The sequence below is a fragment of the Xiphophorus maculatus genome, unplaced genomic scaffold, assembly GCF_002775205.1.
Source record: "Xiphophorus maculatus strain JP 163 A unplaced genomic scaffold, X_maculatus-5.0-male Unplaced_Scaffold_138, whole genome shotgun sequence".
In the NCBI taxonomy this organism is placed as follows: domain Eukaryota; kingdom Metazoa; phylum Chordata; class Actinopteri; order Cyprinodontiformes; family Poeciliidae; genus Xiphophorus; species Xiphophorus maculatus.
The window spans coordinates 133,784-269,636 of NW_019369751.1; the positions used below are offsets into that span (position 1 = coordinate 133,784).

The 135,853-nt window shown below is 37.9% G+C and overlaps 3 protein-coding genes, 1 long non-coding RNA gene and 1 pseudogene across 5 annotated transcripts; 2 read left to right on the plus strand and 3 right to left on the minus strand.

The window, feature by feature from the left end:
* The first annotated feature begins 25,794 nt into the window (after window positions 1–25,794).
* LOC111607816 (ribonuclease 3-like) lies at window positions 25,795–76,725 on the plus strand. 2 transcript variants are annotated; one of them, XM_023330021.1, is made up of 12 exons: window positions 25,795–25,949; window positions 26,969–27,719; window positions 28,129–28,197; window positions 28,796–29,057; window positions 31,312–31,453; window positions 33,780–33,940; window positions 34,749–34,829; window positions 36,020–36,106; window positions 36,189–36,275; window positions 38,788–38,859; window positions 39,098–39,179; window positions 76,401–76,725. In XM_023330021.1, exons 2-12 carry the CDS (start codon window positions 26,971–26,973, stop codon window positions 76,514–76,516), a joined length of 1,908 nt encoding a protein of 635 aa, XP_023185789.1. In that variant the 5' UTR covers window positions 25,795–25,949; window positions 26,969–26,970; the 3' UTR covers window positions 76,517–76,725. The 2 variants fall into 2 exon arrangements, with proteins under 2 accessions (XP_023185789.1, XP_023185788.1); XM_023330020.1 differs by lacking the exon at window positions 76,401–76,725 and having other exon boundaries at window positions 39,098–39,847.
* Window positions 42,121–44,174, minus strand: LOC111607818 (melanocortin receptor 4-like). Its single transcript, XM_023330022.1, has one exon. The coding sequence runs from the start codon at window positions 43,150–43,152 to the stop codon at window positions 42,172–42,174; it is 981 nt and encodes a 326-aa protein (XP_023185790.1). The 5' UTR covers window positions 43,153–44,174; the 3' UTR covers window positions 42,121–42,171.
* Window positions 76,726–79,195: 2,470 nt separating the features above from the next.
* Window positions 79,196–80,888, minus strand: LOC111607814. Its single transcript, XR_002752434.1, has 2 exons — window positions 80,791–80,888; window positions 79,196–80,589 (listed from the first exon to the last, which is right to left on the minus strand). It is a non-coding gene; the product is annotated as an uncharacterized LOC111607814 (long non-coding RNA).
* Window positions 80,889–83,425: 2,537 nt separating this feature from the next.
* On the minus strand, window positions 83,426–86,696 carry LOC111607812 (annotated as a pseudogene).
* An 18,898-nt stretch (window positions 86,697–105,594) lies between these two features.
* LOC111607809 (ribonuclease 3-like) lies at window positions 105,595–134,505 on the plus strand (the record flags this gene model as incomplete). The annotated part of the gene is made up of 16 exons (XM_023330016.1): window positions 105,595–106,025; window positions 107,048–107,798; window positions 108,213–108,281; window positions 108,873–109,134; window positions 111,376–111,517; window positions 113,890–114,050; window positions 114,857–114,937; window positions 116,124–116,210; window positions 116,293–116,379; window positions 118,887–118,958; window positions 119,197–119,278; window positions 120,734–120,808; window positions 121,972–122,141; window positions 124,556–124,680; window positions 129,978–130,077; window positions 134,398–134,505. Coding segments are annotated over exons 2-16 (2,370 nt in total), but the record flags the coding sequence as incomplete, so codon positions are not given.
* Window positions 134,506–135,853: the final 1,348 nt, after the last annotated feature.

Below are 135,853 nucleotides of genomic sequence, written 5' to 3' on the forward strand. Positions count from 1 at the left end.
GCAATTAGAAAACTGTCAGACTGCAGTGAAAAAGCAACAGGTTTCCTGGAAAGACAAGGCTTTTACTAACAACCTGCCGGATCACTCCAGCCTTTAATGCTCGGAAAATGTCAGCCTTTGTGCAATACAGAATTAAACCAGCTTAAAAAGCTCCAGAGAAAATGAGGTTTTTGGAGGAAGTCATGCCAACAGGATTCAATAATAAAATCTACCAAATAGTTTCAAAACATCTAAATTGAAGCCTTGAAGCCCAATAACTTTAAATTGATAATCAAATGTCTAAGTTAACATTAAAAATCTTCAATATGAAGCTATATTTTACTATAGTCATATTAATAAAATAAATTTTGAGATATATTTTTATTATTATTACTTCATGTAATCAGTGCAATTTTCTTAGTTCTGAATAAAAATAAAATATACTCATTGCTTTCCTAACCACAACCGTCTCTCTCCAACTTAATATACTTCTTTTTTTTTAAACTTATTTTTTTACATCTTCACTGAACAATGACGCACACTGATGGCATGTCAGCTTGTTTTTCCATCTTCTGGGCATCTCATTTATGTTCTGCCTAAATCAGATCTCTGTGATTCACCACATGTTCCCTAATATATTTAGCTCCCAAAAAATGTGCCTGTTTCTGTGTTACTCATTTTACACAAGGGAACAAATAATAAACTGGATGTTTTTTTTTCTTTGAGTTTAGAAAAATGTCTCGAGTTTATCTTACCTGCTTAAAATACCTGAAAGTTTTTGTTTATCTTGATGCAAATAAATAGGAAACTGATCCTTTGGTCACAAAAATACAAAACCAAATAGCAAAATATTGCTTTAAGATTGTTGATTATATTTCAAAAAGTAAAAAAAAGGAAGGAAATGAGGGAACAGATGCCCATAAATGTACTTCGAAATCCAACATGGCCGTCTTACACATAAAGACTGTAGTAATTTTTTTTTCTTCTAGTTCTTTTCAAATTAAACTTGTAATACATAATATCTCATAACCTCTACTTGCATAATGCTTGTGTGCGTAAAATGCAAGAGAGAAACAATATTAGCAAGTGCTGCTAATCGTAGCTGGCAACAATGAAACAATTAAAGTCGTTTTCTATGTGTAGAAAACTATACATAGTTCCTGCAAGGCTAAATGGCGCCATCTTGGTAGGCAAGGTCAGTGCAAAGTATAGATGAACCATGGCCTCAAGACCAACAAAAAGAAGGTTTATGGGGACTCTTAACCAATGTGCAAGAAAAAGACATATCAACAAAATGGCTGCTGTTGGTATCGACCCGCATGAGGCAGAGAATGGAAACATGTCAGACAATGTGGACAATCTGCCTCTGATCTCCTGCTATGACATAGTTCACTATTTATGAACATGAAGAGTGTTTATACCATGGAGGAGCTTCACAGAAATCCATGGATGCAAACGATCAGCATTTAAACGGATTTATAAAGGATGTAACAACAAGGTTCTGGTGACTGGCAGAGTACATGCAGTAACAAACAGGCTACATGTCCGTCTTAGCTAGCAGATAAATATGAGGGGCCGTTTAGGACAAAATTTACGTTTTGTCTCTCACACACTACCAAAAAGTCTCGCATACTCCAAAAAAGTAGCCACGCACACTCCAAAAAATTACGTTTTGTCTCTCACACACTACCAAAAAGTCTCGCATACTCCAAAAAAGTAGCCACGCACACTCCAAAAAATTACGTTTTGTCTCTCACACACTACCAAAAACTCACGCATACTCAAAAAAATAGCCACGCACACTCAAAAATTACTCACGCACATTCAAAAAATACTCAAATTGCGTATACACACTACTAAAATGTCACACACACACACACAAACGTTAACTTTCTCGCTCACATACACTGCTAACAGCTCGCGCACATACACTACTACCAGCTCGCTCACATACACTACTACCAGCTCGCTCACATACACACAAACGTTAACTTTCTCGCTCACATACAGACGTTTATCTCTCACATACACAAGACTAAAGTTGAACACACACACAGTACTAAGACTCGTTTTATGTATGTGTGAGAGCGACACTTTTTATGAATGTGTGAGAGCCAGACTCTTTATGAATGTGTGAGAGCCAGACTCTTTATGAATGTGTGAGAGCGACACTTTTTTTGAATGTGTGAGAGTTGTCACGGAAGAGGCGGGGCATAATTTTTGGATCAAACTGCGCATGCGTAGATCCTAAACTATAAGTTTCGATTGTTGACTCACTGTATGTTCTATTACTTAGTATATTTGTGCTTTTAAATATATATAGAACGTTTAACTTTCTTGTAGATTAAATGTGCTATAGAAATAAATGAATCTGATTGATTGATTAAAAATAGCTGTAGTACAATCTGTCCACTGGGTGCCAGTATTACAGGAATTATTAACCGGCGCCAACTAGTGCCGAAGAAGAAAGAGTTTGCTATACCGAACATGGCTAACTCTAATTCGAAACGAGAGAGAATTGGTCAGGCAGCTGCCATTTTAAACACCGCTCCGGAACGGAACAGAGATGAGAGTTCTGAATCTACTGTAGCACTGCGGGCAGTCGTTGAATCGTTTAATGCGCCTGTCAAAGTGCTGGTTGCCTCCGGAGAAGATAGAATGGTGTTTAAAATGGCAGCTGCCTGACCAATTCTCTCTCGTTTCGTATTAGAGTTAGCCATGTTCGGTATAGCAAACTCTTTCTTCTTCGGCACTAGTTGGCGCCGGTTAATAATTCCTGTAATACTGGCACCCAGTGGACAGATTGTACTACAGCAATTTTGCTATTTTTAATCAATCAATCAGATTCATTTATTTCTATAGCACATTTAATCTACAAGAAAGTTAAACGTTCTATATATATTTAAAAGCACAAATATACTAAGTAATAGAACATACAGTGAGTCAACAATCGAAACTTATAGTTTAGGATCTACGCATGCGCAGTTTGATCCAAAAATTATGCCCCGCCTCTTCCGTGACAACTCTCACACATTCAAAAAAAGTCTCGCCCTCACACATTCATAAAGAGTCTCGCTCTCACACATTCATAAAAAGTCTCGCTCTCACACATACATAAAACGAGTCTTAGTACTGTGTGTGTGTTCAACTTTAGTCTTGTGTATGTGAGAGATAAACGTCTGTATGTGAGCGAGAAAGTTAACGTTTGTGTGTATGTGCGCGAGCTGGTAGTAGTGTATGTGAGTGAGCTGGTAGTAGTGTATGTGAGCGAGAAAGTTAACGTTTGTGAATGTGCGAGCTGTTAGTACAGTGTATGTGAGCGAGCTGATAGTGTATGTGAGCGAGAAAGTTAACGTTTGTGTGTATGTGTGTAACAGAGTTAATGTTGTATAGAATTCCACTTGTCATTACTCCCAAGTTTGGGTTCATGTGTAATGGGTGAAACAGCACCCCCTTCTGGTGGTTGGCAGTGTTAAATATACTGAACACAGATATCTCGTTGCCAGTTCATGAGAGATGAGCGCGAGGTAGGTTCACTGAGTTTAACGCTCTGTCTGGTAAAATGTTATGTTAGCTTGATGCTAACATAAAATACTATTCCTCGTAAGGTGCTGTACCCGCTGTGATGAACCTGATTCCTGATCAGTTATTATCCTGTTCCATACAGGTACATATTGTTTTATTTCTTTGTATTTTTGTGTAATATTAATGTATTAAATACGGCCGTTGGCCAGTTCATGAGAGATGAGCGCGAGGTGCTGTACCCGCTGTGATGAACCTGATTCCTGATCAGTTATTATCCTGTTCCATACAGATAAAAATCAATTCATCTCATCCTGTCTCCTGGCCCTTATTCACACAACGCAGAACTGAGTTGGACTGAGCGATCACGATTATCGAGGTTACATTGGTGCCTGTGACCCGTTCTTCGACCACTTCAGCGCGGGTGGATGCGTCTACTTCCCGGCGCCTCAGCGGATCGTGGGTGGCACATCGGTCCCGGTCATCAGACACGGTGCTCCGTGTGGACTTTTCGCCGCTTCGGTAGTGTGGCGGTGGGCAGTCTAGAAAGTGTGGAGTTATTAAAAAAAAAAAAAAGTATTTTAACAGTTTTGTTTCGTGGTACAGAGCTAATGTGTTGCTGGGCTGTGGTTATTACCGGATTTTTTTTTTTTTTCTGTGCTCTCTCTGTGAAGGAGGGGCACTTTGAGACAAAATTGGCTTGAATGTTTTTACAGCCTTGTTCTACAGTCGGGTTTTACTTGTTGATTTGTTGAAGGTGCACTTTTGCCGCTGTGTTTCATTTGTAAGTGCTCAAAAAAAAAAAAAAAAAAAAAAATTTTTTTTTTGTTTTCAATCATTAAGTGCCGAGTTATGGCAAACAACAATTCTTTTGGTAGGGGAAGGGGGTTAGGAATGTTTACTCCTATTCCTGCAGTTGCTAGAGGTAGGGGTTTGTTCTTGAATACCCCAGAAGCATCCACACCAAAACCAAATTTTGTTTATTTGGGTGAAAGAGTTAACAACACTGTTGATGCTCCACAGTGTGATGTTGATGGCAGACTTTTGAGTGACATAGCTTCACGAATTGGAGTTTCTATCGGTGAAAGTATTGCATCTTGCATTGAGACCCGTTTGAGTAATACAATGGGTCCAGGGGTGGTTGGAGCTATAGCTAACGAGTCTGCCATGCTAAATGTCATTGTTCGCCCTGATGTAAAAGAACCTGTGAGTTTTAAAGGGGATCATGATTCATGTTCAGTCCAAGAGTGGGAGGTTATGATGTTATCTTATATGAGAAAGAAAGGCATCCCTGTGGCTGAACAGGCTGATGAGGTTATGTCTAAGCTGGTGGGAAGGGCACATGAAGTGGTTAAAGTTGGCATACGCAGTAAGCCAGTTTTAAATCTGACTACAGGACCTGAACCCATTTTTGAGATACTGAAACAGCACTTCAGTGATACCATGTCCTCTAGTTTGCCCTTAGCGGACTTTTATGCTACTGTGCCCCACCCCAACGAACATCCCTTTGAATATTGGCTGAGACTCAACAAAGCTTTGGATGTGACGGAGGACTCTTTAAAGAGACAAAATAAGGCTTTTGACTCTCTGTCCTGTGATCTAGCTGCCATGTTTATCCAGAACTGCCCTGACCCTGAACTGTCGCTCATATTCAAATGTAGGCAGCTGAAAGACTGGACGGTGGCTGACATTCACGAGAAGCTTGTTGAACACTGCAGAAATCGCAAGCGACTAACCAAACACAGAATGTCAAGTTTCTGGTCTTCCCAGCACCAGGAAGTCACCTCCTCTGTGCAAAGTGCGACACTCAGTACTGAAGTATTACCTCCAGCCCCAGTTGTTGCATCACCTATTGGAAAGTCAGCTGAGAACTCGCCGGACCGCCTGGACCGGGTCATCGCTCTGCTCGAACGTGTTCTGGAGCAGCAGCCACAGCAGCACAAGTTTCAAAGTAGGTTCAAGGCACACACCCATGGGGACCAGCCGACAAAAGTAAAGCCTGCCGTACCTTGTGCTGTGTGCAGCGAGGGTGGGCACACTACTCAGTATCACTGTAGGTCCAATCATCTGTGCTTTAGTTGTTTTGCACCTGACCACATCCGAGCGGAGTGTCCAGGGGCTGTGGTGAGGAAGCCTAGGAGCGATAAGCAGGTGGTGCAGTCTCAGGAAAACTGACTGGCCCGCATGTGGTGGGGGAAAGTGTTGGGCCTAAAAGTGATCCCCCTGTTCCAAATTTTGAAGATGACATGGAGTCTATGTGTCAAAGTGCATATGAAGTGAGAGATATGGGATATACACCAATATTCCAAAACATTCAGAGACTCGAACAGCATGACAACTTGTTTTATGAAGATGTGACACTGGGAGGAGTGGTTACGGTCAGAGCCTTGCTGGATAGTGGGTCGATGGCGTGCACTCTGAGCTCTAAAGTAATACCTCAGCTGTTACATAGAGATGTTTTAAGGAGCCCAACCCTTGAGCCGACAGCGACTGTGTTGATTGGGTGTGGGGGATCCAGGACCTTACCTTCTGGCATGTGCGATCTGGAGATGGGTCTTTATGACTGCAAAGTGATTGTCCCGACATTGATTGTTGAGAACCAGAATGAAGAACTGATTGTTGGCAGTAACCTGTTGAGATACATTATTAACAGGTTTAAGCTGAGGCAAGATCTCCAGAACCAGGGCCCCACAGCACTCTGTGACAGTAGTGATGCAGAGCAGAAAATGCTAGGCTTGTTGGCAAGGGTGGAAGCTGCCGATGAAAACGTCCATGATGCAGTTGGAACTGTCAAAATCAAGCGAGCTGTTACTCTTGAACCTATGACAGAGCATCTGATTTGGGGAAAGTTGCCACAGGTGAATAATCTGTTGGCGGGATGTACTGTTGTGGTGGAGCCAACAACAGCAAGATCTACACCGAGGACAGTCTTAGTGGGGAGGTCGGTGTCAATTCTAAGAGCAGATGGGTGGCTCCCATTAAAGGTCATTAATCCATCAGACAAGCCGGTTACCTTGAGACGTAATGCTAAGTTGGCTGATGTGTGTACTTGTTGTTCAGTGGAGATGTTTGCTGGATCCCAACTTGGCATTCATCAACAAATACAAGTGCCATTGGACAACAGTACAAGACACAGCCTTGTCTCAGAGGACTCCACCTTGCCAGATCATCCTCACCTTGTGACACAGTGCACAGTTGACACCCCTCAGGCAATGCTTAGAGGACTGGGACTGTCGGATATAGACACCGAGTCATGTGATGTTGCCCCTGAATATAAGGCTAAACTGGCTGAGCTCATTGTTCAATACCAGTCGATTTTCTCAAGGGAGAAACTGGATTGTGGTAAAGCCACAGGGTTTCTACATCGCATCAGAGTCATGGATGAGAAACCATTCAGATTGCCATGTAGGCGCATACCACCAACCCAGTATGAAAAATTGAGAGAGGCACTGGATGAGATGGAGGAGCGTGAAATCATACGGAAGTCTAGCAGTCAGTTTGCATCTCCCCTGGTACTCGTGTGGAAGAAGTCTGGTGACTTACGGATTTGTAATGATTTCCGATGGATCAATGCACGCACTGTCAAGGATGCACACCCACTCCCTCATCCAGCTGATGCTCTAGCAGCCTTGGGGGGCAATGCCTTTTTCTCAACCATGGATTTGACTTCCGGCTATTACAATGTGGAAGTGCATGAGGCTGACCGAAAGTACACTGCCTTTTCATCGCCGTTTGGATTGTACGAGTATAATCGGATGCCTCAGGGACTCTGTAATAGTCCAGCGACATTCATGAGAATGATGCTAAACATCTTCGGTGACCAGAACTTTATGAGCTTGCTGTGCTATCTGGATGATGTCCTGGTGTTTGCTCCAACAGAAGACCTAGCGCTTGAGCGTCTGCACATGGTCTTCCAGAGACTCCAGAATCATAACCTCAAGCTCGCCCCAAAGAAATGTCACTTTCTGAGGAGGTCAGTGAAGTTCCTCGGTCATATCATCAGCATGGATGGGATCCAATCTGACCCAGATAAAGTGACTGCTATCGCCGCCATTACTGAGTCAGACCTTATGGAGGTTGGCACAAATATTCCCTCACAGAGGAAGATCCGTTCCTTCCTTGGCATGGTAGTCTACTACCAGCAGTTTATTGAGGGGTGTTCTGCTATGGCCAAACCATTGTTTCGGCTGATCTCATGCGCTAAAGGTCCACGGGGAGGTGGAAGAAAATGCCGACAAATCCGCAAACAGTTCCGTGCTGAGGATTGGACAGCAGATTGTCAGCAGGCTTTCTGTCGACTGAAGCAGGCTTTGCTAGATCGTGTGGTGCTGGCCCACCCGAACTTCAGTGAGCCCTTTCTCCTGTCTGTGGATGCGTCTACTGACGGACTTGGTGCAGTCCTGTCACAAGTGCCTGCTGGTGGTTCTACAGCCAGACCGATCGCTTTTGCAAGTAAATCACTAAATTATGCCCAATCTAAATATCCCGCGCACCGACTGGAATTCTTCGCCTTAAAATGGGCGGTGTGTGACAAGTTCCATCACTGGTTGAGAGGTCACCAATTCACTGTGTGGACGGACAATAATCCACTAACCTACATCCTGTCCAAGGCTCGGCTGGATGCGTGTGAGCAGAGGTGGATCGCTAGGTTGGCGCCATTCCAGTTCGACATCAAGTACATCCCTGGATCAAAGAATGTGGTGGCTGACGCCCTTAGCAGAGAGCCCTTCGTACAGTCTAGTGCGTCTCACCGTTTGACAAGAATGCCTTATGGCGAACTGCTGGCAGAGGCTGCAGTGGTTGGTGCTCATGGGATCCAGGAGGTGTTTCGCTGGTCAGCCAACCCACCTGAAGTATTTGAGTGCGACCCACAGATATCTCAGGGTGTGGCGGTTGTTAAGACGGGAGCAGTATCATCACTGGAGGTTGCTGCTGTACTCCAGGGATGCAGTGGAAATGGTCCTGTGGTGTGCCCGAATGCTTTTCTCCTGCCACAGTTCTCACAGACTGTTCTAACAACCCCAAAAGTCAACCCGGAGGTGCTCTCGCTTGAAGTGTTGCAGGAGAGGCAGAGAAATGACCCGGTTCTAAGTAGGGTGATCTTCTTTGTAGAGAGGAAGTGGAGACCTTCCAGGAGGGAACGTGTCAAGGAGTCATCAGAAGTCCTCAAGCTTTTGAAAGGCTGGGAAAAGCTGGCATTGAGAGATGGAGTTCTGTACCGGGTAGCTAAAAACCCTGTCACAAAGAGAAAGTCCTATCTTTATGTTGTCCCCCGCTCACTGCGCCAGAAGGTGTTACAAGGTGTTCACGATGAGGCTGGTCACCAGGGTCAGCAACGGACTCTGTATCTGACTAGACAGAGGTTTTATTGGATTGGCCTAGTGCATGATGTTACTGAGTATGTACAACACTGCAGACGGTGTGTTGTCAGCAAGTCACCAGAGCCAGAAGCCAGAGCTCCTTTGAAAAACATAAGGACCTCGGAACCTCTGGAACTTGTCAGTATTGATTTCTGGACTGCTGAGGATTCTTCAAACAATTCACTGGATGTGCTAGTGGCTACTGACCACTTCACAAAGATGGCACACGCTTTCTTGTGCCCCAATCAGTCGGCTAGAGCAGTCGCACACCAACTGTGGAACAACTACTTCTGCATCTATGGGTTTCCCAAGCAACTACATTCCGATCAGGGGGCCAGTTTTGAGAGTTCGCTCATTGCAGAGTTGCTGAATGTGGCGGGCGTGCAAAAGTCCCACACTACGCCTTATCACCCCATGGGAAATGGCTCGTGTGAGAGAATGAACCGGACTCTAGGCAACATGATTCGAGCACTGCCACCAAGAGCTAAACATCGTTGGCCTGAGGCCCTGAAATCTCTGACATTCGCCTACAATTGTACAGTGCATGAGACGACAGGGTATGCACCGTTCCTGCTCATGTTTGGGAGGGTGCCACGTCTTCCAGTGGACGTTATCTTTGGTTCAGCGCTCAGTGATCCAGAGGTGGTGGACTATGATCGCTATGTTGAGACCCTGCGAAAGGACATGAGAGAAGCTATGGCCGTAGCCCAGTCAACAGCAACTAAACAGCTCCAGCGTCACACTGAGCTATACAACCGGAGAGTACGTGGTGTACCGGTGGAAGTGAACGACAGAGTGCTGCTGGCCAACAAAGGAGAACGTGGAAAAAGGAAGCTTGCTGACCGCTGGGATAGCACGGTGTATGTGGTGGTTGGAAAGGATGACGAGAGCCACACCTTCAGGATCCAGAATCCCACTACAGGCCAAGTAAAAGTGGTTCACCGCAATCTGATAATGTCGATAAACTTTCTGCCTTTACCTCAGGATGACCAGGAGGAGGTTGTTCTGTCTCCGACATCAAGTTCACTTGACCTCAGTGTCGAGAGGTCAGCAATCGGTGATGTAATTTCTGACTCAGCAGAGTTTAGAACAAGAGTGTGGGTATCTGATCTACCTTTGGGAGCAGGCAGGGAGACAGATGCAGAAGATGCTGAGCAGGTGGAGGGCACTGTGCTGGAGGGAGCTGTAGAACCTACTAATGCCCTACCAGAGGTGTTGCCTCTAGCCCACCCAGTCCTTGATCAGTTACAACCCTCTGATGGAGCTGCTTTGATGGACAGCAGTTCAGCAGACTCTGGTTGCTCAGCAGTCCTAATGGCTTGCCCAGAGACCTTTCCAGCTCCTGTTACGGACACTCTCACTGATGTACCTGCTACTAGTACTACTACAGTGACAGTAGTTGATGGTGCGACTGCTCGTAGATCTAGAGCTGGGCGATTGTTGAGACCAGTGACTAGACTTATTGAAATGATGCACCAAAGAACAGCATTAGTTTGATGAGTTCTTACTTATAAAACTACAGTTTTGTGTGTTTCAATTTTGACCTTGAGGTTTTGTAACGATTTTGATATTTCATGTTTGTTTTACTACTTGCGAGGTGAGGTTGCAGTTGCATATTAACAAAATATGTAAATGGGCATATTTTTTCCCCTATGTATGTAGGTGGGGTTTGGCCAACCTTTTCTCATACTGATCCTCATGGGATAGTCTAAGTGACTGGGTATTTGTAACTGTAAATTCGATGTGATTGTACCTCACAAGTGACTTTGGAAACGGTGGTTGTGTATTGGTTTCCTGTGCATTTGAATAGAGTTCTTACTCCATTTTGTGCGTTTGTACCTGTGGTTTTACTGTATTTTTTTTCTTTATCTTTCTTGCTTTTTCTATTTTTGTTTGTTGTAATGGGGCAAGTGGAATTCAGCAGGAGGGAGTGTAACAGAGTTAATGTTGTATAGAATTCCACTTGTCATTACTCCCAAGTTTGGGTTCATGTGTAATGGGTGAAACAGCACCCCCTTCTGGTGGTTGGCAGTGTTAAATATACTGAACACAGATATCTCGTTGCCAGTTCATGAGAGATGAGCGCGAGGTAGGTTCACTGAGTTTAACGCTCTGTCTGGTAAAATGTTATGTTAGCTTGATGCTAACATAAAATACTATTCCTCGTAAGGTGCTGTACCCGCTGTGATGAACCTGATTCCTGATCAGTTATTATCCTGTTCCATACAGGTACATATTGTTTTATTTCTTTGTATTTTTGTGTAATATTAATGTATTAAATACGGCCGTTGGCCAGTTCATGAGAGATGAGCGCGAGGTGCTGTACCCGCTGTGATGAACCTGATTCCTGATCAGTTATTATCCTGTTCCATACAGATAAAAATCAATTCATCTCATCCTGTCTCCTGGCCCTTATTCACACAACGCAGAACTGAGTTGGACTGAGCGATCACGATTATCGAGGTTACATGTGCGCGAGCTGGTAGTAGTGTATGTGAGCGAGCTGGTAGTAGTGTATGTGAGCGAGAAAGTTAACGTTTGTGTGTGTGTGTGTGACATTTTAGTAGTGTGTGTATACGCAATTTGAGTATTTTTTGAATGTGCGTGAGTAATTTTTGAGTGTGCGTGGCTATTTTTTTGAGTATGCGAGAGTTTTTGGTAGTGTGTGAGAGACAAAACGTAATTTTTTTGAGTGTGCGAGGCTATTTTTTTGGAGTATGCGTGAGTTTTTGGTAGTGTGTGAGAGACAAAACGTAATTTTTTGGACTGTGCGTGGCTACTTTTTTGGAGTATGCGAGACTTTTTGGTAGTGTGTGAGAGACAAAACGTAAATTTTGTCCTAAACGGCCCCTCATAGATAAAAGCTACATTAGCTAAGCTAATTTTGCTACTAAGTACAAATATCACTGATAAATATCTCAGTATTACACAGAGGTGGGTAGAGAACTCACATACTGTAATTGAGTAATAGTTGTTATATTGTTCATAAGTTAATAAGAATGAGCCGAGAGCTAGCTCTAAGCTTGTGGCTTATTTATTGTTGCCATAGCAACTGCCATGACAGTTGTGTTTAAGTTCTTCTTTGATGACTCTTGTTTGCAGATTTATTTAGAGCAAGATATCATTTGCATAGCAGAGGAACCGAAGGTTGAAATGGCAAAAGATGAATCAATCAATCAATCAATCAATCAATCAATCAATCAATCAATCAATCAATCAATCAATCAATCAAATTTTATTTGTATAGCACATTTCAGCAGCAAGGCATTTCAAAGTGCTTTACATCATTACAAACACAGAAACACAATGCAATATAGAATCAATAATCAAAACACAGCATTAAGTCAAGTTCTATCATTAAATTTGTAATTGATTACATTTCAAATACAATTCTAAACAGGTGGGGTTTTAGTTGAGATTTAAAGGAAGTCAGTGTTTCAGCTGTTTTACAGTTTTCTGGAAGTTTGTTCCAAATTTGTGGTGCATAGATGCTGAAAGCTGCTTCTCCTCGTTTGGTTCTGGTTCTGGGGATGCAGAGCAGAACCTGAACCGGAACCTGAGAGGTCTGGAAGGTTGATACAGCAGCAGATCTTTAATGTATTGTGGTGCTGAGCCGTTCAGTGATTTATAAACTAACAACAGTATTTTAAAGTCTATTCTCTGAGCTACAGGGAGCCAGTGGAGGGACTTTAAAACTGGTGTTATGTGCTCTATCTTCCTGGTTTTAGTGAGAACGCCAGCAGCAGCATTCTGGATCAGCTGCAGCTGTATGATTGATTTGTTGGACAGACCTGTGAAGACGCTGTTGCAATAATCAATACGACTGAAGATGAACGCATGGATGAGTTTCTCTAGATCTGGCTGAGACATTAGTCCTTTAATCCTGGAAATGTTCTTCAGGTGATAGAAGGCCGACTTTGTGACTGTCTTTATGTGGCTCTGGAGGTTCAGGTCAGAGTTCATCACTACTCCCAGGTTTCGGGCTGATCGCTGGTTTTCAGTTGTAATAACTGAAGCTGTGCGTTGACTCTAAACCAGTGGTTCTTAACCTGGGTTCGATCGAACCCCAGGAGTTCGATGAGTCGGTCTCAGGGGTTCGGCGGAGCCTCTGCCGCGGAGGTAAAGACACACTTGTGTAAAGTCGTGATGACGCCCCGCTTGGCCATCACTTGCTGCAGAGGATCATGTTACATTGCTCGGCCAATCAGGGCTGCGGGGAATTTAGTGCGCGCAGCATCAGCGGCTGTCGTAGTTGAACGTCGCGTGGTTTCTTAATATTTTAATCCATACTAAATATGTTGAGCAAAAAAAGAAGAAAATGAACAGACTTTGCTCTGAAGATGCACTTGCCAAGGTGAAGCCACGCCTCTCTGAACTGGTCTCCCAAAGACAACAGCAGAAGTCACACTGATTTGCAGGTATGCAATTTGTGCAATACTTTATTCTGGCCCCAAAAAAGTATTTTGTGGATTCAAAATGACAAAAAACTAATTAAATTAAAAAATAAAAAAAATTTAGTTATTAAAAAATTTTTAGTTCTTTGAAAAAATCCAAATTTATTTTTAATTAGTAAATTAGTAAAAACAATATTTTGGGGACTGAAATTCTTTTATGGGGCCAAAATATTTTTTGGGGGCCAGAATAGAGTAATACTGTAACTTGCTGTGAGTTCATGGTTTTGTTCTTGGAGCAAAGGTGACGTTTATGCATTGCTCATTTTGTTCACCAGCAAAAAAAACATCTACCTATGTCTTGAATTTGGAAAAATTATTTTATTTTATTCATCACTAAAAAAGGGTTTGGTGAATGCACATATGAAGCTGATGGGTTCGGTACCTCATAAAAGGTTAAGAACCACTGCTCTAGATCGTTCCTCTTTAGGTCCAAAAATAATAACTTCAGTTTTGTTTCTGTTCAGCTGGAGAAAGTTTTGGCACATCCACACATTTATCTGTTCTAAGCATCTGTTCAGTGATTGGGTGGGGTCAAAGGTCACCTGGTGACATCGTAATGTAGAGCTGTGTGTCATCTGCATAGTTATGGTAGCTAATATTATTTCCTGTTACAACCTGAGCTAGTGGGAGCATATAAATATTGAATAAAAGGGGCCCTAGGATTGAACCTTGGGGTACCCCACATGTGACCTTTGACCTCTTTGATGAAAAGTTTTCAATTGAAACAAAGAAATCCCTGTTCTTTATGTAAGATTCAAACCAGTTAAGCACTGGACCGGAGAGTCCGACCCAACTCTCCAGTCGATTCAGTAATATGTCATCAACAGTGTCAAAAGCTGCACTGAGGTCCAACAGAACCAGCACTGTGGTTCTGCCACAGTCCGTATTTATATGGATGTTATTGAACACTTTTACAAGGGCGGTCTTTGTGCTGTGGAAACCATGGAAACCAGACTGGAAAGAGTCAAAGAGGTTGTTTATAGTTAGGAAACACACAGCTTTTTCAATAAGTTTGCTGATGAATGGGAGGTTGGAGATCGGCCTGTAATTCTGCATTAGTGATTTGTCCAGATTGTTCTTTTTTATAAGTGGTTTGATTACTGTTGTTTTCAAAGCCTGGGGGAAAACGCCTGATGAGAGCGATGAGTTTACTATTTGGATCAGATCAGCAGCAACAACAGGCAGGACTTTCTTAAAGAAATGTTCTAGAGTTATAGATCTAGGACATCCAGACAGCAGGAACTGGAGCTTAGTTGACTTATAATTTCCTGTAGGGTTTTATAATTAAGTAGTTGAAATTGGGTCATTTTTCCTGTATTTGTTTTGTTTGGGCTCAGCATTGGTACTGACTTTATAGTGGATGTGCAGATTAATCCTCTGATTTTTTGAATTTTCTTTGAAAAGAAGCTGGAAAACTGGTTGCAGGCGGCAATACATTGGAATTCAGGCAGTAACGTCACAGGAGGGTTTGTGGTTCTGCCAACTGTTGTAAATAAAGCCCGAACATTGTTAATATTTTTGTTTATGACATCTGCAAAGAAAGCCTCTCTTGCATGTTTTAGTGTTAAATGATAGTTACGTAGTCTTTCTTTATAGATGTCACAATGACCGTGGAGTTGAGTTTTACGCCATTTTCGTTCTGCCCTACGGCAGAGTTGTCTTGCAGATCTAACTGTTTGTGCATTTCTCCATGGAGATTTCTTTTTACCAGACACAAGATGAAACCAAACTGCCCAAGGACTAAGCTCTGAGGAACACCAGAAGTAAGAGGAGAAGTGGGAACAGAAAGTTTGATAGGAAGTTTCTAAAACACTCAGACAAAGCTGTCTGGCAACAACAACCTTAATACATTTAAAGTAATTTAAATTCTCTTTCTAATTTTGAGTCTTCAGCGGGTCTAGATGCCTGAATGCGATAAGTCGCTGCCATAATCAACCATATCTTCCTGTTAAGGTGAAGGTGTTACCATGGAGACAAAACAAGCCTCTGTACGCGCTGCAACTCAGTAGTAGCACACAGTAGTAACTGTGTGCTACTGGTACTGTTGGACCTACAGAATGCTACATTCATCAGATAAACCTTAACTCTGACGTCTAGATTGGGCGTTTCCACCATGTTGGACTGAATACCAGCCAGCAGATCATATTGTTCATGACTTCTAACTGAAGATCCATTTGTGATGTGATTTTTCTGACTGGTCAGGCCTGCAGCAGCCGGTGGTGCTCCGGTTTCAGAGCGCTCTCCCTCCACTCTGCAAGACACTCGTGTTGCTGCTCAGAAACAACTCAGATCATCAAAGACGGGAGAAGAGAATAAATGCATCAAAGCAAAACAGCTGCTAAAGCTGCTCAGGCTTTAAGCTGGCTAAAACACAATTAGTGCCGAGACAAAGCATCAATAATTACATTTCTAAGTAATTACCTTGGACTCGTTATCAGTTTAGTTTGTGACTCCTCATTTGGAGCTGAGTGACTCAGGAGTTTGCCGGTTTTCTCGTTTGTGAGATGAGTGAGGATGAGGAGCAGAAATTCATCCTGAAATCAGGCGAAAGGCAGGAAGGATTCCCCACTGCGGCAACACAAACAGTCTGCTGCACCGTGTCTCTAAGTCAATATTGTGCTTTTTTATTTCAATTAGGGAAAAAACTAATTTGTGTTCATGTTATGACTATTGTTTTCAGTTTAACCCAATTATGACGATACAATTTTGGATTTTGGTCACATAAAAATAATTCTGGTGTTTGACTTTTGTTCACATTATTCAACAGAAGCTTTAAAATCTGCTGAATTATGTGAAAAATTTTAACTGACTGAACAGATGGATGGATGGATGGATGAACTAATTGATAAATAGGTCATGTTTAATTGAATAGATATAATTTTTATACAACAGAAAAGACGACCAACTCCAGTAACTAAAATATTTTCCCATATCAGATCTTAAAAATAACCAGAAGTCCATATTTTCCAGACATCATGATGAATATTTTCATCAATGATCCAGCAGTTTTAGTCGTTATAGACGCTAAATAAATATTCATGTAAATATTCTGTATTATTTGTTCCTGCTGCTGGACGTTATTCCGTCTCCCGTTGAGCAGGAAACTCATTTCCTCCAGCAGCCTGTAAACGAGGAGGCGATGCTGCATCTTGTGAGCCGCCAGAGAATAACTCTGAATTGATTATTTGAGAATGAACCAAGCAGCTGTTCATGGACGCTTACAGGCTGCAGAGATCTCCATTATCCCTGGAGCTGCACTCCTTAATCTGCTGCGTTGATCCACTGAAGGACGTGGATGGAAACAATCAGCTCAGAAATTTCATTTACAGGTTCTAGTCTCTGCTGCATCTCCTGATGTTTAACATGTAAATACACCGATAGGTTTGCTAATGTTTTATGACTTTAACAGACTGATGGAGCTTTAAATTACTGGAGAAACATTATTTTTTTAAATTGTCTCACATTAAACTACACTTGCAAAGCTGTTCAAACTCTAAAGAGAAAAAGTTTTGGTAGATTTTGTTTCAACAGACCAGAAATAATGAACTGCCTTCATTAATATCCATTTTTATCATTAATTTATTATTAATTTCAAAACACAGACACAGTTTTGATTGCATTTCTGTTAAAAACACAAAATAAAAAGTAAAGACGCACTACAGCTAAGAGTTTAAGCACAAAATCCAAGTGTGGTAACACAAAACAACTTCATCTATAATCTTATTTATGTTTTATTGTAGTGCTGCCAATCAATTAAAACATTTAATCAGATTAAATACTTTTTACTTTCACTAGAGTAAACAAAAGTTGAAGTAATGCTACTTTTATGTGAGTACAGTTTGAGGTTCAGAAGAATCTATCTGAAGAAATGTCTCCACTTTTAAAGTCTGAATGTGTCTGATTAAAATATTCTGTGGTCAGAGGATAAAACTGATGGCCTCTGACATTTTGCATTAAAAGCACTTTAAAAAGTATTTCAGGTGGAAGGTTAAAGGGTAATGGATGGGTCTGTTCTTTTGTTCTGGTTCTACTTTCAAAAAATCATCCCACCATCTCTGCTACTGCCTTAAATTTCCTAAAATCACCCAAATTATTCACCACAGGACCACGTACGGGGAAAGAAAATGGTCCAAAATGAGCTAAAATTATAATTATTGGAGACTTTTCAGTGAAAATTGATCCACGTTTAGGTGACTAATCCGACTTATTTTTGGTTGATTGATGCCATTACTTTTTTGGAGTGTTATAAATGTGACAGGACCAACTCTGAGGGCTGGTGCTGCTTAAAACTATTGGAACAAAACAATAATCAACACATCTGAGTAACATCAAACACAAACAGTCGGCACTCTGACGAGGCAGAACTTACTTACTTTCAGCTCATAAACAAACTCCAAACATGTCCTGCTTTCCGTGCAGCTTCTGCAAAGTTAATGGCATCTCATCTAGAGATAAAAGCTGCAAATGGCACAGGCAGACGTCAACGCTGCTTCAGCTCCATAATTAGCTTTAATAGAGGCCAATTTCTTTTATTTTTCAGAGGTTATTCTGTGCCATTGTTGCTTTGATTCCCACCGTTAGCAACAGTCCGCCTCTAAGAAATTTGTGCGTGAATCACAGAGCGGGAACAGCAAAAAACACGGCAAGTTATGCAGACACATGTTTAAAGAGCAGAGTTCGTACGGCTGAATTTAAATTAAGTAGCTTGATTTCTGTACAAAGTGCTTAATATTCAAACTGCAAAAGTTTGTAATAAAGTGCAATCAACAGTTTGATTAAAAGTTGGAATGTGGAAAACATTATTTACGACTAAAACCAGGTAAAAGACACAGACACATTTTCTCCTCCTGTCTAAAGTTAAATCACTTTCTGTGTTTTAGGTCAATTAAAATCACCAAATTTATTTCTATTTGCTAAATGCCAGCAAAACACAAAACTAACTTAAAAGTAACTTTCAGTAGAATGTCAGTTTGTTTTGAGTCAATAATTACTTAATATTTATGAAAAAGTTCTAGTTCCAATGGCAGATTATTTATAAGGAAAAAAATCTCCTTATAAGTGAAATAATCTGCCAGAGGAACTTGTACTTTTATATTAATACTAGCAAATTATCCACTTAACACAAACTCCTATTTGTTATAAGTTAGTTTTGTTTTGTTTCTACTGTACAAAGAAATCTGCGCTTGAAACTGGACCAAAATACTTGGCAGGATTTTATGATTTAGCAGTGAGAAAACTTAGCGAGAAATTTTTTATTTTTTGTAACATTTTTTGCAAACTGTTTAGCATTTAACAATGTTTGTCTGGGTTGATTCAGTATAATTAATAGTTATTATTACTCATACCTAAATGACTTATTGATTTGGTATTTGAAAGAAAAGTTTTTATATTTTAAACATTAAACAAAGTTACTGAAGTAGTTTTTCCCTTTTTTGTTAAATTAGTGTTTTAGTTGTACCATTATTAGACATTATTAATCACAGCAATAAATTATATAATAGTAAATTGAAACTGTCTTAATTTAGTTCAGCACCACTTCATTTTTATCAAAATGGTGTTGGAAAAGTTTGAAAACTTACCTTGAAAATGCTTGAAAGTGCTTGAATTGGGAAAATGTCTGAACCCTGAAAGAGTAGCAGAAGAAAATGATGTTAGAGGGTTTTTGAAAATTAAATTTTGAGCCTGTGTGAGACATTTTTAACACTATTGATAAATTAAACTCAGAGTTGTGCACACACTTCTTGTTTTTGAAGATCTTTGCAGTGGTTTGTCAAACCAGACATTCATCAGTGGAAAAAGAAAAGTCTAAAGTAAAGTACTATAATACCAAATTAAACATCTGGAATGAATGTAAATGTAAAAGTGAAGATAATAAACACGGAGTCAGGACGGTGTTATTTCATCATACGAAGCGGTAAAGAGAAAATTCATGGCGTCATTTTGGTCGTTACGTAACTCCAGTTCACAGATTGTGGATAAAAAGCCTGAACAATGACAGGTCAACAACCTGCGGCAGTGTAATGACACGGCACTTACTTCTGAGTGCTGCTTGGAGAAACAATCTTTAATGCTGGAGAAGATGATCACATTATCGCTCTAAAGGAAGCAATTAAAGGCAGTTCACAGCTTTTAAGGAAGTTTCTTTTTGGTGTTGATTTAAAGGAATGTTATGAGAGTCTCCTGTGTTACATTTTATTAAAAATAGTCTGAAATGGACTTAAAAGGAAGAAATAAGTTTGTTTTCCTGCTTCACCTTTTAGACCAACTTCCATCAGTTTCAGGTTTATAAGTCGTTACACCAATCAGTGCGATTGGTTGAGTCACTGATAAAAGCTGTTGGTTCTGTAAGACGTTTGAACCGTTTGTTCGGTTCTTAAACTACCTGGAACAACGGTTTGCTCTGGAGGTGATGGAAACATGAACTTTCTCCGGTTAAAAAATAGGAGCTTACATTTTTCTAACAAAAATACAAACTCAACAAACATCAGTAACACAAACTGAAGGAATGGCCTTCTCTCATCTTATGCTAAATTGTTTTCTAGGCTGGATTTTTTACTTTTCAAACTCCGAAATTTCCATGTTTTAATTTTCTTTTTCTTTCCTTTTTATTAGAAAAGTAATCTAAACATTTCTGAGTTTCTTTTCTTAAAAATCTTTCACTTTTCAAACGCAGAAATAGTAGAAAGTTCAGTTCAGTTCAGTTGAGGAGGTAAAGATGAACAAACCTCGGTCTCGGTTCGGTTGTAGGAAACTTTGGGGCGCTTCAAATGCATATGTGAACGCCAAGCGGACCTGAGACCGCTCCAAAAGCAGGAAGTGGAGCAGCTGTAGTAGGTAGAAAAAAGAAAAGAAAATTTCTGCCAAGAAAACTCAGGAATTTTTAAATGAATCTCAGAAATTTTCAATAAAAAACAAGAAAATTTCAGTTCTTAGTGAGGTGTTCTGGGCACGTCCCACTGGGAGGAGGCCCAGGACACGCTGGAGGTCTCCTGGCTGGACTGGGAACGCCTCCACATTCAGCCTCCTGGTTTTACTAGGGAATAAAATAAAAATAACTGCACACGTTATGTTAGAAACACAGAACTACAATAACCCTGATAGGCTGCTGTAGATCTTTCTATGCCACTTCAGGATACAGGAAAACTGAATTCTTCTAGCAGTTTTTTACTTTGTTGCATGGTGTTAATATTGCTTTTGTCCATTTCTGCGTTTTCTGGTATTATATTACTTTGTCCATTATTAAAAATCAATCTGATATTTTGTTGCTGGTGGGTCTATCAGGTCATTTTCCAATTTGAGGTGACTGGCTCAATGAAGACAGACATCATTTGCTTCTCTTCTGCCCGTTCTCAATCAACTCTTCGACCTGTGTTGCCATGGAAACCTGACATGAGTAGCCAGTCAAAGTACCAGGGTAATTCAGCGAGTCTCTGTTGTCACAGCGCGTCCTCCACGGGAACGAACGGCCAGATTTTCTGAAGAGTTTTTCCCCACAAAGTCGAGTAAAATCCAAGATAATGTGCGTTCACAATCACAAACGTTACAAATCTCAGGCGATTTGTTTTAAAGAGACAGAGAAAAAAGAGCATTTAAATTGCCAAGAAAAACAGACATTCATGGTAAACAGGAGGCAGGAGCAACTGAAAAATTATTATTTTTAAATAAAAAAAGTCTATGAAATTTTAATTTTACTTGAGTATTTGTATTTCAAACTTTAGCAACTCTTATTCATTTGTTTTCTAGATTTTTCTTCAAATTGCTTGGGCAGTTCTTCCCTTTTTCTATTTTTCCTTTTAGACAGATCAGTTGCTAGATGATGTTTAACCATGGTAACAAGGTATTTTTTTGTAAAACTGGGAGCAGCTGTTTATTATCTCAAAAGCTAGAAAAAACCTTAACTGTGAACTCAAATCAGAGTTGAATGGAGAGAAAAGGAGGAAGTTGAAACATCGACAGGGAGCAAAAGCAAAAGAGGCGGATTAGCAGCGCTTGCCAACAACCGATGATGCTTTCCAGGACATGTTACTGTGAAATATTGCATCTGCTACCCGAATATTGAACTGTTAGCATGCGATGATGGTCATGAGGCTGTCATATAGCAACAGTCTTTAAATATGTGTCAAACTCAAGGCCCAGGGGCCAAATCCGGTCCGCCGCAGCTTTTAATGTGGCCCAGTTGTGTGCTGTAATATTATTCTATCAATCAAATAAAATCAGATTTTACTTGTTTACTGTCAAGTTACATCAATAAGTCCCTCCAGTTGTTAATGAATTCAGGAAATTTATGTTAAATCAGGAGATCGGCGCATTTTTTCCTGCAAATATTCCACAAAAATGGTCAAAACGTAAAGTTTAAGTGATGCTAACTCCACTGCTTCCCACCTGCAAGTGGCAGTATTTCCTACTTCTACTACACTGCTGTACTTGAAGTCAAGTTATCGTCTGTAATCGACATGGAGAGTTACAAAAATTACATTTGCCATCTTTCAAAAGTACAAATATTGCTAAATCTTTTCCAAATATTTCTAAATTTGTGACATGGATTGTGAAAAACATTACAAAATCAATCCTGAAATCATGGAAGGTCTGATTAATGTGGAAATATGTTCAAAATTATTTAATTTTAAGGACTTATTGAAAGCAGACAGAACGCATAGTCAATGAGTTGGTGTAAGTGTAAACGCAACATTTACACTCGAGTAAAAATGGCTGAAAACAGATGCGTAATTAAATATTACATCTTTGAAAAACAGACGGGGATCCTCCTGCACAACCAACAAGAATGCAGCAAGTGGTTTCTGGATGGTAAGTAAACAACAAAACACTTGTCATTTCCAGCAGCCATTGTGCAGCTGACAAAACATTCTTTAGCTTCCGGTTTGTTTATCTGCCCAAACAGCAGCTTGGCAGAGCTGCAGAGTCCATCATGCATCACTGCGTGTTTGGGTCCAGCCTGTCCACTGCTTTCCCACACATTCCTCCGTCTCTTTCACACTCCACACATTTCTGTTCTCCTTTTGTTGCCCTGCAGGCCTCAGCACATTACAAAGAGATGCAACGAGCTCAGATCTGGCTTTCATGAGTTCTGTAACACAGAACCAGAACTTTGTTAAAAGGCTTGAGCAAGTTTTTTGTCTCCTAACATCAGGAAAATTCTCAGAAAGTTTTAGATCTGATGTGGAATTCAGCAGAATTATGAAGCAAATATGAAGGAAGCAGAGGAAATACATCAGTGCCATTCAGTGTGTTACTGCCTAGCTTTGCTCTCGGCATAAAAATGTGTTTCAACATGTCGGCCAACCAGAAGTCAAAATGTTCAACTATTCTTCCATCTTCACGTCTGTGTAGCGCATTATGTTAGCTAAAACTGTATAATGTAAAGGAGACACAAAATATAAAAAGTAGAACTGGAATAATAGAAAACATCTGGCTTTTAAAAAGGTTAGAGCATTTTATGTTCTCATTTCCAAAGAACCAGAACGAACAGTATTCTGCTTGAATGATTTATAGTAAATCTGATATTTGACAAAAATAAATTCAAAACCTAGAAAAATGTCCTTGATTTTAAAAATTCCTCAGCCTTTTATGTTTAACCGAAAATCCAATAATTACGACAAGTATTAGGGCCATACTAAGAAAATATAAAAATCAAAATTAAAATTACAAGAATAAAGTCATAATATTACAAGAACAAAACTCATATGAGCATAACCTCAAAATAATAAAAGAATAAAGTCTTTATATATGAGAATGAAGTCATATTTTTAGAATATTTGTATGAAAAATAGTCGTAATAGAACAAGAATAATTCAAAATTAAAAGAAAAATGTCATAATATCACAAAAATAGTCATAATATTAAAAGAATAGTTGTAATATGAAAATAGTCATAATATTCCCATAATAAATTCACAATATTATGACAATAAAATTGTCATAATAAAAGAATAAAGTAATAATGTCATGAAATTAATCTGGGAATAAAGTCTAAATAGTACAAGAACAAAGTCATGAAAAACTTAAGTCATAATATTCTGATAATAAAGATATAATAATACAAAAATAAAGTAGAAATTCAGAGAATAAATTTACAAAATTACAATAATAAAGTCGAAATATTATCACTTTATTATTGTAAATAATCCAATAATATTTTAAAATAATATCAGTAATATTTTGACAATAATGTTGTAATATTATCACTTTATTCTCCTATTATTTTGACTTGATTCTCATACGACTATTCCGTCGTATGTGATTTTTCTGAATTTTCAAATTTAGCGTAATACTCCGTGGTAAATATCAGATTGTTGAGAGACAAAGATCGAAGCTTGACAGACATTTTCTTGTCAGGCGGTGAGAAGTCATGATTGGGTTTAAATGAAGTGTTTCTAAAAACCCGAGGCAGTGTGTCAGGGAGAGTCACAGACAGAAAATCACCTTTGTTTTCTGAGGATGGAAGGACAAAAACAGCAGAAGCCACAGAATGTTGATGCTGCTTGAAGTGACTGGGAGTGAATTGTGATGGGATCCTGCTGCCTGCGGCACGTCAGAGGAGAAAACTAACACGTCTAGTCCAAATCTGTGGATCTTTTTCACAGCATAGATTTAAATATGTGATTTTTGCATTTATGCATAAATATTTTAGTGGAACATGAATACCTGACAGGTTCACATAGGAATAGAAATGGCCTGAGGGGCGGCGCGGCAGGGGGGCAACGAACAAAGGCTGCAGGGAATATATTACTACAAAATACACTAAATAATTATTCAACTACTTTCTAAACTATTCATACAGTTCCTTATTTAAATATGATACACTTTTTCTGAATGTTGAGGCTGTGAATGATATGAATAAGCACACTACACAGGAAAGCCCTCCTGAATATTTAAGGAGATAAAAAAAAATGAAGGTCTGTGCAAAATTTGTTGAAGGACAATTCTCTTCCTCTGAGTTTGTGACGGAAATCCTAAAGCAGTTCATCTCAAGGGGGAAGGGAGGCGAGCCATGTGCTGCAAAATTCAAAACCTTTCTTCAAAATTAAAGATGTTGAAATGTTCCCCCCATGTTTCCATTTACCTCTGCAAAGGAAAGTCAGTTAACTCGACTTAAACATATACACTGAATAAAAAGAAAGATTTTTTAGTTTAGTTAGAATTACCAAAATTATTTCTATTTGCTAAATGACAGAAAACTTTGCAAAAACATTTTTTTTTTAGAAATTACTTACACAGTACTGTTGATAACTTCTGTTTTCAACTATACATATGCAACCTTGAAAAGTTTAATTTATTCCTGAAATTTGGGTTTGGAAACAACACGTGGGCAGCGTTCTCCAAGGTTTGAGCATCCTCATACTGTAACTAACCCTCAGTCTATCAGAAAATGTTTCTGCACTTCAATTCCCTTTGATTGTCGATTAGTAATTTGGGAAGAATCCTTCCCCCCAGCAAACTGTGTGGACTCTGACTCCTTAACCTTTTAGACTCATCCACCAACCGTAGGTTCTGGATAACTTCACATAAAAACCGGAGCTGGACAACGAGACTCTGCCTACTTTAGCAAACACCTCAAGAGATGAGATGAGATCAGTTTGGAGCTGAAGTTCAAAATAATAGAGATTACACTGACAAGGGTGAATCTGTTCCCAAGGTGCTGTAGGAACTCTGAAGTTTAGCCGTAAGGCAGAATATTTTGTGTTAGTTTGTATTCTTGCTCATCACTGATGTCCCTTTTGGTCAGAAAACAGGGTTTCCATAGTAATGTTACCCAAGACAGGTACAACTTTTTATGGTAAAAAAAAAAAAAGGAGAGGAAAAAGAAATCCAATCCTCTGCTGCCCTCTAGGGTATTAATGGTAGAAGTGAAAGCATACTTAAATTAAATATATTAAAAAGTATCAGGTAAGATTAATTATATGCTGTATAGATCACAACATTCAAACAAAAAACAGATTTGCTGTCATTATGCGGTTGAAACCATAGGTTTACATTCACCAAAATAAAACACACAAACTTAGTTTACTGTAATTTTAATTCATACGTTCAACTTAATTTAGTTTTGTATAATACAATCAGATTAAATAAGTTCCATTCTAACTGACTGATTTTTATGGACAACAAATACTACATTTTGAAACATTTGCTCTTTATTTGCCAAATATTTGAGGGAGAACAGATTATTTCAGACAACTGAAATATTTGGTTCTAATCTTCTCTCTAACTTTGGCACAAAAAAAGAGAGAGAGCAAATGTTAATAAATCTACAGGATTTGTTGTCCATGATGAAAGGAATGAAACAGAACAGAATTTCACGCAATACCGTCTCCATTTCAGGCTGTTTTCCCCTTCCAATATGGCGGAATGGTTGACGTCTCCGTGTGACGAGCAGCTTGTCACACATCGGCGACGAACTTCTGATTCGTCATTGTTCGCGACGTTCAATCTGATTGGTCCGTTTATGTTCCAGCGTTACAGATTCCGAGTAGAAACACGGACTCGCTGTTTTCCATCCGTTATCCGTCGAACATCGCATCCTGTCGTTGTTACGGCAGGTTTTTAATTCACTAATTTGATGCAGCTGACGTCGTTGTAATCGTAAACGCTCGAAGCGACATAAATTCCGTCTGTTTCAGGTAATTTCTGCGGCTTTTATCCTGAAATGACTTGCTAGCTAGCTGGCTAACACGAGTTTACATTAGCTAATGCGTTAGCGCTAAAACTCCGTAATTTACTACCTTTTTGTTATTTAAATACAGTATGTGGCCTTTCTTTGACATTTTTAAGCAAATACCGACTATTCTCTCTTATTGGTCAGATTTAAACATCGTATGAAATGCTTTAATTCATCCTACAGTTAAATTGAATATTATGTGTTATTAATTATTGTTTTAATTCCTGTTCAGGTTAAATCTGGTCTCAGTTTGAGTGAAAATATTTAAAATATCATTTAATTCACACAAATGTATAAAAATCAGTCTCCACCTAAACTGATATCTCAACAAATTTCAAATGCCAGTTGTGTAGAAGACTAAATAAAATAAACTATGTATGTTTTTCTGGAGAAGATTTCCATATTAGTCTATAACTGGACAGAGAGCAGGGCCGGTCCAAGATTTATTAAGTCCCTGAGCAGAAATGGGACTAGATCCCCCTTCCAGTTAAGGCTACTGGTATAACCACATGTTACATCATTAAAAAGTCTCTGTTTCCTATTAAAATGATTGATTTATCATTAACTGGAGTATAAGACATAAAAAAGGCAACTTGCTAAGCCAAAAGTGCATATAATATACATACATTTTGAATTTAAGAGGAAAACACATTTATGCTTTAGCCGAAACTCTTTAAGTGACGATTCAATTTCACAAAAAGGAAGGCCATGCTATTGAATTTTAGGCAAGAAAATATTTATTTTCTTATTTAAGAAAAGAAAATGTAATTATTCGTTTTGCGTCTTTTAATGTATTTTTTATATTGCATAAAAATGGCTTAAGTAGTTAATTGAAAAATCCATAGAATGTGTCAAATATTTTTATCTGATTAATCGATTCTTAATATAATAGATGTAGTTTTGTAAATACAGTAATAAGTGACTAAAGCTGCTGATAAAAACATTTTGAGAATATTTGGTCAATTTAGTTTTTGTCCCCAGTCATGTCCTTCCAGCCGGACCGTGGGGGTCTGAGGGGACAGATGTCCCCCGGCCAGAACTACCTGAGCCCTCCCGCTCCCCAGCCTCCTGCTCCACCGTACCGTTACGACCCACAGACTCCGCCGGGTTCGGGTTACCATGGCAGCGCCGGCTGCATGCCCCACCACCCTGACTTCATGCAGTACCCTCCCCCGGCTCCGTCGCAGCAGACCCCCGGCGCTCTGAGGCAGTGCCCGCTGCGCCCGCCTTTCCCCAAACCACCTCCCAATTTCCCGCCTCCCCCTTTGCCCAGCTCAGCAGGGGGTCCCACTCCCGGCTCCCAGGTGTCTGTTCAGACCTCCTACCCCCCCTACATGATGCCTCCGCCCCCACTGCCTCACCCAACCATGCCTCCGCCCATGAGCTACCACCCCCCGTACCCCATGAACTACCCTCCTTTCCCTCCTCCGCCCTTCAACCCCGGCTACACCCAGACCGCTGGCCCCTTCCAGCCGGACCACGGCCTGCGACACGGGGGGCCGTACCCGTACGAGAAGTCCGCCGACAGCCGGAGGTCACCGGAAAGAGGATATCGCTATGACGACCACAGGCAGAAAAGCTACAGCGAGCGACACAGAATGGAGTTCAGCGGAGAGAGGAAGGAGCGCGGGAGGAGTCCCGACCGGCGCGGGAGGCCGGAGGGAGGGCGCTACAAAGCTGACTACGACAGAGGGAGGAGTCCGCCGCGACACCGGAGCCGGGAGAGGAGCAGGTAGGGGTCAAACTGATGGCCCGGGGGCCAAAACCAGCACGCCTCTGCTTTTTATGTGGCCCTCTATCAATCAATTTTATTTGTGTGACATATTTTAACAACAAGGCAGTTCAAGTGCTTTACATAAAATAAATAAATTGAATCAATTAATCACTATACAGACTCTATAAAAGGACATTTGCTGAAAGAACAACACAATTGGAGAAATCTTTAAGCAAAACTGTATAAAACCAATAAATATTTTGTATTAAAGGTTTTTTTAAAAATTTCAGTACATATGTTTTACCCAGGACTCCTCAGCATCACCTGGTTCAAATTCAGTGTAAAAAAAACAAAAAACATTCATATTTCTTAATCAATAAAAAACTATTCAGTAATAAGGATCTCTCTCCTGTCTGCTTCATCACAGGGAGCGGTACCGCCACCGAGATGTTCGTCGATCCCAGTCACCTGATCGGTACAGGAAGAGACCTCGGAGGTACGACTTTCAGGTTCACACAGGGAGGCAGCAGAATGTCACCTTAAAACTCATGATAAATGATCACATTGTCATTTTGAGACAACTTTCAACTAATAAAACAATAAGGTTATGATAAAAGTACAGCCTCTCAAAGATCAAACTTTCATTTCCACTTGGAAAAAAACACAAAGTACCAAATATTTTTGTCTAATTTCTAGTGCAAAAATCTTAGTTCACTTGAAATTTACTAGTAACTTTTCAGTAAGAATTAGGCACTTGTTTAAGTCAATAATTCCTTAATATTAATGAAAAAGTTCTACTTAGTTCTTACATTTGTCCCATTTTATAACTTATGACTTGGTACGATTTTGTGTTTTTGCAGTGGATTCATTGGAATTCATTGTGATCAATGAATCAATCAAAATGTTATCGTGAAAATATATTTTTCATGACAAATTATGTCCAATAAAGTGATCTTTTTCAGCGTTTTTTAGATTTAGGTCAAAAGACTCAACTTGAAATGAGTGGGGGGAAAAGCAACCAGAGTTCAAAAAGATGTGAGCCATTTTTAGAAGATAGAAATCTGAAAGTGTGTTTTTATTTTTGTTTTGTGTAGCCGCTCAACGAGCCGAGAAAGGAAGCGAGGGCGCTGGGAGGAGGAGAAGGAGCGGAGGTCAGACAGCTCCTCGGGGCCGAGCCGGGAGCGGAGCTACTCGTCCCTCCGGAGCCGGGACAACGACGAGGCGTTCGGGGAGCGCGATCGGCAGCGGGACAGAGAGAAGGAGAAGTACGACGAGGAGGAAGAGCAGCTGAAACCCGCCTGGATCCGCTGCACTCACGCCGAGAGCTACTACTCCAACGACCCCATGGACCAAGTGGTACGTTCTGCTCAGCACACTCTGATTCATGGGCCAAACCCGGCCCGCCTTCCAGATGAACTCAGAAGTTGTGTGCTTAAATATTATTTTATCAGTCAAATCAAAGGGACATTTATCTGTTCACTGCCAAGTTACATCAATCAGTCCCTCCAGTTTTTTGGCGATTTTGCACAATAAATTTTAATTTTCACACTGCAAAAACACAAAGTCTTACACAATTGTTTTGTCTAGTTTCTGGTTCAAATATCTTATTACACTTGAAATAAGACAAAACTAATTTACAAGTAGCTTTTCAGGAAGATATATGAGCTTGTTTTATGTAAATAATTCCTTAATATTGATTTTAAAAAACTCTAGTTCCATTAGCAGATTATTTCTCTTACAATAAGACATTTTTCTCTTTTTCTCTTTCTCAATCTGCCAGGGAATCCAAAACCTTGTCACCCTGATTAATTCCTCTCGGATTTCATGATTGTTTTTGATTTATTTTTTAGATTTTTTGCAATTAAGATCACACTTAGATGTATCTACAAGAAATTTAGGAATATTTGCACTTATGTATGATGTCAAATGAGACTTTCTGTTATTCTCCACCTCAATAAAGGATAACTTGACATCAACTAAAGCTCAAGCAGCAGTTTAGTAAAATTAAGAAATACTGCCACCTACAGGTGGGAGTTAGCATCACTTAAACCCAAACATTTTCACCATTTTTACAAAAATGTGCAACAAACTCAGAATTATGCATCAGAGTGGAAAAACGTGAAAGCATAATTGCGAGTTTATTGCAAATTTCATGCAAAAATGGTCAAAAACTTTGGGTTTAAGTGATGCTAACTCCCACCTGTAGGTGACAGTATTTTATTTGCTGCTTCAGTAGCTGCCAAGTTATTGCCATTAAGTGACAAAAGCCGTATTTTTGCCATATATAAGCAAAAATATTGCAAAAATGTCTTGCAAATATTTCTAAATTTGTAATTTAGTTTGAAAAAAAATCACCAAAACAATCAGTGTGAGAAGATGTTCGATATTATTTAATTTTAAGAACTTATTGAATACAGACACAGCTATTTATTCATATTTTAACTGTTTTTTAATGGATTCTGTTCATGCATTCTGGAGCATTCACGGTCCTGATGTGGCTGAAAGTGAAAAAAATTTTGACTCCATGCTGTAGATCGTCAGGCGACGCCTCAGATCACTTCCTGCACGATAAAAGCCTTCCTGATCCCAGCTCTGTGTTTTTCTCCAACACTGACCTTTACCAGGAGTCGGTGAAAGCTGCAGCAGGAACGCTGGCTGCTCTTCCAGGAACGCCAGAGTGACTGTAAATGTCGGAGTAAACTGATTTATCACGACTGTCTGTGCTTTTTCTGCCGGGACAGTGAGGATGTTATCACCGAGTGAAAAAACAGAGGGCGTAGAGTGACTTTGGCGCTCAGATCGAAGGTTAAATGGAACCGCTTTATGGGAATGAAAGCTTGATAATTTAATGTGCTTCTCGTTCCGGGACAAAATTACGTTTTCACAGTTTTCAAAATGAGCTTTCAGGAGAGTATTTGTTGCATTCTTAAAGCACTCAGTTTGTCTTGATGATCTTTGTTACTTGATCGGCCCACAGAGCGAATTTCAGTCTCTAGAAACCTAATATCTAATGAAGTGATCACATTAAGCCACTCAGACAGCCCACCTTGTCACTTCATACTCTGACATTCCTGTAAATGTCACAGAAAGTTACATTAAAGTGTTTTTCGTGTGTAATAATAATTTCTCTGCAGGCGTTGGAGGCAAAAATTGCATTAAATTCACTTCAGTCCTCTTTAACCGTTGCTTGGACGTTAGAAACCTTTAGCATGTTTCCATCAACGGATGGTGCCTGCAAACGTTTGCCCTTTCCTTCCAAATCCAACAATGATCATTACAGTCACACACCACAGGGGAAAAAAATCCTTATGCCTGAATAAATTTGCAAGTTGTAATGTGTTTTTATGCTTAAGAAAAAAAGCAACTGTCGGAGAAACCTTTTCCAAGTGTCCCAAAAAGTTATAGCGCCGAAACTCAGTAAAGAGAAACTTGAGCCAAAACCTTTGACAGAAGAGTAATGGCTTCTTCCTTAGTGAGCGGCATTTCAGCTGTATTATGGCATGTTTGTCAATTTGCTTTTTAAATTTTTACCAAGAATTTACACATCATGTTTTAAAGCTTGTGATCTGCTACTTGGCACACGGAGATCCATTTCCTTTCTCTGTTTCAGGGCGACTCCACGGTTGTGGGAACCAGCAAACTGCGCGACCTTTACGAACGCTTCGAGGACGAACTCGTAAAGAGGCAGGAACGAGCCAAAGCCGCTCGACCCAGATGGGAGCCGCCTAAAACCAAACTGGACGAGGATCCAGGTGTGTAGCCCAACGCTTTACTGGTTCTGCTGCAGTTTTCCATTATAAAGTTTATTTGGATTTAGTTTTTTATCCTGACGCAGAAAACATTAAATCAATGTAACTTATTAGTATCTGAGCTTAATAGACCCTTTAATCCCAGTTATAAAGGGAAGAATGTGAAATAAAATATACTAAAATGACAGATTAGGTGTGTTTATTTGTAACTTTTATATTTTTTATTTTGTATGAAGATTTAATCCTGGGTTTAGACATGTTAACTGTTTATGTGGAGAAAAAGTGAGCCTTAGAGTGAATTAAATGAAAAGGTTTTTTAATAGGTGGGCTTCATCAGAGCATGAGGTCAACATGCTTCTGTTAAATAACATTTAAAAAAAAAACTGCTATTGTGTGAAACTTTAAAAGTGATGAAAATGCCAGTTAATTATCTGTTTGGAAACTGAAATAAATCATTTTAAAAAAATCACCATAGAGATATTCTGATTCAGGTTTATTCATTTAAAACATTGATAATGCATATTAATCATAAATATGCCAGATTGTAGCCCCAGGCTAGTTTCTGTCTGCTTGTCCCTCATTAGGTTGATGTTGGCATAAATACATGAGACTCCAGACATTGGACAAGATTAATGAATATATGTCCATTACTGTTGCACATTCTTTAACTTATGTTACTTCCACTTCTTCTTCTGCCACTTCTATTTTTTCTCTTACTTCTACTTCTATTTTTGTTACTTCCACATCTTATTCTAATTTTATGTCATCTTCTACTTGTATTTTTTCTTTTACTTTTTATTCTGCTGCTTCTTCTGCTTATACATTCTCTACTTTATCTACGTCTTCCTCTACTGCTACTTTTTCTCTCACTTCTTTGGCTACTTGTACTTCTTCTGCTTTTACTTTTCTACTTCTTCTGCAGTGATTTGAAGACAATGAATTAAAATATCTATTTATTTATGTTAAAATATTTTCAATATCTCTCAAATAAATTTTATCCTAAATGTATCCTAAAAAGCATAATCTGGCCAAATTTCCTGCAAGGGCAAAAACACAACTAAAGTTTCATGGAAGGATGCTTTTAAAAAATATCCACCAAAAACCTTTTCAGAAGAACCAGGAGGTTTAGTTCGGATCAGTTTAAGACGTTTGCTCAGGTATTTTGCTGCAGCTCCCAGCGTTGGGTCTTTAAGGCTTTAATGGGGGCGTCCATCTTCTTCTTCTTCTTCTTCGTCTGTCTGTCTGTGTAACGTTTTGCTACCAGAAGCCAATTTGTTTACGATGCTATCTGCATCACTCCGTCTGTTTCAGCTCGTATGAATCCCTCCTGCTCAATTTCATTTTGTGAATAAGTGGGTCTGGGCTCTGGTCACATAATAAAGAACTGGCGTTAAAAAGCTGATAAGAATTGAAGAAGCAGTTTAGCTACGAAACGTCTGAACAGTCGTTGTAATCCTGCAGTTTGTTTTCTGTTAATGAAGAGGCGATGAAGGACGTGAGGACCAGCCTCCGGGCTCAGAGAGGAAACTGGACCTGCTGGTTCCATTAACCACTTCTTAAGTTTCTTCATTCCTTCCTTCCTTCTATCCTTCTGTCTTTTCTTTGCTTCCTTCCTTCCTTTAGTCTTCCCTCCTTCCTTTTTCTTCATTCATTCATTCAGTCATTCATTCATTCATTCATTCCCTTCTTTGTCTCCTTCTTTCCTGTTTTCTTCATTCCTTTCTTGCTTCTGACCTTCTTTCCTTCCTTTGCTTCCTTCCTCTATCTCTTTCCTTCCTTCCTTCCTTCCTTCCTTCCTTCCTTTTTTCTTCATTCCTTCCTTTCTTCTATCCTTCTTTCATTTCTTTGCTTCCTTTTGACCTTCAGTTTTCTTTCCTTCCTCTCTTCTTTCCCTACTTTCTTCCTTTCTTATATTGCTTCCTCCCCTCCTTTCTTCTTTCTTTCCTTCATGCATTAATGAGTCTGTCTTCCCTTCTCTCTTCTTTATCCATTCATCCTTCCTTCATTACTTTATCAATTCATACATCCTTCTTTCTTTCCTCTGTTCCTTATTTCCTGAATTTTATAATTCTTCTGCTATTCATTTCTTCCTTCCCTCCTTACTTCCTTTCTTTTTTCCTTCCTTCCTTGAACTCTCTCTACAATCATTTATTTGATGCCAGTTTCTTCCTGTTAATGAAGAGTCAGGTGGAAATGAGGGCCGGCCTCACAGTGGAAGCTAAAGCTTCTGGTTCCTTTACAGAGGAGTATTTACATGGTGATGCCTCTGATGTCGGTGACCTTTCAGTGACCTTTAAGAGCAGCCTCTACCTTTACCTTTTCGTTGCAGACGACAGCAGCAGCGAGTCGGACTGCGAGTCGGACGGCGACGGCAGCAGCTGCTCCAGCAGCTCCGACTCCGAGGTTTTCGACGTCATCGCTGAGATCAAGCGGAAGAAGGCGCATCCGGACCGTCTGCATGAGGAGCTGTGGTACAACGACCCGGGGCAGGTGAGACGAAACCAGTTAGCGCCCAGTTCAGACCAGTGAGACTGGGGAGGGTACTGGTGGAGGAGCAGCTGGTCAGGGGGCCGGCAGGAAAAACAACCGAGGAAGTTCCTTTCTTCATTTCTATTCTTTCTTCTTCCATGTTTTCATTTTCTTTCTATCTCTTACCTTTATATTTCTTTCTCTTTTTTCTTTCTTCTTTCTCCCTCATTTCTTTCCTCCTTCCATTCTTACTTCCATAATTCTGTCTTTATTTTTTCCTTCTTTTCTTTCTCTTACTCTTTTCCTTTCCTTTTTTCTCTCCTTCCTTCCTTTGTTTTCCCTTTCCTTGCTTTCTGTTTCTCCTTTTTCCTTTTATCCTTCTTTCTATGTTTTTCTTTCTCTCCCTTCCTTTCTTCCAATTCTCCTTCTTCTGTTCCCTTTTTCCTTTCTCTCCTTTTTCCTTCATTTGTTCTTTAACCTCTCTTTTATTACTAATTCTCCATATTCAAAGTTTCACCACTTCAGAAATATTTGCCATTGATCTACAAATCTATAAATTTACATCTAGAATATGTAAATGTATAGATGTAAAGATCCAGATTCCTTCCGGATCTTTTCCGCTCCTCCCTCGGTCAGGACCGTATTCTTCCAGTGGGAGTAAATCCCAGCAGATTTAACTCTCCGATCCTGCCTTGTTTCTGTGACGCCATCTTGATTTCTTCCTGATCCTATGAAAACCTCGGAGCTAAAGGTCGGCAGCCTGCAGCGTTTCCTCCGGTTCTACCTGGCGCCATCATGGATCACTCTCTTCCTTTCTCTCTCTGTCCAGATGAATGATGGCCCCCTGTGCAAGTGCAGCGCCAAGGCCAGACGAACGGGGATCCGCCACAGCATCTACCCCGGAGAGGAGGTGGGGCGCGCTGTGAATAAATCACCCATCGTGACCTTGACGCTGCGCCACAGCACGGCCAAGGGCAGCATCTCACTCATTCCCACACAAAGGCCATTCTCTCACGGACTACAATAAATGTGACTCCATCGCCTGGATAAGAAGATTAAAAAATAGACTCGGGTCCTTGTGACTCACTGATTATGTTTTCATGAGAAGCTTTAGCTTCTGTTAGCCCCTTCAGTGGAAGAATTAAACACATTTTAGCCTTGATATCAGACCTTCTTGCAGCACTAATTGATAAAAATCATGCATTGATTAATAAACCTCAAACCTACAGGAGGTATTTTGGAGTTTGCTCAATTTGCACATCAGTCTTGACAAGATTTGTTGCATATTTGCTACTTGACATGAGATTTTCAATCCACACGGATATAAAACATTGAGTCTCTGCAGTGAAAATGCAAAATTTTTGTTATCATTAGTTTTTAAACGTATTCCAGTTAGATTTTTACACAAGTAAACCTTTTGACAGACTGAAATGATTAATCAATTATTCAAATAATTGTCAACTATCTATCAATTAGTCATTGACTGGAGTAAAGAAACTCAAAAAAGCAAGTTTGCTGAAAAACAACAGATTCAGATCAGACATTAGACCAAAACTGTACGAAATATTCATTTTGCATTAAAAACAGACCTTCACTCTGTAAATGTTTTAGCTGAAACTAAGATTTGCTGCCTGACATGAGATTTTCAATTCAGTTCTTTACCAAGTTTTCCTAATGCAGCGAAATCATCAATCATTTAGGAACTTAATTCACTTTCATTGAGACACATCCTGTATAATTCAACTGAGAAACAAACATCATTGAGATAAAAATCCTGTATGGGTGAAACGATTAATCGATTCTTCAAATAATTATAAACTTATATAGTAACTGGAATATAAAGACGCAAAAAAAAATACATTTGCTAAAAGAAAACAAAAAACATATCCAGAGGAGTAATTCAGGCAAAAGTGTACAAAATAAATATATATTTTACATTTAAGATCAAATAAAAACTGTCTGTAAATATACGTCTTTACCGATTAATTGATTATTGAAATAATCACCAGCTAGCTTAGTCATCAATGAATTGTTTACTGAAATAGCAGTTTTATCTGAAATGTATTTATTTTCTGATTGTAATTCTTGTTTTGCTGCCAGCCTGTGAAGCAGTGCCGTCCCATGAACAACAACGCCGGGAAACTGTTCCACTACAGGATCACCGTGTCTCCCCCCACCAACTTCCTGGTATGATGTCATCAGCGTCTCATTCCTCCATGACAGCAACTCGGATGTCTCACTCCACCGTTTTGATTTCCTTCTTTTCCAGACCGACCGGCCGACAGTGATAGAGTACGATGACCACGAGTATCTGTTCGAAGGATTCTCTCTGTTCTCCCACACTCCTCTCACCAACGTAAGTCTGAGGAAACGATTAATCGATTAACAAGCCGGTCAGACATGTTTACTGACCAGATTTTATGTTTTGTTTTTGTTTTTGCATTCGTTTTCTGGTTTTAACCAGGAGGAGTTGATAGTTTAAAGCTATAATTTCTAATTCCTCCAGCTTTTATGAATTAATTTAATTATGAATTGTAAGTTTGTGGGTTTGCAGCATTTCAGCACTGCAAAAATACAAAATCATACCAAGTATTTTTTCTAGTTTCTAGTGAAAATATCTTAGTTCAACTAAAATAAGAAAAAACTAACTTTTCAGCATTAGATAGGAGCTTGTTTGAATTCCTAGCAGATTATTTAACTTATAACAAGACATTTTTCCCACTTTATAAGTGATTAATTTATTATCATTCAAGTATTGGTGTAAAATAAAACTGACAGTATTATTGGAAATGTTTTGTTCCACATATGTCATTCTTTTTTTAATGTGTGGCATCCTTAAAAAGCTTATTTTAAATGGGAATCTTTCTCAAGAACAGTATTTGTTTGTAGCGTTGTGAGTGCAGTGACATGCAGTCACAGCCATACATTTGCCTAAAACAAAAAATAAGTTCTAACTAATTTATCATATTTTTTATTATCACAGCACCAAGAAATATTGCGATGAAATTTTAATTTCATATTTCCGACGTTTACTCCAAATGTTTACCTATGACCTCATGCAAACACAAGTAAACAGTTTTCTTAAATTTCCACTTTGATCTGAGTTTTTGTAAAACAAATAATAATTTTTAATGGCAGGAAACATTTGTGTGGATGAAAGGCCAAGAGGTGTATCTGTTTCTCCAGATATGTCAAACATAATAGATATTTGCTTTTAGCTCAAACAACCATTTTAATCATGAGGAATACACCTGATTTTTACTATTCCCTCTCCCGCCGTCAGCGCTCCTTTGACCCTCCTTCAGTTAACGTGCTGAGCGAAGCCTTCCTCAGCTTTCAGATCCAGTTTCCTCAAACATAACTTCAAAAATCAGCTTCTGGCTGCGGGTCGGCTCCTTTGTAGCCGGGCTGACCTTGTCACCGAGTCGCCGCCGCGCCGTTTGAAGGCCCATCATTGGCTGTCGGCCATTAAAGAGGAACCACTCGATCCGGAGCCGTTTGAGCTCAGCCTGGTTTCTGTCTCTCTTTAGAAAACTTTAACTCTGATTCATGGCCACAGATCTACAAAGTGTTTTATTTTTTTACACTGCAAGTATTTTTGTCTGGTTTCTAGTGCAAATATTGTAGTACCTAAAACGAGATTAAAGTAACTTTTCACCAAGATCTAGGAATTTGTTTTAAGTAGATAATTCCTTAATATTGATGAAAAAGTTCCAGTTCCACAGGTGGATTATTTCACTTATTATAAAATATCTTTCCCCTGTTTTAAGTGGATAATAGTCAGTGGAACTATTACTTTTCAGGGATGCAACTAATTATTAATTAACTAACTATTTCAGTAATTGATTAATTGGTAAAAGCCATTAAAAATGATTAAGGCAAATTTGGCAAATTTTTCATTTGCCGACTTGAGCTTTTTTTTTATACAATATTAAAAATACATTAAAAGATGCAAATGATTCAGTTCCTTTTTTAAAAAAAAAAACAACTTTTTTGTTTTAGTTTAGGCTAAAACATATTTACATTGTCTAAAACTCAAAATCCACATTTATTTTGCACAGTTTTGTCCTAATCACTGCACTGAGTGTGTTGTTCTTTCAGGAAATTACCTTTTTCAGAATCTGTTTTCTCCAGTTAACGATTAATCGATTACTAAGCTAACTCATTATTGCAGTACTTGATTAATTACAATTAATCTGATTAAACATTTCAGCTCTAGTACTTTTTCATCAATATTAAGAAATTTGTGAATCAAAACAAGCTCCTATAATTTCCTGGAAAGTTACTTGCAAGCTGGTTTTGTCCTATTTCAAGTGTAGTAAGACATTTGCACTAGAAATTTAGACCAAAATGCTGCCGTATCTTGTGTTTTTGCAGTGTATCCCACATGTTTGGCTAATGTGATCAATAGCATGAAAGACCCTGGAGGACGCGGCCTGATCTGAGGCGGATAATTTAAGCGGGCCTCGTTAAAAGCCGGAGCGAGGCGGATTAGAAAACCTAAAAGCGCAGCGATATTAGCTCGCTGCTAGTTAGCCGCTGGGACGGGCAGGACTGAGCGCTGCTCCCAGGTTAATCTCTTAAAACGAACCCCTGCGCTCCGACAACAAAGACCGTGTAACTGGGGAGATTAAACACAGAAGAGCTGGCTTATCCTTTTAGCCAGATTTCAGTTGCTTAATTTCCACGAGTCGGGCCTTTTTAATGCATCTGCCTGCGTTTCCGTTTTCCATACATGCTTCCAGTTTTTTTTTAAAGGAGCTTTTAATGAGTTTTCCTTGAAAAGCTGTAACCTCTGCCTATCGCCGTGGTAATGAGACACCGTGTCCTTTTCTTCTCCTTGTCCTCTGCTCCTTTCATCATCACAGATTCCATTGTGCCGAGTGATCCGCTTCAACATAGATTACACCATTCACTTCATAGAGGAGATGACACCGGAGGTCAGTAAGACACCACTTTATCTCACAGCTCCTCTTTCCCCTTTTTCTTCTCCTTCTTCTTTTTGTTTTTATCTCAAACGGCGGAGTCCAGCGGCTAATCCGTTCCAGGAGGAGGAGGAGAAACCTCTGGGTTTGACCTACAAAAGTTGATCGGATCGATCAGTCAGATGAGCTTTCAGGTGTTCTGTGAGAGGGAATGTTTGATGACATTTCTCTGGGTTTTCCTGCTTGTTTCCAGAACTACTGCGTCCGAGGTTTGGAGCTGTTCGCCTCCTACTTGTTCCGGGACATTCTGGAGCTTTACGACTGGAACCTGACGGGTACGAAACAAGAAACGACTGGCTTTAACATCGTCACAAGAAACCATATTGAAAGGAAAACATTCCTATTCAGAAGAATCTCACACAAAATAAACTTTATAGTTGTAGTCAAAACAATCAGAATGAAATAATATTTTTAACATATTTCTTAAAACTGTCACTATGTTGTGACAGTTTGTTATGAGACAGTTAATCTGTGAAAAGATCGATGTCCTCCACCTCTTCCCTGAGGTATTATTGTCGTCTGGAGAAATGCACCAAAAGCAACCAATCAGAGCCAGGAGGCGGGTCTTAGTGCTGCCAATCAACCTCACATACTCGCTCTTAAATGTGATTGTGTCAGAGAAACGACTTAAACTGTTTATTTGCGGTCATTGGTCTACATACTAATAGGACGTAGCATTTATGATAGGTTATGCTGGCAGCTAGAGCAATGACAGACATCCTGGCCCTGATTGGTTGTTTCTAACCAAGCAGTGCTTTTCTGCAGATGGCAGTAGGACCACAGGGATGAGGAAGAGGAGCTAAAGCTGTCGTTTGCAGCCTGACCTGCAATAGCACCTTACAAAAGCCTTAAATTCAAGTATCTAAAATTAAGGCCTTAAAATGCCTTAAATCCAGGTAAAAAATGTAGTTTGGCCTTAAATACAATAATCACAGGTATAACATTTTTGCCTAGAATTGTCTAATCATGCGTAATCTATGGTTTTTCCCTCACATGCCTTTTCTGTCTGGCATAAGTTTGAGTCGTACGCAGACATCTGTATTATGTACTGTTGACTGGCTGAAACATTACCCTCGCTAGCTAGTTAGCATCTATGTTATTGCTGAAAAAGAAATATAACAAAGTCAGTTTTCCCGACTTTATTCTATTAACCTTTTCCAGTTCTGGGTGATTTTTACAATCTCTTTTTCTTGATCTACTAAGAAAACTGTTGCATTTTTAATTTCCTATCAAACAAAACTAATTTGAAATTGTCTTGACATTGGAAAGAATTCAATTTCTTGCTTCTGCCACTGCTTTGAAAGCATCACTGAAGGTTTTTCAGGTGCCATTCAAGGCTGTAAAGAAAGATAAAGCCAAATTAATTGGCTTTATCAGATTGAATAGCTGCAATATATAAAATCCTCCTGAAGACGAAGTGATTATTCATCACCTACAGGGATTTCTGGAAGCCATAATTTAATGGTTTGCGATCTGAAGGTTGGATTTCCTCCCAAACTGAAGGAAACGTTGAGTTTTATCTGAGTTTTGTGCAAAATCACAGTAAAGTTACATACAGATCTGCGGCTCAGGTTGCATTATGATTTATTCAAGTCACAGCAGCAGTGATTCACAGTACGCACTGATGGGAAAAAAAATACAAAACATGTTTTTCAGTTGCATGAGTCACATGTCAGGCAGAGCTGATAAGACACCCTGTTTACATCTATTCTCTTGTGCATTTTGTGAGCGTTTGAATGCAATTCAAGTTTACAGAGGTGCACATTAAAAAGGCAACACTTAAAACATCAAAACTGTACATAATCTTTTTTTTCCTGAGACACTTTCATACAGAATACGGTTTCTTTTTATATCACAGTGCAACACCATTAAGGCAAAGATTTAAAAAAGCAGCAGGTCAGACACACAGAGAAAACCTACATTAATTATACTCCTCCCTTTCACACAAACACACTGAAAAATAGACTTACTTATAACCACATGCTTAAAGGTGCCAGTGTGAATAACTCAAATGTGCAAATTTATACAAATACTTACACAAACTTACAAGAGCGTAGATCAGAAACAAGCAGATTTTTTTTACCCTGTTTGAACCTGTGAATGGTGCCATCAAATATTTCAGATTATTTTTTAGCTCAACATTGAGCTAAAAAACTTTCTTTGACAACTTTTAACTTAATGACATTACTTTTTTGCCTGAGGGTTTGAAGTAAACAATTCTTATTTGGTACTGAAAGTCTGCTATAAAAGAAAATAGTTTAATAATAAAGTTTAGCTGATTTGTGCTGGAAAGAGACCAATACTGTTCTTGAAATTTGTGCTGTGATGAAATCAAAGCGGTGGGTATACTTCCGCTAACCTGCTAATGTGCTAATTAGCGCATTGCAATTAGCACAATCACATTATAATTAGCTCTGCCATTAATAGCAGAGCTAATATTTCGTTTAGCGCCTTTGCTAAACTTGCAAACATTTAGCACACCTAGCTTCCTTTAACTGAATTAAGTTTTAAAACACTAATTTATTTGGCTGTTTTGTAAACTTTCAGTTGAATAAAGGTGGCCAAAAATGAAAAAAAATAAAGCGAGTACAAGAGAGGGCGTGATTGTTCTGATAACCTTATGAAGCAATAGGCCTCTTTTTATGGCAATATCATGGTTGCCTCAGTAAACAATGGTATGATTACCTTTTAAGGCATTATTTTTATCCTTGATTACATCATAAGGCAAAGTTATGGTTACCTCAGAAATCAATGGTGTGATTAATTTAAAGAGAAAAACTCACCTTATAAGACAGAGTTGTGATTGCAGGATTACCTTATAAGGGTAAGTTATAATTATAATGTAATGATTGCTTTATAATGCAATACTGTGGTTGCCTTATAAGGTATGATCACCTTATAAGTCAATGTTATGATTACAGTTAAGAGTAATGTCATATCACCTTATGTGGCGATGCTATAAAGTCCTACCCCAATGGTTCCATGTTCAAAAACCAATGGAGACATAAAGTAATCTCAGTTGTAACAAAGTTAGTCTCTTATCTCATTCTTAGCTGTCTAATGTGCTTTAAAAACATCATATGCTGAAGCATTTTCAATCTGTGCTGCTGCAAAACTGACATTTCAGGCTCTTCATCCTTTTAGATTCACAACATTGTGGACTGCAGACAAATCCTCTGTTAGCCAACCGTCTAATCAACCCCACTTATCCTGCAGACCTGGAGCTTTGCACTGCACACAGATTACAGATGAACTACCTGGAGCGTCTCACAGAAAGCTAATACACCAGCAGAAGATCTCCTTAAAGGTCTTCCTCATCTCCTGGCTGCGGAAAGCGTAGATGATGGGGTCGATGATGGAGTTGCACATGATGAGGATGAGGTACATGTTGAAGTGCGACATGAAGCAGGTGCAGTAGGGGTTCCTGGGGCAGGTGATCATCAGGATGAGGTGCAGAAAGAAGGGCGCCCAGCACACCACAAACACCCCCAGCAGGATGGTGAGGGTGATGAAGCTCTTCATGTTGGCGCGCTGCTGGATGGGCGCGTTGCCCCGCAGGGCGGCAGCGGCAATGCGCTTCATGTGCTGGCGCGCCAGCAGGAACATGTGAACGTAGAGCGACGCCATGAGGACCAGCATGGTGAAGAACATGGTGATGAGGCAGATGAGCACCATGGTGCTCTCTGAGTAGATGATGAACAGGATGCCAGAGACGGTGCAGCACGTCCAGATGCTGGCGATGACCAGCAACGCCCGCCGGATGGTGACGATGTTGTGGTACCGCAGGGCGTAGAAGATAGTGATGTAGCGGTCGATGGCGATGGCGAGCAAGCTGCAGATGGAGGCGAACAGAGAGCTGCAGATCATGGAGTCGAACACGTTGTCCATGCTTTTGATGAACGTGACGGGGATGGTGAGGCTGCCGCCGTTGATCAGCGCTATGACGATCGTCTCCGAGGCGTTGGAGACGCTGACCAGCATGTCAGCGACCGCCAGGCTACAGATGAAGAAGTACAATGGGGAATGGAGGTTCTTGTTCTTGATGATGGCGGCGATCACCAGGATGTTCTCCAGCAGGCTGATGATGCCCAAAGTGAGAAAGACCTCGGTGGAAATCAGCAGCTGCTCGTAGCAGCCAGCAGAGGAATCCTTCTCCTCTCCGGAAACGTCTTTCTCTGGCAGAGTTCCCAGGCGCAGGCTCTGGTTCAGGTAGCATGGGATCAAGCCTTGCTGAGCCGTGGAGTTCATCTTTACTTCTTCTCTTTGTTACAGCCAGTCCTGAATGGGTTAAGATTTGGATAAGTGTCACCTTTATTTATAACTGATTCTATGATTCTGTTTGGTAAATTTCTGTTGTCCATGTTCTTAGTCCATGATGTATCCTGGCAGCTTCATGCGCATGAAAACTCTGTCCATGAAGAAGCTGAGGAGGAAACTGACGAAGCCGATGAAAAGCAGCAGGAAACGATTCAGTTTGGGAATGTTTGGAGCGGTCCAGGATTATCTCAGCTGTTTCTTTTTCCCATTTTCATCTTTCAGCTTCTCCTCAAGCACCAAAAACAATCCTGTTGCTCTGGTTTCAGTGAAACGACGTGAGGAAGAAAAGTGGAGGAGAAACGGTGAAAGGGTGAAAAATAATCAGCCGGATTCAGAGCAGCAGAGCGCAGCGGCTGGCTGTGTGACCGATCATCACTTCTCAGCCACTGTGGTCTTATCCTGGTCTCACTTTCTCTCCCTCTGCTTATGTACTACCGCACACACACACACACACACACACACACCCTCAGCCCATCCCACCCTCACAGATAAAGTGGGAGGTGTAGGAGGAGCAAAGTTTAGGCTGATGCATTACTCAAGGTTTTGTCATTGAAACGAATTTGTTGCCATGTTTGAAACTTTTCAGGACTGAAGAGAGTAAAACTATTATTTTATTTAATTTGGTTTATGAATGAATAAATAATAATCATTCAGCTGCTGGATGATTTTTATAGAAGAAGCTTGTTCGTATTTTCAATTAGTGCTGTGCAGAAACCAACACTGCTTTTAATTACTATATCACTTATTATACTTATTATAAAATCGGTTCTAACAGGAGGAATAAACTTGGGTTATGTTCTCTGAATACATCTGAATTAATTTAATCTTAGCAAAAAATAGACACTAACATGCATTACTGTATGGCCAATGCAAATTACTTAGCACTCTTGAAATACGACAATACTAACTTACAAGTACCTTTTCAGCAATATAGGAGTTTGTTTTAAGTCAGTAATTCCTTAATATTGATGAAAAAGTTCTAGTTCCATCTGCAGATTATTTCACTTATAACAAGAGATTTTTTTCCATTTTATAAGTGAAATAATTTCCCAATGGAATATTAAGGATATTAAGGAATATTTGACTTAAAATAAGTGCCTACATCTTGCTTAAAAGTTATATGTAAGTTAATTTTGTCTTATTTCAAGTGTACTAAGATATCTGCACTAGAAACTAGATAATAATAATTTTTGGTAAGACTTTCTGTTTTTGCAGTGAAGAGTCTCAACAAAGGTTATGTTTTACAGCAGATAAATCCGACCCATATCCAATGATCTGTGGAATAATTTAGGATATATATTGAATAGATTTCAAAGCAACAAAAAGAACCTATTAATAAATACAGCTGTACAGATTTCTATCTCAGCTGCTACTAGATTCTTAGCAGCTAATGCTAAGTGGTTAGCAACTTGTTCAATTTCAACGGTCTGTTTACCCTCAACAGAGTGGTCAACGTAACAACAAAATAGGATTTTTCTTTATTTATAGCATCACAAAATCGACCTTATTGAGGTTTAAAGAGCTAATTAGAACTACGTCCTTCTTTGTGGGGAAACACTTCGTCTTCCACTTGTTACACTGGGAACAATTCACAAATTAAGCGTTTGTGAGTGGTTTCCACAACCTGACACATCAGAGACTAATTTTGGTGGAAACAATTAGCTAGCCAGGTCTTCTTGTCCCACATTAGTGTCTGACCCCACATATGCTTTGTTGGAGGAAGAATCAAGAACTGAGATCAACACAAATTCCTTTTCTTTATTTTATTCTATATGCTGAAAATCCCAACAGCTATAATTTCTCCAGGCAGCCATTTTGTCTGGAGAACAGCAGTAAAAACTGACTCTTGTCAAACTGAGTTACCTGAAAGGTAACAACAGGATCACAGGTTACTCCTTTTACTGAGCTCCTTTACAAGAATAAAATAAAAAATATGAACTATTGATCATTTTGGAGCTTTATTTCCCGACAGCTATCCTGACTGCGATTGTTGTGACAGCTAGCTCAAAGCGGATGAACTCCATCAGATCTCATTATGTTTACTGCTGTTTGTATTGAAGATCTGCTCTACAGAGAGCCGTGTTATGATTGTGTGTGTGTTTTAAAAACACTAAAGAAATCTGTTGAATGTTCTCAAGAGATATAGATTGGAGGAGCAATTAGAAACCTGTCAGACTGCAGTGAAAAAGCAACAGGTTTCCTGGAAAGACAAGGCTTTTACTAACAACCTGCCGGATCACGCCAGCCTTTAATGCTCGGAAAATGTCAGCCTTTGTGCAATACAGAATTAAACCAGCTTAAAAAGCTCCAGAGAAAATGAGGTTTTTGGAGGAAGTCATGCCAACAGGTTTCAATAATAAAATCTACCAAATAGTTTCAAAAAATCTAAATTGAAGCCTTGAAGCCCAATAACTTTAAATTGATAATCAAATGTCTAAGTTAACATTAAAAATCTTCAATATGAAGCTATATTTTACTGTAGTCATATTAATAAAATAAATTTTGAGATATATTTTTATTATTTATGTAATCACCGCAATTTTCTTAGTTCTGAATAAAAATAAAATATACTCAATACTTTCTTAACCATAACCGTCTCTCTCCAACTTAATATACTTTTATTATTTTTTTTAAACTTATTTTTTTACATCTTCACTGAACAATGACGCACACTGATGACATGTCAGCTTGTTTTCCATCTTCTGGGCATCTCATTTATTTTCTGCCTAAATCAGATCTCTGTGATTCACTACATGTTCCCTAATATATTTAGCTCCCAAAAAATGTGCCTGTTTCTGTGTTACTCATTTTACACAAGGGAACAAATAATAAACTGGATTTTTTTTTTTCTTTGAGTTTAGAAAAATGTCTCGAGTTTATCTTACCTGCTTAAAATACCTGAATGTTTTTGTTTATCTTGATGCAAATAAATAGGAAACTGATCCTTTGGTCACAAAAATACAAAACCAAATAGCAAAATATTGCTTTAAGATTGTTGATTATATTTCAAAAAGTTAAAAAAAGAAAGGAAATGAGGGAACAGATGCCCATAAATGTACTTCGAAATCCAACATGGCCGTCTTACACATAAAGACTGTAGTAATTTTTTTTTTCTTCTAGTTCTTTTCAAATTAAACTTGTAATACATAATATCTCATAACCTCTACTTGCATAATGCTTGTGTGCGTAAAATGCAAGAGAGAAACAATATTAGCAAGTGCTGCTAATCGTAGCTGGCAACAATGAAACAATTAAAGTCGTTTTCTATGTGTAGAAAACTATACATAGTTCCTGCAAGGCTAAATTGCGCCATCTTGGTAGGCAAGGTCAGTGCAAAGTATAGATGAACCATGGCCTCAAGACCAACAAAAAGAAGGTTTATGGGGACTCTTAACCAATGTGCAAGAAAAAGACATATCAACAAAATGGCTGCTGTTGGTATCGACCCGCATGAGGCAGAGAATGGAAATATGTCAGACGATGTGGACAATCTGCCTCTGATCTCCTGCTATGACATAGTTCACTATTTAATGAACATGAAGAGTGTTTATACCATGGAGGAGCTTCACAGAAATCCATGGATGCAAACGATCAGCATTTAAACGGATTTATAAAGGATGTAACAACAAGGTTCTGGTGACTGGCAGAGTACATGCAGTAACAAACAGGCTACATGTCCGTCTTAGCTAGCAGATAAAAGCTACATTAGCTAAGCTAATTTTGCTACTAAGTACAAATATGACTGATAATTATCTCAGTATTACACAGAGGTGGGTAGAGAACTCACATACTGTAATTGAGTAATAGTTGTTATATTGTTCATAAGTTAATAAGAATGAGCCGAGAGCTAGCTCTAAGCTTGTGGCTTATTTATTGTTGTCATAGCAACTGCCATGACAGTTAACTACAAATTTACCAGATCTATGTATTTAAATATAAGTATTTGGAAAATGTATTTGCAAATAGCTGGAGATTATAAAATATCCCCATGGATTCGGTTAGCTGGGTGTCGTTCAAAAATATCCATCTAGATAAAAAAACACCATCGTGTTTAAGTTCTTCTTTGATGACTCTTGTTTGCGGATTTATTTAGAGCAGGATGTCATTTGCATAGCAGAGGAACTGAAGGTTAAAATGGCAAAAGATGAAACCAAGCTGCCCAAGGACTAAGCTCTGAGGAACAGCAGAAGTAAGAGGAGAAGTGGGAACAGAAAGTTTGATAGGAAGTTTCTAAAACACTCAGACAAAGCTGTCTGGCAACAACAACAAGCTCACACACACCGGCGCACACACACCTCCTCACACACACACACACACACACACACACCTCCTCACACACACACACACGCACATGTAAAGAAAAGAAGCAGAACTCCTGGATGCCTTTTGGGTCGGTGTGAGAACAGCGTGAGATTAGAAGATGCAGTTTTGTATTGGAGTGCTCCTAATATTATTTAAGTAAATTTCTGAGTTTGAAAAAAAAAACGAAAATTCCAGACAAATATTTAGAAATGTAAAAAAAGAAAAATATTTTGATTTTCAAGACTTGACTCTTAAAGCTCTGACTGTTTAAAACTCAGAAATTAGCATGTTTTATGTAGAAAATTTCAGTTTTTTCTTACCGATTTTTGACTTTTCAAACTCCAAAGTTTCTTTTGTTTCTTGTCTAGAAAATTTCTGAGTAATCTAAAAATTTCGGAGTAATTTTTTTCTTAAAAATTTTTTACTTTTCAAACTCAGATCTCAAAATTTCAGAGTTTCTTTTTAGCATAATCTGACTTTTCAAACTCCAAAATTTTCACATTTTTTCCTCAGAATTTTTTGAGAATCTCAAAATTTCAGACTTCTTGGTGGAAATGTACTCCTATTTTCACTCTAAAATGCCCCTAGCACATCTTTGGCACCATGCAGCGAAGACAGAACATTATGATGTATAAAATCCATGATCATCACTGAGGCTCTGTGAAGCAGCAGGGAAAAGGGAATCTTGATATTCAGGCCAAGCATGAACAAACTTTATCTTTAGTGGATCGCTGCTTTTGACAATCCAGAAACATCTTTACATCTTTTCAGTTTAATTTGGCTTCTTATGAAACTGTTTCCTTTTATTCAACGCTTTAAATCAAATCCTCTAATCACAGGGATGTGAGAGCTCAGTTCAGCTAACCCAGTTAAAGACAGAATAAACATCCAGACTATGTTTGAATTATCGGCTTTACTTTCAGGGTTTTCGGACAGGTCGGCCCCCACTTTGGTTTCTTGTGCAGGGAGGTGGAAGTGGTGAGCAGCTGCAGGAGGAGGGGAAGCTGCAGGACAATTTGCTGCATAACAAAAGTCCAATCAAAGTCTCATCAATCTGAGTCGCATTCATAAACATCTTCATCTCCTCAGAACGTTTCCCATCTCATGCGGAATTTTCTAATTTGAGGTGAGTGGCTCAATGAAGACAGACATCATCTGCTTCTCTTCTGCCCGTTCTCAATCAACTCTTCAACCTGTGTTGCCATGGAAACCTGACGTGAGTAGCCAGTCAAGGTACCAGGGTAATTCAGCGAGACGCTGTTGTCACGGCGCGTCCTCCACGGGAACGAACGGCCAGATTTTCTGAAGAGTTTTCCCCCACAAGGTCGAGTAAAATCCAAGATAATGTGCGTTCACAATCACAAACGTTACAAATCTCAGGCGATTTGTTTTAAAGAGACAGAGAAAAAAGAGCATTTAAAATGCCAAGAAAAACAGACATTCATGGTAAACAGGAGGCAGGAGCAACTGAAAAATTATTATTTTTTAAATAAAAAAAGTCTATGAAATTTTAATTTTACTTGAGTATTTGTATTTTAAACTTTAGCAACTCTTATTCATTTGTTTTCTAGATTTTTCTTCAAATTGCTTGGGCAGTTCTTCCCTTTTTCTATTTTTCCTTTTAGACAGATCAGTTGCTAGATGATGTTTAATTGTGGTAACAAGGTATTTTTTTGTAAAACTGGGAGCAGCTGTTTATTATCTCAAAAGCTAGAAAAAACCTTAACTGTGAACTCAAATTAGAGTTGAATGGAGAGAAAAGGAGGAAGTTGAAACATCGACATAGAGCTAAAGCAAAAGCAAAAGAGGCGGATTAGCAGCGCTTGCCAACAACAGATGATGCTTTCCAGGACTCCATGTCCCATCTCAATTCCGCATGAGATGGGAAACGTTCTGAGGAGATGAAGATGTTTATGAATGCGACTCAGATTGATGAGACTTTGATTGGACTTTTGTTATGCAGCAAATTGTCCTGCAGCTTCCCCTCCTCCTGCAGCTGCTCACCACTTCCACCTCCCTGCACAAGAAACCAAAGTGGGGGCCGACCTGTCCGAAAACCCTGAAAGTAAAGCCGATAATTCAAACATAGTCTGGATGTTTATTCTGTCTTTAACTGGGTTAGCTGAGCTGAGCTCTCACATCCCTGTAATTAGAGGATTTGATTTAAAGCGTTGAATAAAAGGAAACAGTTTCATAAGAAGCCAAATTAAACTGAAAAGATGTAAAGATGTTTCTGGATTGTCAAAAGCAGCGATCCACTAAAGATAAAGTTTGTTCATGCTTGGCCTGAATATCAAGATTCCCTTTTCCCTGCTGCTTCACAGAGCCTCAGTGATGATCATGGATTTTATACATCATAATGTTCTGTCTTCGCTGCATGGTGCCAAAGATGTGCTAGGGGCATTTTAGAGTGAAAATAGGAGTACATTTCCACCAAGAAGTCTGAAATTTTGAGATTCTCAAAAAATTCTGAGGAAAAAATGTGGAAATTTTGGAGTTTGAAAAGTCAGATTATGCTAAAAAGAAACTCTGAAATTTTGAGATCTGAGTTTGAAAAGTAAAAAATTTTTAAGAAAAGAAATACTCCGAAATTTTTAGATTACTCAGAAATTTTCTAGACAAGAAACAAAAGAAACTTTGGAGTTTGAAAAGTCAAAAATCGGTAAGAAAAAACTGAAATTTTCTACATAAAACATGCTAATTTCTGAGTTTTAAACAGTCAGAGCTTTAAGAGTCAAGTCTTGAAAATCAAAATATTTTTCTTTTTTTACATTTCTAAATATTTGTCTGGAATTTTCTTTTTTTTTTCAAACTCAGAAATTTACTTAAATAATATTAGGAGCACTCCAATACAAAACTGCATCTTCTAATCTCACGCTGTTCTCACACCGACCCAAAAGGCATCCAGGAGTTCTGCTTCTTTTCTTTACATGTGCGTGTGTGTGTGTGTGTGTGAGGAGGTGTGTGTGTGTGTGTGTGTGTGTGTGTGTGTGTGTGTGTGTGTGTGTGTGTGTGTGTGTGTGTGTGTGTGTGTGTGTGTGTGTGTGTGTGTGTGTGTGAGGAGGTGTGTGTTTCCCTGCCAGTATCTTGCACCCTGCTGTTATGTGCTGGACTGTCTCAGGGGCCTCCTTGCACAACCTACACCTTGGGTCTTGTCTGGTGTGGTAGATCTGGGCCTCTATTGCTCTGGTGTTTAGGGCCTGTTCCTGGGCGGCCAGGATGAGGGCCTCTGTGCTGTCCTTGAGTCCAGCTTTTTCCAGCCATTGGTAGGATTTACTGATATCAGCCACTTGGGTTATTTGCTGGTGGTACATCCCATGTAGGGGCTTGTCCTGCCATGATGGTATCTCTGGCACCTCAACCTCCGTTCCCTGTTGTCTGAGATATTCACTGAGCACATTGTCTGTTGAGGCTTTGTCCCTGATGTATTTATGGATCTTAGTTGTTTCGTCCTGGACTGTGGTTCTCACACTCACTAGTCCTCTGCCTCCTTCCTTGCGGCTCGTGTACAGTCTCAGGGTGCTGGATTTGGGATGGAACCCTCCATGCATTGTTAGTAGTTTTCTAGTCTTAATATCAGTGGCTTTTATCTCCTCCTTTGGCCAGCTAATTATTCCAGCAGGGTATCTGATTACTGGCAGGGCATAGCTGTTTATCGCACGGATTTTGTAATTGCCATTGAGCTGGCTTCTCAGGACTTGCCTTATTCGTTGGAGGTATTTAGCTGTGGCTCCTCTCCTTGTGACCTCATCAAGGTTGCCATTTGCTTGTGGTATACCTAGGTACTTGTAACTGTCCTCTATGTCTGCTATTGTTCCTTCTGGGAGTGAGACCCCTTCTGTGCGGATGACCTTCCCCCTCTTGGTGATCAGCCGACCACACTTCTCTAGTCCGAATGACATCCCAATGTCCGTGCTGTATGTATATATATATATATATATATATATATATATATATATATATATATATATATAATCATCTGAACTTTAAAAGAAGGTTTTCTCTCATAATACAGATAATTTTATTGCCTATCAATGATCTAAAACGCATAAGAATTATCTAGTTAATTATTTATTGTCAGACAAAGGAGAAAATGTTATCTTTTCATATTTTGTAGATTTGGTTTCAACCATAAATTAGGTAAAGCCCACCTTTTTTCCTCATGTACATGTGGTGGACCTTCCTGTCGCCGTATTTCGGTTGGCGGATGCCACAGTTGGACAGCGAGTTGCGGGCGTGATCGGGATTCATGCCAAAGTTGAGGTGGTGACTGGGATGAGTCATGGCCAGCTGAAAGAGAGCGTGAGCAGAAATATTTAGTCTACTTGTCCAAATTAACAAGTTTTCTTTCCAGTATCCAGGAGAAGTTTATCACTTCAGGCAGATCTGAAACCTCAACATTGATCCAGACATTTCAAACATAGAAATTGGTGTGAAACAAAATCAGAAGCTCTCATTTCAGACCAGTTTTTAACATCTCTGTATTTATTTTGTTTTCAATTAAATTCCAAATTACAATTTTTTTTATTGTTATTTATGCGACAGATCAAAAAGAAAACATTTATTTCTGGTCATCTTACAGTGAAAATTCAAACTCAATTTCAGTTAATTTTGTCACTACTTATTAAAAAATGAAAAATATGTCTGCATACTGTAAAGCAGGGGTCACCAACACGGGGCCCGTGGGCCCCCGGTGGCCCAAGGGACCTTGTCAGTCGTCTGCGGAGCAAGTTCTATAAATAGCCATTGTCATTAGGCAGCACTGCCATAGAAATAATTTAATTTAATGTTTTTACACTGAAGTAATAACATTTGTTTAGTTACATGTGACTTTATCCACAACAATGTAGAAGCACAATTTATGCTGTTATGGGAAGATGTCTTACTTGGCCTCACTAAAAGCTCAACTTGCTGCATTTTACAATGAAGTTAAGTTTTATATCCAGACTATCAAAGACAAAAAATAGCTATTAAAACAATTGAAATCTCTATTGTTTTAAATGAACCCTTAGCTTTTTTCTTTTTCTTGAATATATTTATCTGTATTTGCTTTTTCTTGAGGCAGAACAAATGAGGCATAACTCTGTCGTTATACAGTGTGTCTGCGAATAAAGTTTAAAAAAAAACATTCCCCCCTACCCCCCCCTCACCCAACAGACTTCTTGTGGCTTTGATGTCAAGCAGTGATGTCACTCATCCTGTCTGTGACATCACAGGCGACTGTCTTTGTATTCTCAGATTCCACAGAGAAATTCATTTGCAGTTTAAGGTTCGAAAGAAAAGTTACAATGGAAGGAAAGAATTTATTGTCGACCAAAACTCAGAGTTTGGAGAAGAAATTCATCAAGCTGCAGGAAGAACAGGCGCAGCTTCAAAGGAAAGTTGAAAAACTCAGGAGAAAACTAGAACAGCTAAATTCCAACAATGCAGACAATTACCAAGCTGAGCAGAATGTTCTTAATAACATCAATGAATTCTATAAGGACAAGATTAGATCATTGAACTCAGACCTGGACAAAGAAAGAGAGAAAATCTACAAGCTCAGATGGAAACATGACGCCATCGTAAAGCGAAATGCACAACTGAAACAGACAGAGATTGAATTAAACAAGGATTTTGATAATTTATTAAAGGAAAAATCTAAACAACTAAAGTGGCGTCAAACAGAAAACAGAGAGCTTAAGAGAGAAATTGAGGCATTAAAACTAAAGACGGAAAATATACAATCCAGGGTGGCAGAAGAATCCAAGGAGGTCCCCCATATAGAAAACAAAATCCCAGAAGAGACGCCAACATTCCTGCAATGAGTTGGACGTACCTTCGTCCACATGTACCAATCAGGGACGTTAAGATACTGGGTGCCACCCTGGATTTTTTAATTTCTGAAGAGGAACTTTGTAATAACTTTAAGATTTTGCAGTTTGATTTTCTTTTGAGGTATTGAAGTTTTCACTTGCTGTAAGTTATGTTTTCCATTTTCAGTGAGCAGCACCACTGCTTCTTTCTTCTAAGGTTGTTTCACCAGTTTTCTCCTTACAGTGTTCTTGGCATTAACCATTCAGCAGTCATCCTCTAAGGTAACGGCATCTCAACGTGCTTTGCACACGTGATGCGAGTACAGAAAGGAATTTGGTGGTTGGAGTAAACCTGCTACTGTTATGCCTCTAACAAAGGTCATTCCAGGGTTAAGCTATTGAGAAATGAGGCATCAGCAGCACTTCATTATGGAGTCCAACTTTCACATCCTGCAATGTCAGCTTAACTTCTAAAAAGATGCAATGTTGCCTTTAATTTTAAGAATTTTTACACATGGACTACGCTACACAGTCCATGTGTAGCGTAGCCGACACGGAGAGCGAGAAAAAGAGATCCCAATCTGATCTAAAATAACAACGACTATAAGGAATCGGTAGTTTATTTCCCCAGTGTTTTACCTACCATTGGTAAAACAGAAGCCCGAGAAAATCCTGACGGATAAAGTCACAGGTGTCGGACTCACTGACTACTTGACAGACGGGTCAAAGATCGAGAAACTGAAGGCATGTTCACAGTCATCAGTATTCCTCAAATTTAAATTGTGACCCCAAATCTTGTCTTTTGCAGAAAATAAAGTTGTGGGGAGTCATAATGACGTGGAAGCTGAACGTAGATAACTTGTCTGCTTTTGTGGCAGGAAAGAGGAACACTGAAAACGCATGTTTGCATTTTTTTTCCTGTATCGTGTTTAGACATTAAGAAAAGAAGACGCTCTATGTGAAAGGAGTAGTACACTAATAAAGCAAACTGGTTGGATTTAGAGTTTATTTTTGATTTGGTGGCCTGGTTGGTGGCTTTGGATTTGATTTTAGAGTGTAGATGTTACAGTATTGTAGAGGAGTAAGGGAGTATTTCAGTTTTTGATGTTGATTGACCCAATCTTTGTTCAAGATTAGAGAGACTCTATAGGCACCCTTCTGTCAAATTTTAATCGGAGTTTGATGGATGATTGATTGATGACTAATAGATTTTGATTTCCGGTCACAGGATGCCCCTCCCCCACCTTTCCCACCCCTCCCCCACCTTTCCCACCCCTCCCCCCAGACAGATCCGTTTTTCCCACGCCTTCAGACCTGTATGAGTTGTAAGAATAATACAAGTAAAGTATGGAAATTATGAGTTTTAAGAATAATACAATGAAAGTATGAAAAACAATGAAAGTGTTAGATAATTGAGAATAATATACAATATAGTATATTTAAATAGGATGTTGTAGTTACCTCCGGTTTTAAACGAAATATTTTTCCTGAGACACTGTGGAAACGGGCTCTGTGAGGCAGGTTAAAAAAAAAATCCTAGTTGGGTGATTCTCATGACCTTTGGGGTCAAAACACATGCTGCACAAGGAAACTCTATGTCACTGACATCCTCTGGCAAAGAATCGATAACAATGATGCTCGGTCTATATCTCCGGTTTTAAAACGGAATATCTTCCTGAGAATATTGGGTGAAACGGGAAAGGACTCTGCGAGGCAGGTTAAAAAAATCCTAGTTGGGTGATTCTCATGACCTTTGGGGTCAAAACACATGTTGTGCAAGGAAACTCTATGTCACCGACATCCTCTGACAAACAATCGATAACAATGGTGATCAATCTCTGGTTTTAAACGGAATATCTTCCTGATCGGGTCTGCTATCAGCTCTTGGAATCTGCATATGTCACCACCCAGACCCCCCTCCTACCATGGGTGCTTGTCTGTGTGTGTGTGTGTGTGTGTGGGTGTGTGTGTGTGTGTGTGTGTGTGTGTATAAAAACATATAGAAACAAAAGTCCCTAAAGAAAACCTACAGTTTAACTATTTTACTGCATTATTTATGGTAGCTCAATTAGCCGGTGTTGACTATGAGTTTGTGATTTCCTTCATCACTTCAATTTTAAACTCTAATAGATTTTCTTTTTCTGTAACACTTGCTAGTGTGATACATTTCAGTAAATGTTCCTCATTTGTACACGTACTTCTTAAGAATATGTGACAGACAGTAAACAGGCCTACTCAAATTTAACTTTTATCTTCCCGCAGTTAAAGAATTTGTTCAGACTTTTCCAGAATTTGGCCCGGTATCATTGTGAATGATTTTGTTCTGATTTTTTTCTTGCTGTTGAATCAACGCTGATCTTCCCACTGCTTCATGTTTTCTCCAAAAGAGTAAATCTTGGTTTAAATACATTTGAAACTCAGATTTTTTTTCTGTAACACTTGCTAGTGTGAAACATGTTAGTAAAAGTTCCTCATCTGTACACGTACTTCTGAACAATATCTGACAGGGACTAATCAGGCCTCGGTGAGGTTCCCTTGGATTTATATTGATTTATTCAATGTGTAAATATTTATCAAACTGAATAGCCATTCAGTTTTTATATAGTTTTTTTTTTTTTTTTGGTGTTTGTTGCATAAATTTAAATATATGCTGGCTATCAGCCAACAATTCAATCAGTGAATTTGTGTTTTTTCTTAAATACTCCCTCTCACCGAGACTTACTTACATCTTCTGACAGCTAGCTTATAATAACTTATAATAACATTGACTAAGTTTGCTATTGGTACACTTTACCTAAAAATAAAAATTAAACATACTCACTACACAACCATGCTCCAAGAGTTGCTCATAACATGGTGAATTGTTTTGTTACCTTTAAAATGATCTGCAGCTTTTGTTCCTTGATGCTGTCTGTTCACTAACAGACCGTACATCTCTTGTGATTGATAAGCTTATAAATGATCAATGCGGAGCATCAGTATGCGCTAAAGAAGATCATATCAGTCAGATTAAGTAAAATATCATTATACTCAAAATTATATTTCTCTGAAAGGTCTTTTTTTTCAGAGAGTTTAGACTGTATGAAAGGAATCATTGAAATATACTATGAAATATTTAATTTGCAGAATCCCCATAATAAAACTTCAATTGTGAATTGAATGATTACATTGCATCTAGACACAAAAGAATCAACCGTTAATTAGTAATCATACTGACTAACAAGATCTGATCAAACAAGAAACTTGACAACCTCAAGGGATTTCTCACATTGGAGAATAAACCGTCTGACTTTCTTTAGCCACTAAATTTAACCTTACCAAAGTTTTGCCTCGGAGCAAACAGGTACTGAGTTTGAAGCGGATCAGACGCCTTCAGCTATTTGCTAAAGCTAGACTCCGGCCTTCCTCACTGTAAAATAAAACATTAGACTTAAAAACAGTTCAAGCGAACATCACTTAATTATCATCGACTTGTTGTTTGTACTCATCTTAAACAAGTGGCAGGAACATTTGGATGTATATAAAAAAGCTTTATAAGTTAATCTATTTAAGTTGAGTCCATGTAACAACTAAAATAAAATAAAAAGTGAACTATTTGAAAGAAGTGAGGATTTTGGGTGGTAAAAGTTGAACATTTTAACATGTCCAGACACTTTCTGCTCAAGCAAACCAAAAGGTTTTAAACAGAACAACCCTGTCAAATAATGAGACCATGAATCTTTAATCTATGTAACAAATATATTGCTGCTGCTGCTGTAGGCAGAAAATAAAAGAAGTTTTACGGAGAATAATATTTTGGATGAGTTTAAGAATATTGTTTGCCAAAATCACACGGTGTAACTACACTTTCTTTTATATGTTGCAGTAATTTAATCTTTTTGAGGCAATTGGTTGCATAAATTAAAGTAAATACGGTCTATTTTCCTGCTCCCCATACTTAGCTAGCAATGTGCCAGTTAGCTTCCCAGTCTGAACTTCTGGGCAATGTCTTGATTCAGTCAAATTTTCTATCTTGTATCTCCTGAACTCTGATATTTTGCTTGCTGGTCTTCATCGTGCTCTGAATGCAGTATCTGGTTTCTCTTACTTTAACCCGCCCAACTTGCACCTGATTGGCATGTTAGCCTTTTGATTCCCTCCCAGTGAGGCGGTGCTTCACAAAGCAAACTGTTTGTCAAACTGTTGATCTGCCTGATGGCTGTTTTAGAAGATATGGTGACTGAGGTTTAGACAGTACTAGCCAGCTCATGCAGCTTGTTTTTACTAGATGGCAGTCCTAAAAGTACATATCTTTAAAATATGAATAAATACGTACAATTCCATAATTATTCGATCCAACGGTTATAGAAGTTTTGTAATAATGCAATTCAGGTATTTTACATTTTCTGGACTAAAGGAGGATTTCAGTTCAACACCTGTGGTTTCTTAATGTAAGTGTTTCTGCTACTGGACAAGAAACAGGGTTAAAAGAGGATTTAGAAAGAAAAATACAAAGATGATAGTTGTTTTTACCGAGAGCAAGGCTGTGACTAGTTATCAGGACGGAATGAGACCTGTAAAACTATTGGGCATCTGCTCCAATAATTTATTAATCTTTAGGAAATATTTTTGGACACAGCCATCCGCAGGAGCAAGATGAAGCAAGAACATTGCAACATCAGATGTATTTTTTCATCCTTATATCCGTGATTTAAAACTATTTTTAATTTTGTGTCATCTTAAAGATGGAAAGAGTCAATTATTTTTTCACCCATGGAAAAGTGTAATGTGTTTATTATGAGTAGGATTAACCAAGCTGAAGGAAAACAAAGAAAAAGGATAAATAAATATTCATTGATACAGATCAGCAAATATGAACTTATGAAACTATTGAAACCTTCAAGAATTTTATGTTGTGTAAGATATTTAAGAAACTAATACTGAATCTGCGCTCATGAATTTCTTTATTTGGTTGTTATCTCTAAAATACGTTTACCTTTTGTTTTGTTGAACACCAGACATCTCATCTCTTTCCCACAGTTTTTTTCCCACTTAGTTCCACTACTGCTGTGGATTTTATAGTCAATGTTTAAAGCCAACAGAGTCTGAAGCGATGGAGGAAATTTACGTCAATATGGAACCTGTTGGAAAAACTGCATCTAATCACACAGGTAAGAACAAAGTTACAGAGAAATTTAGTATGTAATGAATTCAATTTTGCTAAGGTTGAGGTTTTTATTAAGGTTGGAGCAGCTCCAAAGAGAGGCTCTGCCTCCGTGCAGCTGTCTGTTTGGGAATCCTGAATGTTTTACTTTTGGCTGAACTCATCGCCCTCAGTGTTCACAGTGAGTCTTGTTCTAGTCATCTTAAAGATGTAAAAAGACTAGATTTTATGTTTCTGTTATATTAAAAAGGCATTGTTCCCCTTTTGAAACCAAACTGACCAAATAGCAAGGGTTTAAAAAGAATAAAGCTTAGTGACTCAAAGTTTTGCAGAGAGGTGAAACATTACACTAAGACAAAACATTACACATGAGTTTGATTCATTTTCAGCAATGGTTGCATTTGCAGCCATTTAGGTTAGCGTGTCTTTAATATCTTCTCTTTTTCAAACTATTTACCCAACGATTCATTGTTCAGTGTTACCTCAGTTTAAATTCTACAGGCATAACCAAAATCATGAAACAATTTTATAAGTCTTAAGTGAAAATACAATGTCACTTCTTTTTGCAAACATGGTTTTTAATTTTTTTTTTACAGCTCATCACATGACAGCAGATTTTTCTGACATCAGCAACATTCTGACCGAGCAGAACAGCAGCAGCGAGTTTCCCTCCATGAACGCTAACTTCACTGAAACGGCTCCACGAGCTGAAGACACTTTAAGGTTGGTCAAAACTTTAAAAAATTTGGATCTCGTTAAAAATTGAATTCTACTCTGAATTGTAGAGTATAACTAATAACTTTCCTTTTTGGTCTAAATGAATATAATGTAAATGAACAACTTTTATTTTAATTTATTAAGTGCTCTATCATTTGCGTGTGCTAAAAAACAACAATGTAAAACAAACTAAACTTTGATTTTTTTCTCCTTAAAGGGAAATTGTGTCCTACAGAACGAACAAGCATCAGTTGTTCCTGTTCATCCAGGGGCTGCAGAACAAGAGAAGAGCAGATCCACTAGTGATGGATGATCAGGATCTGTGTTCACTGCGATATTATTCACCAACAATAATGTAGCTTATTAGTACGGTGTTACATAAAACCCTAAAGATAAAATGTTCACTTCCAACTGTTGTGACCTGCATCTAATAACACAACAATTTTATCGCCTATACTCTGTGTTTTTCTTTCTTGTTAAAACTCTGACGTGATAAACAAATGTTTTTTTTTTATGTTTGGTTGTTTGTTTGTTTTTTTGTATTTTTGCAGAGGATCGGTTGATGCGTTCTGATTGTGTATTAATGTGACTTTTACTATGAAACTTTATGGAGTTCCAGTTGTGTCCGGTAATGGCGGATTAAATTCTATCTTGGTAGAATTATATTTCTATATTTCCAATTATTTACTATCATTTGTAATAAAGTGATGCCAACACCACGGATTCAACAGTGAGGAGTTTGTTCTAGTCATCTTAAAGATGGAAAGAGTCAATGTTGTTCTGATTCTGAGTAACTGAATGATTAACTGAATGACTTTTCATTAATTTCAGAGTTCAATCAGCGAGGTTATTCATTTTGTGATGGTCCTAGTCTATGAAAGAAAGAAACAAAGAAAGAAAGCAGCAAATGTACATGTTGGTTCCCCTGAAAATACGGATAAATTCAGTCATTGTAGGGTTAAAGTAATTTGAAGAGGGAGAAGCGTATAAACAAGTCAATGACGAGTCAATGACATGATGCATTCTGCATTTTTCACTCGGTTAACTTAACTTTTTGTTTTTTTACTGACTTTAATACATTTAAATTGCTACGTTGTTTGATAAGTAGAATGGAAATTACTTTTTTTTTGTAAATGGTCTTGTAAATTAGCGTTTTATAAATCAACTGAATTGAATTAAGAAATTTGACCATCGGATTGGACTGAAGAGAAATGATGAGCAATGTTGGTGGATGAAAGCAAAGATTGGTATTTTTGTAACATCAAAAGTTCATTTTTGAGGCAAACAGAAAATCCAGCTTATTATAGTTTACTAGGACTAACAAGAGTTTTAACAAGAAAGAAAAACACAGAGTATAGGCGATAAAATTGTTGTGTTATTAGATGCAGGTCACAACAGTTGGAAGTGTACATTTCATCTTTAGGATTTTATGTAACACCGTACTAATAAGCTACATTATTGTTGGTGAATAATATCACAGTGAACACTGATCCTAATCATCCATCACTAGTGGATCTGCTCTTCTCTTGTTCTGCAGCCCCTGGATGAACAGGAACAACTGATGCTTGTTCGTTCTGTAGGACACAATTTCCCTTTAAGGAGAAAAAAGTCAAAGTTTAGTTTGTTTTACATTGTTGTTTTTCAGCACACGCAAATGATAGAGCACTTAATAAATTAAAATAAAAGTTGTTCATTTACATTATATTCATTTAGACCAAAAAGGAAAGTTATTAGTTATACTCTAGAATTCAGAGTAGAATTCAATTTTTAACGAGATCCAAATTTTTTAAAGTTTTGACCAACCTTAAAGTGTCTTCAGCTCGTGGAGCCGTTTCAGTGAAGTTAGCGTTCATGGAGGGAAACTCGCTGCTGCTGTTCTGCTCGGTCAGAATGTTGCTGATGTCAGAAAAAGCTGCTGTCATGTGATGAGCTGTAAAAAAATTAAAAACCATGTTTGCAAAAAGAAGTGGCATTGTATTTTCACTTAAGACTTATAAAATAGTTTCATGATTTTGGTTATACCTGTAGAATTTAAACTGAGGTAACACTGAACAATGAATCGTTGGGTAAATAGTTTGAAAAAGAGAAGATATTAAAGACACGCTAACCTAAATGGCTGCAAATGCAACCATTGCTGAAAATGAATCAAACTCATGTGTAATGTTTTGTCTTAGTGTAATGTTTCACTTCTCTGCAAAACTTTGAGTCACTAAGCTTTATTCTTTTTAAACCCTTGCTATTTGGTCAGTTTGGTTTCAAAAGGGGAACAATGCCTTTTTAATATAACAGAAACATAAAATCTAGTCTTTTTACATCTTTAAGATGACTAGAACAAGACTCACTGTGAACACTGAGGGCGATGAGTTCAGCCAAAAGTAAAACATTCAGGATTCCCAAACAGACAGCTGCACGGAGGCAGAGCCTCTCTTTGGAGCTGCTCCAACCTTAATAAAAACCTCAACCTTAGCAAAATTGAATTCATTACATACTAAATTTCTCTGTAACTTTGTTCTTACCTGTGTGATTAGATGCAGTTTTTCCAACAGGTTCCATATTGACGTAAATTTCCTCCATCGCTTCAGACTCTGTTGGCTTTAAACATTGACTATAAAATCCACAGCAGTAGTGGAACTAAGTGGGAAAAAAACTGTGGGAAAGAGATGAGATGTCTGGTGTTCAACAAAACAAAAGGTAAACGTATTTTAGAGATAACAACCAAATAAAGAAATTCATGAGCGCAGATTCAGTATTAGTTTCTTAAATATCTTACACAACATAAAATTCTTGAAGGTTTCAATAGTTTCATAAGTTCATATTTGCTGATCTGTATCAATGAATATTTATTTATCCTTTTTCTTTGTTTTCCTTCAGCTTGGTTAATCCTACTCATAATAAACACATTACACTTTTCCATGGGTGAAAAAATAATTGACTCTTTCCATCTTTAAGATGACACAAAATTAAAAATAGTTTTAAATCACGGATAGAAGGATGAAAAAATACATCTGATGTTGCGATGTTCTTGCTTCATCTTGCTCCTGCAGATGGCTGTGTCCAAAAAATATTTCCTAAAGATTAATAAATTATTGGAGCAGATGCCCAACAGTTTTACAGGTCTCATTCCGTCCTGATAACTAGTCACAGCCTTGCTCTCGGTTAAAACAACTATCATCTTTGTATTTTTCTTTCTAAATCCTCTTTTAACCCTGTTTCTTGTCCAGTAGCAGAAACACTTACATTAAGAAACCACAGGTGTTGAACTGAAATCCTCCTTTAGTCCAGAAAATGTAAAATACCTGAATTGCATTATTACAAAACTTCTATAACCGTTGGATCGAATAATTATGGAATTGTACGTATTTATTCATATTTTAAAGATATGTACTTTTAGGACTGCCATCTAGTAAAAACAAGCTGCATGAGCTGGCTAGTACTGTCTAAACCTCAGTCACCATATCTTCTAAAACAGCCATCAGGCAGATCAACAGTTTGACAAACAGTTTGCTTTGTGAAGCACCGCCTCACTGGGAGGGAATCAAAAGGCTAACATGCCAATCAGGTGCAAGTTGGGCGGGTTAAAGTAAGAGAAACCAGATACTGCATTCAGAGCATGATGAAGACCAGCAAGCAAAATATCAGAGTTCAGGAGATACAAGATAGAAAATTTGACTGAATCAAGACATTGCCCAGAAGTTCAGACTGGGAAGCTAACTGGCACATTGCTAGCTAAGTATGGGGAGCAGGAAAATAGGTCGTATTTACTTTAATTTATGCAACCAATTGCCTCAAAAAGATTAAATTACTGCAACATATAAAAGAAAGTGTAGTTACACCGTGTGATTTTGGCAAACAATATTCTTAAACTCATCCAAAATATTATTCTCCGTAAAACTTCTTTTATTTTCTGCCTACAGCAGCAGCAGCAATATATTTGTTACATAGATTAAAGATTCATGGTCTCATTATTTGACATGGTTGTTCTGTTTAAAACCTTTTGGTTTGCTTGAGCAGAAAGTGTCTGGACATGTTAAAATGTTCAACTTTTACCACCCAAAATCCTCACTTCTTTCAAATAGTTCACTTTTTATTTTATTTTAGTTGTTACATGGACTCAACTTAAATAGATTAACTTATAAAGCTTTTTTTTATATCCGAATGTTCCTGCCACTTGTTTAAGATGAGTACAAACAACAAGTCGATGATAATTAAGTGATGTTCGCTTGAACTGTTTTTAAGTCTAATGTTTTATTTTACAGTGAGGAAGTCCGGAGTCTAGCTTTAGCAAATAGCTGAAGGCGTCTGATCCGCTTCAAACTCAGTACCTGTTCGCTCCGAGGCAAAACTTTGGTAAGGTTAAATTTAGTGGCTAAAGAAAGTCAGACGGTTTATTCTCCAATGTGAGAAATCCCTTGAGGTTGTCAAGTTTCTTGTTTGATCAGATCTTGTTAGTCAGTATGATTACTAATTAACGGTTGATTCTTTTGTGTCTAGATGCAATGTAATCATTCAATTCACAATTGAAGTTTTATTATGGGGATTCTGCAAATTAAATATTTCATAGTATATTTCAATGATTCCTTTCATACAGTCTAAACTCTCTGAAAAAAAAGACCTTTCAGAGAAATATAATTTTGAGTATAATGATATTTTACTTAATCTGACTGATATGATCTTCTTTAGCGCATACTGATGCTTCGCATTGATCATTTATAAGCTTATCAATCACAAGAGATGTACGGTCTGTTAGTGAACAGACAGCATCAAGGAACAAAAGCTGCAGATCATTTTAAAGGTAACAAAACAATTCACCATGTTATGAGCAACTCTTGGAGCATGGTTGTGTAGTGAGTATGTTTAATTTTTATTTTTAGGTAAAGTGTACCAATAGCAAACTTAGTCAATGTTATTATAAGTTATTATAAGCTAGCTGTCAGAAGATGTAAGTAAGTCTCGGTGAGAGGGAGTATTTAAGAAAAAACACAAATTCACTGATTGAATTGTTGGCTGATAGCCAGCATATATTTAAATTTATGCAACAAACACCAAAAGAAAAAAAATACTATATAAAAACTGAATGGCTATTCAGTTTGATAAATATTTACACATTGAATAAATCAATATAAATCCAAGGGAACCTCACCGAGGCCTGATTAGTCCCTGTCAGATATTGTTCAGAAGTACGTGTACAGATGAGGAACTTTTACTAACATGTTTCACACTAGCAAGTGTTACAGAAAAAAAATCTGAGTTTCAAATGTATTTAAACCAAGATTTACTCTTTTGGAGAAAACATGAAGCAGTGGGAAGATCAGCGTTGATTCAACAGCAAGAAAAAAATCAGAACAAAATCATTCACAGTGATACCGGGCCAAATTCTGGAAAAGTCTGAACAAATTCTTTAACTGCGGGAAGATAAAAGTTAAATTTGAGTAGGCCTGTTTACTGTCTGTCACATATTCTTAAGAAGTACGTGTACAAATGAGGAACATTTACTGAAATGTATCACACTAGCAAGTGTTACAGAAAAAGAAAATCTATTAGAGTTTAAAATTGAAGTGATGAAGGAAATCACAAACTCATAGTCAAGACCGGCTAATTGTGCTACCATAAATAATGCAGTAAAATAGTTAAACTGTAGGTTTTCTTTAGGGACTTTTGTTTCTATATGTCTTTATACACACACACACACACACACACACACACACACACACACACACACACACACACACACACACACACACACACACACACACACACACACCCCCCCACACACACACACACACACACAGACAAGCACCCATGGTAGGAGGGGGGTCTGGGTGGTGACATATGCAGATTCCAAGAGCTGATAGCAGACCCGATCAGGAAGATATTCCGTTTTAAAACCAGAGATTGATCACCATTGTTATCGATTGTTTGTCAGAGGATGTCGGTGACATAGAGTTTCCTTGCACAACATGTGTTTTGACCCCAAAGGTCATGAGAATCACCCAACTAGGATTTTTTTAACCTGCCTCACAGAGCCCGTTTCCACAGTGTCTCAGGAAAAATATTCCGTTTAAAACCGGAGGTAACTACAACATCCTATTTAAATATACTATATTGTATATTATTCTCAATTATCTAACACTTTCATTGTTTTTCATACTTTCATTGTATTATTCTTAAAACTCATAATTTCCATACTTTACTTGTATTATTCTTACAACTCATACAGGTCTGAAGGCGTGGGAAAAACGGATCTGTCTGGGGGGAGGGGTGGGAAAGGTGGGGGAGGGGTGGGAAAGGTGGGGGAGGGGCATCCTGTGACCGGAAATCAAAATCTATTAGTCATCAATCAATCATCCATCAAACTCCGATTAAAATTTGACAGAAGGGTGCCTATAGAGTCTCTCTAAGATTGTATTTTGACTAGAAAGATGAGATTTTTGGATTAGTGTGAGAATCTGCTAGGTTTTTGTTCAATTGTGGTTTTTGGTTTTGTGAATAAATGGAATTGGTTTTTAGTGCAATGTGAGTAGGTTTTGGTTATGTTACTGTGAAATATTGCATCTGCTACCCGAATATTGAACTGTTAGCATGCGATGATGGTCATGAGGCTGTCATATAGCAACAGTCTTTAAATATGTGTCAAACTCAAGGCCCAGGGGCCAAATCCGGTCCGCCGCAGCTTTTAATGTGGCCCAATTGTGTGCTCTAATATTATTTTATCAATCAAATAAAATCAGATTTTACTTGTTTACTGTCAAGTTACATCAATAAGTCCCTCCAGTTGTTAATGAATTCAGGAAATTTATGTTAAATCAGGAGATCGGCGAATTTCTTCCTGCAAATATTCCACAAAAATGGTCAAAACGTAAAGTTTAAGTCATGCTAACTCCACTGCTTCCCACCTGCAAGTGGCAGTATTTCCTACTTCTACTACATTGCTGCCTCATTGGTCTGTCAAGTTTTCTGTAATTCCACAATCGCAGAAATTCACCTCAAATGAACAGATTCTTACAATTTTTGTGCAAATCTTCCTCAAAAATGGTGGCAGTATTTCTTACTTCTACTACACTGCTGTACTTGAAGTCAAGTTATCGTCTGTAATTGACATGGAGAGTTACAAAAATTACATTTGCCATTATGCAAAAGTACAAATATTGCTAAATTGTTTGCAAATATTTCTAAATTTGTGACATGGATTGTGAAAAACATTACAAAATCAATCCTGAAATCATGGAAGGTCTGATTAATGTGGAAATATGTTCAAAATTATTTAATTTTAAGGACTTATTGAAAGCAGACAGAACGCATAGTCAATGAGTTGGTGTAAGTGTAAACGCAACATTTACACTCGAGTGAAAATGGCTGAAAACAGATGCGTAATTAAACAGTGTTGTATAAAGTACTGAAATCTCAGAGTCAAGTAAAAGTATAAGTACCTCTCCAAAATATGACTTTGGTAAAAGTCCAAGTCACTGACTGAAATGTTACTTGAGTTAAAGTCTTAAAGTATCTGAAACTTCTTGTACTTAAGTATGGAAAGTACTGTAAAAATGGATGTACTCAAGTAATGTACTGAAAAGTACAAGTAAAAAGTAAAACAAGGCAAATGCAGTTTGAATAACATTTTTTATATTTTGGTAAACTTGTCAAATACACTTAAAATAATGTACCCAACCAAGTGCAGGCAAAATTAAACCTGCTAATAGATATACCTGCAGGCATCATTTAGTTAAGAAAATTAGGTGCTTTACCTATAGCACAAGGTTAACTTAACCTGCTTTACAACTGAACCAGGGGGCGAGACTGAAACGGAGGGGTAGGCAGGGAGAGGGAGAGAGAGAGAGAGAGAGAGAGAGTAGAGCAGAGAGAGAGAGAGAGAGAGAGAGAGAGAGAGAGAGAGGGTAGAAAGGGTGGGAGGAAATGTTCGTGTGCTTCTATTCCTGGCAATCCACCAAAAACGCCTTTCTTTCTCCCAGTGCGCTTTAAGTTTCTAAACAAGGCAGCAGCTATGGCTATATTTTCCTATCTATATTTCACAATTTACGAACAGTATAGAACAATTGCAGACAATATAAAAGACCAACTTTTAACTCTTAAGCAGAGCACAGTTAAGCTTTCAACGCTTCAACGCCACTTTGAAAGCAATCAGTCATTTAATAAGCCAATACATGCACATTTTAAAATTTACATTATATACAGAGCATGCCGTTGAATACTTACACAGCAGACACATACGCATTCATTCCCAATTATTCAGCATTCGTCTCAGCACTTTCATTCCTTTTATTTTCTTCCACATATTGCTATTCCCTCCACTTTCCGTGAATTTTTCTCTCTCCCCGGGGATTCTAATAAAATATAACTTATAAACTATTATATTTATAAAAATATAAATTTAGTTGGCTACTGATTTAACTAGCCATTGGTCAATTTTAATGCATCGACCGATCTGCACCAGAATTTTTGACAGTCGTCAGGGAATGCTGCCGAACGCATTAATGCGTATCGCCCGGTGGACGGGCGGGGAAAAGGCGCAACAGCTTCGAAGGCGCCTGGCTGGTGCTGGAAACTGCGGCAGAGCTTCTGCGGTGGCGAGCGGGTTGCGGCTCTGGAAACCGTGCAAGAGCTTCTGCGGTGGCTGGAACCCCGCGGTGGCCAATAGGCCGAAGCGGCGCTGAGCTGCGAGAGCCGCTCCAGGCTGCTTGCAGCTTTAATTTCACTTATAACCTGACATTTTTCCCCCTATTATCAGTGAAATAATCTGCCAGTGTAATCAATACTTTTTCATTAATATTAAGGATTTATTGAGCTAAAATAAGCTCTTCAATCTTGCTAAAAAGTTACTTGTAATATTAAAATATTTGCACTAGAAACTGCACAAGAACAATAAGTAATATTTTCTGTTTTGAATCAGTTAAAATCAATAAACAAAAATGTTTCCTTTAGTCAGAACCTCAACAAAAATCTAATAATTATTTCCTATAAACTAGTCAGAACTCTTCTTTTTTATTATTTCTGATTAAAATAAAGCCATTTTTGTATCTTTTTCTCTTAGTATCCACTGAAACACATGCATACATCACTAATCCATCCATAAATCTTCTCAGCCTGATGTTGTTGTGCAGCAGGTTCGGCTGCAGAGTTACCTCTGCTGTGTGTTTGCATTCCCCGGACCAGTTCTGCTCACCTGAAACTGTAGCAATACTACTGATGTAAAAAGAGAATTTTTTGTGTTGCTGTGATTTCAAACTTCACCCGTCATATTCTGAAACTCAAGTGAATAACTCACAGTTGTCTTTCATCTTTTTTTTTTTTGGGAGGTGAGGGAATTTATTACGTAAGCACTGCATTGATGTTGCTTCTTGAGAAGTCACAGGACTCTTATGAAAAAACTGCAGAAGGCTGCAGGGGATGTTGGTAAGAGACGCCTCCTTCATTGAAACTGTATTATCATTATCCCAAACATGACCAGAGGATGTGTTCACAGAGACCTTGTGACAGAGAGCTTTTGAAGCTGCTTACCTTGACAAATCATCGTGTAATCGCTTTGCAACGTGCAAAATCAGGGATTTTACTTCCAGAATAAAAGTTCTAGGAAGAAAACTGGTCATAAAAAAATAGGACATTCTACAGCAGGCCTTTGTTGTATGCATACAAAAAATAGAATATGTTATTCATTGCACAGAGTATTGCGTACTTTACTCATGTAATGAAAGCAAAAACACAAAATATTACCAAGTATTTTTGGTCTAGCTTCTAGTGCAAATATTTCAGTACACTTGAATTAAGACAAAACTAACTTACAAGTAACTTTTCAACAAGTAGATAATTTATTAATACTAATAAAATATATAGACTTGCTCCTCTGGCAGATTATTCCACTTATAACAAGATATTTTCCATGTAATAAGTGAAATAATCTGATACTTTTTGTCAATATTAAGGAATTATTAACTTAAAACAAGCTCCTGTTTCTTGCTGAAAACTTACTTGTAAGTTAGTTTTCTTATTTTGACATTCTGATGTTTATTATTTGTTCTTTTTACAATTCAGACCACATATTTATATATTTTCCAAATAAAAATACATTTTTTTCCTTTTTGTCTTGCTTTGTGGGTTTTTCTGTGCATACACTCACCTTTTACGACAGATGGCGCCCTACTCACCTGACTGGAGTGTGTGTGTAGACAGTCATCAAGCACACCTGAACCTGATCAACTCATCAGCGGCCTGTACTAAAGAAGGCTTCTGCCAGTCCTTCAGCGCCCGAGTGTTAGCCAGTAACGGTACCTCTGAGCCTCCTAGACCAGGGGTGTCAAAGTCAAATGGACGGAGGGCCAAATAAAAAATTTAGCTACAAGCCGAGGGCCGGACTGATTTAATGTTCATTGAATTTTTTTTAAATGACGCATATAGTCTAGTGAACCTAATTGAACCTACTGAAAACCTAACAAATATATTCCAATATGATCAGATAAATAAAGCAATATTTTCTTATGGCTCTGTCAGTAATCTTTAATTTTCAACAGACACAACTGAAATATTTTTAAAATATAATTGGATTGAAATACAATAAAATAAAGTGCAAAAATCTGTTAATCAAGAACAACACTTTCATCAAGGAGAAGTAACATGCAGTAACTTGCAGTTATGCTGACGACTGCTGTGCTAATAAATCCCTTCTACACGTGTCGCAGGTGTTATGCCCAGAAATGCATGCCTGCCGAGAATTGCATCCCCTGTCGCGGGAGCGCGCATCTTTCTAAACTCTCGCATTTTAATGAGGAAACGGACTGAAATATGACCGAAGACGAAACTTTTAAAGATATTCGTAACAATATCACGTTTCTTAAACATGTCAGCCTTAAAACGGTGGGTTTTATATCGCAGATTAATTGAAATAAATACGGTTTTTACACATTTATTGAGACAAATGAGTCGAACGTTTTCTGAAGAAAATGCTCTCCGCATTTGGTTTGAAATTTCCCGATTTTTCTTTTAACATCATATTAGCTTAAAGTATTACAAAACAGAGGCCCATTATGTAGAACATTTTATATCATGCTTAACTGTCTAGCATATTAATGTAGAGGGGATGCATTTTAATGACTGAGCCTGCCAATATTTGTATCCCCTGTCTATTGTTGATATGAAACGTATAGCAGTTGCACAGAGAATAAGTGTCATTACGTAGAAAAGGTGAAGTCCCTCTTAACTCTTCATTTCTTCAAGTTAGCAGAGGGATGCATTTTCTGGCATAGCAAATTATTACCTTGCCAATATATGTAGGCCTTATATATTTTCCACAAATATAATTCTACTGATACAAAATGTATACCAGCAGTTCATAAAACAAGTGTGATTGTATAGAAAAAGTAATTTCACTCTTGACTCTTTATTTCTCCATGTAAGCAGGGGATGCATGTACAGCAAAGCCTATTATTAGCCTGCCAAAATATGCATGGCCTCTCCATGTTCTTCAAATATTATCCTATCGATATAAAACCCATACCAGTAATTCATAGAACATCTCTGATTATGTAGAAAAGGTGAAATCCCTCTTTAATTCTTTATTTCTCAATGTTAGCAGGGGATGCATTTTTTGGCAATATGGATGTCGAGCCTGCCAAAATATGCATGCCCTACCTATTTTCCTCAAATTTTATCCTATTGCTTTGAAATTCATACCAGCAGTTCATACAACTACTCTGATTATGTAGAAAAAGTTATTTCACTCTAAACTCTTTATTTATCCAAGTTAGCAGGGGATGCATTTTTTGGCAATATGGATGTCGAGCCTGCCAAAATATGCATGCCCTACCTATTTTTCTCAAATGTTATCCTACTGATATGAAACTTATACCAGTAGTTCATAGAACATGTGTGATTATGTAGAAAAAGCTATTTCACTCTTAACTCTTTATTTCTCTATTTTAGCAGGGGATGCATTTTACGGCAGAGCCTATTATTAGCCTGCCAATATCTGCATGCCCCCTCTATTTTTCTCAAATATAATCCTATTGATATAAAACTCATCCCAGTAGCTAAGAGGATAAGTGTAATTATGTAGAAAAGGTAAAATCCCTCTTGACTCTTTATTTTTTCAAGCTAGGAGGGGGATGCATTTTTTGGCAATATCGAATTTGAGCCTGCCGATATTTGCATGCCATACCTATTTTCCCCAAATATCATCCTATTGATATAAAACTCATACCAGCAGTTAAGGGAACAAATGTGATTATGTAGAAAATGTTATTTCTTTATTATCGCTATTGCAAGGATACTGAAGGAAATAAATCTGACAATGCATCTTTGCTAAATGTAAAGCATGCACAAACCATTCTTATTTTGGTTTAACATAAAAATTAAATCACTTTTTTTTTCATTAATTTCAACAAAAGAATATTCATAACAAAAGGTTTCCTTAACTCACTTGGAGAGTCCCAAAAAGATGTGAAGAGTTGCTTGGAAGTAACAAGGTGAGAAAAACAAGAACAATTATTGTTTATTATAATAAAAAATGTCATAATTGGATAACTAGAATGTTAATTTAACATTTTATCCTCTCAACAAGGACATTTATGAGAAGCAAAGGGATGAAAGTGTCAATGTGGAAATGTGAAACAGTATAACATGCCATCCAGGAAGGTGTGGTTTCATGTGGTGTGTTTGCCCTTAAAATAAGTGCTGTTTAAATATATATATATATATATATATATATATATATATATATATATATATATATATATATATATATATATATATATATATATATATATATATATATATATATATATATATATATATATATATACATGGATGCACATGGTCCTCCAGAATGGTTCGGTAGTCCTTGGCAGTGACGCGCCCATCTAGCACAAGTATGGAGCCAAGGGAATGCCATGATATGGCAGCCCAAACCATCACTGATCCTCCCCCATGCTTCACTCTGGGCATGCAACAGTCTGGGTGGTACGCTTCTTTGGGGCTTCTCCACACTGTAACTCTCCCGGATGTGGGGAAAACAGTAAAGGTGGACTCATCAGAGAACAATACATGTTTCATATTGTCCACAGCCCAAGATTTGCGTTTCTCGCACCATTGAAACCGACGTTTGGCATTGGCACGAGTGACCAAAGGTTTGGCTATAGCAGCCCGGCCGTGTATATTGACCCTGTGGTGCTCCCGACGGACAGTTTTGGTGGAAACAGGGGAGTTGAGGTGCACATTTAATTCTGCCGTGATTTGGGCAGCCGTGGTTTTATGTTTTTATATACAGTATATATATATATATACAGTACAGACCAAAAGTTTGGACACAACTGTGTGTCCAAACTTTTGGTCTGTACTGTATATACTTGACTATGATTACTTATATCTCTTATGTAATGTAGAACATTGCCTGTTTACAAATCAATTTATATAACCTTTATGTGTACTGTTCTGTCTCTTTCCACATACATGTATATCTATCTATGTCTGAAGATAGATAGAATTATATATCAATATATTGGTATACATGCTTGTTTACGTTTTTGATGTTGTGAAAAAAAGATTAATATGAAAGTGGTTTTCTAATAATCACATTGCCATTAATCTAATGCTATTTTGTAGGAGTAGAACTTTTAAGATGATGAACAGCTTTGGCTAAACAACTTAAACTGTGCATTTCTGCCTGAAATATAATGTAGTTTATGAATTATATTGCTTTATTACATGGTTGATTTATTTTAATGACAATGGAAAGAGTCTGAAATAAGTATAGCAAAAATGTTAAATTATTCATCAATGTCATGACCTCTATATGACAATCTAATACTTTGACAAATATTTTGTCTTTGTAATGAGTCCGCTGTTACTCTTCTTTCTTTTTTCAAAAAAATATATTTGCCTTTAAAGTTTGCAGAGTGCATACTGGAAAACAAGGACCAGAACTTTCCATCAACAGCAGAAGCTGTTAATACCATGCGACTCAACATTTCTTCCACACTTCTCTCAGAATCAGGTGTCTTTTGACATATTTTTTATTCAGTTCCGATGTGGGTGGGATACTATGTTGTGTGTAAAATCATGCACGCACAAAAAAATTGTGTTAGGTCAGCTATTTTATCTAATTAGAAATATTAAAATATTGAACTTTGCAGATGTGTAAAGTACAATCATGTTAGTGTTTATGTCAAATTCAATTAGTGAAGAACATTTCAATACACCTGGCCTTGATCTCTAATAAATAAATTACACATAACAGCCCAATAGCTGTTGAGGCAAAAAACATAATCAACAAACTTAAAATTGTTCTAGGATACAATTACGTACACTTTTCTTGAGTAGCTTTAATGTAACTTAATAAACAAAAAGGACTTGCAGTTTGTGAAAGTACAAAACTGGAATGAGATGTATTATGTGAACCATTATATTCATTACTGTGTTTTCATAAAATTAACATTTACAAAATGACAAATTTCACAAGATGTACACACATATATATGTAGACATATTAAAATTTTCTGAATGCCATTTTTATACCTTCAGTGGCTTAAGTTGGAGAAAATTATAAAAAAGTAAACACTAAGTGATGCTTTCTTTTACCATAAATCCCAGAAATACATTAAATATATGTGTGTTTCAATTCATGAATAGACAGACACCATGTGCGCCTGCCTAATATGCCAATATGATGTACAGTTTCTATTACTTGTATTTGTTTATGAGACCAGACATTATCAAAAAGGGATGATTAGACAACTGAGATATACACAGAGGATTATTGTTCCACTTTCAAAAGAACACTAACAAATGGAATTATTTAAAAGAAAAAAAAAACACAAAAAAATACCATTAAGATTATTTTATAACATTAATTTAAAGATGCGGTTTGTCAGTGGAGACTCTACAGACTCTGCAGACACTGTGACAGTGAGGACACAGAAGATCACATGTGGGTAAGACAACAATGTAATGCAGTGAAAAATCAATTCAAGCAAACCATATACCATCCTTAAAATAGTTGCAAAGTATGTAGATATACAAAAATAAATCATAATAAAATAAATAAACACCCAAGGCAGGTAAGTGGGAAGTAGCTTAAGTTTTTTTTTTTTTTAAGTACAGTCGTAAAACATTAAACACAGTTGCTTGTGGTCCTAGAATTTTTTTACCTCCATACATGTCAGGAACAGGCTGTCATCTCCTCAAATAAAGTTCTACCAATCATATATTGATAATTAAGAAGAAGCTTTATGTTGACAAAACCCAAAATCACCTTCAGTAAACAGATAAGGAGCTAAAAGAAAACATTCTTTATGTTGTTATTTGACCATTTTGTATTATGTATTTACAGATCACATGTGACAGATGCAACTGGTGGTACCACCAAGGCTGCATTAAGGTCCCACAAACCGACACAGACTGCTGCTGTGCAATGTGTTTATAGATTTTATGTTTGTACCAATCTAAATCTTTAATGACTGCAGTTCAGTGGATTTTCAGTTTAAACATGTGACATAATTTTTGTTGACTTAATTGGTTTTCCAAAGATTTTTGTTATGAATATTCTTTTGTTGAAATTAATGAAAAAAAAAGTGATTTAATTTTTATGTTAAACCAAAATAAAAATGGTTTGTGCATGCTTTACATTTAGCAAAGATGCATTGTCAGATTTATTTCCTTCAGTATCCTTGCAATAGCGATAATAAAGAAATAACATTTTCTACATAATCACATTTGTTCCCTTAACTGCTGGTATGAGTTTTATATCAATAGGATGATATTTGGGGAAAATAGGTATGGCATGCAAATATCGGCAGGCTCAAATTCGATATTGCCAAAAAATGCATCCCCCTCCTAGCTTGAAAAAATAAAGAGTCAAGAGGGATTTTACCTTTTCTACATAATTACACTTATCCTCTTAGCTACTGGGATGAGTTTTATATCAATAGGATTATATTTGAGAAAAATAGAGGGGGCATGCAGATATTGGCAGGCTAATAATAGGCTCTGCCGTAAAATGCATCCCCTGCTAAAATAGAGAAATAAAGAGTTAAGAGTGAAATACATTTTTCTACATAATCACACATGTTCTATGAACTACTGGTATAAGTTTCATATCAGTAGGATAACATTTGAGGAAAATAGATAGGGCATGCATATTTTGGCAGGCTCGACATCCATATTGCCAAAAAATGCATCCCCTGCTAACATTGAGAAATAAAGAATTAAAGAGGGATTTCACCTTTTCTACATAATCAGAGATGTTCTATGAATTACTGGTATGGGTTTTATATCGATAGGATAATATTTGAAGAACATGGAGAGGCCATGCATATTTTGGCAGGCTAATAATAGGCTTTGCTGTACATGCATCCCCTGCTTACATGGAGAAATAAAGAGTCAAGAGTGAAATTACTTTTTCTATACAATCACACTTGTTTTATGAACTGCTGGTATACATTTTGTATCAGTAGAATTATATTTGTGGAAAATATATAAGGCCTACATATATTGGCAAGGTAATAATTTGCTATGCCAGAAAATGCATCCCTCTGCTAACTTGAAGAAATGAAGAGTTAAGAGGGACTTCACCTTTTCTACGTAATGACACTTATTCTCTGTGCAACTGCTATACGTTTCATATCAACAATAGACAGGGGATACAAATATTGGCAGGCTCAGTCATTAAAATGCATCCCCTCTACATTAATATGCTAGACAGTTAAGCATGATATAAAATGTTCTACATAATGGGCCTCTGTTTTGTAATACTTTAAGCTAATATGATGTTAAAAGAAAAATCGGGAAATTTCAAACCAAATGCGGAGAGCATTTTCTTCAGAAAACGTTCGACTCATTTGTCTCAATAAATGTGTAAAAACCGTATTTATTTCAATTAATCTGCGATATAAAACCCACCGTTTTAAGGCTGACATGTTTAAGAAACGTGATATTGTTACGAATATCTTTAAAAGTTTCGTCTTCGGTCATATTTCAGTCCGTTTCCTCATTAAAATGCGAGAGTTTAGAAAGATGCGCGCTCCCGCGACAGGGGATGCAATTCTCGGCAGGCATGCATGTGGCCCGCGAGCCTTGACTCTGACATATGTGCTGTGTGTGTACTGTTTATTAGTTTCTCGTGTCAAACTTCACCTAGAGGCAAGCTCTAGGACCTAGAGCTTTAGATCTTTCCTCATTGTTCTGAAGCCTTTAGTAACTTTCCCTGTTGTTTTTGCCTTCAGGTTTTTTCCTGGTGAAGCCCGGAGAAGCCTTTACAGATCCTGTCTGTTTCTCTGGTCGAGATTCCCCTCGTGACGCCGTGGGTCTTACCCACTGGTTGCCCGAGTTCCCAGACTGACCTCCTCCGTCTGACTACAAGTTAGCCCGAGCCTACCTGTCCGCCCTCCGACGCAATCCTCTGTTTCCCTCCTGGACACCAGCCGTCAAGCACCGGACCACCTGGACCCCTTAAGAGACTAAGACTAGGAACCTTTCAGTAAACTCTCCTAGACCTCGTACCCTCGAACCACAAGTAATATAATTTTATAATTGAATTTGATACTTACTTTAATCAGCGGGTCAATTCAAATTGACCCGCTGATTAAAATCAATATAAATGAGTCATACAGAAAGTATTTATGTTTTCCTCCATTTCTGCTGAGTGTCACTCAGTGTGGGTGGAGTTTGTCCACGGGAACAGAAAAGATTTCCATCAAAAGTTGTGTGAACACTTTCTGCTTTCTCGCAGTTTCCTACTGAAGTAAGGAGAATAGTGAGAAAGTGGGCTTGTGTGTGTGTGTGCAGAAGTTTTATAATTTCTTGCTAATAAATTGCACTAAACACATTTTTCTTTTTAATTTGTGTTGATATTAGCAGGTTGCGACTTCAGCAGATTCTCATTTTTCTTGATGGAACGGCTGTTTCGCACTTTATTAGCCCAAACTTATTGGAAATCTTTCTGCTAACCAACCATGTCTGCAGAGACAAACAGATTCTCTTCTGCCCTCTAGTGGCAGCAGACAGGTAGCGCTGTTAAAAACAGGTTTCTTCTGTTTTTGCTTTTTATTCCAGAAAATCAAACTAATCTTAATACCAGACAACAATAAATACAAAAAGCAATGCTAAATATATTATTTCATGTTTATTTATATCCTTCTCACTGCTGCTGGTGACAACTGGGAATACATTTTTCCATTGTTGGGAATTTCTTAAACTGATAGACGCCACAGTTCAAAAAAATTTGTTGTCTAGTTTCCAGTATGAATATCTTTATTTACTTGAAATAAGACAAAATGTATTTACAAGTAACTTTTCAGCAAGATAAAGAGCTTGTTTTAAATCAATAATTCCTTAATATTGATGAAAAAGAACAAGTTTCTCTGGCAGATTATTTAATTTAAAATATGGGAAATATGTCTTGTCAAAAGTTTCATAATCTGCCAGTGAAACTAGAACTTTTTCACCAATATTTAGGAATTATTGATGTAAAATAAGCTCTTTATCTTGCTGAAAAGTTACTTGTAAATAAAATGTTGTCATATTTCAACTGTACTGAGATATTTGAGTTGATTCTATGTTGCATTGTGTTTCTGTGTTTGATATGATGTAAAGCACTTTGAAATGCCTTGCTGCTGAAATGTGCTATACAAATAAAATTTGATTGATTTGCACTGTAAACTTGACGAAAATACTTGGCAAGATTTTGTGTTTTTGCAGTGCAGTGATCGGTTTCTCACCTGTTGTTTGGGGCATGATGCAGTGGTTTTTCAGGTTCTATTTAAATAACTTTCTTGACTGAATAATATCTGGGTGTTGCTGCTTTTCCAAAAAACGTAGCAAGTTGTAGTTAATTCATAATTTAAGAAAGTAATTTAAATACCTTTCCTGTCTTTGTACTTGAAAACAGCTCTTTTTATTTACCCAAGTTACGATGAACTGAGAAAAACATCTGTTTCTGTCACTTTCGGTCTGTTGTGGAAATCTCCTGCAGTCTTGTAATTTCCATAAGTGCTTTTCCTGCTTAAGATTGATGTGCACGCATGTAGACAGCATGAAAAATAGACGTGTTCGTTGTTGACGAGATGCAGGACAAGAGAAGGTGATTTCCTTTTCATGTCTACAGCAGGCATGAATCCTGCATGAGGCGCTTTACGGAGTGAGAGCAGAAGAAGACGTAAAAACGTGGCGCTGATCTCAGATTCACTGTGGTGAGTTTCTGATGTCACAGATGGACGTTTTGATTCATCCGCCTGCTGTAGATACAGTAGAAACAGCACAGCTCTACTCTTTTTAGGCTGTTTAGGAATAATAAAGCAGCAGATGCTAAAGTAGTTCCTCCTGAGTGCCATCTTGTTGGAGGAAAAGCAATAAGTGCGGAAGCAGCCCACTCCACTCAATGCCACCTGAATAAGTGATGCTGCAGAAGGACTCTGAAGTGGAAACAGACAGGAAGCTGCCATTCTGTTAGCGAAAACAAGCCAGTGAACTCATCATCAATAAGTTGGTGGAAAAACTCTGCTTTTTCACATTTCAGCTGCTCCAGTATGAAATATTTCCAGGAAAGACACTGAGTCAGGGCATACAGTACCAGATTTATTCTTTTTTTTTTTTTTTTAGCTTTTCTGTCCCACACTGCAAAAACACAAAATCTCACCAAGCACTTTTTGATAGTTTCTACTGCAAATATCTCAGTACACTTGAAATAAGACAAAACTAACTTTTAGATAATCTTTCAACAAGATAAAGGATCTTAATTTAAGTCAATCATGTATTAATATTGACAAATAAATTACTAGTTGCATTGGCAGATTGTTTTACTTATAACACATGAAAATTATCTTGTTAGAAATAAATTTATCTGCCAATGGAACTAGAGCAATATTTAAAATCCTGCCAATGTCAACAACACAAAGTGTAAACTTAAAAAAGTGTGGTGGAAGAATGAAAACAGCTCAATCTTTCTTGTATATTTTTTAAAACGTGTCTCAAATTAATTAACACAACCTCAATATGCTTCATGTTTAAAAAATAAACTACATTTACTTGTAAAAGTTGGTTTATTTACAGAAACGGAGCGGTGCAGTTCTGATCTCATCCACCAGATGGAGCTCTATTTCCACATGAGTACAGTTTCATCTGAGACCATAACAGATTAACATTTTCACAAATGTTTGACAGAAATCAAATGGAAAGAAGTGAAGAAATGTTTTATTTTCTGTTAAATATTGAACAAGAATTCAACTAAATTAAAACATTTTACTTTTAGCAACTCAGAGGAAATAGCATTTTACCTTTAAATAGGTTAGAAAATAGAATTTTTTCTTTGATTGTTTACCTTGAAATATTCATAACTGGTATACTTGAGTGGTGAATAGATTTTTTAGGTGAGCTGGGAGAGTTTTTAGCTTCTTATTTCTTTAAAAACCAAGACGTAGATGTTGTGATGATGTCCTCAGAAGCTTCCTACACGCTGCCCGCCCACACGCTGGCCGCTGTGGCGTTAACCTGACACACCTTAGGACGGGCTGACGATGCGTTCAGGGACCTCTGCTGTATGGGATCAGCTCATTAGGCTGCAGGGTTCCTGATTAGTCTTATGGTGTTGTGCTGTTGAAAGGCCTCGTTTTTAACCCTGAGGAATGAGCTGGCCTGTAATTAACCTTCTGCTAAATGTCACTGTGGGCGTTTTAAAGCTTTAGGAGGGAAAGTGGCAGCTTTCAGGTAGTCCAGTGAAGAAATGGAGTCTTTCGCTAAGTCCACTTAAATTTATTAAAGGAGACCTGTGACTCAAAATTTACATTTTGCTCGTTTTGTTCTTCCATTTGTGTTTCTGTTGCTTCTAAAAACAAACAAGGCACTTAAAAAACCTACCCAGCTGTTTTTTGCCAATAAGTTCATGTCTTTTGGTGCCTTGAAAATGAGCCAATTTTAAACCTCACAATTTTTAAGACACACTCAATTGGCGCTGTGCCGTTGCCTAGCAACCCCAGCGAAGCCCAGCCACTTTAACTGGGCTTTGGTTGTTAGCTACATTTTTCTTTTTAAAAGTAACTTTTCAGCAGGAATTTGAGCTTATTTTAAGTAAATAATTCCTTAACATTGATGAAAAAGTACTATTATTATTTCAAACAATATGAAATTATTTCCACATAAGTGAAATTATCGGCCAGTGAAACTAAATTCCCATCAATATTAAGGAATTATTGACTTAAAAAAACTCCTACACATAGTAGAAAGTTACTTTTAAGTTAGTTTTGTATTATTTCCAGTGCATTAAGGCATTTTCACCAAATATACCTGTAGTGTTCTCATCAAAAGTGTAACAACTCCGACTAAACACCAAGGTAAACCACAGCAAATTGATGAGAGGGAGACGTGTAGCAAGATTGAACATTTACTGTCGACTTCCACGTATCATAAGCTGGGTGAAAACTGTAAACAGAACAAACAATACAAACTTAGTTATGTGTCCGAAGAAACTTACAGTACATACATAAACTCTGCAGTTATATGCAATCCACTATGCATGGTTAAACAAGAATATCCGCCGCCATAACTAAACATTAACATCTTCGTAATATAATATCTGATACATCTTACACAACATGTATGTTATCAGAAAATAACACTTACAGCATTGCTTCGCCTTAATTTCTCGCGGATGGCACAGGATTAAATGCTGAAGACACAACACATTCAGCCATGCTTGCTGCAGCTCACGGAGAAAACCGGAAATTACCAAACAGGAAGTCCGTGGCAGACAACACAGTAATTCTTCAAAATAAAAGCCTTCGCACTTATTGCGATTACAAATAACTTACAATGGCATTAACACAATATCCATAAACTATTCAAGAAAAATGCTGTCAAAGCAGCACAATACCATAAAGTAAACTTCTAACTTCAAAACAGTTGACACAATTTAAGCAAAACTTTTGAGTCAAACAAAGTCAATATGTCTAAAAATAACTCATCATTACTGTGACCCTGGAAGCCAGAGAGCCTCTGTCCTCACTCACAACATGCACACTTCACACTTCATTTGTTTTAATTTTGCCTTTTGGATATTTGTCTATATCTCATTAAATCAGACACAGAGACAGTCACACTTATTAAACTGCTTATCCGTCTCCTGATAATGGACGAGAGGAAGGGCGGAAAGCAGACCAGAATGATTAAATTAAACTCTTGACTCTTTATAATGTTAAAGGCACTTTGTTAAAAACGGAGAAATTTACAACCAGGGGAAAAATGTTAATGGCTAATTAGAGCTTTAAAAGGCCGTGTTACATTTACCATGAAACAGTTCTTCAGTTTTGAAAAGCTTTCTGTCGTCTACTTTACCTTCATTTGGAAATAACAGGAACAAAGATCAGAATGAGAGCAAATGGAAATTTTATTGAATGTAACCTTCACTTTTTTGGGTTCTAAAGTTTTGCTAACAATCCAGCAGCTTTTGTTAGACTGCGGTTCATTGTGTTGATTTCTGTGTCTGACTGGGAAAAAAAGCATTTGCAGACAACAGATTTCTGCTTTGGGAACAAAATGTTTTGCTGTTCTGTCGAGTCGACCTCCTGCAGAACTTTCTTATTGAAAATCATATTGAGATAAATAAGACAAAACTAGCTTTTAAGTAACTGTTCAGCAATATTTAGGGGTTTATTTTAAGTAAATAATTCCTTAATATTGATGAGAAAGTTTGTGGTTCCTTTAGCAGATAAGTTTACTTATAACAAGACATTTTCCCATGTTTCGTTCTGGGTGACCCAGCAGAGACCCTCAAATGCAAACAGCTTAGCTAACAAAGAAAAGAGAAAACACCTCTCACAAGTAAAAGCTTTCAGACGACTTATCCAGCTATTAAAATACATTAATGTGGATAAAAGCTTTCCTGCTCCAAATCCCCCATATTGTAGATTACTGTGGGGATTTAAACTTAAAATCAAAATGAAGGAGGAATTTACAGGATGTAGAAAATATTTTTGATAAATGTAACACTCTTTTAACAAAAGATTTTCAACATAAAATACAGCAAAATAAATTATTCAGATGAATCTCATACAAAATAAACTTTATAGTTGTAGCCAAAACAATCAGAATAAAATAATATTTTTAACATATTTCTTAAAACTGTCACTATGTTGTGACAGTTTGTTATGAGACAGTTAATCTGTGAAAAGATCGATGTCCTCCACCTCTTCCCTGAGGTATTATTGTCGTCTGGAGAAATGCACCAAAAGCAACCAATCAGAGCCAGGAGGCGGGTCTTAGTGCTGCCAATCAACCTCACATACTCGCTCTTAAATGTGATTGTGTCAGAGAAACGACTTAAACTGTTTATTTGCGGTCATTGGTCTACATACTAATAGGACCTAGCATTTATGATAGGTTATGCTGGCAGCTAGAGCAATGACAGACATCCTGGCCCTGATTGGTTGTTTCTAACCAAGCAGTGCTTTTCTGCAGATGGCAGTAGGACCACAGGGATGAGGAAGAGGAGCTAAAGCTGTCGTTTGCAGCCTGACCTGCAATAGCACCTTATAAAAGCCTTAAATTCAAGTATCTAAAATTAAGGCCTTAAAATGCCTTAAATCCAGGTAAAAAAATGTAGTTTGGCCTTAAATACGATAATCACAGGTATAACATTTTTGCTAGAATTGTCTAATCATGCGTAATCTATGGTTTTTCCCTCACATGCCTTTTCTGTCAGGCATAAGTTTGAGTCGTATGCAGACATCTGTATTATGTACTGTTGACTGGCTGAAACATTACCCTCGCTAGCTAGTTAGCATCTATGTTATTGCTGAAAAAGAAATATAACAAAGTCAGTTTTCCCGACTTTATTCTATTAAGCTTTTCCAGTTCTTGGTGATTTTTACAATCTCTTTTTCTTGATCTACTAAGAAAACTGTTGCATTTTTAATTTCCTATAAACCAAAACTAATTTGAAATTGTCTTGACATTGGAAAGAATTCAATTTCTTGCTTCTGCCACTGCTTTAAAAGCATCACTGAAGGTTTTTCAGGTGCCATTCAAGGCTGTAAAGAAAGATAAAGCCAAATTAATTGGCTTTATCAGATTGAATAGCTGCAATATATAAAATCCTCCTGAAGACGAAGTGATTATTCATCACCTACAGGGATTTCTGGAAGCCATAATTTAATGGTTTGCGATCTGAAGGTTGGATTTCCTCCCAAACTGAAGGAAACGTTGAGTTTTATCTCAGTTTTGTGCAAAATCAGAGTAAAGTTACATACAGATCTGCGGCTCAGGTTGCATTATGATTTATTCAAGTCACAGCAGCAGTGATTCACAGTACGCACTGATGGGAAAAAAAATACAAAACATGTTTTTCAGTTGCATGAGTCACATGTCAGGCGGAGCTGATAAGACACCCTGTTTACATCTGTTCTCTTGTGCATTTTGTGAGCGTTTGAATGCAATTCAAGTTTACAGAGGTGCACATTAAAAAGGCAACACTTAAAACATCAAAACTGTACATAATCTTTTTTTTCTGAGACACTTTCATACAGAATACGGTTTCTTTTTATATCACAGTGCAACACCATTAAGGCAAAGATTTAAAAAAGCAGCAGGTCAGACACACAGAGAAAACCTACATTAATTATACTCCTCCCTTTCACACAAACACACTGAAAAATAGACTTACTTATAACCACATGCTTAAAGTGCCAGTGTGAATAACTCAAATGTGCAAATTTACACAAATACTTACACAAACTTACAAGAGCGTAGATGAGAAACAAGCAGATTTTTTTTACCCTGTTTGAACCTGTGAATGGTGCCATCAAATATTTCTGATTATTTTTTTAGCTCAACATTGTGCAATGTTGAACTTTCTTTGACAACTTTTAACTTAATGACATTACTTTTTTGCCTGAGGGTTTGAAGTAAACAATTCTTATTTGGTACTGAAAGTCTGCCTGCTATAAAAGAAAATAGTTTAATAATAAAGTTTAGCTGATTTGTGCTGGAAAGAGACCGATACTGTTCTTGAAATTTGTGCTGTGATGAAATCAAAGCGGTGGGTACACTTCCGCTAACCTGCTAATGTGCTAATTAGCGCATTGCAATTAACACAATCACATTATAATTAGCTCTGCTATTAATAGCAGAGCTAATGCTTCGTTTAGCACCTTTGCTAAACTTGCAAACATTTAGCACACCTAGCTTCCTTTAACTGAATTAAGTTTTAAAACACTAATTTATTTGGCTGTTTTGTAAACTTTCAGTTGAATAAAGGTGGCCAAAAATGAAAAAAAAAAGCGAGTACAAGAGAGGGCGTGATTGTTCTGATAACCTTATGAAGCAATAGGCCTCCTTTTATGGCAATATCATGGTTGTGTCAGTAAACAATGGTATGATTACCTTTTAAGGCATTATTTTTATCCTTGATTACATCATAAGGCAAAGTTATGGTTACCTCAGAAATCAATGGTGTGATTAATTTAAAGAGAAAAACTCGCCTTATAAGACAGAGTTGTGATTGCAGGATTACCTTATAAGGGTAAGTTATAATTATAATGTAATGATCGCTTTATAATGCAATACTGTGGTTGCCTTATAAGGTATGATCACCTTATAAGTCAATGTTATGATTACAGTTAAGAGTAATGTCATATCACCTTATGTGGCGATGCTATAAAGTCCTACCCAATGGTTCCATGTTCAAAAACCAATGGAGACATAAAGTAATCTCAGTTGTAACAAAGTTAGTCTCTTATCTCATTCTTAGCTGTCTAATGTGCTTTAAAAACATCATATGCTGAAGCATTTTCAATCTGTGCTGCTGCAAAACTGACATTTCAGGCTCTTCATCCTTTTAGATTCACAACATTGTGGACTGCAGACAAATCCTCTGTTAGCCAACCGTCTAATCAGCCCCACTTATCCTGCAGACCTGGAGCTTTGCACTGCACACAGATTACAGATGAACTACCTGGAGCGTCTCACAGAAAGCTAATACACCAGCAGAAGATCTCCTTAAAGGTCTTCCTCATCTCCTGCCTGCGGAAAGCGTAGATGATGGGGTCGATGACGGAGTTGCACATGATGAGGATGAGGTACATGTTGAAGTGCGACATGAAGCAGGTGCAGTAGGGGTTCCTGGGGCAGGTGATCATCAGGATGAGGTGCAGAAAGAAGGGCGCCCAGCACACCACAAACACCCCCAGCAGGATGGTGAGGGTGATGAAGCTCTTCATGTTGGCGCGCTGCTGGATGGGCGCGTTGCCCCGCAGGGCGGCAATGCGCTTCATGTGCTGGCGAGCCAGCAGGAACATGTGAACGTAGAGCGACGCCATGAGGACCAGCATGGTGAAGAACATGGTGATGAGGCAGATGAGCACCATGGTGCTCTCTGACTAGATGATGAACAGGATGCCAGAGACGGTGCAGCACGTCCAGATGCTGGCGATGACCAGCAACGCCCGCCGGATGGTGACGATGTTGTGGTACCGCAGGGCGTAGAAGATGGTGATGTAGCGGTCGATGGCGATGGCGAGCAAGCTGCAGATGGAGGCGAGCTGAGAGCTGCAGATCATGGAGTCGAACACGTTGTCCATGCTTTTGATGAACGTGACGGGGATGGTGAGGCTGCCGCTGTTGATCAGCTCTATGACGATCGTTTCCAAGGCGTTGGAGACGCTGACCAGCATGTCAGCGACCGCCACGCTACAGATGAAGAAGTAGATCGGGGAATGGAGGTTCTTGTTCTTGATGATGGCGGCGATCACCAGGATGTTCTCCAGCAGGCTGATGATGCCCAAAGTGAGGAAGACCTCGGTGGAAATCGGCAGCTGCTCGTAGCAGCCAGCAGAGGAATCCTTCTCCTCTCCGGAAACGTCTTTCTCTGGCAGAGTTCCCAGGCGCAGGCTCTGGTTCAGGTAGCATGGGATCAAGCCTTGCTGAGCCGTGGAGTTCATCTTCACTTCTTCTCTTTGTTACAGCCAGTCCTGAATGGGTTAAGATTTGGATAAGTGTCACCTTTATTTATAACTGATTCTATGATTTTGTTTGGTAAATTTCTGTTGTCCATGTTCTTAGTCCATGATGTATCCTGGCAGCTTCATGCGCATGAAAACTCTGTCCAAGAAGAAGCTGAGGAGGAAACTGACGAAGCCGATGAAAAGCAGCAGGAAACGATTCAGTTTGGGAATGTTTGGAGCGGTCCAGGATTATCTCAGCTGTTTCTTTTTCCCATTTTCATCTTTCAGCTCCTCCTCAAGCACCAAAAACAATCCTGTTGCTCTGGTTTCAGTGAAACGACGTGAGGAAGAAAAGTGGAGGAGAAACAGTGAAAGGGTGAAAAATAATCAGCCGGATTCAGAGCAGCAGAGCGCAGCGGCTGGCTGTGTGACCGATCATCACTTCTCAGCCACTGTGGTCTTATCCTGGTCTCACTTTCTCTCCCTCTGCTTATGTACTACCGCACACACACACACACACACACACACACACACCCTCAGCCCATCCCACCCTCACAGATAAAGTGGGAGGTGTAGGAGGAGCAAAGTTTAGGCTGACGCATTACTCAAGGTTTTGTCATTGAAACGAATTTGTTGCAATGTTTGAAACTTTTCCGGACTGAAGAGAGTAAAACTATTATTTTATTTAATTTGGTTTATGAATGAATAAATAATAATCATTCAGCTGCTGGATGATTATTATAGAAGAAGCTTGTTCGTATTTTCAATTAGTGATGTGCAGAAACCAACACTGCTTTTAATTACTATATCACTTATTATACTTATTATAAAATCGGTTCTAACAGGAGGAATAAACTTGGGTTATGTTCTCTGAATACATCTGAATTATTAATTTAATCTTAGCAAAAAATAGACACTAACATGCATTACTGTATGGCCAATGCAAATTACTTAGCACTCTTGAAATACTAACTTACAAGCAGTGATGGCATAGTTACTTTGAAGAAGTAACTTTAATCGGATTACTGATTACTCCTTGAAAAAGTAACTTAGTTAGATTACTGACTACTAGATTTGGAAAGTAACTAAGTTACATTAAAATGAACTTTTTCAGTTACTTTCAGCAGCTGCTAACAACAACACTCTGCCTCCTGTGAAAATTACACTGATCTTTGCCAAAACTTAATTGTAAGCTATTTTATAATGGTAACATCAACAATGTGTCTCCACTTATAAGGTTGAACTGAAGAGGAGATTTTTTTAATGGTTACAACAGTAAAAACAAAAAAAAGTAATTTGTGTGGTCCACTGTTGTCTGGAAGAAGGATTTTAAATAGAAAGAGAGAGATAGATAGCATTTATTGTCATTCAACGAAATTTCCATTGCAGCTCCCGTGCAAAAGGTCAAATATATACAGTATAAATAAGCAAACACACAATAATAATAATAAAGCCCCCTTATCTCCCCCCAGCCTCCAGGTTCTGCGTTACGGCCCTGCGTTTGGTGTCAAAGCGCAGCGAACAGAGCTCCTCCTGCAGCTGCACAACTCACATGGCTGCACAGATTTGTGACACTTATCTTAATATTAATAATTATAATGGTGTTAAGTTGCCATTATAATTATTGGCAACTACGGACACGTTTATTCGTGGCTGTTTTCACATTTATTGTTCAAATTAGTCTCGATGTTTGCAGTTTTCTGGAGCGCAAAGCGAAGCTCGACATCATTCAGAGGTAATATATGAACTTGACATTAACAAAGACACAGCAAAGCGGATCATCCGGGAAATGATGGACAGGGAGAGCCTGACTAAAACTACCTTAATGACGGACAAATTCTGGGATTTATTATGAGTCTCTGCTTATTTCCAAGGCCAAATGAGTAACTTCACGTTCAAAAACGAGCCCAAAAAGGCGCAACCCGCCACTCATTAAATTTGCAAGCAACTTAAAAAAAAGAAAAACCCAAAGCCGCTTATAATAATCAAACTTGGCAACAGAAACTCAAAATAGTTCCAGTTTTTCCACCAACAAAATGCGCGTCTCCATTGTTTACATTTCTGTCGCATAGAGACGTCGGTCACTCGACAAGACGCGTAGAGGAAGTACGATTAAATAACAAAAGAAAATAGTAACGCAAAATGATTTCGATAAGTAACTGTAGTCTGACTACTGGATATGAAATAGCAACGCGTTAGATTACTCATCACAAAATCGACCTTATTCAGGTTTAAAGAGCTAATTACAACTACGTCCTTCTTTGTGGGGAAACACTTCGTCTTCCACTTGTTACACTGTGAACAATTCACAAATTAAGCATTTGTGAGTGGTTTCCACAACCTGACACATCAGAGACTAATTTTGGTGGAAACAATTAGCTAGCCAGGTCTTCTTGTCCCACATTAGTGTCTGACCCCACATATGCTTTGTTGGAGGAAGAATCAAGAACTGAGATCAACACAAATTCCTTTTCTTTATTTTATTCTATATGCTGAAAATCCCAACAACTATAATTTCTCCAGGCAGCCATTTTGTCTGGAGAACAGCAGTAAAAACTGACTCTTGTCAAACTGAGTTACCTGAAAGGTAACAACAGGATCACAGGTTACTCCTTTTACTGAGCTCCTTTACAAGAATAAAATAAAAAATATGAACTATTGATCATTTTGGAGCTTTATTTCCCGACAGCTATCCTCTCCTGACTGCGATTGTTGTGACAGCTAGCTCAAAGCGGATGAACTCCATCAGATCTCATTATGTTTACTGCTGTTTGTATTGAAGATCTGCTCTACAGAGAGCCGTGTTATGATTGTGTGTGTGTTTTAAAAACACTAAAGAAATCTGTTGAATGTTCTCAAGAGATATAGATTGGAGGAGCAATTAGAAACCTGTCAGACTGCAGTGAAAAAGCAACAGGTTTCCTGGAAAGACAAGGCTTTTACTAACAACCTGCCGGATCCCGCCAGCCTTTAATGCTCGGAAAATGTCAGCCTTTGTGCAATACAGAATTAAACCAGCTTAAAAAGCTCCAGAGAAAATGAGGTTTTTGGAGGAAGTCATGCCAACAGGTTTCAATAATAAAATCTACCAAATAGTTTCAAAAAATCTAAATTGAAGCCTTGAAGCCCAATAACTTTAAATTGATAATCAAATGTCTAAGTTAACATTAAAAATCTTCAATATGAAGCTATATTTTACTCATCATATTAATAAAATAAATTTTGAGATATATTTTTATTATTATTACTTCATGTAATCACTGCAATTTTCTTAGTTCTGAATAAAAATAAAATATACTCAATACTTTCTTAACCATAACCGTCTCTCTCCAACTTAATATACTTTTATTATTTTTTTTAAAAACTTGTTTTTTTACATCTTCACTGAACAATGACGCACACTGATGACATGTCAGCTTGTTTTTCCATCTTCTGGGCATCTCATTTATTTTCTGCCTAAATCAGATCTCTGTGATTCACTACATGTTCCCTAATATATTTAGCTCCCAAAAAATGTGCCTGTTTCTGTGTTACTCATTTTACACAAGGGAACAAATAATAAACTGGATTTTTTTTTTCTTTGAGTTTAGAAAAATGTCTCGAGTTTATCTTACCTGCTTAAAATACCTGAATGTTTTTGTTTATCTTGATGCAAATAAATAGGAAACTGATCCTTTGGTCACAAAAATACAAAACCAAATAGCAAAATATTGCTTTAAGATTGTTGATTATATTTCAAAAAGTAAAAAAAAGAAAGGTAATGAGGGAACAGATGCCCATAAATGTACTTCGAAATCCAACATGGCTGTCTTACACATAAAGACTGTAGTAAATGTTTTTTTTCTTCTAGTTCTTTTCAAATTAAACTTGTAATACATAATATCTCATAACCTCTACTTGCATAATGCTCGTGTGCGTAAAATGCAAGAGAGAAACAATATTAGCAAGTGCTGCTAATCGTAGCTGGCAACAATGAAACAATTAAAGTCGTTTTCTATGTGTAGAAAACTATACATAGTTCCTACAAGTCTAAATGGCGCCATCTTGGTAGGCAAGGTCAGTGCAAAGTATAGATGAACCATGGCCTCAAGACCAACAAAAAGAAGGTTTATGGGGACACATTGCAACCAATGTGCAAGAAAAAGACATATCAACAAAATGGCTGCTGTTGGTATCGACCCGCATGAGGCAGAGAATGGAAACATGTCAGACGATGTGGACAATCTGCCTCTGATCTCCTGCTATGACATAGTTCACTATTTAATGAACATGAAGAGTGTTTATACCATGGAGGAGCTTCACAGAAATCCATGGATGCAAACGATCAGCATTTAAACGGATTTATAAAGGATGTAACAACAAGGTTCTGGTGACTGGCAGAGTACATGCAGTAACAAACAGGCTACATGTCCGTCTTAGCTAGCAGATAAAAGCTACATTAGCTAAGCTAATTTTGCTACTAAGTACAAATATGACTGATAATTATCTCAGTATTACACAGAGGTGTGTAGAGAACTCACATACTGTAATTGAGTAATAGTTGTTGTATTGTTCATAAGTTAATAAGAATGAGCCGAGAGCTAGCTCTAAGTTTGTGGCTTATTTATTGTTGTCATAGCAACTGCCATGACAGTTGTGTTTAAGTTCTTCTTTGATGACTCTTGTTTGCAGATTTATTTAGAGCAGGATGTCATTTGCATAGCAGAGGAACCGAAGGTTGAAATGGCAAAAGATCAATCAATCAATCAATCAATCAATCAATCAATCAATCAATCAATCAATCAATCAATCAATCAATCAATCAATCAATCAAATTTTATTTGTATAGCACATTTCAGCAGCAAGGCATTTCAAAGTGCTTTACATCATTACAAACACAGAAACACAAAGCAACATAGAATCAACAATCAAAACACAGCATTAAGTCAAGTTCCATCAATAAATTTGTAATTGATTACATTTCAAATACAATTCTAAACAGGTGGGTTTTTAGTTGAGATTTAAAAGAAGTCAGTGTTTCAGCTGTTTTACAGTTTTCTGGAAGTTTGTTCCAAATTTGTGGTGCATAGATGCTGAAAGCTGCTTCTCCTCGTTTGGTTCTGGTTCTGGGGATGCAGAGCAGAACCAGAACCAGAACCTGAGAGGTCTGGAAGGTTGATACAACAATCTTTAATGTATTGTGGAGCTAAGCCGTTCAGTGATTTATAAACTAACAACAGTATTTTAAAGTCTATTCTTTGAGCTACAGGGAGCCAGTGGAGGGACTTTCAAACTGGTGTTATGTGCTCTATCTTCCTGGTTTTAGTGAGAACGCCAGCAGCAGCATTCTGGATCAGCTGCAGCTGTTTGATTGATTTGTTGGACAGACCTGTGAAGACGCTGTTGCAATAATCAATACGACTGAAGCTGAACGCATGGATGAGTTTCTCTAGATCTGGCTGAGACATTAGTCCTTTAATCCTGGAAATGTTCTTCAGGTGATAGAAGGCCGACTTTGTAACTGCCTTTATGTGGCTCTGGAGGTTCAGGTCAGACTCCATCACTACTCCCAGGTTTCGGGCTGATCGCTGGTTTTTAGTTGTAATAACTGAAGCTGTGCATTGACTCTAAACCAGCGGTTCTTAACCTGGGTTCGATCGAACCCCAGGGGTTCGATGAGTCGGTCTCCGAGGTTCGGCGGAGCCTCTGCCACGAAGGTAAAGACACACTTGTGTAAAGTCGTGATGACCCGCCCCGCTTGGCCATCACTTGCTGCAGAGGATCATGTTACATTGCTCGGCCAATCAGGACTGCGGGGAATTTAGTGCGCGCAGCATCAGCGGCTGTCGTAGTTGTACGTCGCGTGGTTTCTTTCTTAATATTTTAATCCATACTAAATATGTTGAGCAAAAAAAGAAGAAAATGAACAGACTTTGCTCTGAAGATGCACTTGCCAAGGTGAAGCCACGCCTCTCTGAACTGGTCTCCCAAAGACAACAGCAGAAGTCACACTGATTTGCAGGTATGCAATTTGTGCAATACTTTATTCTGGCCCCAAAAAAGTATTTTGTGGATTCAAAATGACAAAAAACTAATTAAATTAAAAATAAAGAAAAATTTAGTTACTAAAAAAATTTTTGTTCTTTGAAAAACTCCAATTATTTTTAATTAGTAAATTAGTAAAAAAAATATTTGGGGGGCTGAAATTCTTTTATGGGGCCAAAATATTTTGGGGGGCCAGAATAAAGTAACACTGTAACTTGCTGTGAGTTCATGGTTTTGTTCTTTGAGCAAAGCTAACGTTTATGCATTGCTCATTTTGTTCACCAGCAAAAAAACATCTACCTATGTCTTGAATTTGGAAAAAATATTTATTTTATTCATCACTAAAAAAGGGTTTGGTGACTGCGCATATGAAGCTGATGGGTTCGGTACCTCATAAAAGGTTAAGAACCACTGATCTAGATCGTTCCTCTTTAGGTCCAAAAATAATAAATTCAGTTTTGTTTCTGTTCAGCTGGAGAAAGTTTTGGCTCATCCACACATTTATCTGCTCTAAGCATCTGTTCAGTGATTGGATGGGGTCAAAGGTCACCTGGTGACATCGTAATGTAGAGCTGTGTGTCATCTGCATAGTTATGGTAGCTAATATTATTTCCTGTTATAACCTGAGCTAGTGGGAGCATATAAATATTGAATAAGAGGGGCCCTAGGATTGAACCTTGGGGTACCCCACATGTGACCTTTGACCTCTTTGATGAAAAGTTTTCAATTGAAACAAAGAAATCCCTGTTCTTTATGTAGGATTCAAACCAGTTAAGCAATGGACCGGAGAGTCCGACCCAACTCTCCAGTCGATTCAGTAATATGTCATCAACAGTGTCAAAAGCTGCACTGAGGTCCAACAGAACCAGCACTGTGGTTCTGCCACAGTCCGTATTTATATGGATGTTATTGAACACTTTTACGAGGCCAGTCTCTGTGCTGTGGTAACCATGGAAACCAGACTGGAAGGAGTCAAAGAGGTTGTTTATAGTTAGGAAGCACACAGCTTTTTCAATAAGTTTGCTGATAAATGGGAGGTTGGAGAACGGCCTGTAATTCTGCATTAGTGATTTGTCCAGATTGTTCTTTTTTATAAGTGGTTTGATTACTGCTGTTTTCAAAGCCTGGGGGAAAACGCCTGATGAGAGCGATGAGTTTACTATCTGGATCAGATCAGCAGCAATAACAGGCAGGACTTTCTTAAAGAAATGTTCTAGAGTTATAGATCTAGGACATCCAGACAGCAGGAACTGGAGTTTAGTTGACTTATAATTTCCTGTAGGGTTTTATAATTAAGTAGTTGAAATAGGGTCATTTTTCCTGTATTTGTTTTGTTTGGGCACAGCATTGGTACTGACTTTATAGTGCATGTACAGATTAATCCTCTGATTTTTTGAATTTTCTCTGAAAAGAAGCTGGAAAACTGGTTGCAGGCGGGCAATACATTGGAATTCAGGCGGTAACGTCACAGGAGGGTTTGTGATTCTGTCAACTGTTGCAAATAAAGCTGGAGCATTGTTAATGTTTTTGTTTATGACATCTGCAAAGAAAGCCTCTCTTGCATGTTTTAGTGTTAAATGATAGTTACGTAGTCTTTCTTTATAGATGTCACAATGACCGTGGAGTTGAGTTTTACGCCATTTTCGTTCTGCCCTACGGCAGAGTTGTCTTGCAGATCTAACTGTTTGTGCATTTCTCCATGGAGATTTCTTTTTACCAGACACAAGATGAAACCAAGCTGCCCAAGGACTAAGCTCTGAGGAACAGCAGAAGTAAGAGGAGAAGTGGGAACAGAAAGTTTGATAGGAAGTTTCTGAAACACTCAGACAAAGCTGTCTGGCAACAACAACCTTAATACATTTAAAGTAATTTAAATTCTCTTTCTAATTTTGAGTCTTCAGCGGGTCTAGATGCCTGAATACGATAAGTCGCTGCCATAATCAACCATATCTTCCTGTTAAGGTGAAGGTGTTACCATGGAGACAAAATAAGCCTCTGTATGCGCTGCAACTCAGTAGTAGCACACAGTAGTAACTGTGTGCTACTGGTACTGTTGGGCCTACAGAATGCTACATTCATCAGATAAACCTTAACTCTGACGTTTAGATTGGGCGTTCCCACCATGCTGGACTGAATACCAGCCAGCAGATCATATTGTTCATGACTTCTAACTGAAGATCCATTTGTGATGTGACTTTTCTGACTGGTCAGGCCTGCAGCAGCCGGTGGTGCTCCGGTTTCAGAGCGCTCTCCCTCCACTCTGCAAGACACTCGTGTTGCTGCTCAGAAACAACTCAGATCATCAAAGACGGGAGAAGAGAATAAATGCATCAAAGCAAAACAGCTGCTAAAGCTGCTCAGGCTTTCAGCTGCTGCTGTTTTTCCAAAGAGAGAACAAACCACTTCACAAACTCAAAACATCTGCTGGTTTCTTTATCCTGATCATATTGGGATGTACGTCTTTTAAACTGGAACAAAACAGCATTGTTGTGTTTTCTTTTATGTAGTTTCTCAGTTCCTCCCATTTGAAACACATGAGTGTGTGGCTTTTGGTTTTTTATTATAATTATTTTAAATGTACAAAAGCAAAGAGGAAGACGAGACTTTCATCCACAGCTACTGATAATCTTCTGCATGGCCGTTACAATAACTACAGTAACTCTTTGTAGAATTTGAATTACTAAGAGTTACAATAACATTTAATTTACATTAAAGTAGTTTAAAGTTAAATTTAATTTGAATTACTGAGTCTGGTCTGTGTTGGTCCATTAACTGCAGAGTTTTGCACATTAAAATTATAAAAATAAATCTGTTTAATGGAAACTACAATGTTTTGCTAAAAAGTTTATAAGCTTTTTGGCCGTCTCAAAATATTTTTATTTTGCAAAATTGCAATGAAAACAGTTTTCTCGCATCAGATGAATCACATGATCAACAGCAGGATGTTACTACTGCTGGAAATGCAGAAGAAGACAACAGGAAGTAGTAGGATGATGAATATATCCATATAACTGTTTACATTCGTCGCTGCCATGATTTTTAATAACTTATCGCGTGAACGACCTTATTCACATGTGATTTAATTTATTTTTCTTATGTAATGGACACTCTACAATTGCAAAATTGTGTTTTTTACGCTAGAATATAGAAAAAGATTTTCACACATTTGTAATGGAAACACAGTTACTGTGTGGTTTGGCTCATCCATCCTGCTGATTATCAGAACTGACTTTCCCTCCATGTTTTATTTTAATTCTCCTAAAACTTAGTTATTTATACTTAATGTATATAAGCTGCTGAATGTGTAGAAAAATGCAATTTATGCACAAAATCCTGGCCAATAATGTTGATTTTGATAAGTGGGGTTTATACTGAAAACAACTTTCAAGTTGGTTACCACTACCCTGATTCTCTAAAATCCTCACAAACACCATTTATATCTAAAAGACCCTCAAAGCCTGTTCTGTGGAGACTGAAAAAAACTTTAAAACTTTTAAAAGAAGCTAAAAACTCCAGCACTCTGATTCACTCACAGCTACATTTTACAAAGAAAGAGTTACAGAATTAAAAAAGTCATTTAATCGCTCACTACATACTAAATACTAAGGAACTTTACATTTGGTTGGAGCTCAAACGTTCATCCATTCACAGATTCCCAAACATAGACGATGATTTCTGAAAACAAAAAAGCCAAGCGCCAAACCAAGGCTATTTCTGTTTTAATGCAAGGCCTTTTTAAATCTGTTTCCATGGGAAACCTGCAAAGACATGCAGAAAATAAAACCTTGAATTCACTGTTGACACCTGAATATCAACCTCAGATTGTTGCCTTTTAAACACAGGAATTTGGGATTAAAATATTTGTCACATAGAAAGACTCAAATTTCTACCTTTGCAAGGAAGCAGATATTCCAAACATGATGGCAATAAGCACAGTTGTTTTTGAGAGATATTGTGAGTTAATGCATTAACATTCCTTCAACCAGACAAAACTTCTGTATGAATCTTTAATTTTCATTTGAGCAACCTGCGAGGTTCCTGTATTATGTCTTATAAATGCGTCTAATTATGTGAGAAAACCAAAATTTTCTGTTTATTCAGTCAGTATTTAATACAACTGACAAAATAATCGAAACATTTAGCAATAGAGAACTCAAGTTTTGTAAGAAAATGGCCACTTAATAAGATCTACAAGATCAATTAACTTTAGATTAAATAATTAATCGATTAATCGATTACCCTAACCCTGCAGAGATAAGAGGAAACATTCTTGTAGATTCAGGGATGATGTTTTTATTTCCTAATAAAGGAAACATCGTTGACCTTCCCAGGCTGGTGGAGAGAAAGCAGCACTTGGTTTCTGAGTGTCTCCTGATTACAGAGAGCGAAACCTCGCCGACTTCTTCCTGAAAGGTCGGGTCAGAAATCATCGCTACACTGCTGGCTGCTGATCTACGATCTCAGGAAACAAGCTGAGTGAAACACAAATTGAAACGTCGTTTCTCTGAACTGACAAAGTTAGAGAAACAACATCCGCTGTTTAGACCAGTAAATGGATTCGGAAATAACGAAAACATTCAGAGGAATAGAGGGAAATAAGGGTTTTTTCTACTGATTCTGAAGCAATAAAGTCAAAGCAACCTGTGAAAATGAAATCATTTTATAAGTAAAATGTTCAAGATGAAGAGTTTTGTTAATGTGTAACGCAAAATTACCATTTACTGACTCTTAAAACTGACCTTTGTATTTGTCTTTGGTTGTAGCTTGTTTTAAAATCAATACGTTTTAGCCAATCGTACTGATTAGCATAGCTACTTGCAGAGTTTTGCAAAAAAAAATTGCAGAGTTTTTAAAAATAAAGCTTCAAAACACTTTATTTTTAAAAAGGTTTGTCACAAAAGTAATAATTTAGGTTTTACATTTGAATGAGCAAACCTAATTTTTCTAGACATAAAACAACAAACATGACCAACTAGAAGTTGAAGCAAATTTGATTTTTTTCCTTGTGGAGGAAGATAAAGAGACAGAATCCGGAGTATTTCAGAAAACAGCTGGGAGACGCATTTAGATCAGCTTTTAGAGGCTTTTCTGCTTCCTGCGTTTGAATTTTTCCAGCAGTGTGGTGCCGTCTGAGTGGATCTCATCCTTCCTGTTTTGTTTTTCCTGCAGCTAAACTCGGCTTTGGCTCAGCAGCAGGACGTCAGGTCTCGCTGATGAAGACGTTGTTCAAACCAAGACTGCAAAAACAAACCAACCAACGCAAATCGAGTCTGGTCATTTCGACCTCACAAACACACTGCAGAAGAAATTATGTTTCTGAACATCTGCTACCTGGAAACACTGGGCTCATATTGTTCCATTTGTTGAAAACTAAAGCATCTTCCTCTGTAGATACTAAGAGAGGCTGTTACTCAGGGATGTAATTAAACCTTTTGATTTCCAACATGCAGGTGTTCCTGATTGATAGACTGTCATTATTTGTGTGTAGCTGCAGCATCATTAGTATTCTAACAAGGCTAAAACACAATTAGTGCCGAGACAAAGCATCAATAATTACATTTCTAAGTAATTACCTTGGACTTGTTATCAGTTTAGTTTGTGACTCCTCATTTGGAGCTGAGTGACTCAGGAGTTTGCCGGTTTTCTCGTTTGTGAGATGAGTGAGGATGAGGAGCAGAAATTCATCCTGAAATCAGGCGAAAGGCAGGAAGGATTCCCCACTGCGGCAACACAAACAGTCTGCTGCACCGTGTCTCTAAGTCAATATTGTGCTTTTTTATTTCAATTAGGGAAAAAACTAATTTGTGTTCATGTTATGACTATTGTTTTCAGTTTAACCCAATTATGATGATACAATTTTGGATTTTGGTCACATAAAAATAATTCTGGTGTTTGACTTTTGTTCACATTATTGAACAGAAGCTTTAAAATCTGCTGAATTATGTGAAAACTTTTAACTGACTGAACAGATGGATGGATGGATGGATGGATGGATGGATGAACTGATAAATGGATGGATGAACTAATTGATAAATAGGTCATGTTTAATTGAATAGATATAATTTTTATACAACAGAAAAGACGACCAACTCCAGTAACTAATATATTTTCCCATATCAGATCTTAAAAATAACCAGAAGTCCATATTTTCCAGACATCATGATGAATATTTTCATTAATGATCCAGCAGTTTTAGTCGTTTTAGACGCTAAATAAATATTCATGTAAATATTCTGTATTATTTGTTCCTGCTGCTGGACGTTATTCCGTCTCCCGTTGAGCAGGAAACTCATTTCCTCCAGCAGCCTGTAAACGAGGAGGCGATGCTGCATCTTGTGAGCCGCCAGAGAATAACTCTGAATTGATTATTTGAGAATGAACCAAGCAGCTGTTCATGGACGCTTACAGGCTGCAGAGATCTCCATTATCCCTGGAGCTGCACTCCTTAATCTGCTGCGCTGATCCACTGAAGGACGTGGATGGAAACAATCAGCTCAGAAATTTCATTTACAGGTTCTAGTCTCTGCTGCATCTCCTGATGTTTAACATGTAAATACACCGATAGGTTTGCTAATGTTTTATGACTTTAACAGACTGATGGAGTTTTAAATTACTGGAGAAACATTATTTTTTTAAATTGTCTCACATTAAACTACACTTGCAAAGCTGTTCAAACTCTAAAGAGAAAAAGTTTTAGTACTTTTTGGTATATTTTGTTTCAACAGACCAGAAATAATGAACTGCCTTCATTAATATCCATTTTTATCATTAATTTATTATTAATTTCAAAACACAGACACAGTTTTGATTGCATTTCCGTTAAAAACACAAAATAAAAAGTAAAGACGCACTACAACTAAGAGTTTAAGCACAAAATCCAAGTGTGGTAACACAAAACAACTACATCTATAATCTTATTTATGTTTTATTGTAGTGCTGCCAATCAATTAAAACATTTAATCAGATTAAATACTTTTTACTTTCACTCGAGTAAACAAAAGTTGAAGTAATGCTACTTTTATGTGAGTACAGTTTGAGGTTCAGAAGAATCTATCTGAAGAAATGTCTCCACTTTTAAAGTCTGAATGTGTCTGATTAAAATATTCTGTGGTCAGAGGATAAAACTGATGGCCTCTGACATTTTGCATTAAAAGCACTTAAAAAAGTAATTCAGGTGGAAGGTTGAAGGGTAAATGGATGGGTCTGTTCTTTTGTTCTGGTTCTACTTTCAAAAAATCATCCCACCATCTCTGCTGCTGCCTTAAATTTCCTAAAATCACCCAAATTATTCACCGCAGGACCACGTACGGGGAAAGAAAATGGTCCAAAATGAGCTAAAATTATAATTATTGGAGACTTTTCAGTGAAAATTGATCCACGTTTATATTTTTGGTTGATTGATGCCATTACTTTTTTGGAGTGTCATAAATGTGACAGGACCAACTCTGAGGGCTGGTGCTGCTTAAAACTATTGGAACAAAATGATAATCAACACATCTGAGTAACATCAAACACAAACAGTCGGCACTCTGACGAGGGAGAACTTACTGACTCTCAGCTCACAAACAAACTCCAAACATGTCCTGCTTTCCGTGCAGCTTCTGCAAAGTTAATGGCATCTCATCTAGAGATAAAAGCTGCAAATGGCACAGGCAGACGTCAACGCTGCTTCAGCTCCATAATTAGCTTTAATAGAGGCCAATTTCTTTTATTTTTCAGAGGTTATTCTGTGCCATTGTTGCTTTGATTCCCACCGTTAGCAACAGTCCGCCTCAAAGAAATTTGCAAAACAAAAATACAAACTCAAGAAACATCAGTAACACAAACTGAAGGAATGGCCTTCTCTCATCTTATGCTAAATTGTTTTCTAGGCTGGATTTTTTACTTTTCAAACTCTGAAATTTCCATGTTTTAATTTTCTTTTTCTTTCCTTTTTGTTAGAAAAGTAATCTAAACATTTCTGAGTTTCTTTTCTTAAAAATCTTTCACTTTTCAAACTCAGAAATAGTAGAAAGTTCAGTTCAGTTCAGTTGAGGAGGTAAAGATGAACAAACCTCGGTCTCGGTTCGGTTGTAGTGAACTTTGGGGCGCTTCAAATGCATATGTGAACGCCAAGCGGACCTGAGACCGCTCCAAAAGCAGGAAGTGGAGCAGCTGTAGTAGGTAGAAAAAAGAAAAGAACATTTCTGCCAAGAAAACTCAGGAATTTTTAAATGAATCTCAGAAATTTTAAAGAAAAAACAAGAAAATTTCAGTTCTTAGTGAGGTGTTCTGGGCACGTCCCACTGGGAGGAGGCCCAGGACACGCTGGAGGTCTCCTGGCTGGACTGGGAACGCCTCCACATTCAGCCTCCTGGTTTTACTAGGGAATAAAATAAAAATAACTGCACACGTTATGTTAGAAACACAGAACTACAATAACCCTGATAGGCCGCTGTAGATCTTTCTATGCCACTTCAGGATACAGGAAAACTGAATTCTTCTAGCAGTTTTTTACTTTGTTGCATGGTGTTAATATTGCTTTTGTCCATTTCTGCGTTTTCTGGTATTATATTACTTTGTCCATTATTAAAAATCAATCTGATATTTTGTTGCTGGTGGGCCTATCAGGTCATTTTCCAATTTGAGGTGAGTGACTCAATGAAGACAGACATCATCTGCTTCTCTTCTGCCCGTTCTCAATCAACTCTTCAACCTGTGTTGCCATGGAAACCTGACATGAGTAGCCAGTCAAAGTACCAGGGTAATTCAGCGAGACGCTGTTGTCACGGCGCGTCCTCCACGGGAACGAACGGACAGATTTTCTGAAGAGTTTTTCCCCACAAAGTCGAGTAAAATCCAAGAAAATGTGCGTTCACAATCACAAACGTTACAAATCTCAGGCGATTTGTTTTAAAGAGACAGAGAAAAAAGAGCATTTAAAATGCCAAGAAAAACAGACATTCATGGTAAACAGGAGGCAGGAGCAACTGAAAAATTATTATTTTTTAAATAAAAAAAGTCTATGAAATTTTAATTTTACTTGAGTATTTGTATTTCAAACTTTAGCAACTCTTATTCATTTGTTTTCTAGATTTTTCTTCAAATTGCTTGGGCAGTTCTTCCCTTTTTCTATCTTTCCTTTTAGACAGATCAGTTGCTAGATGATGTTTAATTGTGGTAACAAGGCATTTTTTTGTAAAACTGGGAGCAGCTGTTTATTATCTCAAAAGCTAGAAAAAACCTTAACTGTGAACTCAAATCAGAGTTGAATGGAGAGAAAAGGAGGAAGTTGAAACATTGACATGGAGCTAAAGCAAAAGCAAAAGAGGCGGATTAGCAGCGCTTGCCAACAACCGATGATGCTTTCCAGGACATGTTACTGTGAAATATTGCATCTGCTACCCGAATATTGAACTGTTAGCATGCGATGATGGTCATGAGGCTGTCATATAGCAACAGTCTTTAAATATGTGTCAAACTCAAGGCCCAGGGGCCAAATCCGGTCCGCCGCAGCTTTTAATGTGGCCCAATTGTGTGCTCTAATATTATTTTATCAATCAAATAAAATCAGATTTTACTTGTTTACTGTCAAGTTACATCAATAAGTCCATCCAGTTTTTAATGAATTCAGGAAATTTATGTTAAATCAGGAGATCAGCGCATTTTTTCCTGCAAATATTCCACAAAAATGGTCAAAAACGTAAAGTTTAAGTGATGCTAACTCCGCTGCTTCCCACCTGCAAGTGGCAGTATTTCTTTACTTCTACTACACTGCTGTACTTGAAGTCAAGTTATCGTCTGTAATCGACATGGAGAGTTACAAAAATTACATTTGCCATCTTGCAAAAGTACAAATATTGCTAAATCTTTTGCAAATATTTCTAAATTTGTGACATGGATTGTGAAAAACATTACAAAATCAATCCTGAAATCATGGAAGGTCTGATTAATGTGGAAATATGTTCAAAATTATTTAATTTTAAGGACTTATTGAAAGCAGACAGAACGCATAGTCAATGAGTTGGTGTAAGTGTAAACGCAACATTTACACTCGAGTGAAAATGGCTGGGAAACAGATGCGTAATTAAATAGTACATCTTTGAAAAGCAGACGGGGATCCTCCTGCACAACCAACAAGAATGCAGCAAGTGGTTTCTGGATGGTAAGTAAACAACAAAACACTTGTCATTTCCAGCAGCCATTGTGCAGCTGACAAAACATTCTTTAGCTTCTGGTTTGTTTATCTGCCCAAACAGCAGCTTGGCAGAGCTGCAGAGTCCATCATGCATCACTGCGTGTTTGGGTCCAGCCTGCCCACTGCTTTCCCACACATTCCTCCGTCTCTTTCACACTCCACACATTTCTGTTCTCCTTTTGTTGCCCTGCAGGCCTCAGCACATTACAAAGAGATGCAGCGAGCTCAGATCTGGCTTTCATGAGTTCTGTAACACAGAACCAGAACTTTGTTAAAAGGCTTGAGCAAGTTTTTTGTCTCCTAACATCAGGAAAATTCTCAGAAAGTTTTAGATCTGATGTGGAATTCAGCAGAATTATGAAGCAAATATGAAGGAAGCAGAGGAAATACATCAGTGCCATTCAGGTGTGTTACTGCCTAGCTTTGCTCTCGGCATAAAAATGTGTTTCAACATGTCGGCCAACCAGAAGTCAAAATGTTCAACTATTCTTCCATCTTCACGTCTGTGTAGCGCATTATGTTAGCTAAAACCGTATAATGTAAAGGAGACACAAAATATACAAACTAGAATTGGAATAATAGAAAACATCTGGCTTTTAAAAAAGTTAGAGCATTTTATGTTCTCATTTCCAAAGAACCAGAACGAACAGTATTCTGCTTGAATGATTTATAATAAATCTGATATTTGACAAAAATAAATTCAAAACCTAGAAAAATGTCCTTGATTTTAAAAATTCCTCAGCCTTTTATGTTTAACCGAAAGTCCAATAATTACGACAAGTATTAGGGCCATACTAAGAAAATATAAAAATCAAAATTAAAATTACAAAAATAAAGTCATAATATTACAAGAACAAAACTCATATGAACATAACCTCAAAATAATAAAAGAATAAAGTCTTTGTATATGAGAATGAAGTCATATTTTTAGAATATTTGTATGAAAATAGTCGTAATAAAACAAGAATAATTCAAAATTAAAAGAAAAATGTCATAATATCACAAAAATAGTCATAATATTAAAAGAATAGTTGAACAAAGTCATGAAAAACTTTAGCCATAATATTCTGATAATAAAGATATAATAATACAAAAATAAAGTAGAAATTCAGAGAATAAAGTCACAAAATTACAATAATAAAGTCGAAATAATACGAGCATATAAATTATAATTTTACAACAATGAAGTCGAAATATTATCACTTTATTATTGTAAATAATCCAATAATATTTTAAAATAATATCAGTAATATTTTGACAATGAAGTTGTAATATTATCACTTTATTCTCGTTTTATTTTGACTTGATTCTCATACGACTATTCCGTCGTATGTGATTTTTCTGAATTTTCAAATTTAGCGTAATACTCCGTGGTAAATATCAGATTGTTGAGAGACAAAGATCGAAGCTTGACAGACATTTTCTTGTCAGGCGGTGAGAAGTCATGATTGGGTTTAAATGAAGTGTTTCTAAAAACCCGAGGCAGTGTGTCAGGGAGAGTCACAGACAGAAAATCACCTTTGTTTTCTGAGGATGGAAGGACAAAAACAGCAGAAGCCACAGAATGTTGATGCTGCTTGAAGTGACTGGGAGTGAATTGTGATGGGATCCTGCTGCCTGCGGCACGTCAGAGGAGAAAACTAACACATCTAGTCCAAATCTGTGGATCTTTTTCACAGCACTAGATTTAAATATGTGATTTTTGCATTTATGCATAAATATTTTAGTGGAACATGAATACCTGACAGGTTCACATGGGAATAGAAATGGCCTGAGGGGCGGCGCGGCAGGGGGGCAACGAACAAAGGCTGCAGGGAATATATTACTACAAAATACACTAAATAATTATTCAACTACTTTCTAAACTATTCATACAGTTCCTTATTTAAATATGATACACTTTTTCTGAATGTTGAGGCTGAGAATGATATGAATAAGCACACTACACAGGAAAGCCCTCCTGAATATTTAAGGAGATAAAAAAATGAAGGTCTATGCAAAATTTGTTGAAGGACAATTCTCTTCCTCGGAGTTTGTGACAGAAATCCTAAAGCAGTTCATCTCAAGGGGGAAGGGAGGCGAGCCATGTGCTGCAAAATTCAAAACCTTTCTTCAAAATTAAAGATGTTGAAATGTTCCCCCCATGTTTCCATTTACCTCTGCAAAGGAAAGTCAGTTAACTCGACTTAAACATATACACTGAATAAAAAGAAAGATTTTTTAGTTTAGTTAGAATTACCAAAATTATTTCTATTTGCTAAATGACAGAAAACTTTGCAAAAACATTTTTTTTTTTTTTTAGAAATTACTTACACAGAACTGTTGATAACTTCTGTTTCCAACTATACATATGAAACCTTGAAAAGTTTAATTTATTCCTGAAGTTTGGGTTTGGAAACAACACGTGGGCAGCGTTCTCCAAGGTTTGAGCATCCTCATACTCTAACTAACCCTCAGTCTATCAGAAAATGTTTCTGCACTTCAATTCCCTTTGATTGTCGATTAGTAATTTGGGAAGAATCTTTCCCCCCAGCAAACTGTGTGGACTCTGACTCCTTAACCTTTTAGACTCATCCACCAACCGTAGGTTCTGGATAACTTCACATAAAAACCGGAGCTGGACAACGAGACTCTGCCTACTTTAGCAAACACCTCAAGAGATGAGATGAGATCAGTTTGGAGCTGAAGTTCAAAATAATAGAGATTACACTGACAAGGGTGAATCTGTTCCCAAGGTGCTGTAGGAACTCTGAAGTTTAGCCGTAAGGCAGAATATTTTGTGTTAGTTTGTATTCTTGCTCATCACTGATGTCCCTTTTGGTCAGAAAACAGGGTTTCCATAGTAATGTTACCCAAGACAGGTTCAACTTTATATGGTAAAAGAAAAAAAAGGAGAGGAAAAAGAAATCCAATCCTCTGCTGCCCTCTAGGGTATTAATGGTAGAAGTGAAAGCATACTTAAATTAAATATATTAAAAAGTATCATGTAAGATTAATTATATGCTGTATAGATCACAACATTCAAACAAAAAACAGATTTGCTGCCATTATGCGGTTGAAACCATAGGTTTACATTCACCAAAATAAAACACACAAACTTAGTTTACTGTAATTTTAATTCATACGTTCAACTTAATTTAGTTTTGTATAATACAATCAGATTAAATAAGTTCCATTCTAACTGACTGATTTTTATGGACAACAAATACTGTACATTTTGAAACATTTGCTCTTTATTTGCAAATATTTGAGGGGAATCAGATAATTTCAGACAACTGAAATATTTGGTTCCAATCTTCTCTCTAACTTTGGCACAAACAAAAGAGAGAGAGCAAATGTTAATAAATCTACAGGATTTGTTGTCCATGATGAAAGGAATGAAACAGAACAGAATTTCACGCAAGACCTTCTCCATTTCAGGCTGTTTTCCCCTTCCAATATGGCGGAATGGTTGACGTCTCCGTGTGACGAGCAGCTTGTCACACATCGGCGACGAACTTCTGATTCGTCATTGTTCGCGACGTTGAATCCGATTGGTCCGTTTGTGTTCCAGCGTTACAGATTCCGAGTAGAAACACGGACTCGCTGTTTTCCATCCGTTATCCGTCGAACATCGCATCCTGTCGTTGTTACAGCAGGTTTTTAATTCACTAATTTGATGCAGCTGACGTCGTTGTAATCGTAAACGCTCGAAGCGACATAAATTCCGTCTGTTTCAGGTAATTTCTACGGCTTTTATCCTGAAATGACATGCTAGCTAGCTGGCTAACATGAGTTTACATTAGCTAATGCTTTAGCGCTAAAACTCCGTAATTTACTACTTTTTTGTTATTTAAATACAGTATGTGGCTTTTCTTTGACATTTTTAAGCAAATACCGACTATTCTCTCTTATTGGTCAGATTTAAACATCGTATGAAATGCTTTAATTCATCCTACAGTTAAATTGAATATTATGTGTTATTTATTATTGTTTTAATTCCTGTTCAGGTTAAATCTGGTCTCAGTTTGAGTGAAAATATTTAAAATATCATTTAATTCACACAAATGTATAAAAATCAGTCTCCACCTAAACTGATATCTCAACAAATTTCAAATGCCAGTTGTGTAGAAGACTAAATAAAATAAACTATGTATGTTTTTCTGGAGAAGATTTCCATATTAATCTAAAACTGGACAGAGAGCAGGGCCGGTCCAAGATTTATTAAGTCCCTGAGCAGAAATGGGAGTAGCTCCCCCTTCTAGTTAAGGCTACTGCTGTAACCACATGTTACCTCATTAAAAAGTCTCCATGTTTCCTATTAAAATGATTGATTTATCATTAACTGGAGTATAAGACATAAAAAAGGCAACTTGCTAAGCCAAAAGTGCATATAATATACATACATTTTGAATTTAAGAGGAAAACACATTTATGCTTTAGCCAAAACTCTCTTAAGTGACGATTCAATTTCACAAAAAGGAAGGCCATGTTATTGAATTTTAGGCAAGAAAATATTTATTTTCTTATTTAAGAAAAGAAAATGTAATTATTCGTTTTGCGTCTTTTAATGTATTTTTTATATTGCATAAAAATGGCTTAAGTAGTTAATTGAAAAATCCATAGAATGTGTCAAATATTTTTATCTGATTAATCGATTCTTAATATAATAGATGTAGTTTTGTAAATACAGTAATAAGTGACTAAAGCTGCTGATAAAAACATTTTGAGAATATTTGGTCAATTTAGTGTTTGTCCCCAGTCATGTCCTTCCAGCCGGACCGTGGGGGTCTGAGGGGACAGATGCCCCCCGGCCAGAACTACCTGAGCCCTCCCGCTCCCCAGCCTCCTGCTCCACCGTACCGTTACGACCCACAGACTCCGCCGGGTTCGGGTTACCATGGCAGCGCCGGCTGCATGCCCCACCACCCTGACTTCATGCAGTACCCTCCCCCGGCTCCGTCGCAGCAGACCCCCGGCGCTCTGAGGCAGTGCCCGCTGCGCCCGCCTTTCCCCAAACCACCTCCCAATTTCCCGCCTCCCCCTTTGCCCAGCTCAGCAGGGGGTCCTACTCCCGGCTCCCAGGTGTCTGTTCAGACCTCCTACCCCCCCTACATGATGCCTCCGCCCCCACTGCCTCACCCAACCATGCCTCCGCCCATGAGCTACCACCCCCCGTACCCCATGAACTACCCTCCTTTCCCTCCTCCGCCCTTCAACCCTGGCTACACCCAGACCGCTGGCCCCTTCCAGCCGGACCACGGCCTGCGACACGGGGGGCCGTACCCGTACGAGAAGTCCGCCGACAGCCGGAGGTCACCGGAAAGAGGGTATCGCTATGACGACCACAGGCAGAAGAGCTACGGCGAGCGACACAGAATGGAGTTCAGCGGAGAGAGGAAGGAGCGCGGGAGGAGTCCCGACCGGCGCGGGAGGCCGGAGGGAGGGCGCTACAAAGCTGACTACGACAGAGGGAGGAGTCCGCCGCGACACCGGAGCCGGGAGAGGAGCAGGTAGGGGTCAAACTGATGGCCCGGGGGCCAAAACCAGCACGCCTCTGCTTTTTATGTGGCCCTCTATCAATCAATTTTATTTGTGTGACATATTTTAACAACAAGGCAGTTCAAGTGCTTTACATAAAATAAATAAATTGAATCAATTAATCACTATACAGACTCTATAAAAGGACATTTGCTGAAATAACAACACAATTGGAGAAATCTTTAAGCAAAACTGTATAAAACCAATAAATATTTTGTATTAAAGGTTTTTTTAAAAATTTCAGTACATATACAGTATTTTACCCAGGACTCCTCAGCATCACCTGGTTCAAATTCAGTGTAAAAAAAACATAAAACATTCATATTTCTTAATCAATAAAAAACTATTCAGTAATAAGGATCTCTCTCCTGTCTGCTTCATCACAGGGAGCGGTACCGCCACCGAGATGTTCGTCGATCCCAGTCACCTGATCGGTACAGGAAGAGACCTCGGAGGTACGACTTTCAGGTTCACACAGGGAGGCAGCAGAATGTCACCTTAAAACTCATGATAAATGATCACATTGTCATTTTGAGACAATTTTCAACTAATAAAACAATAAGGTTATGATAAAAGTACAGCCTCTCAAAGATCAAACTTTAATTTCCACTTGGAAAAAAACACAAAGTACCAAATATTTTGGTCTAATTTCTAGTGCAAAAATCTTAGTTCACTTGAAACTTACTAGTAACTTTTCAGCAAGAATTAGGTGCTTGTTTAAGTCAATAATTCCTTAATATTAATGAAAAAGTTCTACTTAGTTCTTACATTTGTCCCATTTTATAACTTGGTACGATTTTGTGTTTTTGCAGTGAATTCATTGGAATTCATTATGATCAATGAATCAATCAAAATGTTATCGTGAAAATATATTTTTCATGACAAATTATGACCAATAAAGTGATCTTTTTCAGCGTTTTTTAGATTTAGGTCAAAAGACTCAACTTGAAATGAGTGGGGGGAAAAGCAACCAGAGTTCAAAAAGATGTGAGCCATTTTTAGAAGATAGAAATCTGAAAGTGTGTTTTTATTTTTGTTTTGTGTAGCCGCTCAACGAGCCGAGAAAGGAAGCGAGGGCGCTGGGAGGAGGAGAAGGAGCGGAGGTCAGACAGCTCCTCGGGGCCGAGCCGGGAGCGGAGCTACTCGTCCCTCCGGAGCCGGGACAACGACGAGGCGTTCGGGGAGCGCGATCGGCAGCGGGACAGAGAGAAGGAGAAGTACGACGAGGAGGAAGAGCAGCTGAAACCCGCCTGGATCCGCTGCACTCACGCCGAGAGCTACTACTCCAACGACCCCATGGACCAAGTGGTACGTTCTGCTCAGCACACTCTGGTTCATGGGCCAAACCCGGCCCGCCTTCCAGATGAACTCAGAACAGTTGTGTGCTTAAATATTATTTTATCAGTCAAATCAAAGGGACATTTATCTGTTCACTGCCAAGTTACATCAATCAGTCCCTCCAGTTTTTTGGCGATTTTGCACAGTAAATTAAAATTTTCACACTGCAAAAACACAAAGTCTTACACAATTGTTCTGTCTAGTTTCTGGTTTAAATATCTTATTACACTTGAAATAAGACAAAACTAATTTACAAGTAACTTTTCAGGAAGATATATGAGCTTGTTTTATGTAAATAATTCCTTAATATTGATTTAAAAAAACTCTAGTTCCATTAGCAGATTATTTCTCTTACAATAAGACATTTTTCTCTTTTCTCTTCTCAATCTGCCAGGGAATCCAAAACCTTGTCACCCTGATTAATTCCTCTCGGATTTCATGATTGTTTTTGATTTATTTTTTATATTTTTTGCAATTAAGATCACACTTAGATATATCTACAAGAAATTTAGGAATATTTGCACTTATGTATGATGTCAAATGAGACTTTCTGTTATTCTCCACCTCAATAAAGGATAACTTGACATCAACTAAAGCTCAAGCAGCAGTTTAGTAGAATTAAGAAATACTGCCACCTACAGGTGGGAGTTAGCATCACTTAAACCCAAACATTTTCACCATTTTTACAAAAATGTGCAACAAACCCAGAATTATGCATCAGAGTGGAAAAACGTGAAAGCATAATTGCAAGTTTATTGCAAATTTCAAAAACTTTCTGTTTAAGTGATGCTAACTCCCACCTGTAGGTGGCAGTATTTTATTTGCTGCTTCAGTAGCTGCCAAGTTATTGCCATTAAGTGACAAAAGCCGTATTTTTGCCATATATAAGCAAAAATATTGCAAAAATGTCTTGCAAATATTTCTAAATTTGTAATTTAGTTTGAAAAAAAATCACCAAAACAATCAGTGTGAGAAGATGTTGGATATTATTTAATTTTAAGAACTTATTGAATACAGACACAGCTATTTATTCATATTTTAACTGTTTTTTAATGGATTCTGTTCATGCATTCTGGAGCATTCACGGTCTTAATGTGGCTGAAAGTGAAAAAAATTTTGACTCCATGCTGTAGATCGTCAGGCGACGCCTCAGATCACTTCCTGCACGATAAAAGCCTTCCTCATCCCAGCTCTGTGTTTTTCTCCAACACTGACCTTTACCAGGAGTCGGTGAAAGCTGCAGCAGGAACGCTGGCTGCTCTTCCAGGAACGCCAGAGTGACTGTAAATGTCGGAGTAAACTGATTTATCACGACTGTCTGTGCTTTTTCTGCCGGGACAGTGAGGATGTTATCACCGAGTGAAAAAACAGAGGACGTAGAGTGACTTTGGCGCTCAGATCGAAGGTTAAATGGAACCGCTTTATGGGAATGAAAGCTTGATAATTTAATGTGCTTCTCGTTCCGGGACAAAATTACGTTTTCACAGTTTTCAAAATGAGCTTTCAGGAGAGTATTTGTTGCATTCTTAAAGCACTCAGTTTGTCTTGATGATCTTTGTTACTTGATCGGCCCACAGAGCGAATTTCAGTCTCTAGAAACCTAATATCTAATGAAGTGATCACATTAAGCCACTCAGACAGCCCACCTTGTCACTTCATACTCTGACATTCCTGTAAATGTCACAGAAAGTTACATTAAAGTGTTCTTCGTGTGTAATAATAATTTCTCTGCAGGCGTTGGAGGCAAAAATTGCATTAAATTCACTTCAGTCCTCTTTAACCGTTGCTTGGACGTTAGAAACCTTTAGCATGTTTCCATCAACGGATGGTGCCTGCAAACGTTTGCCCTTTCCTTCCAAATCCAACAATGATCATTACCGTCAGACACCACAGGGGAAAAAAATCCTTATGCCTGAATAAATTTGCAAGTTGTAATGTGTTTTTATGCTTAAGAAAAAAAGCAACTGTCGGAGAAACCTTTTCCAAGTGTCCCAAAAAGTTATAGCGCCGAAACTCAGTAAAGAGAAACTTGAGCCAAAACCTTTGACAGAAGAGTAATGGCTTCTTCCTTAGTGAGCGGCATTTCAGCTGTATTATGGCATGTTTGTCAATTTGCTTTTTTAAATTTTTACCAAGAATTTACACATCATGTTTTAAAGCTTGTGATCTGCTACTTGGCACACGGAGATCCATTTCCTTTCTCTGTTTCAGGGCGACTCCACGGTTGTGGGAACCAGCAAACTGCGCGACCTTTACGAACGCTTCGAGGACGAACTCGTAAAGAGGCAGGAACGAGCCAAAGCCGCTCGACCCAGATGGGAGCCGCCTAAAACCAAACTGGACGAGGATCCAGGTGTGTAGCCCAACGCTTTACTGGTTCTGCTGCAGTTTTCCATTATAAATTTTATTTGGATTTAGTTTTTTATCCTGACGCAGAAAACATTAAATCAATGTAACTTTATTTGAGTTAGACCCTTTAATCCCAGTTATAAAGGGAAGAATGTGAAATAAAATATACTAAAATGACAGATTAGGTGTGTTTATTTGTAACTTTTATATTTTTTATTTTGTATGAAGATTTAATCCTGGGTTTAGACATGTTAACTGTTTATGTGAAGAAAAAAGTGAGCCTTAGAGTGAATTAAATGAAAAGGTTTTTTAATAGGTGGGCTTCATCAGAGCATGAGGTCAACATGCTTCTGTTAAATAACATTTAAAAAAAAAACTGCTATTGTGTGAAACTTTAAAAGTGATGAAAATGCCAGTTAATTATCTGTTTGGAAACTGAAATAAATCATTTAAAAAATCACCGTAGAGATATTCTGATTCAGGTTTATTCATTTAAAACATTGATAATGCATATTAATCATAAATATGCCAGATTGTAGCCCCAGGCTAGTTTCTGTCTGCTTGTCCCTCATTAGGTTGATGTTGGCATAAATACATGAGACTCCAGACATTGGACAAGATTAATGAATATATGTCCATTACTGTTGCACATTCTTTAACTTATGTTACTTCCACTTCTTCTTCTGCCACTTCTATTTTTTCTCTTACTTCTACTTCTATTTTTGTTACTTCCACATCTTATTCTAATTTTATGTCATCTCCTACTTGTATTTTTTCTTTTACTTTTTATTCTGCTGCTTCTTCTGCTTATACATTCTCTACTTTATCTACGTCTTCCTCTACTGCTACTTTTTCTCTCACTTCTTTGGCTACTTGTACTTCTTCTGCTTTTACTTTTCTACTTCTTCTGCAGTGATTTGAAGACAATGAATTAAATATCTATTTATTTATGTTAAAATATTTTCAATATCTCTCAAATAAATGTTATCCTAAATGTATCCTAAAAAGCATAATCTGGCCAAATTTCCTGCAAGGGCAAAAACACAACTGAAGTTTCATGGAAGGATGCTTTTAAAAAATATCCACCAAAAACCTTTTCAGAAGAACCAGGAGGTTTAGTTCGGATCAGTTTAAGACGTTTGCTCAGGTATTTTGCTGCAACTCCCAGCGTTGGGTCTTTAAGGCTTTAATGGGGGCGTCCATCTTCTTCTTCTTCTTCTTCTTCGTCTGTCTGTCTGTGTAACGTTTTGCTACCAGAAGCCAATTTGTTTACGATGCTATCTGCATCACTCCGTCTGTTTCAGCTCGTATGAATCCCTCCTGCTCAATTTCATTTTGTGAATAAGTGGGTCTGGGCTCTGGTCACATAATAAAGAACTGGCGTTAAAAAGCTGATAAGAATTGAAGAAGCAGTTTAGCTACGAAACGTCTGAACAGTCGTTGTAATCCTGCAGTTTGTTTTCTGTTAATGAAGAGGCGATGAAGGAAGTGAGGACCAGCCTCCGGGCTCAGAGAGGAAACTGGACCTGCTGGTTCCATTAACCACTTCTTAAGTTTCTTCATTCCTTCCTTCTATCCTTCTGTCTTTTCTTTGCTTCCTTCCTTCCTTTAGTCTTCCCTCCTTCCTTTTTCTTCATTCATTCATTCATTCATTCATTCATTCATTCATTCATTCATTCATTCACTCTTTCCCTTCTTTGTCTCCTTCTTTCCTGTTTTCTTCCTTCCTCTATCTTCTTCCTTCCTCCTTTTTCTTTCCTTCCTTCCTTCCTTCCTTCCTTCCTTCCTTCCTTCCTTCCTTCCTTCCTTCCTTCCTTCCTTTTTCCTTCCTTCCTTCCTTCCTTCCTTCCTTTTTTCTTCATTCCTTCCTTTCTTCTATCCTTCTTCATTTCTTTGCTTCCTTTTGACCTTCAGTTTTCTTCCTTCCTCTCTTCTTTCCCTACTTTCTTCCTTTCTTATATTGCTTCCTCCCCTCCTTTCTTCTTTCTTTCCTTCATGCATTAATGAGTCTGTCTTCCCTTCTCTCTTCTTTATCCATTCATCCTTCCTTCATTACTTTATCAATTCATACATCCTTCTTTCTTTCCTCTGTTCCTTATTTCCTGAATTTTATAATTCTTCTGCTATTCATTTCTTCCTTCCCTCCTTACTTCCTTTCTTTTTTCCTTCCTTCCTTGAACTCTCTCTACAATCATTTATTTGATGCCAGTTTCTTCCTGTTAATGAAGAGTCAGGTGGAAATGAGGGCCGGCCTCACAGTGGAAGCTAAAGCTTCTGGTTCCTTTACAGAGGAGTATTTACATGGTGATGCCTCTGATGTCGGTGACCTTTCAGTGACCTTTAAGAGCAGCCTCTACCTTTACCTTTTCGTTGCAGACGACAGCAGCAGCGAGTCGGACTGCGAGTCGGACGGCGACGGCAGCAGCTGCTCCAGCAGCTCCGACTCTGAGGTTTTCGACGTCATCGCTGAGATCAAGCGGAAGAAGGCGCATCCGGACCGTCTGCATGAGGAGCTGTGGTACAACGACCCGGGGCAGGTGAGACGAAACCAGTTAGCGCCCAGTTCAGACCAGTGAGACTGGGGAGGGTACTGGTGGAGGAGCAGCTGGTCAGGGGGCCGGCAGGAAAAACAACCGAGGAAGTTCCTTTCTTCATTTCTATTCTTTCTTCTTCCATGTTTTCATTTTCTTTCTATCTCTTACCTTTATATTTCTTTCTCTTTTTTCTTTCTTCTTTCTCCCTCATTTCTTTCCTCCTTCCATTCTTACTTCCATAATTCTGTCTTTATTTTTCCTTCTTTTCTTTCTCTTACTCTTTTCCTTTCCTTTTTTCTCTCCTTCCTTCCTTTGTTTTCCCTTTCCTTGCTTTCTGTTTCTCCTTTTTCCTTTTATCCTTCTTTCTATGTTTTTTTCTTTCTCTCCCTTCCTTTCTTCCAATTCTCCTTCTTCTTCTGTTCCCTTTTTCCTTTCTCTCCTTTTTCCTTCCTTTGTTCTTTAACCTCTCTTTTATTACTAATTCTCCATATTCAAAGTTTCACCACTTCAGAAATATTTGCCATTGGTCTACAAATCTATAAATTTACATCTAGAATATGTAAATGTATAGATGTAAAGATCCAGATTCCTTCCGGATCTTTTCCGCTCCTCCCTGCTGGGATTTACTCCAGTGGGAGTAAATCCCAGCAGATTTAACTCTCCGATCCTGCCTTGTTTCTGTGACGCCATCTTGATTTCTTCCTGATCCTATGAAAACCTCGGAGCTAAAGGTCGGCAGCCTGCAGCATTTCCTCCGGTTCTACCTGGCGCCATCATGGATCACTCTCTTCTTTTCTCTCTCTGTCCAGATGAATGATGGCCCCCTGTGCAAGTGCAGCGCCAAGGCCAGACGAACGGGGATCCGCCACAGCATCTACCCCGGAGAGGAGGTGGGGCGCGCTGTGAATAAATCACCCATCGTGACCTTGACGCTGCGCCACAGCATGGCCAAGGGCAGCATCTCACTCATTCCCACACAAAGGCCGTTCTCTCACGGACTACAATAAATGTGACTTCATCGCCTGGATAAGAAGATTAAAAAATAGACTCGGGTCCTTGTGACTCACTGATTATGTTTTCATGAGAAGCTTTAGCTTCTGTTAGCCCCTTTAGTGGAAGAATTAAACACATTTTAGCCTTGATATCAGACCTTCTTGCAGCACTAATTGATAAAAATCATGCATTGATTAATAAACCTCAAACCTACAGGAGGTATTTTGGAGTTTGCTCAATTTGCACATCAGTCTTGACAAGATTTGTTGCATATTTGCTACTTGACATGAGATTTTCAATCCACACGGATATAAAACGTTGATTCTCTGCAGTGAAAATGCAAAGTTTTTGTTATCAATAGTTTTTAAATGTATTCCAGTTAGATTTTTACACAAGTAAACCTTTTGACAGACTGAAATGATTAATCAATTATTCAAATAATTGTCAACTATCTATCAATTAGTCATTGACTGGAGTAAAGAAACTCAAAAAATTAAGTTTGCTGAAAAACAACAGATTCAGATCAGACATTAGACCAAAACTGTACGAAATATTCATTTTGCATTAAAAACAGACCTTCACTCTGTAAATGTTTTAGCTGAAACTAAGATTTGCTGCCTGACATGAGATTTTCAATTCAGTTCTTTACCAAGTTTTCCTAATGCAGCGAAATCATCAATCATTTAGGAACTTAATTCACTTTCATTGAGACACATCTTGTATAATTCAACTGAGAAACAAACATCATTGAGATAAAAATCCTGTATGGGCGAAACGATTAATCGATTCTTCAAATAATTATAAACTTATATAGTAACTGAATATAAAGACGCAAAAAAATACATTTGCTAAAAGAAAACAAAAACATATCCAGAGGATTAATTCAGGCAAAACTGTACAAAATAAATATATATTTTACATTTAAGATCAAATAAAAACTGTCTGTAAATATACGTCTTTACCGATTAATTGATTATTGAAATAATCACCAGCTAGCTTAGTCATCAATGAATTGTTTACTGAAATAGCAGTTTTATCTGAAATGTATTTATTTTCTGATTGTAATTCTTGTTTTGCTGCCAGCCTGTGAAGCAGTGCCGTCCCATGAACAACAACGCCGGGAAACTGTTCCACTACAGGATCACCGTGTCTCCCCCCACCAACTTCCTGGTATGATGTCATCAGCGTCTCATTCCTCCATGACAGCAACTCGGATGTCTCACTCCACCGTTTTGATTCCCTTCTTTTCCAGACCGACCGGCCGACAGTGATAGAGTACGATGACCACGAGTATCTGTTCGAAGGATTCTCTCTGTTCTCCCACACTCCTCTCACCAACGTAAGTCTGAGGAAACGATTAATCGATTAACAAGCCGGTCAGACATGTTTACTGACCAGATTTTATGTTTTGTTTTTGTTTTTGCATTCGTTTTCTGGTTTTAACCAGGAGGAGTTGATAGTTTAAAGCTATAATTTCTAATTCCTCCAGCTTTTATGAATTAATTTAATTATGAATTGTAAGTTTGTGGGTTTGCAGCATTTCAGCACTGCAAAAATACAAAATCATACCAAGTATTTTTTCTAGTTTCTAGTGAAAATATCTTAGTTCAACTAAAATAAGAAAAAACTAACTTTTCAGAATTAGATAGGAGCTTGTTTGAATTCCTAGCAGATTATTTAACTTATAACAAGACATTTTTCCCACTTTATAAGTGATTAATTTATTATCATTCAAGTATTGGTGTAAAATAAAACTGACAGTATTATTGGAAATGTTTTGTTCCACATATGTCATTCTTTTTTTAATGTGTGGCATCCTTAAAAAGCTTATTTTAAATGGGAATCTTTCTCAAGAACAGTATTTGTTTGTAGCGTTGTGAGTGCAGTGACATGCAGTCACAGCCATACATTTGCCTAAAACAAAAAATAAGTTCTAACTAATTTATCATATTTTTTATTATCACAATAATACCAAGAAATATTGCGATGAAATTTTAATTTCATATTTCCGACGTTTACTCCAAATGTTTACCTATGATCTCATGCAAACACAAGTAAACAGTTTTCTTAAATTTCCACTTTGAGTTTTTGTAAAACAAATAATAATTTTTAATGGCAGGAAACATTTGTGTGGATGAAAGGCCAAGAGGTGTATCTGTTTCTCCAGATATGTCAAACATAATAGATATTTGCTTTTAGCTCAAACAACCATTTTAATCATGAGGAATACACCTGATTTTTACTATTCCCTGTCCCGCCGTCAGCGCTCCTTTGACCCTCCTTCAGTTAACGTGCTGAGCGAAGCCTTCCTCAGCTTTCAGATCCAGTTTCCTCAAACATAACTTCAAAAATCAGCTTCTGGCTGCGGGTCGGCTCCTTTGTAGCCGGGCTGACCTTGTCACCGAGTCGCCGCCGCGCCGTTTGAAGGCCCATCATTGGCTGTCGGCCATTAAAGAGGAACCACTCGATCCGGAGCCGTTTGAGCTCAGCCTGGTTTCTGTCTCTCTTTAGAAAACTTTAACTCTGATTCATGGCCACAGATCTACAAAGTGTTTTATTTTTTTACACTGCAAGTATTTTTGTCTGGTTTCTAGTGCAAATATTGTAGTACCTAAAACCAGATAAAAGTAACTTTTCACCAAGATCTAGGAATTTGTTTTAAGTAGATAATTCCTTAATATTGATGAAAAAGTTCCAGTTCCACAGGTGGATTATTTCACTTATTATAAAATATCTTTCCCCTGTTTTAAGTGGATAATAGTCAGTGGAACTATTACTTTTCAGGGATGCAACTAATTATTAATTAACTAACTATTTCAATAATTGATTAATTGGTTAAACCCATTAAAATGATTAAGGCAAATTTGGCAAATTTTTCATTTGCCGACTTTAGCCTTTTTTATACATATTAAAAATACATTAAAGATGCAAATGATTCAGTTCCTTTTTTAAAAAAAAAAAAAAAGCTTTTTTGTTTTAGTTTAGGCTAAAACATATTTACATTGTCTAAAACTCAAAATCCACATTTATTTTGCACAGTTTTGTCCTAATCACTGCACTGAGTGTGTTGTTCTTTCAGGAAATTACCTTTTTCAGAATCTGTTTTCTCCAGTTAACGATTAATCGATTACTAAGCTAACTCATTATTTCAGTACTTGATTAATTACAATTAATCTGATTAAACATTTTAACTCTAGTACTTTTTCATAAATTTTAAGAAATTTGTGAATTAAAACAAGCTCCTATAATTTCCTGGAAAGTTACTTGCAAGCTGGTTTTGTCCTATTTCAAGTGTAGTAAGACATTTGCACTAGAAATTTAGACCAAAATGCTGCCATATCTTGTGTTTTTGCAGTGTATCCCACATGTTTGGCTAATGTGATCAATAGCATGAAAGACCCTGGAGGACGCGGCCTGATCTGAGGCGGATAATTTAAGCGGGCCTCGTTAAAAGCCGGAGCGAGGCGGATTAGGAAACCTAAAAGCGCAGCGATATTAGCTCGCTGCTAGTTAGCCGCTGGGACGGGCAGGACTGAGCGCTGCTCCCAGGTTAATCTCTTAAAACGAACCCCTGCGCTCCGACAACAAAGACCGTGTAACTGGGGAGATTAAACACAGAAGAGCTGGCTTATCCTTTTAGCCAGATTTCAGTTGCTTAATTTCCACGAGTCGGGCCTTTTTAATGCATCTGCCTGCGTTTCCGTTTCCATACATGCTTCCAGTTCTTTTAAAAAAGGAGCTTTTAATGAGTTTTCCTTGAAAAGCTGTAACCTCTGCCTATCGCCGTGGTAATGAGACACCGTGTCCTTTTCTTCTCCTTGTCCTCTGCTCCTTTCATCATCACAGATTCCATTGTGCCGAGTGATCCGCTTCAACATAGATTACACCATTCACTTCATAGAGGAGATGACACCGGAGGTCAGTAAGACACCACTTTATCTCGCAGCTCCTCTTTCCCCTTTTTCTTCTCCTTCTTCTTTTTGTTTTTATCTCAAACGGCGGAGTCCAGCGGCTAATCCGTTCCAGGAGGAGGAGGAGAAACCTCTGGGTTTGACCTACAAAAGTTGATCGGATCGATCAGTCAGATGAGCTTTCAGGTGTTCTGTGAGAGGGAATGTTTGATGACATTTCTCTGGGTTTTCCTGCTTGTTTCCAGAACTACTGCGTCCGAGGTTTGGAGCTGTTCGCCTCCTACTTGTTCCGGGACATTCTGGAGCTTTACGACTGGAACCTGACGGGTACGAAACAAGAAACGACTGGCTTTAACATCGTCACAAGAAACCATATTGAAAGGAAAACATTCCCACAGTATGATACTACCGCTACTACACTGCAAAAACACAAAGTCTAGTTTCTAGTGCAAATATCTTAGTACATTTGAATTAGAACAAAACTTTTCAGCAAGGTATAGGAGTCTCTTTAAGATAAATAATTCTTTAATATTGTTTAAAAAAAACTATTAGTTCCACTGACAGATTATTTCACTTATAACATGAAATTTTCCCATGTTATTACAAATATTAAGGAATTACTACCTTAAAACAATTATCCTATTATCTTGCTGAAAAGTTATTTAAATGCTTTTTTTTTCTTGTTTCAAGTGTACTAGGATATTTGAACTAGAAACTGGACCAAAAATACTTGGTGATATTTTGTTTTTGCAGTGTTCAGTTAAAATAAACTAAAAAACACAAACTTTCCCTAAGATATAGTACTTTACCGCAAAAACCCAAAATTTTACCAAGTATTTTTGGACTAGTTTCTAGTGAAAATATCTTAATACACTTCAAACTTAGAAGTAACTTTTCATCAAGGTATAGTAGTTTGTTTTCAGCCAGTATTGATGAAAAGTACTGGAGTTGAAATGATTAATTGGATTAAACTAGTTTCAGAAAGGTACTTGGTTTATGTCAATAATTTCTTAATATGGATGAAAAACACTAGTTTTATCTGCAGATTATTTCACTTATAACATGGCAAAATGTCTAGTAATAAGTAATCTGCTAGTTGAACTAGCTCCTGTTTGTTGTTGAAAAGTTACTTGTAAGTTAGTTTATCTTATTTCAAGTATTTTCACTAGAAACTAGTCCAAAAATACTTGATAAAATTGTATTTTTGCAGTGTATGTTTAACAATAGACATGGTGTGTTCAAAGTCAGATAAATACCTTTATTGTGACATTTATATTCATTCCCCTTGATTTTACCAGCTTGTGAAATATAACAAAACATGTATTTATCACAGTTAATTTGTGTTTTTGTGAGGTACCAGTTTGATTTCCAAAATTCACCCCTGAATGAAACTCATCTTATCTGTTATGGTTTTTAAATTTGTAGATTTTTTTTCAGTACTTTTTTCAGTACTGTACCCTCAACAAACTCAATATTTTTACTATTGATGTAAAAACAAACCTGAGTGTGTTAGTTTAAAAAGCATAACTTTAAAAATGTATTCATTAAAGTGAAGTAAAGCAGAGAAAATGAACCTATTGCATTAATGAAAAACGTAATTAAGTTGTTTTTGTTACAAGAAAAACAAAGATAATATTCATCCCTTGGCTTTAAAGTTGAAATGTTAGCAAGAAACCATTTGCTGCATAGATTCATGAAACATTTCAGATTTAGTCATTTCATTTTATTCATTGAATCTCAGATTATTTGGACTTTTTGAAGCCTGTTTTCTCTCTTTTTCAGGTCCTGACTGCGACTCAGAGTCTTCTGGATGCCAGCGCTTCCATTTCATGCCTCGTTTTGTCAGATTCTTACCGGGTAGGACTCTTTAAAACCTTCACATGACTGAAATACGAAAGCAGCATCTCAGATTTCTCTGCCGTTTGTGCTGCAGTTCTCCTTTCAGCCACCGGGTGGTGCTGTTGCATTGCTACTGCAGTGACATTTGTCACAGCGACTCCTGCCATCATGCCATCAAAAAACAATTCCTCTCCCAGCTCTCCCAATTTGAAGAAGCAGCAGACAGACACTTATCCTGCTCTTTTACAAAAGCACAGCAATGGCTAATCAAATGTTTCTGATGGGATCTGTGAGGAGGAACCTTTTTTTATACAGTCCAGGTAGAAAGAAATGCACCCGCTCTCGTTTCCGTTGTGTTTCATGAATAACAAACCATCGTCTGGCTTTAAAATGACATATAGTCCAAATAGCTCTGCTGCCTCGCAGACATAAAGTTCTGGGTTTGAATCGCAGCTTGGATTAATTTGCATGTTCTTCTTGTGCCATTGTGGGTCCAAAAACGTGACCACTTTTTTGGTCCATCTCAGGGTGGCAAAGCCTAATGATAATTTTTAAACATTTTTAAAATGTTTTTAGATCATATTTTGGTATGGTAGCCCTTTCAACGTAACAGCTCATGAAGTTAACACCCTGTTCAGATAATCCGCCTACAAACCTCAGTCTCTGTTTGGTTGAAGTGAACTCTGATGCTGTTCAAATGCGTATGTGAAGGACAAGCAGGAAGTGGAGCATTCTGGGTAAATGCAACCAAAAAAAGCCTAGATCTAAAAGGAGAAATGGTTTGTGGTTTTTAGCTAAAGTCAAAAGAGAAATTCGATAAACCAATAAAATCTGACGCCACTCCATTTTTGTGACGTTCAAGTCTTCTTCAGAGGATTTTCAAGTTGTTTCCTTCAGTAGTTCTTGGTGCAACGTCCCCACAGGTGAGGGGGGGAACAGTTTTTTCCAATGGTTTGGTTAGTTAAACCAAACTAATTGATATTAATGAAGGTTTAAAGGTCAAATGGTCAACCAGCCCTCCCAACATTACCCAAATTTAACATCTTTAAAATGAAAACTTATGCTGCAGAAACGTTTGGCCCCAATTTCATTAGATTTGAAGAAGTCACTCGGGTATAAATAGCACATATTCACAATTTATATGATTCCTGCGTATGTTTTCTGTTGCTGGGTGATCGTAGACGGCGGGAAGGAGGTTCTGTCGATGCACCAGGTGCTGCTGTACCTCCTGCGCAGCAGCAAGGCGCTGGTTCCAGAGGAGGAGATCGCAGACATGCTGCAGTGGGAGCAGCTGGACTGGCAGAAATACGCAGAGGAGTGCAAAGGCATGATCGTCACCAACCCCGGCATGGTAAGGAGTTCTTCTTCTTCTGTCCTGAACTCTGACCCTGCAGGAAGCAGGTTGTGACATGAAGAACTTCCCTTGTCTTCCTCCACACTCAAAGCTTTTAGTCGGATAACATTCTTCCTCAGCCTCTGTTTTCAAAGGATAAGCAGTAACTGTGTCTGTGTGAGGGTGAAGATGTCAGAGAATGTGGAAAGTTTTCACTCCCTCAGATGTTTTATTGCTTTTATTGATGCTGTAAATCAATCCTCAGTGACAAAATCTGGCTTTTTGACAAAAAATAAACTATTTTAATATCAAAACAAGCTGATTTTTACAGATTAGCAGTTGAATAAAAGTATAAAACATAAAAGATATTATTTGGGTAAATATTCACACCTTTCAAGTCTCAGTATTGCTGCTCATCTGGACATTTTCAGTTTTTCTCCATTTTCTTGTTAAACGGCCAGCTGTGAACATCATGGATGTAGGTGGATCCATAAATCTGATTTAGCTTCAGAAACTTTTGTTTTCCGCTCCAGTCTGGGTTCTTTTCCAGTCTGGTCTAGGTTTTTTTCCCAGTCCAATCTGGGTTGTTTTTTAAATCCGGTCCAGGTTATTTTCCCAGTCCAATCCGGGTTGTTTTTCAAATCTGGTCCAGGTTATTTTCCCAGTCCAATCCAGGTTCTTTTCCAAATCCGGTCCAGATTCTTTTCCCAGTCCAATCCAGGTTCTTTTCCAAATCCGGTCCAGATTCTTTTTCCAGTCCAATCCAGGTTCTTTTCCAAATCCGATCCAGATTCTTTTTCCAGTCCAATCCAGGTTCTTTTCCAAATCCGGTCTGGATTCTTTTACCAGTCCGGTTTGGGTCTTTTTCCCAGTCCGGTCTGGGTTCTTTTCCTGGTCTGGTCCAGGTTCTTTTACAGCCCAGTCTGGTGCTTTGATTCCAGATTAATCAAATCATCTGAACTCTGGTTCTGCTGTCAGCAGCAGTGACCTCTGACCCTGAGATGAAACGTTTGGATGATGAGGAGTTTAGAGGCGAGTCGGTGCCATCCGCTCCCTCTGATCCCCCTAACCGGCCGACAGGCGGCTTGTGATCCGGGTTCTGGTGCAGGACGGGTTGCCTGTCATTCGCTCTATCATTCTGTGACGGATTGCCTCGTGGTTTAGATTATTTATATCACATCCTGCGGCTCGCCGCTGATTGAGCGATGGCTGCCTGGTGGCTAAACATGTTGATACTGTAACATGATTTTTCTCCTCTCTGTCTCTCCAGGTTCATCCAGGAGCTCAAAACCCTTGAAAATACTTGAAATTCAGTTCAGTGTTTGATATTCAAGCTGCTCAGTTTTGTAATAAAGTGCAATCTAACGTCTGATTAAAAGCTTAAATCTGAAAAATGTTATTTAAAGTTGAACCAGATCTAAATAGGGCTAGAACTAACACTTATTTTCATAATTGATTAATATATTGATTATTCTGTCAATTAATAAATGTTTATGACGATTAATCAATTAATCATATAAAAAAGTGGCATTTCTTCATTTACCCACATAAGTAGGAGAAGTGGGTAACTATGAAAGAGACTTGATAGATATCAAACTGAAATTAACTTAATATAAATTTGACCTGCAACTAATTATTATTTTATTAATTGATTATTCAAGTCAAATATTTTTGACAATTAATTGATTAATCATATTAAAATTGCATTTGTCCCATTTACCCACTTAGGTTGTACAAGTAGGTGACTTTGAAAGGCACTTGGTGGATATCAAACTAAAACGGGGTTAATATAAATTATAGCTGCAACTCTTTATTTTAGTAATTGATTATTTGGTGAATTATTTGAGTGATTAATCGATTAATCATATTAAAATTGCACTTTTTCCATTTACCCACTAAGGTGTTAGAAGTAAGTAACTTTGAAAGGCCCTTGGTGCAACTAAGTGCCTTTTATGGCTGTAACTAATAAAAATAAAGTTTGCTTTATGTATATTGGGGCTACAACTAATGAGTATTTTAGTAATCGATTATTCAGTTGAATATTTGAACGATTAATTGATTTAGTCGCATAAAAAGTGATCCATTCTACAGATTTTCCTTTAAAGCTTTTTAATATACAATATTAAAAATACATTAAAAGATGCAAATAAACAAATAAGAAAACCCTTTGGTGCCTAAAATTCAATAAAACCGCATTCTTTTTAGCAAATTAGCTAAAACCTATTTATAGGAAGAGGATTTTTTATCATTAATTCAAAATGTTTATATTGTTTGTACAGTTTTTGCTTAATTAATGCTCTAAATGGTATAATTTTTAAGTTAATTTGTGTTGTTTTTATCTCCAAAGCGGGAAAAGTTTGAAAACGCTCAAAAAGTTCTTGAATTTTTCTGATGGAACACGAATGCCTCGTCCTTCCCTCCCTGTTTCTCAGAAACCGAGCTCGGTGCGCATCGACCAGCTGGACAGGGAGCAGTTCAACCCAGACGTCATCACCTTCCCCATCATCGTTCACTTCGGCATCCGGCCCGCTCAGCTCAGCTACGCCGGAGACCCCCAGTAAGATCACACCAGAAAACACAAAACGCGGGCCGCTGCCTCCCCGCGTCGGGGACGGCGATGTTTTCGCATGCGTCGTCACGGGTCCCGAGTTTCCGTGGCGGCGCCGCGGATTCGCCGTGCGTCTGGTGAATAGTAATGTAACATCCGGGGGACTCCGGGCGACAGAACTGTACTGTGTTGCTGCATAATTAACAGAAGACGAAGATGAGATGATGTGAGCGTTCTGACAACAAACACACACCCTGTTGACAGAGGCTAAATTTAAACCTGAGCTGCTGTTTACAAACTTTAATTAAAACTAGACAGCTAACAGACACAAACATTAAATTCATCCACATTTCATCAACTTAGAAATTCAAACCTCAACTGTTTTTTCTGGATCATTGTGAAGAGTATCAATATTTCCAGACTTTATTAACTCAGTTTCTTTATCTTCTTTTTGCTTCTTTGTGTCATTTTTTACTCCCTTCATTCATGTCCTTATTTTACTGCCTCTGTTTCTGCTTTGTTTCCTTCATGTCTTCATTGTGTCCTTTTCTTCTTTGTCGCTTCATTCCCTCCTTTTTTTTCTATCCATCTTTTGTCCTCCTACATGTTCTTACATCGAACATTGGGTTCTTCCTCATCTCTTCATCTTATCTCTTCTTGCTTTCTTCTTTGGTGCTTTCTGTCTTTTTTACTTTCTGGTCTTTTCTTTTTTTGTTGTTTCTTTCTTTCTTTCTTTTTTTTCTTTGTCTTTCTTGCTTTCCTTTGCTTCTCCTTCTAGCTCTGATGAAGGACTTGAATGTTTATGTTTTCACATACATATAAATATCTAGATGTTTATTTGATTTCTACTCTGTGATTTAAATCAGATAGATGTACGTTTTACAGAAAGTCTGGACTATTAATCTAGTTTTGGGTGGTTAAGCCGTTCTGATGGCTGTTTATACTTTAACAAACAACGGTGGTGGCTGCATCATGCTGTAGGGATTCTCTTCTCTTGAGCATAAAAAATACAAACTGGTTGATAATTGGAAAATTAAACCTGCTAGAGGCTGAGGCAGAAGATAATCAACCTTAAACATACAACCAGATGTGCAAACTGTGTTGGAATGGTCTAGTCAAAGCCCATGCTTGAATACATTTGAGAATTTGTGGGAAAAGAATGCCCCAAAAAGCTAAGAAAGTTGGATCTACAGCCCATTAAACCAGAAACAAATGCACACCGCACTTTTTAGATGTTGGTTTGTTAAAAAAATAGTGTGAAAATTGTGTATTTTTCTTTTTTCAGTTCACAATTACACCCTAAATTATGTTGGTTTGTAAAGTTAGAAAATGCAGGAAAGGTTATTTTAAGGAAAACCTTTGCTTTCTCTGTAGGATAAAGAGAAAAACAAGAGAATAATAATCTGAAAATCCATTTTCCTGATGCTGCCTGCCGGATTTCTGATTGCAGCTAATGACGCGCGTAGCGTCAGTGGCGGCGGCAAACGTAGCCGCAGACACATCAGCAGCAACTTTTATTGACACTTCTTCTTCTTCTCCGCTCCCCGCCCAACGGACACAGAAGCTATGATAATGTCAGAGGTCAGGGGACGTACGCAGAGAAGAAATAAATCAGGATGATGGAAGAGGAGTGAAATCACTGCAGAGAATAAATTAAAAATGACAGAAAAAGGTAAACAGAAGATGAAATCTGCGGCTTCGCTTCAACCTGCTGTCTGTTTTCAACTCGTTCCTCCATTTCTTTATTTTTTTTATTTTTCTAAATTCATAAAAGCAGCACCTGACACGAGCTGAAAGTGATTCCTGTCACATTCATGCCTGCAGGAGCAGCTGAGTCTTTCCTGAACTGAAGCAGAGAAACTAATCAGCATTCTGCGCTGTGATTGGACGCTTTATGTCCTGATGACGTCTCCAGGCCTCCGTTTGGGACTATTAAATAAAAGCTGTTTACCTTGTTTCATCTTTACATTAATATTCTGAGGTTAGGTGTTCATTTACAGATATTTACTGACATTCAGATGATTTTTACTAATTATGTAAAGAAAACTGCAATTCACATCCATTAAAAGCTACTTTAATAAAATTTAAATAAATGTTTATCATTTATATTTTTTAATTTGTGGAATAAATTCAGTCTTAAACCAGTTTTTGATAGATTCCACTAATATAAACTGAAGCTAGCAGCAGCTATTCATGTTAAATGCTAATCAAGCTAACAGCTACTTAAGCTGGCAGCCATTAAAGCTAGCAGCTATTTGCATCAATAACTACTGTAGTTATGCTAACAGTTAATAGAATGGGCTTTGCTTACTAATCCTCCATATTGCATGTCTTTTTTCTTCCGTCCACTAAACTTTCCATTGATATTCTTGTCTGCTGGACAGCTGTAACAGCCTTCCCTAGGACTACATGGGTCATAGCACGACATTTTTATATTTAAATTTTAATCATCAAACTTAACAGAAATTACACCACTTATTTCACCGTGTGCCATTAATCTGTTTACTTCTCTAATTTAATGAAATATTGGCTGCTGCGCATGTTACACAGGTTGTTGTTAGGTAACCAAAGACAGAGAGTTAGTTGATGTCACCCACCTTGCTTAGCGGGCTGAGCCTACATCTCCCAGATTGCACTGTGGTTCTGGATCAGAGTTCAGTAAAATTATCAATTTTCCTTTAGACTTATTTTCTGTTTGTTTTATGGTTATTTTATTGCCTCCTTGTTGCTTATCTTTATTTCCCTACCACATTTTTTTCCTTCCACTAAACTTTCTGTTAATGTTTGCATACATCACTCTGTGAACAGCTAGCTCTTTTATGAAATGTTTTTTATTGCTAACGCTATGGAGGGTGTTGGTGACTAAAATACTGAAAGTTAACAGTCTTTCCTATAATTATGAAGGACATACACTGCAAAAACAGGATTTTACCAAGTATTTTTGTCTAGATTCTAGTTCACTAAATCTTAGTTCACTTGCAATACGACAAACTAATTTACAAGTAACTTTTCAGATAGAAATAGGAATCAATAATTGCTTATAGTGATGGAAAAATATTAGTTTATTTACAGATTATTTCACTTATAATATGGGGAAAATGTCTTGTAGTAATAAAATCATTTTTCATTTAATTGATCGACTTAAAACAAGCTTATTTATCTTGCTGAAACAGTTTCTTGAAAGTTTGTTTTGTTTTATTTGAAGTTTAAGATATTTGCACCTAAAACTGGACCAAAGTTATTGCTAAGATTTAGTTTTTGCACTTCTATATTTAAAAATAGTTTTTTTAATCATCTTCAAGCGATAATCATCAAACTTAGCAGAAATAACTCCATTATTTCACCGTGTGTAAATAATCTACGGGCGTTTCTATGATTCTGTGAAGCGGTTTGTTCCTCGCCGTGTCTTCGTGGAAGTTTTCAGTGACGGAGATTCAGACGAAAGTGTCTGAGAAGCGTTGGAGAACTGGTGGATAGAGAAGCTAATGAAAGCTTCCCAGAGAGCCGCGGCGGATCCGCAGAAAGGTCAACGCGGCGGGTTGGGGACCGCCCAGGCTGGACCGGCTCCCTCTTCCCCTCATTTCTCTCTCCATCGTTGTGAGCGGCGGTGGCGGCGGCGAGCTGATAATCGGGGCGGTAAAGCCGCCTCAGTCCCTCGCCTCAGCCTCTAAAGAAGTCCCCGCTAATAAATCTCTGAAATTCATCCGCTGCTCTCCTTCCTCATCACTCCACGCTGAAAAAACACAAAAACTTACCAAGAATTTTGTCTAGTTTCAGTTGAGCATGGTACACAGTCGTAAACTTTGCCACAGTTTTTGTCATTTTATAATTTATTTACGTGTGTAAACATTTGTCACCAGGTGTTCAGATGCTTGATATCTTTGTGTCCTTTGATAAAAATGTACTTGAAAATCTTTATAAAGTCTTATCTCCACTTACAAATAACCTTTCAGCAAGAAGTAGGAGCTGGATTTAAGCTACAGAGTTTCTCTGGTAGATTGATGCAGTTATAATGTGACATTTATTTCCTGATAAGTGAGAAAAAAAATCTGCCATTGAAACAGTATTTTTTTTCCGTCAAGTTAAAATGTAACTATTTGTTATTGTATTATGTTTTTATTATACAAAGCACTTTGGACTGCCTTGTTACACTGCAAAATCACAAAATCTTACCAAGTAATTTTGGTTTAATTTAGTGCAAATATCCTACATTTGAAATAAGACAAACTAACGTACAAGTAACTTTGAATTTGTTTTAAATAAATAACTCGGTTTAAAAGTTTTTAACGCTTGGTAGCAATTTTATAACATGAGAAATCGTCTTGTTTGAAGTGAAATCATCTGCCAGCCAAACTAGTTTTCTGTCACTAATATTGTTGACTTAAAACAAGTTGCTATTTCTTGCTGAAAAGTTACTTTTGAGTTAGTTTGGTCTAATTAGTGTACTAATATATTTGCACTAGAAAGTAGACCAAAAATACTTGGTAACATTTTGTGTTTTTGCTTTGTAAGTACATAGTATTCACAGTGCACTGCAAAACACAGCATTTTATAAAGTAATCTTGGTCTAGTATCTTGTACATTTGAAATGAGATAAAAGTAACTTGTCAGCAAAGTATAACAGCTTGTTTTTAGTAAATAATTTCTCAATATTGATGAAAAGTTCTAGTTCCATTGGCAGATAAGTTAATTTATTAGATATTTTAATCATGTTAAAAGTGAAATAATGTCAATGAAACTAGTTTTCTGTCAAGAAATTGACTGAAAACAAGCTCCTATATTTTACTGAATACTTACTTTTAAGTTAGTTTTTTCACATTCCAAGCAGACTAAGATATTTGCACCAGAAACTAGGCAAAATTACTCTGTAGGATTCTGTGTTTTTGCAGTGCTCTCTGTCCTCAGTAATCATAAGTGAATAATGCCGGCTAAACGAGGAGAAAGTCTCGTGAATGGGAGCAGAACGGCCGCAGTCGGCCCCTCGGTGCATCAATCAGGGCTCTGATTGAAAAGAGAGAGTGGATGGAGGGAAGGGGGAGTTCATGTCACCTTGCCGATAACGCCCGTCCTCCTTTCACATGCAAATCACAGCAAAGACAATGACATTTTATAAGAGAAATGAGGCATGAAACGAGCGTTTGAGACACTTTCTTTTTATCCGCTTGAACGATAAAACGGAAACAATCGACTCGAACTTCGGAGCTCAACATCAGTTCTTCAGCAGCTGGTAGCGGCGTTCAGTTATGTTGGAAATAAGGCAAAATAAGCATGAAAGATGATGATAAAAAAATGTTTTCTGATTGCAGGTACCAGAAGCTGTGGAAGAGTTATGTGAAACTGCGCCACCTGCTGGCAAACAGCCCAAAGGTCAAGCAGATCGAAAAGCAGAAGCTGACGCAGAGAGAGGTGGGTGGAAAGAAAACGGACGAATTTTATCTTCCCAGAACAGTTTTCATTAAGATAAAAGAAAATAATTTAAAAAAATTTTGTCAGCTTTGTTTAAATCTGCTGCATCGTCCTTTGAGTTATGAAGCATTTTGTAGCTGCGTCATTAAATACTAAATGGGTTTCAAAATGCATTCATTTCCACTGATCAGTCATAATACTGATAATATTGCTACCAAGTGATGAAAGCATTAATTTACCAGGGGAACTAGTACTTCTTTAAATCAATATCAAAGAATTGTTGACCTCCTATGTTTCAGAAAAGTTACTTTTTAGGTTAGTTTTGTCTTATTTCAAGTGTACTAAAATATTTGCACTACAAACTAGACAATATTTTAGTTCAAAGCAAAATACAGAAGCAAATTGTTACATTTTAACCCATAATAAAAGAAAAAGTCTTGTTCCACTGGCGGATTATTTCACTTTTAGAGAAATATATTATAAATACATCAATCTGCCAGTGGAACTAAAACTTTTTCATCAAAATTGAGGAGTTTTTGACTTAAGACAAGCTTCAATTTCTTGCTAAAAATTTACTTTTTAAGTTAGTTTTGTCTTATTTCAACTAGAGGTAGAAAAACTAGACAAAAAGGCTTGGTAAGATAAAACCATTGACTAAACAAGCTTTCACTTTCTTACAGGATTTTTACATTTTTACCCAACATTTCTATATTTTTTTCACTCGGAGAGTTTAAAATATTAGGTAACTAAATGTCTGACTCTTTCCCTGTTTACTTTTTGTTCTGGAGGCCTGGAAAAACCGACTTCCTGTTCTGCAGAAGTTGTGCGGCTCCGTCTGTGCGGCCATTGTTTTAAGTCAGGCATGAAAAATGCGGAGCGCCTTTTTTTTGCTGCATAATTGAGATAAATTTGGAGCTGTGAATAAAGCGGCAGTAACTGCCCTCCTGAGCCGGTGTGAAGGTCAGCCCGCCGCCGTGGGAGCGCGGGCGGAAAAGGTTTGGATTTGGTGAAGTAATGACCATGCAGCCGCAGGGAATCCCTCGGCTGCACCGCTACGCGTGTGGCCCCGAGAACCGGCTCCTTCCTGCAGATCCGGGATCCTCCCCCAGATAGTTTGATTCACTCTCTACCAATAACGCGCGGCAACTCTGAGCTCAATTAGTTTGTTTCCCAGGTAGCGCCGCAAAGCTCTCCCAGCTAACAGGCCCTGACAATCCCACTAGCAACCTGCAGCAGAGCAATTAGTGAAGCCAAACGCATGCACACTCACACCCCGGGTCCGTCAGGCTCCACCAGGAGCATTAGCCGTGTCAGCGGCGCTGCGGCTTTGCTGCTTATTTAATGCCCTCGGGGAGCACTGCGAGACTAAAGCCTCTGATGGGCATCAGGACACAACCTGTCCGAGGTTTTCACACCAGCTGTGTGACGAGAACCGGCCCCTCACACCAAAGCTGCAAACTACCATCCTTCATTTCGATAAAGTCGGCCTGTTATGCTTCTTTGAGCAGGTCAGGGTGGGTTTATGGGCGATACGAAACATGTTTGTTACGTTTTCTGCACAAAATCCTCCTTAGATATTGAGATTTTATAGCTGGTTAGGGCTTCTGGTCACTTTAAATCCATATAAGCTGCAACCCAACATGAAAATGGCTACAAACAGATGCACAATTGTACAACTGTACATCTTTGAAAAGCGGAAGTGGAGCCTCCTGCACAACCAACAAGAATGTATGCAGCAAGTGGTTTCTAATACGGCTGTGTACACTGCAAACACACAACATTTACCAAGTATTTTTAGTCTATTTTCTAGTGTAAGTATTTCAGTACACTTGAAATTGGACAAAACAAACTTTCAAGTAACTTTTTAGCAAAATATTGGAGCTTGATTTAGGTAAATAATGCCTTACTATTGATGAAAAAGTTTCTAATTCAATTGTTTGGTATTTCACTTATTACAGGACTTTTTTTTCCATCTAATAAGTGAAATAATCTGCCAGTTAAAACAATTTTTTTTAATCAATATTAAGGATTTATTTCCTTAAAACAAGGCTGACATCTCTTGCTGAAATGTTTTCTTATTTCAAGATATTTGCACCACAACTAGAGCAGGAATACTTTAAACATTTTGTGTTTTGCATTGTTATCCCTTATTTCCTTACATTTCCTCCAACTCGCCAGGCTTTCCCTGTAGTCTCTTGAAGTGTTTTTGATGAAGAGTTTTATAGCTTTCTGGAAAGTTTGGCTACTTCTACAATCAATTCATTCTCAGTTACTGTCATTTTTTGATACAATAAAACATTTGAAATTGGATGTTGATGTTCCGTTTTTAACATCAGGAGGTCACGAAAAGCTTGTTCTTGTTTCTTCAGTAATTCATGAAAACACCAAATATGACAGTTTAATTGACGGAAATGTTGATTATTACTAGAAAGTTTATATACTGTTTACTGCACACAAAAATCCAAATTATTCTATACACAATCCTCATTTTCTAAGAAACTTACCACTTCAGATGGAGTCTCCCCAATGATACCAACATTATTAATAAAATAGTTTGTAATTACAAAGAAAAAACAAAATTAATCTGAGTGTGTTATTTTAAATAAAAAAGCACACTTCCATCCAAGAAATGTTGAGCTAAAAGATCAAATTATGAAATTCACCAAACATTTCCTTCAAACATTGAACAGTAGAGAGAAAGTCTTAACTCAAAACTCTGCGGTAGATGAAGTCTTCCAGTTAATCTACCGCGTATTTGACGCAGAAAAGTCAAAACCCTCGACGGAAAGTGAGGAGAACGTGCAACAGATGTGCGCTCTCCTTTCGTCAGCCATTGATTTTCAGGAAGCGTTTGGTGTTTGACCTCAGCCTGATCCAAAATATAAACAGTCCTCTCAGCAGAAGGAGATGACGGCAAAAGTCAAATGTGCCGTGACTTTGACCAGCAGATACACAGCGCATGTACCTCCCTGGTTAATTATTTACTTTTCTTGTTTCCCTCAGTTCTCTGACCCCGCTGCAGCCCCTGCATAATAAACTGTTTACATACGATTCACGCTTCTCTGTGATGACTGCTTTCCATATACAGTGGCTGGCTGTCCACAGGAGGGGTTTTGCCGTGTGTGGTGGTGCATTGCGCGTGGCGAGCGAGTTTCTTTTGATGCACAGTTCAAAGTGGGAAGGCATTATTTATTCATGCCTTTGTTGTTCTTATTTCCTCGGCGAGTCAAAAATTCCTGGCATTCCATTTTAGGCAGATCACGGCTAACGCAGAGCATGTCGATGCTGTCTCTGCTGAATGAAAGACACGCGTGAGCACATACATTAAGGAGGCGCAGACTGTCAATGCGGCCTCCATCTTGGTTATGTTATATCCAGGACTGCCTAATATCTGACTCAGACATTCTGGTCAGTCTACTGACTTTAAGGTTGGATCTGTGTCCAGCCAGCTTTGTGAGATCCTGTTTGAGTTTCAGATGGAATATAAGGAAAAGTAGATTTAGGTGGGGGGGAAGATTGCTTGAATCCATATTTTGATGAAAATAAGAACCACTTTCACACTGCAAAAATACACAGTCTTACCAAATATTTGTGTCTAGTTTCTAGTGTCAACAGTTAGCCTGCTCATTGTAGTGGATGTTTGTTAACATTTAGCATTAGCCTGCTAATTCTAGCATTATGCCAACAAACTAATGTTTGCATACTAACTTTAGTAAGTTGACATACTAATACTACCACAAAAATTAGCTTGCTAAATTTTATGGTAGTATTAACATTAACATTAGCCTGCTCTTTTTTGGGGTAGTTAATATTTTGATTTAGCTTGTTAAAGTTTGTTAGTATTTCACCATTTAGCATTAGCCTACTAACACTCTGACATTAGTTTTAGCCTGTCAACATTAGCATTAGCTTGCTAATGTAGCATGTTGACATTTTGTTAGTATCTCCGGTGTAAAACCAGAACATAATTCTAATTCTTTAACCTGAAACACGGGTTTTATTGCAAACTGCTTGGATGTTAGAAATGTACTCAAACTGTTCTGCTTAATGCAGAGCAACAATTTGTGCTCTTGCTAAAACTGTTGGTGTAGAGTCGATGGCAGATGTGTTACATCATGATTAAACCTCAGCGTTCTGCCATGTTTGTATCTCGTACCGTGTAAGGTTGCAGTATGTTGCATGTGGCAGTCTGTCATGGAAACTGGGGGAAAACAAGAGGAGCCTGCGAGGCGACAGGAGTGTGTTTGTGTGGACGGGGAGTCGTCTCAGGAGGCCCGGGTTCAAGCCGATCAATAATTGACTGGCCTGGTTGTTTGGCAGGAAGCTCTTCAGAAGATCCGGCAGAAGAACACGATGCGCCGTGAGGTGACTGTGGAGCTCAGCAGCCAGGGCTTCTGGAAAACCGGCATCCGCTCCGACGTCTGCCAGGTAACATCCAGCAGCAACGCGCTGTCAAACGCCGCAACGTGTAACGCATTAAAGCTCGGATCTCCGAGGAATTCACCTTTTTAACTAAATGATAGGCAATCAAAGCAGGCACCTTTTTAAATCATCCTTTAATCAAAACATAGACGTAAAACCTATGATGATGTCAAAGAATAAAGGCCTCAAAGCTCTAAAGTTGTAACCAGAGTTTGAATTGAGTTTCTGTTCTTAGAATAGTAAAAATCACAAATCGAATAAAAAAGAAATTCAGTGACACATGAAGGCGTTTTGGGACTGAATGAACTATTTCAGTTCCTTTTTTCCTTCGGATTGGAGTCATTTATAGTTTCCTACTTGTTGGCTTTTTAAATATATCCTTTGTTTTTTTTATTAACTCCCTATTGATTATTGAACATAAAAAAGGTAGATCAGGTAGATGTTGATGAGCAAAATTCAGGTAGATGTTGATGAGCAAACCACTCAAGTTAGATTTGTCTTTTTAGCCATTTTTAAAGGTGTTTATGCCCCTTTTGTTTCACATTGCAGGCATGATTTATTGTATTTTATTGTGCTTTTTATTTTATTGATCAAAATTAAATCAAATTTATACTATCAATGCTGCGTAAAATGTAAAAGACTTAAAGCTGTAATTACAGCTTTAAGTCTTTAGAGGGTTTGTCTAAATCATATTTTACATTTAGAGATAAAAGCAAATCCCTTATTTTTCTTTCCAAAAGATCTCAAGCTTGAACTATATTGAACTATGAGCCATTTTAACTCATAACATGCCTCCAAACTCAAGTCCTGCTAATGATTTGATTGAGGTTGAAGCAAAGAAACTCTAAAACTTTTAAGACTGAATTTTGACAAAGTTGTTCCTCCGTTTTCCCGCTGTAGTCACAACATGATGCTGCCACCACCGTGTTAAACAACAGTGCATCAGGACAAGTCAAGTTTATTTGTATCAATGATGTTTCTATGGTGTAAAGCAACAAGGCGGTTAAAAGTACTTTACCTCATAAACACTTAATACTGTAACCAATTATGAAACAAGCAAAAACATATTTTGTCAAAGAAACTCAAGGAAATAAACATCAAATATGTTGGTCAATGTTCCAGTTACTACTAATCTAAAGCAAATCTAGCCAGGTGGTTTTTAGCCTTGGAAGGAGCTCAGTGTTTCGGCTGTTTTGCAGTTTTCTGGAAGTTTGACTCCCTATAGCTTTTTTTTGTTTGCAGAAATGAAACTGAAGGGAGTTTATTATAAATGCACATTACATGGAGGAACATGGTGGCGGCAGGATGTTGTAGGGACGAACTTGGAAGCCACTTCCTGTCTCAATCATAGTTG

Coding starts and splice junctions, on each gene's coding strand:
- LOC111607818 (XM_023330022.1), bottom strand. CDS start 43,152: ATGAACTCCACGGCTCAGCAAGGCTTGATCCCATGCTACCTGAACCAG.
- LOC111607816 (XM_023330020.1), top strand. CDS start 26,971: ATGTCCTTCCAGCCGGACCGTGGGGGTCTGAGGGGACAGATGTCCCCC. Junction 29,058..31,311: donor ACGACCCCATGGACCAAGTG/GTACGTTCTGCT, acceptor TCTCTGTTTCAG/GGCGACTCCACGGTTGTGGG. Junction 33,941..34,748: donor GGTACAACGACCCGGGGCAG/GTGAGACGAAAC, acceptor CTCTCTGTCCAG/ATGAATGATGGCCCCCTGTG.